The 144,179-nt window shown below is 43.4% G+C and overlaps 2 long non-coding RNA genes across 2 annotated transcripts; one reads left to right on the top strand and one right to left on the bottom strand.

Moving 5' to 3' along the window:
- Positions 1-76,000: 76,000 nt before the first annotated feature.
- LOC138756052 (uncharacterized) lies at positions 76,001-142,322 on the bottom strand. Its single transcript, XR_011352704.1, has 3 exons — positions 142,281-142,322; positions 110,760-110,842; positions 76,001-76,434 (listed from the first exon to the last, which is right to left on the bottom strand). It is a non-coding gene; the product is annotated as an uncharacterized lncRNA (long non-coding RNA).
- On the top strand, positions 78,022-112,701 carry LOC138756051 (uncharacterized). The gene is made up of 5 exons (XR_011352703.1): positions 78,022-78,105; positions 80,598-80,743; positions 80,922-81,077; positions 91,767-91,858; positions 112,541-112,701. It is a non-coding gene; the product is annotated as an uncharacterized lncRNA (long non-coding RNA).
- Positions 142,323-144,179: the final 1,857 nt, after the last annotated feature.

The raw sequence follows: 144,179 nt of genomic DNA, 5'->3' as shown, positions 1-144,179 counted from the left end.
GCAATTTCTTTACATTTTACAGCAAGTCTTCCTATATTTTTTGTTTAATTTCACAACCAAAATGAAAAAGAAGCAATATAACTGCAAGTGTTTGAAATCATTACATGTAGAAAAGCACAGTAAAAGCATAATTGCAATAAAATATAAGTCCAATATCAATTCTCATAGGCTTATCATTCATTATCCTGAACTTGAAATCCAGTTACACCTACCTTGGCTCTTATGTCTGTCCTTGCTGGCAAGGTTTTGCTGATATTCACTAACCTTCTATTGGCAGTGGATGAAGTTTTATACAGGATTACTCCCCCTCATTACCAAATTTGGATGATGCCACTCCATGTCAGAGAGTTACTGCTTCCACACACAAAAGAAAAAAAATTCTTCCATTTCTAGGAACTTTCAAAAAAATGAAAAAAGATAAAAACCCCTCAGCCAGGTTTAATGCTGACTCTCGTGGCTCCAATTACTTAAAGCTCAGGCATTGACTAAATCTTTTGAGGGAGAACACGACTTCCTTCCTGCCCTGTACCATGCTTCAAACATTTTCCCCACCCACAAGAGCCACCATCACTCAGAGGAAAAGGATTTCCACTCAAAAGTGCGGTTGTCTTTGCTGTTGGCCACAATAACCCCTATCGCCTTCTGTTTACATGGCGCAACTCCCTTTGACCTAGGCTGGGCATAAACTGCTCCTCACGTCTCATCATTTGGAGCCCTGCACCCCATTCCACTCGGGATTCGGATGGAGGACGAGTCATCACTTGAGAAGTCCGAGCGTAAGTGGAAATGGAGAGGTTGAATGGCAGGGTTTGGAGGTAAAGGCGTCAGGAACAAAGGGAGAGTAGCCAACAGGCTGATGAAATAGCTAACATACTGACACACCCATCACACCCCAGATAGGGTCCTTTTTAAAAAATATATATATTTTAGGCATACAGAACGGTAACAGGTCATTTCAGCCCTCGGCTTCGTGCCGCCCAATTTACACCCAATGAACCAACAATGCCTGGTGCATTTCGAATGGTGGGAGGAAACAGGAGGCCATGGGGAAAACCCATGGAGACATGGGGAGAATGTACAAACTCCTTACAGACAGCACGGGATTCGAACCCTGGTCTTTGGCGCTGTAAAGGCATTGCGCTAACCGCTACGCCAACCCCATGCCACCCATTAGGGAAAAGGCTCAAAAGTTTTAAACACGAGCAGGCTTAAAGTTTCTTCCCCACAGTCATCAGGCTCCTGAATGAACCCCCATAACAAATCTATCATACGACTCTTGCCTTGGTGCTCAGTATTTCTATTCCTTGTAACTTTAATCTGCAAATTGACCTCTCTACATCAAGTCAAGTTTATTGTCATCTCATTACACAAATAGAATCCGATGAAGCAGTGTTCTCTGGTCCTCGGTGCAAAACATGTAGACGCACAAGGGGACATACATCTTCAGACAAACAATACATAAGGCAGACTAGTATTCATATATGCAAATGAATGAATAAATATTGTTTTGCATATGGTAATAATGTTAGGGATCACTAGTTAGTTTGATGGCAGAAGACCATACGACATAGGAGCCAAAATAGGCTATTCAGCCCATCTACCCTGCCATTCAATCATGAACCATTCTCACCAGTTATTTTGTGATGAATAAACTTTATCTTAGTATGGAGAGATAGAACTGCAATATCATGGGGCATGAATAAAGTGAATGCTCACATTCTTTTTCTGAGGGTAAATGATTGTGGAACAGAAGGGCATAGATTTAAGGGAAGGGAATGGGTGACATAAGAGGCAATTTTTCACTCAGAGTATGATCCATGTTTGGAATGAGGTACCAGAGGAAACTGTGGAAGTGGGCACAATTGCGACATTCAAAAGTCGTTTGGACAGATGTGTGGATAGAACAGGTGGGAATACGCGTATAAGAATGAGGAGAGATTTGGTAGAGGTATTTAAAATTATGAGGGGGACAGACAGAGTAAATGTAGATAGACCCTCCACTGAGGGTGGAGAGATACAAACCAGAGGACATGGGTTAAGAATGAAAGGAGGAAAAGAGGAAAGTTTAGTGGAAACACGAGGGGGAAACTTCTTCACACACCCAGAGTGATGGGAGTGTAGAACGAGCTGCCAGCTGAATGAATGCCAGTGAATGTGGGCTCATTTTTAACATTTAAGAAGAATTTAGGCTGGTACATGGGAGAGGTATGGAGAGCTATGGACTGGCTGTAGGTCAGTGGGACTAGGCAAAAAAATGGTTCAGCACAGACTAGAAAGGCTGAAAGGGCCTATTTCTGTGCTGTAATGATCTATGGTTCAATGAATAAATGTCCTCTCTGATCCCAGGACATTCCAAAGTGCTTTGGCCTCACTGATGACACTCAATTGCTGTTACTGTGTGTGGGAAATGCTGGCTGCCAACATAGGAACAAAAATAAATTATTGAAACCATCAAGTCTCCCCCACCTCTCAATGTGAACTAATGTTTTCTCCCACTGCCCAGCCTTTTCCCCATAACCTTTGATGCCCTGGCTTATCAAGAACCTATCAATCTCTGCCTTAAATGCACCCAATGACCTGGGCTCCACAACCACCTGTGGCAACAAATTCCACAGATTTACCACCCTTTGGTTAAAGTAATGGTTCTCAACCACTTTCGTCAAAGGCAGCTAAGAAATACTTCTTTATCCAATTTAAGGTATTTTATTTAACATTTTTAAAGACTCATGTGGACACACACTGTGACCCACAAGTGGAGCCGCTAAAGAAATTCTTCTGGATCTCTGTTCTGAGCAGATGCCTTTCAATTGTGAAGTTGTGCCCTCTTGTCCTAGACTCTTCCCCTGTGGGAAACAACCTTTCTACATCTACTCTGTCCACTCCTTCCAACATTTGAAATGTTTCAATGAGATACCTCCTCATTCTCCTACCAATGAGTACAGGCCAAGACCTGTCCTGGTTCCTACAAGGCAGCACTTACTCAGTATCAGAACAGATATTGCTATTTGAACATCTGGATTGTAACTGGAAGTGACAGCTGTTCACACTTAATAAGAAGCAAGATAAGGAAATCTTAGATTCCCTTCATGACTACAGGATGTCCGAGGTCAATGTGCACCGATGGAAGTACTTTGATGGAAATATTGAGGCAGCTAAGTCGTGCACAATAATCTCAATTTGAAAATTGGCAGGTCGTTTAATTTATGAATGTTAGGGGTGTCGAAGTGATTCAGCATCACACAGCTCCTCTGACCAGAGTCCAGACTCCTCCTCTGCTGCTATCCATGTGGACCCGCTCTCCCATGTGAATGCCATATTCCCAAAGATGTGTGTATTGGCAGGATAATTGATTAGAATCCGGGCAAGGGAAGATGGATGGGGTTAATCAGGATATGGAGAAAATAAAATGGACAAGGAAAATTAGTGGGCAATAAGGTTACTTTGTTAGCCTATTGATGGGCCTTTTGTGTCATAAAGAAATATAGAATACGAACAGATGGATTCGGGGATTCAATATTATTGGGGCACCAAGGATAAAACTCTGGTCCTTGTTCCAAGTTTCAAGAAGGGATTTTTCAATCCCTGCAGTAATCACTGGAGTCATCCACATGGGGTGCAGAGAGGTGCTCTATGAATTGGGGGGGGGGGGGGGCGGGGTCAAGACACAACAGTGGGGCAAGCGGTGACAAGTAGTCCTTGGGACTCTGAGCTGTCTGGTCCGCCATTGGCCGACTAGTGCGGAGTGCAATCTGCGAATGGCCAGATTGTAGATCAGAGGAATCCGAAAAGTGAACCAACGGAAGACAGGATCAAATCAGCATCTCATGAAACTGAAGAGTTCAGGTGGCCTGGCCCTTCACTTTCTCCAGCTTGCCTCTTGGTCTGCAGGATCTTAAAGAACATAGGAACGTAATAGGTGGCAGGAGCTGGCCATCTGGCCTGTCGAACCTGCTCCGCCATTCGATTAGATCATGGCCGATCTGGCCATGGTCTCAGCTGCCATTTCCCCATAACCCATAATCTCCCAACTGGGCTAACAAGGAATACCCTACCACACAAACAGAAACAAACCCTGAGGTTTCTAGTCTTTTGGCGTGGTACGCTCATTCTTCAGAAGGATGGGGGAAAGGGCATCACACGAGTTCTTAGGCGTTGAGACGTGTCCACGGATAGTGGAAGGAAATCCCATTACCTCACTTCGCTTCCGCTTTTAGTGGCAGTAGAAAATCAACCCATGGTTAACCTCTTCAGCCCTGATTGAAATATCAAGCCTGCCTTCCCCCAGGACAAGATTCCTGGAGGGCTTACATGGCAAGGAATTTACCTCCATGACCGTTCAAATCAGAGGATACTCCTGGTTGGGCTCTCAGAGAATCAAGGCCAGCACCACCAGGGTGAGGAACAGTTTCTTCCCAAGAGTGGTGAGAATGTTGAACGACCAAAGGAACTGCTCACACTGACCATCCGAGACCCTCATCCCCATGAAGCGATATTATTTTATTTATTTGTATATATGAATACTTGTCCTGCACATGTATACTTGTCTGAATGTGTGTTACTTCTGGTTGCGTGCCTGCAGGTTTTGCACTGAGGAGCGGAGAACGGTGTTTTGTCACGTTGTACTTGTGCAACCAGCTGATAATAAATTTGACTTGACTTGAGAGCATCTGCTTGTGGTTTTTAACCTGCAGAGCAGAATTTCTCCATTTCCACCAGATTTCAACCAATCCAGTCAAATGAAGATCTCTTCTTTTGTGTTGAAGAACAAGTGAACCAAGGGAAATGTCAAGCCCAGTCCTCTCCCTGCCTGTCATGCCTCTGGTGCAATTCTGAATCATGCCACTAGATGGTGATCCATTGAGGAAAAGTCAATGGATAGGCTCCAGATGCTGTGATTGTAGTAAACAGACTGAAATGCTGGAGGAGCTCAGCTGGTCTTTTCAGTATCCATAGGAGACAAAGATACACTGCTGACATTTTGGGACTGAGCCCTTCTTCAAGGAAAATAAATCAAGTGAAGGCAGAAGCAGGATATATCAGAAACTGTCAGAATTCAAACAATGTGGGAGGAATCCAGACCAACAAAAGGTGTTAATTGGATATGATAAGGGACTACACGAACAGTTATCATGTCTGTGTGAAAGGAGACAGGGAAAGGAGAGATGACAGGGGAAGAAATGGGTGGGGGGAGGGGTTTAATGAAAGCTGGGGAAGTCGATATTAATGCCATCTGGTTGGAGATGAGGTGTTGCTCTTTCAATTTATGGGTGGTCTCAGTCTGGCAGTGCATGAGATCACGGACAGGCATGTCAGCAAGGGAATGGGATGGACAATTGAAATGGATGGCCATTGGGAGATCCATGCTATTGCGGCGAACAGAGCCGAGGTGCTCAACAAAACAATTTCTGCTGATGGAAAATCTTGGTCTACAGAAGGGCAGAATGTATGTAATTTCATGTAATATTACATCTGCTTTATTACTTGACAATAAAAGAATCTTGAATCTTGATACTGGCCATGATAGATTAGTATCCTTTGCAATCCTGGCACATGACGCCACATGAAGGGTGGTCACTGTTGAATGCGGACAAAAACACAGCCAGCTTGTACAGAGCAAGAGCCCACAAACAGCAAGATCGTAACAATGGTTGAGAGATAAACATTGTCCCAAATACTGGTAAGAACTCAACTACTATTTATAAAAATAGCACCTTGGAATCTTTTCCCCACACCTGGCATGGGCAGACTTCCATATAGGTTGAAAGATTTGTGACAGCATATAAAGAGGTGTTAGGGAGATAAATTGGAAAAAGGTTTGTTAGAGCAGGTCACACACAAACACTTTAAAACACAAAACTTTTGCTCAGAGACTCATGATGGAGTGTTATTTGAAAAAGGCAACAAATGTAACAGGCTGTGGCAGCTTTTTCTGGAAGAGAGCATTTACTGTCTGGAAGGTCATGTGATCTTTGCAGGCAGGGAGGAGAATAAAAAAACAGGCTTGGATGTCAGAGTTGGAGGGAGTGAGAGAGAGAGAGAGAAGAGAGACAGACATCGGTTCCAGAGGGACAACCTGGCAAGCTTTGGAAGACGGACTGGTCAAAAGAGAGGACTGGCTGTCTGGTGTTTCCCTTGGAACAGGTGAAACAGAAAGGAACTCTGTGGTGACCTGAAAGAAAGAGGTTATCATCTGGAGAACATGAAGGGGGCAAATTTTGTCAGCAAGACACTGGAGTGGCTGATTAAAAAGGAATCAGTTGTGGATGTCCTGGAACAAGAGAATCCCTCTCTGAAAACCAACAAGAACCCTTCTAAGTGGTAACCATTTATCTGTTAGGGTAAATGTCCAAAGCCTGCAACTAGTGAGCTTGGACTGTGAACCAAAGAACTTTGCTGAACTTACACACACATTGCACACACGTGCGCTTAGAGTTAGAAGGGGGTTAAGTAGGTTAAGTGAGTCAATAGAGGTAAGTTAAAGTTTGATTCTATTTTCATGTTCAAAGATAATTAAAAGCAACTTTATTTTAAGTAACCCTTTGTCATGGTGCATATCTATTGCTGCTGGGTTTTGGGGTCCACTGGACTCATCACAGGTTCCTCTCATTGTAATAATACAAATAAAATGTAATATGCACAATATATTTCAAGTTTTTCCTGCTGTAAAGACAAACAGAGTCGCCATGAGCATTGGCCGGAACCCCCTAGAATAAAGGCGAGTTGAAAAAGAGAGTCCCTTCAGAGTCACTGAGTGTCCATAGATTTGCCTCCAGGGATCCCACAGCCACATAGACTCCAGTTCAAACTATTAGCAACCCGACCTCCAGATCCAAGCCTTAGAGACATGACCAGGCAGCACCCAAGGTCCTTCGAGAGCCCTACTTGCCCTCAGAACCTTCTCGAATCCTGGTTCCCATGCATGGCTTCCCTGAGCCAGTCCCCAGCATCCAGCAGCCTTCAACCGCTGAGCCCCTTGCTTGTCCGCTGCCGTGGTTGCCTTCCTTCCCTGTGAGACACTTTCCCAAGATTCTCCTCCTCAAAAGACTGTGTCCTCCCCTGTTGGTGCACTGCACTGGCCCACTGCTCTCACGGAGTCTGCTACTCATCGCCGTGCACCAACCATCACAGGTGCTGCCATCTTGGATGCAGATCTCCATCATTACAGGAAGTTTAAAACAAAACACTTATCGCCTCCTCTGACTGGCTGATTCAAGCTTGCACAGAGCCGACATTGTCAGGGCTTGGCCGCAGGACCCTGTGGAACTGAGCCGTGTCTCCGTACCATGCTCTCCCACATCCACACCAGTGGCAACGCAGCCATTACAGCAGCTCCTGCAACACGCACCATTAAAAAAAGTTATTCTTGATTTATATTTATTCTTTACAAAGTAGAAGGAAGCCATTCTGTCCATCATCTACAGCATTGCTATGAACAATTCCAGCAGACACAATCTGTTTCCTTGCAACTCATTTTATCAGGCAACCCTACCCTGGCGATGCTTCCATTTAATATCAGCATGTCTAATACTGCTGCACCTGGAGTGCCGGCTGAGATGATCTCCTGACCTCTGGAGCAGAATAGGTGTTATAGATGCAGATGGTTCATCCACTTTATTCCTTTATAATAAGTACAAAACCCTCTCTATCCTGTAACCCTCTATTTTTGTTTCATCCATGTGGCTGTCTCAGAGTCTCTTAAATGCCTCTAATGTTTCAGCCTCCTCCACCATACTTGGCAAGGTATTCCAGGTACCCACAACCCTCTGTGTAAAAAACGTACCCCTGATGTCTCCCTTAAATTTCCCTCCCTTCACTTTGTATGCGTGTCCTCTGGTTCTTTGTTTTCCTGCCCTGTGGGCTGTCCACCCTATCTATGTTGGCCTTCATATCAAGAGGGTTTGAGTATCGGAATAAGGATACCTTACTGCAGCTCTACAGGGCCTTGGTGAGGCCCCACCTGGAGTATTGTGTGCAGTTTTGGTCACCTTATCTAAGGAAGGATGTTCTTGCAATGGAGGGAGTGCAGAGGCGATTCACCAGGCTGATACCTGGAATGGCAGGAATGACTTATGAGGAGAGATTGCGCAAATTGGGATTGTACTCCCTGGAGTTTAGAAGATTGAGAGGGGATCTCATAGAGACCTATAAAATTCTGGCAGGACTGGACAGAATGGATGCAGATGGGGTGTTTCCAAGGATGGGAAAATCCAGAACCCGGGACCATGGTTCGAGGATAATAGGCAAACCATTTAGGACCGAGATGAGGAAGAATTTCTAGACCCAGAGGGTGGTGAATCTGTGGAATTCATTGCCACAGAGGACAGTAGAGGCAGGTTCATTAAATCTATTTAAGAGGGAATTAGATCTATTTCTTCAGTATAAGGGTACTAAAGGTTACGGAGAGAAGGCGGGGACGGGGTACTGAACTTTAAGATCAGCCATGATCTCGTTGAATGGCGGAGCAGGCTCGAAGGGCTGAATGACCTACTCCTGCTCCTATCTTCTATCTTTCTATGCCTCTCATAATCTCAAATCTCATATCATCATCCTACACAGCAAAGAGAAAAGTCCCAGCTCTGCTAACCTTGCCTCATAAGACTTATTCACCAATCCAGGCAACATCCTGGTAAATCTCCTCTGCCCCTGGAGTGCTGGCGGAGATTATCTCCTGATTTCTGGAGCAGAATAGGTGTTATCGAGGCTGATGTCTCATACCACCTAGGACTCTGGTTCCAGATGAATGGATAGGATGATAGACAAGTGAAAACGATATGAATAAGGCAAGTGGAAGGATATAGATAAGGCGTGAAGGAACATAAGCAGGCCATTCAGCTCATCAAGTCTGCACTGCTACTCCACCATGAGCAGACTCAATCTTTCTGTTAATGAGGTGACTAGAACTGAACACAATACTCTAAGTATGTTCTTACCAGAGATCCTTGAGTAGACAATACTTTTCCAAATCCTCATAGATCTTATCCTCTCTAATAGTTTGCACACCACTGACATAGGACTCACTGGTCTATAGTTCCCAGGATTCTCCATTACCTTTTTTAAACAAGTGTACTACTCATCTGTTACTGGTACCTGTTGCATGGTCAACTGGTCAGCGACTAAACCGGCTCCTCACCAGGCTTGACTGGTGCAGAGGGTGCCCGGACACCCTGCAAGATGGAAAATAAGATCTGCCAAAGGGCGGACTAACCCTCTCATAGGGTCAATGGCCATCTGGCAAACACATGCAATGAAGTGTGGAATGGGCTATGAACAAAGCTTGGTCTGGCTATTCACTGTAACAGAACTTTCCCCAGCCATCTTGGACCTCGTCATGCCCCTGGATCTGGGAAGGGATGTTGAGAGGGATCATCTGGACCTGTGCAACCTCCTACTTATGTGCACACTGTTCCTTTCAGAGGAGTGGGGTATCCTCGCGGTACCTGCCAAGGATCGGCCTGTACAGCCACTCCAGGACGTACATATCAAACCCCACAAACTGACTGAAAGGAACCATCATGACCATCCAATGGGATGCATAGCCCAAAGTAGAAGACATTCGCCATTCTCCAATCCTTTACCTCCCCTGCGGCCAAAGCGGATTCAAAGATCATAGCTACTGCCCCAGCTATCTCTTCCTTCACTTCCCACAGCAACCTGGGGTATATCACATCTGGTCCTTGGGACTTATCCATCTTGATGTTTTTAAGGAGATCCAACACTTCCTCTTCTTTAATCTCCACCTTGTCCAGCCCACAGGCCTGTTCTACTCTGACCTTAACCTGATCAAGGACCTTTTCTCTTGTGAATACTGAAGCAAAATATTCATTTAGGACCCACCCAACCTTCTCCACCACATGGCTCGTGTTGCCTCCTTTATCATTTAGTGGCCCCACCTTTACTCTTATCATCTGTTTTTCACATATGCATAGAATACATGGGGTTCTCCTTCATCCTACATACCATGCCCCCTTCAAGCTCTCGACAGCCCTTTCTTAAGCTCCTTCCTGATTACCAAATACTTCTTCTCATGGACCCTGCCTGTTTCCTGCTTCCTATATTTAACATATACGAAGTTGCCTCACCTGTTTCATCAGGCCACAGTTCCCTTTTTCCTACCATCTTTTCCTTCATTCAGTAGGACAAACTTAAACCCAGCACAAGTGGCCCCTAACCTCCTCCACATGACTTCATCCTTGAATATCTATTTCCAATTTACTCATCCCTTCCGCAGTTAACCACTTTCCCAGTTTGACTGTTTTTATCTTTTTCCATAGTTATATTGAAGCTAAGGGAGTTGTGGTCATTCTCTCCAAAATGATCCCCCCTCTAACCGATCCACCACCTGACCAGGTTCATTACCCAGGTTTAGATCCAGACACCACCTGACAAACTCAGCCCCATCTATCCCTCCTGCAGTCAGGAAGTGCCAGCCAACATTAGGGAAGTTGAAATCACCAATAACTACAATCCCGTAAATCCCACACCATCCCAAAATCTGCCTGCTTTCTGCTCCTCAGTGTCCCACGGGTATTTGTGGGCCTTTAGACTACTCCCAGAATGGTGATGGCTCTCTTCCTATTTCTGACTTCCACCCTCACTGAGACAGTGGACACTCCTTCTGCAGTGTCCTCCCTTTCTATAGCCAGTAATGCTACTCTCCCCCACACACTTTTCTACCTCCCATCCTATTCCTTTTGAAACACCTGAAGCCCAATACCTGCATCAGCCAATCCTGCTGTTTCTGCAGAGAAATTTCAGTAAAGACCTTAACATCAAAGTTCCACTTACTGATCCATGCTCTAAGTTCATTCCCTTTATTCCTAATACAACTAGTGTTGAAATAGATGCATAACTGGCTACATTTATGTTTTGTCCCCTGTTTGTCCTTCCTTACCAACTCAGTACAGGGAGCATTCAGGGGAACTTCTTCACACCGAGACTGTGGGAATGCAGAATGAAATCGGAGATGAATGAGGACTCAATTTCAAAATTTAAGAAAAATTTGCAAAAGTCCATGGAAAGGAAGGGGTCTGAGAGCAGGCCAATGGGAAGGCAGAATAATAGTTTGGCACAGACTAGTTGGGTCGAAGGGTGGCCTCTGTGCTGCAGTTTTCTAGGGTTATATAGATAGTTTTCTACAGATAATTTATTGAGTAAAATAGTTATTGAGATGCCTTTCCATCCAGCACACAATATCTTCAAGATCAAGATTCCTTTATTGCCATGTGATGGTACAGAACATGTGACATTACATGAAGTTGCATCCTGCCTGCCGTAAGGCAGAGAAAGAGCCAAATTAGTGTCACACAGCACCCAATTCCATGAGGAAGAAGGTACAGGTGTATGAAAATCAGGACTGCCAGACTGGGAAATAGCCTGCTTCCTATGGATGAACGGTATCCTTTAACAGTAAATCATCCCAAAATATTTATATATTATATACTTTTATTTTAAATTATATCTTCCTGGAGAGGTGTAGTATCTTGTCTGACTCTGTATGTAGTCAGATGATTAAAAAAAATGAAATTGAAGGACGGTTTCCTTCCCATTGTTTTCAGATCCCTAAATGAACCTCAGACAAGAAAAAGAAATGCTGCCTTTGCTCTTTTCGAACTGACCTGTCTCTGTAACTTTGCACTGCTTTTATTACTGCACAGTGTATTCAAAACTCAAATTTAAAATTTAAATTTTAAGTTTAGACATATCGCATGGTAGCAGGCTCTTCCGGCCCACAAGCCCGTGCCACCCAATTACACCCAATTGCCCTACAACATTCGGTACAGTTTTTTTTGAAGGCCGGGAGGCAGACACTGGGAGAATGTATAAACTCCTTACAGACAGTGCCAGATTCGAAACCTGATCCCGATCACTGGAGCTGTAATAGCGTTGCGCTGACCACGACGCCAATCTTGCTGCCCAAAGTTCAGATTTATTGTCAGAGTACATACCCTGGTGGCATGGTTATTTCCAGCCAAGTATTTTTTATGTGGATATCCAGTATCTGTGGCCGTTGACTTTTGAGAAGATAAAGCGGCCTTCTAAAAGTTTGAGCCCCACACTTCATGTTTTAGCACTACCCTCTCCCAGATGATGGTCGTGTACTAAAAAAAGTTTACGAAAATGGAGTGGAGGGACAAACTCAGCTGAGACTAAAGCCTCTGCAAACCCCCGAATTCAACCACAGCTGAACAGTCCCACTGGTCAACAGGGGATCAATGGGGGATCTCCCTTCGTGACATTGAATGATAAATAATTGATTCATTAAAAAAAACACCATGAGATTGAAGGGAAGTTCAAGCTGCATTTTTTTTTAAAGTAGAGCAACCCTCTATTTTGTTTTCATATCCATGCACCTGTCTGAGAGACTTATGAATGTCCCTTTTGTACCAGCCTTCACCACCACCCCTAGCAATGCATTCCAGCCATCTGCCGCTCTCTAAGTAAAAAAAACCTGTCCTTTGACGTTGTGGTGAATGTCTGCCAAGCTGCCTGTCTCCCCTCTGGCGAGCCTTGCTGTACTAACATTGGCTGTGCATTATCTCGACTGTTAAGGACACTCCCCTTGGATATAACCGTATATGCATCTATAGTCTTTCATTATTGTACCATGAGTTTCTGCTAATACAACCCATGAATATAGTTTGACCGCATCGTCTTTGTCAACTGGCACTACAGACGTCCCCTCTAAACTTTCCTCCACTCACCTTAAACTGATGTCTTCTGGTATTTACTCTTGGATAATGAGCAGTGGACTTGCTCTGCTACTTTAATAAGATCATGGCTGATCAGATTATAACATCAAATCCATTTTCCTGGCTACTCACAGACACCATAGAACATTATAGGACAAAAAAGGCCTCTTTGGCCCTTCTAGTCTGTGCAGGACTTTTTTTTCCCTAGTCCCACTGACCTATACCCAGTCCTCACCAATGTCTTATACTACTTTACCATAACATCCCAACTCTTGTACTCAATACTTTGATTTATGGCGGCCAATATGCCAAATTCTTTCTTTACAACCCTATCTTTCAGGGAATTATGTATCTGTATTCTCAGATCCCTCTGTTCCACTGCACACCTCAGTTCCCTACCATTCACCAATTCCTGTCTTGGTTTGGCCTTCCAAAATGCACCACCTCACATCTGTCTGCATTAAATTTAATCTGCCATTTTGCACTCCATTTTTCCAGCTGGTCCGGATCCCTCTGCAAGTTTTGAAAACCTTCTTCACTGAGCTCAACACCTCAAATCTTAGTGTCATCTGCAAACTTGCTGATCCAATTTGCCATATTACTGATACAAACAACAATGGTCCCATCTCCGATCCTGAGGCACACCACTAGTCACAGATGTCCAGTTTGAGACCTTTCAAGATCCCTCCCCACTTTGTTTGTCAGGCAAGATCATAGGCTATTCAGCCCATCGAGTCTGCCCTGCAATTTAGTTATGACCTGATCCATTTTCCCACTCAGCTTCATTGCCTGACTTTCTCCCCATAACCTATGATGCTCTGGCAAATCAAGCTCCTATCAACCTCCGCCTTAAATACACCCAACTGCCTGGCCTCCACAACTGCCTGAGGCAAAACTTCCACAGATCTTTCACCCTCTGACTGAAGAGATACCTCCGCATCTCGGTTCTGAGTGGACACCCTCCACGCCTGAATTTGTGCCTTCTAGTCCTAGCATCTCCCACCATGGGAAACAACCTTTCTACCCCTGCTCTGTCCATGCCTTTCAATATTTAAAATGATTCAAAGATATTCCCTCTCATTCTCCTAAATTCTGAGCCCCTACAATTTCTACACTAGTCTCCCTCAAGGTCCGAGGGAATATCATGTCAGGCCCTGGGGGAATTATCTACCTTTATTCACTGTAAGGCAGCAAGCACCTCCTCCTCCTTTTAAATCCCTATATGTTCCATGCCACTCCTGCTTGTTTCCCTTCCTTCCTTATACACTATGCCACTTTCCTGAGTAAATACTGATTTCCCCCTTCTCATGAGGCTCCACACATAGACGACCACTCTGATCTTCTAGGGGACCAATTTTGTCCCTTATTATTCTTCTACTCTTAACATCCTTGTAGAAACCCTTCGGATTTACCTTCACAATATCTGCCAAAGCAACCTCGTGTCTTCCTTTTGCCTTCCTAATTTCCTTCGTAAATATTTTCTTACATTTTCTATACTCTTCTAGTACCTCATTTGTTCCTGCTCTACATCTTGAAAACTAGATTGCTAATTCCCGTGAAAACCAAGGTTCTCTCTACCTGTTAACTTTGCCTTGAATCCTGACAGGAACGTGCAAATTCTGCAATCTCAAAGTTTTGCGTCTGACGGCCTCCCCACTTACTGAACACATCCTCGCCAGAAAAAAAAAACTTATCCCAATCCACTCTTCCTAAATCCTTTCTCATTTCTGCAAAATTGGCCTTTCTCCAATTTAGAATCTCAACCTGAGGCTCAGACCAATCCTTATCCAGAATTAACTTGAAGCTTATGACATTATGGTCACTGGACCCAAAATGTTCACCTACACATATTTCTGTCACCTGACCTGTCTGGTTCTCTAATCAGGTATCGCATCCTCTCTCATTGGTACCTCTATATCGATTTGAAAACTTTCCTGAATACAATGCACAAACTCCAAGCCACCCAGCCCTTTTTCAGTATGGGAATCCCAGTTAATATGTGGAAAGTTAAAATCTCATACTATCACCATTTTCTGTTTCTTATATTGTAACTTTGTAAGTTTCAGTGAAGTCCTGCTTCATCCACACCTCCCACCCATGCAGTTCTGCATTGTGAGGAGGTATGTCTGGTTCGCTCAAAGGATTCTTGCATAGATTAACAAACGAGGATGAAAAAAATGAAGAGTTCAGATGGCTTGAACTTTCAAGAGAAGAGGATAGAAAGATAATGAGTTTGGCTGCAGGGAGAATATTATCCCATGATACTGCCCCAAAGCACTGAATTTCATGACTTGTTCATTACAATAAATCCTGAATCTGACTCAGATTCTGATTCTGAATTCTGGTGAACATTATCATAGAATGGGACAGGGTGATGTTTCTGGATCGAAAGAACTGATAAACATATGGAATTATTGAAGAAAGCAGGGAGGTTGTTTCCACTGGGAGGTGAGACTAGAACTAAGGATAGAGCGTCAAGATTCAGGGAAGTAGATTTAAGGAGAAATTAGAAGAGAATAAAATTGGCAGGGCTGTACCGGCAACTCTGCTGAGGGTGGAACCGGGGAAAGCCGGGAGCAGAGACACATTGATTCTCCGCAGGGTGCTACTGTTGGGACTGATGCTGGTGGCATTGCACAGGCTTTAAAGGAGCCGATAATGACTTTATTATCATTTCATTATTGAGCCTGACCACACAGTCATTATGCACCCACGACTGTGTGGCCAGGTACAAATCCAATACTATCGATAAGTGGGCACCACAGTTGTCGGTAAAATCACAAACAGGACTGAAAAAAGAATACAGGAGGGAGACGGATCAGCTCGTTGAGTGGTGTAACCTTGCATTCACCGTTACCAAAACAAAGGAGATGATTGTGCCATTCTGAAGGAAATCAGGGGACATCAAGAGCTCAGCAGTGGAGAGGGTCAAAAACTTCAAATTCTTGGGTGTGAACATCTCCAAGGCACTCTCCTAGAGCCTCCATATTGATGCCATCACACAGAAGGCTCACCAGCGACTATACTTTGTGAGGAGTCTGAGGAGATTCACTATATGTCACCAAAAACTCTCGACAATCTACAGGTCTACCGTGGAGCTCATTCTGGCTGGTGGCATTACCTCCTGGCATGGAGGTGGCAACTCACATGACAAGAATAAAGTTGTTAACTAGGCCTGCGACATCACAGGCACCAGACTTCACTCCGTCGAGGATATCAGCATGAGGCAGCATCTTAAAAAAGAAGCCTCTATCCTCAATTACCTGTGCAGGCGACACTAAGCTAGGAGGGGTTGTGTGCACTGAAGAGGGGGTCAGGAAGCTCCAGTGTGATTTGGATAAATTGAGGGACTGGGCAGATACATGGCAAATGCACTACAATGTGGATAAATGTGAGGTTATCCACTTTGGTAATACAAACCGGAGGGCAGATTACTATTTGAATGGCAATAGATTAAGAGATTGGGAAGTGCAGAGAGACCTAAGGGTTCTTGTGCACCAGTCTCTGAAGGCGAACATGCAGGTACCGCAGGCAGTTAAAAAGGCAAATGGTATGTTGGCCTTCATATCAAGAGGGTTTGAGTATCGGAATAAGGATACCTAACTGCAGCTGTACAGGGCCTTGGTGAGACCCCACCTGGAGTATTGTGTGCAGTTTTGGTCACCTTATCTAAGGAAGGATGTTCTTGCAATGGAGGGAGTGCAGAGGCGATTCACCAGGCTGATACCTGGAATGGCAGGAATGACTTATAAGGAACGATTGCGCAATTTGGGATTGTACTCGCTGGAGTTTAGAAGATTGAGAGGGGATCTCATAGAGACATATAAAATTCTGGCAGGACTGGACAGAATGGATGCAGATGGGATGTTTCCAATGGTGGGAAAATCCAGAACCCGGGACCATGGTTCGAGGATAATAGGCAAACCATTTAGGACCGAGATGAGGAGGAATTTCTTTACCCAGAGGGTGGTGAATCTGTGGAATTCATTGCCACAGAGGGCAGTGGAGGCAGGTTCATTAAATATATTTAAGAGGGAATTAGATATATTTCTTCAGTATAAGGGTATTAAAGGTTACGGAGAGAAGGAGGGGATGGGGTACTGAACTTTAAGATCAGCCATGATCTCGTTGAATGACGGAGCAGGCACAAAGGGCCGAATGACCTACTCCTGCTCCTATCTTCTATGTTCCTATGTTTATACCCCCACCATGACCCAGGCCATGCCCTCTGCATCTGCTTTCGTCGGGAAAAAGGTACAGGAGCCCAAAAATGACCACTCGACGGCTCATTTTTGCCTATAAATCCTGATTCTGATCCTGCAACTATGGAGGTCTGTGCCTAAGATACTGTTACTTGTGCTGCGCATGAAGGGATGCAGACTCAGGGGGATCTTTGGACCGGTGAAGGGCACTGGAAATTGGGAGACACACCCTGTTGAGATGGGGAACTCTGGGAGATGAACCTAGAAAGAAGGTGACCGTGGCAGCGGAACAGCAAGGGGCTTAGCGGCTGAGGGACCCACACGGGCTGTAAGCGACTTGCAGTGGAAGGACCCACACAGCCTGTGGGCTGCTGTAGAATTGGAACTAAAATGTTTAGAAGGGCTTCAGAAGAGCGGCAGGCTCTAAAGGCTTCCTGAACATCTAAATCGGGCTGCCAATGGTTTGAACAGCAGCCCTTTCTACATTAGCTAACCAGTAAATTGGCTGTTCGATGAACTGGTTCAATAAACCATTTTTTGCCATTCACATTGGACCACTGTTCTCTGCGCCTTTTCACACTCACCACCAGGCATCCTAGGGGAGAGGGGTGCCTATCAATAGCCGTTTTCACCTTGGCTAGCTGGTAAATTGGCAGTGCAACGAACTGGTTTAAAATAGCATTTTTGCCGTTTGCACTGGATCAGTTCTCTGCGCTCTTTCACACTCACCACCTGGCAGCCCAGAATAAAGGGAACCCTATTCTCCAGCGGTGACATTCTGCATACCCTCTGTCTCTTTCACACTAGTCTAACCAGTACGCCAATTCAAAGCGAATCGGCAATCATACACCCTCCCTAGGTAGTTCATTCCCAGGGCGATCTAATGCCTGCATGCCAGTTCGTGAGCTTTCACACTGGCATGTTAACTGGTCGAGTGGCTAGTTAATTACCTGGATAAAGTGCCAGTGTGAATGGAGCTTGTGTGGGTGCAGACGCTGCGGGAGCAATGGAAGCAAATGCATGGACACTCGATCTCTCTGAAGAGACGCTTTTTTGCTTCTCTTTCTCCTATTGTTAGGGGTGTTGAGTAATGCTCATGGCAACTCTTTATTTGCCTCACGGCTGACAAAAGTTGAAGTATATTGGGATGGATTATATGTTTTAAAGGAGATAAATAGTGGCAAGTTTTTTAGTGCAGGTCACATACAAACACTTCAGAACAGATCTCATTTAAAATGCTGGAGCTCTGCTCAAGCCAGATGGTCCAGGCTCCGGGTGCCTTTGCAAAAACTTTGAAGAATGACTTTATAAGTAGTTGTTAATTGGGCATGCTGTGGAGTAATGGATTATTGTTTTGGAAAGCAACAGATGAAACGAACTCGGAAGATTAGGTATGCAGAGTGCTGCTCTAAGAGGGTCATGTGGTGTTCTCTAAGTGAGACAGAGAGAGAGAGAGAGAGAGAGAGAGAGAGAGAGAGAGAGAGAGAGAATTCAGTTCTACAGTTCAACAGCAGCTGGGACTGGAACAGGACAAGCTGGCAAGCTTCTGGAAAACTTCATTTTGAAGGCGGGCTGTGAGTTCTTAGTTCAGCCTGGTCAAAGCCATTGTGGTCCATAAAAGAAGAGATGGCTGGCTGTATAATGTTTCACTTGAAATAAGGGAAACAGAAAAAGGAACTTTGTGGTACCTGAAAGAAAGAGGTTATCATCCGGAAAACCCTAAGGGGGAAAGTTTCTTCTTCGAGACACTGAAGTGGCTGATTAAAAGGAATCAGTTGTGGGTGTTCATCATATGACAAATCTCTGTGAAAACTGACAAGAACCTTCCTGAGCGGTAACCATTTACCTTTCAAGCACCAAAGCCTGGTGAAATTCATAAATGTTAAATTCTGTGCACAGTATAAAAATTACATGCAACCAGTGAACTTGGAGGAATGAGAAGTGAGATTGGACTGTAAACCAAAGAACTTTTCTGAACTTACACACACACATTACATACACGTCCACTTAGAATTAGAAAGGGGTTAAGTTAGGTTAAGTTAATAGTAATAAGTTAAAGTTTGATCCTGTTTTCATGTTTAAAGGTAACTAAAATCAACTTTTGTTTTAGTAAACATTGGTCTTGGGTAATTTCTATTGCTGCTGGGTTTTGTGGTCCTCTGGGCTCATAACGATGTATGTTACATTTATATGTATTATTATGTTAGTCTGCAGCTGACGTGGACTTTTTACCCCCTCCATAAATCTTCGTCCGCGAAGCCAAGCCAAAGAAGATGTATTATTATGTGACAATAAAATGAACCTTGATCCTTCTCCCAGGGAATGGTGAATCTGTGGAAGTCTTTGCCCAATGGAGGCTGCCTCAATGAATATATTTGTTGTAGGTAGGCAGATTTTGGAATAATGGAGGAATTCAACAACATGGGCAAAGGGTGGTAATTGGATTTGAGTCCAAAGCTGTATGAGCCATGATCACATTGTGGCAGAATAAGTTAAAACAATTATGGAATAAAATACATCTTAAGGGATAAGGTTAGATTGTGGAGCCTTAGGTATTAGTTTACATTCCACAAGAGACATTAATATTTCAAAAAAGACATCTCATTTAAAATGCAATCGCTGTGCCTAAGTGTAGACTCCATGTCTGCCATTGACTTTACAGAAACCATTGCCTTTGCGTCTGGAGACTTCATAGGTAGGTATTAGTTGGACCGATGTTGTAGGATTGAAATGGACTATTGTCTTTAAAGGAACAGCATGTTTGAACAGATGTCGAAGCTCAGAAACTGGTTAATCTTTTATTGCTAAACTGGTGCCATCAATCCAAAATTTTGGTTGAAGTTTGCTGTTCTAGGAGGTTTTGGGAACAGAGCAAGAGGGAAAAAAAACATGGCATTCTTCAGGAAGGGAGAGAGAGAGAGAGAGGGAGAGAGAGAGAGAGAGAGAGAGAGAGAGAGAGAGAGAGAGAGAGAGAGAGAGAGTCAGTTTACTGCAGCAGTTGGTGTTGAAGACTGCAAGTCTGCAGAACTGCTGCAAGACCCCATTTGAAGACGGGTTTTGAGTTCTCAGTTCAGCCTATTATAAATGTAGTCGCTTTCAGAGACCTGAAATAAGGGGGAAAGAAAATAACTCCTTGTGGTCACCTGGAAGAAGAGATTACCTTTTGGAAAAACCCATGAGGGGGCAAGTTTTTTCGGCAAGACACTGAAGTAGGTAATTGAAGGAGATCAACAAACAACGAATATCTCTCTGATCCCAACAAAGACCTTCCTGAGTGGTAACAACTTAAATGAAAGCACCAGAGGTTGGTGAAGATCATAAATGTTTAATTCCGTGCACAGTGTGGAAAATTGCCTGATCCCAGTGAACTTGGTAAAAAGTGAATGATTGGACAGTGAATCAAAGATCTTTCCTGAACACATAGCATTACATACACGTGCACTTAGAATTAGAAGGGGATTAAGTTAGGTTAATAGTAATAGGATAAATATTGATCTTTTTCATATGTATGATTAAAATTAAAACAATTTTTGTTTAAGTCACCATTATAGAAACATAGAAGATAGGAGCAGAGTAGGTCATTCGACCCTTCGAGCCTGCTCCGCCATTCAACGAGATCATGGCTGATCTTAAAGTTTAGTACCCCGTCCCCGCCTTCTCACCGTAACCTTTAATACCCTTATACTGAAGAAATAGATCTAATTCCCTCTTAAATATATTGAATGAACCTGCCTCTACTGCCCTCTGTGGCAATGAATTCCACAGATTCACCACCCTCTGGGTCAAGAAATTCCTCCTCATCTCGGTCCTAAATGGTTTGCCTATTATCCTCAAACCTTGGCCCCGGGTTCTGGATTTTCCCATCCTTGGAAACATCCCATCCGAATCCATTCTGTCCAGTCCTGCCAGAATTTTATATGTCTCTATGAGATCCCCTCTCAATCTTCTGAACTCCATGGAGTACAATCCCAATTTGCGCAATCTTTCCTCTTAAGTCATTCCTGCCATTCCAGGTATCAGCCTGGTGAATCGCCTCTGCACTCCCTCCATTGCAAGAACATCCTTCCTTAGATAAGGTGACCAAAACTGCACACTATACTCCAGGTGGGGTCTCACCAAGGCCCTGTACAGCTGCAGTAAGGTATCCTTGTTCCTAGACTCAAACCTTCTTGATATGAAGGCCAACATACCATTTGCCTTTTTAACCGCCTGCTGTACCTGCATGCTCGCCTTCAGAGACTGGTGTACAAGTACCCCTAGGTCTCTCTGCACTTCCCCATCTCTTAATCTATTGCCATTCAAATAGTAATCTGCCCTACAGTTTGTATTACCAAAGTGGATAACCTCACATTTGCCATGTATCTGTATTTGCCATGTATCTGCCCAGTCCCTCAATTTATCCAAATCACACTGGAGCTTCCTGACCCCCTCTTCCGTGCACACAACCCCTCCTAGCTTAGTGTCATCTGCAAATTTGGAGATATTACATCCAATCCCCTCATCCAGATCATTAATGTAAATTGTGAATAGCTGGGGTCCCAGTACAGATCCCTGTGGCACCCCACTGGTCACCGCCTGCCACTCAGAAAACGAGCCATTTATCCCAACTCTCTGTCTTCTACCTGTCAGCCAGTTCTCAATCCACATCAATACTTTGCCCTGATTTTGGAAGCCAGTCATTTATGCGGGACCTTATCAAAGGCCTTTTGGAAGTCCAGGTACACCACATCCACTGGCTCTCCCCCATCTATTTTACCTGTCACCATCTCAAAGAATTCCAATAGATTTCTCAAGCACGATTTACCTTTTGTAAATCCATGTTCACTCCGTCCGATCCCTTCTCTGCTAGTCATATGCTCCGCTATTACATCCTTAATAATGGATTCCATCATTTTGCCCACTACTGATGTAAGGCTCACCGGCCGATAATTCCCCACTTTTTCTCTACCCCCCTTTTTAAATAGTGGGGTGACATTAGCTACCCTCCAATCCATGGGTACTGATCCTGAGTCTATCGAGTTCTGGAAAATAATTCTTAAAGCATCTGCTATCTGAATGGCCACTTCCTTGAGTACCCTAGGATGTAGATTATCAGGCCCTTGGGATTTATCTGCCTTCAATCCCATCAATTTCCCCAAGTCCATGTCGTTAGAGATACTGATTTCTTTCAGTTCCTCCCTTGCATTAGTCTCTATGTTCCCCAACATCCTTGGGAGGTTATTTGTATCCTCTCTTGTGAAAACAGAACTAAAGTAAGAATTTAATTGGTCTGCCATTTCCTTATTCCCCATTATATATTCCCCTGATTCCGACTGCAAGGGACCTACTCTGGATTTCACCAAGCTTTTCCTCTTGACATATTTATAAAAGCTTTTGCAGTCGGTTTTTATATTTGCCGCAAGCTTACTTTCGTAATTTATTTTTGCTCTCTTGATTAATCCCTTTGTCCTTCTTTGGTGCGTCTTGAACTGTTCCCAGTCTTCGGTTGTGGTACTTTTTTTGGCCAATTGATATGCTCTCTCTTTGGACCCAATGCTGTCTCTAATTTCCCTTGTTATCCACGGTTGAGTCACCTTTTTTGGTTTATTTTTATGCCAAACCGGTATAAACGATTTTTGCAATTTCTCCATTAGATCTGTGAATGCTTTCCATTGTCTATCCACAGTCAACTCCCCTACAAACACCACCCCATCAATCTTACTCAACTCCCATCTCATACCATCATAGTTCCTTTTATTTAAATTCAGGACCTTAGTCTCGGTTTTAATTTCTTCACTCTCCATGTCGAGTGAGAATTCGATCATATTGTGATCGCTCCTACCCAAAGGGATTCGTACAACAAGATTGTTGATTAGCCCCTTTTCATTACATAATACCCAATCTAAAATGGCCTGCTCCCATGTTGGTTCCTCGACATATTGGTCTAGATAACCGTCCCGTAAACATTCAAGGAATTCCTCCTCCTCTGTATTTTTACCAATTTGACTAGTCCAATCTATATGCAAATTAAAGTCTCCCATGATGACAGCTGTTCCCTTATTGCACGCTTTTCTAATTTCTCTTTTAATGCCTTCCCTCACCTCTACACTACTATTTGGAGGCCTATATACCACCCCCACTAACGTTTTCCGCCCCTTGCTATTCCTCAGTTCTACCCTTATAGATTCCGCATCTTCTGAGTTAATATCCTTCCTGTCAATCATGTCGGTCCCTTCTCTCACCATCAATACTACCCCACCCCCTTTTCTTTCTTGCCGATCCCTCCTAAATATCGTATACCCCGGGATGTTAAGTTCCCAGGCTTGCCCACCTTGCAGCCATGTTTCTGTAATCCCAATCAAATCATATTTGTTTATCTCAATTTCCACAGCTAATTCATCTACCTTGTACCGAATGCTTCTTGCATTAAGATATAAAGCCTTCAGATTTGCTTTTTTCACCCTCCTTGCTCTTTCTGATTTTTTACTTTCGCTGCCTAACCTAACTTTTCCTGTTTTATCTTTTCTGTCCTTTGCCCTATCATACAGGTTCCCACCCCCCTGCCAAATTAGTTTAAACCGCACCCGACGGCTGTACCAAACCTAGCTGCCAATATATTGACCCCTTTTGGGTTTAGGTGTAACCCGTCCTTCTTGTAGAGGTCATGCCTTCCCCAAAAGAGATCCCAATGATCCAAGAAGCCAAAACCCTGTCCTTTACACCAGCCCCTCAGCCACACATTCATTTTTCTTAACCTTCCATTTTTGTCCTCAGTTGCACTTGGCACAGGTAGCAAACCAGAGATCACCACCCTGGCTGTCCTATTTCTTAGTTTCTGTCCTAGCTCTCTGTAATCCTTTTTCAGTACTTCCTCCTTTTTATCTATGTCATTGGTACCCACATGTACCAAGACATCAGGCTGTTCGCCTTCCCCTTTTAGAATACCCTGGACCCGATTTGAGATATCCCGCACCCTTGCATCAGGGAGGCAGCACACCATGCGGGCATACCTATCTGGCTCACGGAATCTCCTGTCTGTATTTCTGACAATGGAGTCCTCAATGACCACTGCATTCCTCTTTACCTTTTGGTCCACCATGCCAGGCTCAGTGCCAGCGATCTGGTCACTGCTGCCAGCTTCTGTCAGGTCATCTCCCTCAACAGCATCCAACAAAATATACCTGTTACTGAGAGGGATATTCACAGGTGTGCTCTCCATTTTCCTGGTATTTTTCTTCCCACCCCTGACAGTTACCCACTTACCTGACACATCTGGTCTTGGGGTAACTATGTCCCTGAAAGTTGAATCTATCAACTCCTCACTCTCCCTTACCAGCCGTACACTCCTTCAGTGCCCCACTCACTCAGTGCGCCGCTCCTCGCTGGCCGCCCCCTCCCCTTTTACTCCTTTTACTGGCCGCTTGACCAATTAACCCAGTCACTCTCTCCAAGCTCCTGCTCTGACTCACAGCTCAAACTCCAGCTGTTGCCTCCTCAGACTCCCAGCCCGATTTGAGTAGGCCCAAGCCCCAGTAAGCCCTTGTATTTAACTACTTACCTCCACGTCACTCTCTCCGAGCTTCTCCTCCTTCGACTCCCAGCTCGAATTTACATATAGATTGGACTAGCCAAATTAGTAAGTCCAGCTATTTATTCTACTCACCCTCTGATGCTGTCTCTTGGTTCCTCCTCCTCTCACCTGACACCAGGCATTGACTCACTGTCTCCCCCGACCCCGAGTCTGACCTTTCTGAGCCCAAGCCCTGGTAAGTCCAGCTATTTATTCTACTCACCTCTCTGATGCTGTTTCTTGGCTCCTCCTCCTCTCACCCGACACCAGGCACTGACTAACTGTCTCCTCTGACCCTGAGTCTGACCTTTCTGAGCCCAAGTCCTGGTAAGTCCAGCTATTTATTCTACTCACCTCTCTGATGCTGTCTCTTGGCTCCTCCTCCTCTCACCCGACACCAGGCACTGATTCACTGTCTCCTCTGACCCTAAGTGTGACCTTTCTGGTGACTTTCTATTGCTCCTGGTTTTTGGAGTTTATAACAGCATTAAACAGCAGAGAAGGCTTGATGGGGAATATGACTGACTCCTGCTCCTATTTCTTATGCTCCTATTGTTACAGAACCAAAATGGCCTAAGTGTTGTGCAGTTTTATGTTAAAAAGTGACAGTTTGCCTTAGAGAGTGGGAGACAGACTGAGCATATGCAGAAAATGATCTAAAAATGTCTGGACTTGGATGATAAACCACCACTGGGGGTGCTGTGGAGTGGAAGGTGGCCCAGAGCATGAGTCATGGTCTGGAGGACAGTTGAGAATGTTGGGATTTCAAAAAGGAGGAACATTCCGAAGGCAGCCAGAAGGATCTGGACCAAGCCAGTGGTTCCTCTCTCTGCAAGCAACACAAGGCCACTTTGAATTTTGTGCTCTCTCTCTCTCTCAAAGATCTTTTGGCTTCAAACTGAATTTTGTTTATGATCTTTGCTTCGGTTAAGATCGAAGTTTTGTGAGTCTTGTGTGTTTTGTGTTTGTTTTGTGTCTAAGTTTTTCTGTGGGCTGGTTGAAAATATAACTTAGACGTGAATTACATATGTTATATTTAGGCTTGGGAATTTATTAGTTTTACACTGTTATAGAAATTTGTATAGTAACCAGAGCGTTACAGTGGGTTACGAAAGGGGGGATTTTGAATTAAAGTTTGAAGGTGAATTTTTGTTAATAAAGTAATTGTTCATCTTTACCCCTGTGTGATATGCCTTCTTTGTGCTTGCTGGTTTGATCTTGTAACACTATTATGTAGACCAATTAGCTAAATGGAATTATTTTCATTGGGACAGATGAGCAAGGCACACAAAGATATCAATGGCTTGAGCAAAATGAAGAAGAAATGTCTTCATCCAGTAGGAGTGGGGATTGACAATTACATGGCCATGGATTTAAACAATATGCTACTGGATTAACAGGGATCTGAGAAAGTTTAGTTATGGGCCAAGGTGGGTGGAGGTGGGGGTTCTTGAACTGTAGTATAACATATACAGGTATAAACCCCTTTATGAAACTAGAGCGTTTGTATGAAACCCTTTGTAAGCTGAAATGGCATAAAGCGACGACCCATTCACTACTTTTGGGGGCTATTTTCATAAAAGTGAATACCCTTTCAAATCCTTTCATAAAAGCGAATGTTTGTAATTTGAGTATTCATAAAGCGGGGGATACCTGGATGATAAGATGATGGGATTCACTTAAGTAACTTCGGATGTAGATCAGACAAGTCCAAAAAGATTGTATTATTTAAACCAGGTCAGGACGTTAAGTTCAAGTTTATTACCATTTGACTGTACTTACAAACAGACGAAGCAGCAGGCTACACACAATGCACAGCACAGAATAATTGCATATAGACATAAAGGAATAATTTAAAGATAAATGTACATCAATATTTTGGGATGATTATTTGATAATTTGAATACAGTTCATCAATCCTGATGCCCATAGAAAGAAGGTATTTCCCAGCCTGGCAGTCCTGATTTTTAATGTTCATGTGCCACCTGTGTCAAAGATACTGTGCGCTGGATGAAAAAAGCCCTCAATAATTCCTTGAGCCCTATGTAGGCAATACTCTGCAACAGAAGAAAGTGATTTTCTCGGCCACTTTGATGATCCGGTCCGATGCTCAAATGGTGAATGGTAGGGACCTGGAAAGTGTAGAAGGACAAAGAAACTCGAGTTCCATGGTTCCATGAAAGTGACACTGCACCATCCTTTGAGAAACGTACACTGATCTCACTGCCCAGCATAAAGAAAGATATCATGAAGCTGGAAGGGGTGCAGAAATAATTCACCAGGACTGATGGGTTTGAATTCCAAATTAAAACTGTGATTTTCTCCGTGGAGTGTAGGAGGCTGAGGCGGGAACATCATAAAGGTTTATAAAATCATGAGGGGACACTAGTTCAAATACAAATTCATTTATTTGTCATCAGATTTCCCCTGTACAACCCGACATAATAGTGTTCTCCAGTACACAATGCAGAACAGTGTGAACACACGTACAGATATAGCACACATACAGAAAAATGATTCATAAACATAGTAGGAATGTACAAATTATTAATAAATTGTAGAGTACACTCTACAATTAGCTTTCAACAGTCATTCCGAAGTGTCACTGCTCATGGGAAGAAGCTGATCCTCAGCCTGGTGGTTCTGGCTCTCATACTTTTTAAAAAAAAGTTTATTAAAAATTTTACAAAAAATAAGCATAAAATACACAGGGAAAAAAAACCTAAATTACGTCCTATACCCCCACCCCTTACTACCCCTCCCTCTCCTCCCCCCTGGAACTTAATATACACACAAAAAAGTATTAAAACAAACAATAAAGTGGGTTAGGTTACAATACATCATTTCAACAATTCGAACAAAAATATATTTTTTTGAATTGCACATTCAAATTCATACATTTCAAATATGGGGTCCACATTTTTTCAAAAATGAATTAATTATTCTCAAATTATATGTAATTTTCTTTAAGCATAAGCATGATTGAATTTCATTGTGCCCCCTCTATATACTCAACTCTACATCATTTTTCCAAGTTACCGCTATACACTTCCTAGCTACTGCCGAACTCAACCGAATAAATGCAATCCAAGATTTATCCGACTTGCTGTTAATGGATTCATATATCTTAATAAACACAACCATGGATCCACATATAAATCTATTTGAAATAAATCTTGCAAAAATTTTATAATCTTTTCCCAAAAAGGTTTAACCTTTGTACAATTCCACACAAAGTGTACAAAAGTATCCAGCTGATCTCCACACCGAAAACACAAATCAGAATCTAAAACCATACCTCTGATGGTTTTAGAGATTCTGATGTAAAAAATTATAATTGTCTAAACTAGAATGCACATTGACTAATTTTTAACACCATGTAAACAGAAGTCAGACCATACTTCCTCAGGGATAAACGTAGCTAACTCCTGTTCCCATTTATCTCTTATTCGCAACACACCTACCTTCTTCATGTTTGACTGTAACATCGGAACATTTCAGAAACAAACCCTTTCTTTCCCTTATCCATAAGCAATATTTCGAACTTCGATTGTGTTGGTAATATCATTTCTCAACCAAAATTATTAATTTAAAAAATCACATACTTGATAATAAGCAAACAATGTATTTTGTGATATCCCAAACTTCTCCCTAAGCCTATCAAATGAAAGAAATAAACCTGCCTCAAATCAATCTTCAATTGATACCAAACCCTTTAAATCCCATTCTTTCAAATAAGGATTATGCATTGAAAAAGGAATCAACCAATTTTGATATAACAAAGTTTTAATTGAACATACTTCTTTCAAACCTATAAATTGGTTCTATTTACTCCATACTTTAAATAAATGAGTTAAAACAGGTAACTTATATGTTTGTAAAAGCAATAAATTCTATTTATATATAAAATTATGTGTTGATTTTTCTTGTATCAGATCCATTTACACATAAGCCCACATCAGTGGTTAATCAGTACCAAATAGTCTACTAATGAACTTCAAATGCACTGCCTGATAATAATTTTCAAAATGTGATAATTGAAGACCTTCCAAATCATATGACCACGTCAACTTTTGCACCAATACTCTGGACAATTTACCTTTCCATAAAAAAGAATGTAGCACTTTATTTAATTCTTTTAAAAGTTTCCCTGGTACCAGACACGGAATTGATTGAAACAACTACTGAAAACATGGATATATATTCATTTTAATACAATTTACTCAACCAATTAATGTCAGTGGTATATCCTTCCATCGATTTAAGTCAGACTTAATCTTGTTTAACAAAGGTAAATAATTTAAACCATACAAATTCTGATACTCCTTATCAATAATTACACCTAAATATTTAATCTTCTCTGACCATTTAAATACAATCTGAATAATCTTCATCAGATATAGGTAATATAGATCACTTTTATCCCAATTTACTTTATACCCTGACATTGACCCATAGTATTTTAACAAATCTTTTAAAGGTTGTAATGAATTTGTAGGTTTAGATAAATATATCAACACATCATCGGCAAATAAATTAATTTTATACTCTCGTTGCCCAATCGTAATATCTTGAATATTTACATTTTGTCTAATTGCCTGGACTAAAGGTTCTATAACTAATGCAAATAAGGCTGGTGACAATGGACAGCCCTGTCTAGTTGATCTATACAAAGTAAATACTTGAGAAATCTGACCATTTGTCACCACCTGTGTGGAAGGATTTATATATAATGCTTTAACTCAGCCAATAAAAGACAGTCCAAATTTAAATCTCTCCAACACTTTAAATAAAAATTTCCACTCAACTCAATCTAAAGCTTTCTCAGTGTCTAATGCTAATATCATTAGTTGATTAATTTGCTGTCTTGATGCCTTAATTATTGTAAGTAATTTAGTAATATTATCAGCTGAATATCTATTTTTAATAAACCCTGCTTGATCCACATGCACCAATTTCGGTAAAAAATTAGCCAATCTATTTGCCAAAACTTTTGCTACAATCTTATAGTCTACATTCAATAAAGATATAGGCCTATAAGAACCAACTTTCAATGGGTCTCTATCTTTCTTTGGTATAACTGCAATCAATGCTCTCGAAAATTATTCAGGAAACAACCCAGAATCTATAATCTGCTTCAGTACATCAATATACACTGGGAACAACAAATCATGAAATTTCTTATAAAATTCTACCGTAAGTCCATCCAAACCAAGTGATTTACCAATCGACATAGCTTGTAAAGCCTCTTTTAGTTCAAAATCCGTAAATGGAGTATCTAACAATTTTACATCTTGCTCGTCCAAAGAAGATAAATTGAAATTAGACACAAAAGTATCAATCTATTCAATATCTACATTGCCTTCAGATGCATACATATCTTGATAAAAGGTACAAAAATTTTCATTAATCTCCTGTGGTTTATAAGTAACACCTGAATTTCCACGTGTTGCATTAATTGTTCTAGAGGTTTGTTCAGTTTCCAACTGCCTTGCTGTGCCGCTGTGGATTGACTTCTAATCGAATGCTCTGCAGCAACTGTGCCGTACTGTGATGTAGCCGTCTAGGATACTCTCCTTCGAGTTCCTGTAGAAGGTTAACATGATGACAGCCTTGCCCGCTTCAGTCTTCTCTGGAAGTGCAGTCGCTGTTATGCCTTCCTGACAAGTGAGTTCAAAAAAGATCAGGCAGCTAGTTTTTTGGGAGTAATATTTTATCATTTTAATATATTTACAATCATACCAAATGTAAAACATCAATAAAACCTCTCCCTCCATCCCTCATCTCTATATGTCCTATTAAACAGAGAAAGAATGAAAAAAAAGGATCATCCCTTCATCAGTGCGAACATTAAAACACATGGAGACATGATAACACCATAGTGTTAAAATATTTACAGAGGTCTACTGGCTAGACCAGTAGCTCCCAACCTTTTTCTTTTCACTCAAATCCCACTTTAAGTAATTTCTAGGCCATCGGTGCCCTGTGATTAGTAGGGGATTGCTTAAGGTGGTATGTGGGTGGAAAGAAAAAGTTTGAAACCCACTTTTTTAATCGTCCCTCATTGACTCGTTATGTGCACGGTTTCCTAACTCCAAAGGAAATGGGCCAATGACAATTTTTCTCAAGCAAAATATTTCAGGAATAATTGGGTCCAGAGCAGTGATTCTCAACCTTCCCTTCCCGCTCACATCTCCATTAAGTGTTATATACAATTTGCAACATCCTTGAAAGGTTGCCAAACTTCCAATCCTCAAAGTATGTATCAATCCCTGTTAAATGAAATGTGTGTCTATTGTTCAATATGTTATGATGTTAAACATTGTATTAAGTATTGCAATATATTGATGATTCCAATTTTACTATTCAATTCTGCATTCTATTCTCCTCATGTGTTGATAACATAATATGTGTAGTGAAAAGTTTGACGAGGGAATGTGTATCCCTGGTAAAGGCCTCTGCCTGCTGAAATATCGCCTAATTATGGAGAAGCTGCAATATCATCTCTCTAAAAGAAGTTGAAGCTTTTTTCTTCCGCTGTAGAAGATTATTTGGAGCATCATGGACGCCGCATCCCCCGAGATTTACACCCATTACTGAGCAGTTCGCACGTTATTCCTATTAGTGCTGTTGAGTGTGAGAGGGGATTCAGTCACATAAACTTGTTTTTTAAATATTTTATTTATTAGAAAACAAAGAAATCACCATAATTACAGAATTAAAATTAACAAATTATCAAAAAGCAATTTACATGATTACACAGAAAAAAACTGTAAAATCTAAAATAAAAAATTCTACAACCAAACCCCCCCACTTCCCTCTACCCCTCCCCTGAACCTAAATCTACCCCCCATTCCCCATAAAAAAAAGAGAAAAAAAAAAGAAAAGAGTTAAGGTGAACAACTTTAATCATTCATTTAGTATTCAATGTGGAGATCCAGCCTCACACAACCCGTTTCAGATTTTCAAATTAAAATAATCCAAATATGGGCTCCAAAGCTTTTAAAATCTGTAATATTGATCTCTTAAATTATAAGTCATCTTTTCCATTGGAGAATGCCATCTTTGTAAGCTAAGCTCCATCTGATCTTTCCATGGAACAGCGAAATATTCACTTGCTACAGCTAAAGCCCCAATGTCAAAAATGCCATTGGAAATTTATCTAACATGTAATAAAGCCATTTCAGTAAGGTCCCCAGTTTAAAAAATCTTTGGGTTGAGAGAAAAATATATTTTCAAGATTTCCTCCAAACAATCTCTTAATTTAGCCCAAAAAACCTTTAATCTTATCACATGCCCAAAATGAATGCAAAAATATACCCTTCTGCTCATTGCATCGAAAACACAAATCTGCAGCACTCAATTTATATTGTTTCAAACGTTCAGGAGTTAAATATAATTGATGCATAAAGTTATAAGTTACCAACCAATACCTAACATTAACTAACTTTGACAGAGTATCTTTATTAATCTTCCTCCAATCAGCTATATCAAACTGAATCCCTAAATCTTCCTCCCATTTAAGTCATGATTTATGCAAATCCACCTTAGCCATTTTCTGTTGTACATTTCTGAAATAAATCCTTTCTTTCCACCATCTCGAATTAAAATCTCAAATAATGATTCTTTAGGTAATTCCAAATGTCTCCCTAAACAATCATACAACATTGATTTAAGTTGATAATAACAAAATGAGAGTGTTATTAGGGATTTGGTATTTCTCCTTCAACCTATCAAAAAAGACTCACCTCAAAACAACTATTTACCGTTCTTATTCCTTTCTGGTTCCAAATTTTAGGGAGGTTATTGTCCATCGTGAAAGGCAAACTCTTATTTTGCAACAAAGGAGCATATCTGGATCCACCTGGCATTCCTATAATTCCATATAGTTATCAAATGAAACAAAAGCGGAAATTTATAATTATTAACAATTTTACTCATCCATTTTTAAATAAAATGATGTCTTCTAATCTCTCCAAATCTGTTAAATTCGATATCTAACTAGGTCACATAAACTCGATAATAAAAACAACACACTAAAGAATGCTCATAAATCACGTATCAGCATTTCTGTTTGTTAAACTACAGGGACTTCCTCCAGTTCATGGAATCCTGAGCCATATGCCACATCATGGCTGCGGTACCACAGATCGCCAGGACAAGAGTTGCTTCAGACCCCTGAAAACATATTCCGCCTGTCACTTTATGGAAATTGTTGTGAAGCTTAGGTAATTAGCTTTAAATTAGTAAAATTCATGATTGCCATCTTTTAATTTACTCATTGATAATTATATTTTACGATAATTAGTGAGAGCAACCTCCGATGCTTTGTCATATAATTAAATTAGGTTTTATATATTTTATTGCACCAGTTATACACTGATATGTAGTGATAGGCTGCAATCTTGTTAAGGGCATAACTATCACTACATTTCTGTAGAGCTCTGGGATTCATTTATTTCCTTCATCTTGGTTTCGTGCTTAACATTATCAGAAGCTCTATTTTGTACATGTTACACCCAGTTTGTGTACCTGTTCATTTTATGTACTCGACAACTTCCTTATCCTATTCATGTAATGAGCAGGTATACAAATTGTGTGTGTCATCTATACAGAGAAGATATAGGAAACGTCGGCTCCAGTTCCTAAAAAAATTAGCACTGCTCCCTTGATATTTCTTGATACTCGCAATAAACACTGGATTAATGGCCTATGTATGTACTGTATTATTCATCTATCATTATTTTAATGTGAACTTTCCCTACTTATAAATAAAAAGTTTACTATATAACAGTGTATGTTTTGATTCGTAGGCAGTAACATCTCATCTCGTAGAAAATAGGTGCAGGAGGAGGCTATTTGGCCCTTCAAGCCTACACCGCCATTTATTATGATCATGGCTGATCATCTACTTAGTATCCAGTACCTCCCTTCTCCCCATACCCTTCTGATCCCCTTAGCCACAAGGGCCAAATCTAACTCCCTCTTAAATATTGATAAAGAATTGGCTTCAACTACTTCCTGTGGCAAAGAATTCCACAGATACACCACTCTCTCAGAGAAAAAGAATTCTCATCTCAGTCCTAAAAGAATTCTCCTTTATTCTTAAACTGTGACCCCCCTGCTTCTGGTCTTCCCCGGCAACGGGAACAACCTTCCTGCATCTGGCCTGTCCAATCCCTTATGAATTTTATACCCTATCGCATGTCTCTTGAGTGTTGTAGCTTTTCTAAGTATAGGACAACTCCGATTATCCAAAATGGTCAGGACCGAGCCTATTTTCGATAAACATTTTTTTTTCGGAGAACTTGTCATTTTTTAAAAATAGCCCAGTAGTAACAGCAAATCACTTGTTTGTTTAAACAACAACAAACAACAAAGAAAGGTTTTTAAAACATTCTCAGCAAAAAAAAAGTGCTGATCACTGCTGCCGATCACAGACTCCTCTACATCGAAGTCCCACTGGTGCCGGGAGCCCAAGGTTTCCGCTCCTGCCCAGGATCCCCAGTCAGTTCAGCTCCAAAAAAAAATTCAGATAAATGAGGATTTTTGAGAATCCGATTTTGGATAATTGGAGTTGTATTGTATTGTAATATGGTGTTTGCACAACTTCCAAATCGCATAGTCAGTCAGTAGAAATTGGAAATAACATCCCCTCCTCATTGATTATTAACACAGGCGTACCCAAGGATATGTGCTTAGCACACTGCTCGACTCATTATACACCCATGGGTGTGTGGCCAGGCATAATTCCAATGCTATCTACAAGTTTGCCAGTGGCACCACAGTTGTCGGCAGAATCACAAATGGCAACGAGGAAGATAGATCAGCTCGTTGAATGGTGCAACGGCAACAACCTTGTGCTCGACCAAATAGATGATTATGGACTTCAGAAGGAAGTCGGGGGAATATGACATTGAGAGCTCAAGTAGAATCCAATTTTGGCCTTTTAAACTAGAGCTGCCTAATTTCACCCAAATTATCCTGCAACTCCATATGTTTTGGAGGGTGGGCTAAAACCCAGTACACTTTGGCAAAACCCACACAGACACGGGGAGAAGGTACAAACTCCTTACGGACGGTGCTGGATTTGAACCCTGGTTGCCGGCGCCGTAGTTGTGCTGCGCTAACTGCTCCGCTAACCCTGCCGTGCACCCACACCCTCCTGTGTGTTGCAGATGCTGTAAACTGAAGCCAGACACACTCAGCAGGTCGAGCGACATCAGTGGGAGAGAAAGTATGGTCGACGTTTTGAATGGAAACACTTGCTCAAAACTAAGGAAATACCTGTAGACTGAAGCATTTCTGTGGTAGAACACTCTCCAGTGCCCTGTCATTTACCATGTAAGCCCTACCCTGGTTTGACTCACCAAAGTGCAATGCCTCACACTTTAACTTACATTTGCCATCTCCTGGGCCAAGTGCAAGGGCAAGTGTGTGTTCCTCCCCATCAGCCCCCTTTGGCCTTGTTGTTGAGGTGTTGTTCCTGTCACCCATTCCATTGTACCATTTCCTCCTGTGCCATTGCATGCGAGTTTACAAAGTAATGTACAAGTTTAATTTGAACGCACGCTGGAATAAGAAAGAGTGCCTAAAAGGTTCCGATCACAAACACCACAGACAGAATTAAAAAGAAACATACAGAACCAGGGTGACAATTTGGCAATTTAGAAAAAGCAAAATTTCTTGAGAAATGTTCCGAGTAAAAGAAAACAAAAATGGATCTTGGAATAAACTAAAGCTCATGAACCTCCACCCCCATTGATGGTCTGCAGGTTCGTTAATGGTAGGCAGAAGTATGTAAGGTGAGATTAGCAAACACCAGAGGACATTTGTACAAGGTGAGGGGAGGAGAGTTTAGGGGAAACATTTTTTATTCAGAGAGTGTGGGTGGGTGGAATGCATTGCCAGGGATGGTGGTGGAGGCTGGTACAATAGGAACTTTAAAAAGACTATTCAGATAGGCACATGGATTCAAGAAAAAGAGAGGGTTATGGGTGTGAGGTAGGGAAAGTTGGGTACGCACAAACCGGCACAAGAGCCTGTAATTAGTGCAGTGGTTAGCTATTACAGTGCCAGTATCCCAGGTTCGAATCCAGCACTGTCTGTAAAGTGTTTTTACGTTCTCATCTAGTCTGCATGGGTTTTACCCGGGTGCTCCAGGTTCCTCCCATCCTCCAATATTGGGGTATTTGAGCAGTTCGGGCTTGTTGGCCGAAAGAGCCTGTTACCAAGCTATATGTTGAAATTTAAAATATCATGGACAGTTGGGCCTGCTCTATAATCTATCTATGGTTGAAAGGAGGTTGTTAATGATAAGTCTATCCCAGTGGTACTCTGTAGTTAGTAAGGGATTACTTAAGGTAGTATGTGAGTGGAAAGGAAAAGGTTGAGAACCACTGGGTTAAACCGATATCTCTTTTTCTTCTTTCTTTGACTTTGCTTCGCGGATGAAGATTTCTGGAGAGGTAATGTCCACGTCTGCTGCGGGCTCGTTGGTGACTGACAAGTCCGATGCGGGACAGGCAGGCACGGTTGCAGCGGTTGCAGGGGAAAATTGGTGGGTTGTGGTTGGGTGTTGGGTTTTTCGTCCTTTGTCTTTTGTCAGTGAGGTGGGCTCTGCGGTCTTCTTCAAAGGAGGTTGCTGCCCGCTGAACTGTGAGGCTCCAAGATGCACGGTTGGAGGCGATATCAGCCCACTGGCGGTGGTCAATATGGCAGGCACCAAGAGATTTCTTTAAGCAGTCCTTGTATCTCTTCTTTGATGCACCTCTGTCTCAGTGGCCAGTGGAGAGGTCGCCAGATAACACGATCTTGGGAAGGCGATGGTCCTCCATTCTGGAGACGTGACCCACCGAGCGCAGTTGGGTCTTCAGCACCGTGGATTCGATGCTTGCGGACTCTGCCAGCTCGAGTACTTCGATGTTGGTGATGAAGTCATTCCAATGAATGTTAAGGATGGAGCGGAGACAGCGCTGATGGAAGCGTTTTAGGAGCCCTAGGTGATGCCGGTAGAGGACCCATGATTCGGAGCCAAACAGGAGCGTGGGTATGTCAACGGCTCTGTACACGCTGATCTTTGTGTGTTTCTTCAGGTGGCTGTTTTTCCAGACTCTTTTGTGTAGTCTTCCAAAGGCGCTATTTGCCTTGGCGAGTCTGTTGTCTCTCTCGTTGTCGATCCTTGCATCAGATGAAATGGTGCAGCCGAGGTAGGTAAACTGGTTGACTGTTTTGAGTTCTGTGTGCCCAATGTGGGGGGGCTGGTAGTCATGGTGGGGAGCTGGCTGATGGAGGACCTCTTTAGGCTGACCTCCAGGCCAAACATTTTGGCAGTTTCCGCAAAACAGGACGTCATGCGCTGGAGAGCTGGCTCTGAATGGGCAACTAAAGCGACATCGTCTGCAAAGAGTAGTTCACGGACAAGTTGCTTTTGTGTCTTGGTGTGAGCTTTCAGGCACCTCAGATTGAAGAGACTGCCATCCATGCGGTACCGGATGTAAATAGCGCCTTCATCTGGCACTGATTTACCACAGCCTGCAAACCAATAAAAAATTCACTCAATTGTTTCTTTTTATTACTCACTAGCCACAGCCCTGGATTCTTCAACTCCCCAAACACCATCCAGCCAAACCCCTCTGACCTTTTCATTCACTCACTGCCACACAGGTGATCCTGACGCTCTCCTTTCCCCCTCCTGCATCTGAGATCCGTCACCCGTACAATGACGCTTAACACATATGTGTGCTTTTACCCCCGGACGTTGTATTGCTTACGCGGCCGCCGGCACCGCTCCTGGCGAAGGCAAGTACACAACAGTGACACCCCCATTCAATTTTAACCATCCTCGTGTCTCTTTCAATGAAGACAAGATGGAATTGATTGGGATGAATTGCATCTTTTTGGGGCAGAGCTGAGCTGAAAGGGCCAATGTCTGAACTTCAAGTGCTGGAGCTGAAAGTGGAATGGAGAAGCCACACTCTCTCTACTTCACAAAGAAGCTCGGGCAGAGAGTACGGGTTTAACCTCGAAATAATTTGCAAGTGTTTCAAGCTGATATTGTTATGGAAAACTGGGAAAGTGTTCCAATTTCCATCCAACCCTCGAGGAGAAAAAGTACCTAAAAACTTCTCATCTTAAAAATGAAACCTTTAGCCTCATAAGAACTTTCTCAATTCACGGTATCCCATGTCAGGAGTGGGGGGGGGGGGGGAGTTTTTTTTCGTTGCCACTCCTGGGGATGTGCTCAGGTTGACCTGATCAACATAGTAAAACTACATAGAAATGCTGGAGGAATACGGGTGGTCTTGAGGGTTCAGAGGAGGGAAAAGTAGAATCCCCATTGTCCGGTTACAACATTTAAATTCTAACCCCAGTCAATGGCACTGTTACAGTACCACGCTATCCGCAATGCAAGCCTTGCCACTGTCAGAATTAACTCCTGCCAATTAAAAAAATTTTTTTTAACGTACTGTATATACTGGATGATGCGAAACTTAAAAATGTTGCCTCAAAATCAGGGATGTCTTTTGGACCAGGTCAAAAATCAACACCATTGCCATCTTCTCCTCCCCCTCCATATCCTATCCCCATCCTGCTCTAACTCAAGTGTTCCGGTCAGGCCTGAGGTTCACTCTACCACATCTTCCTCATGCTGACAACCTGGCTTACCTCCACACAAGTGTCCCAGTCAGGACCTTGGTGCCCCTTCCACACGCTGACAACCCAGATCACTTCCACACAAGCATCCCGGTCAGGCTCTTGATGCTCCTCCCTTGCACTGACAACCCAGCTCACCTTCACACATGTGACGTCAGCATAAAGAATGCACATGCATTGAGAGGCATTGCTAGTTCAGCAGGACGAACCTGCGCGTGTCCAATTGTTACGAGCCCAGAGAATCCCAATACCCAGCAGCAATAGATATTCACCAAGACAGATGGTGAACAGATGTACAGTAAGGACGGGTTACACTTAAATCCCAGGGGGACCAGAATCCTGGCAGAGGTATTTGCTAGGGCTACTCAGGATCCTTTAAACTAGAATGGTTGGGGGGAGGGAACAAAATAGTACAGAGCAGTAAGGAGAAGGTTAGAATGCAAACAAAGAAAGTTTGTAGTAAGTATTTGAATATGGATGGGCAGGTGATAGAGAAAGGAAATGCTCTGGAAGAAGATGAATGGCAATTGGCAGGAAAAGGAAATAATGTTGTTATTAAAGATGAGGGAAAACAGGGATTAAGAATTGGGAAATCTCTGAAATTCATATATTTTAATGCCAGGAGTATTGTAAAAAAGGTGGATGAGCTGAAGGTGTGGATTGATACTTGGAAGTATGATGTGGTAACGATTAGTGAGACATGGTTGCAGGAGGGATGTGATCGGCAACTGAATATCCCTGGGTTTCATTGTTTTGGGTGTGATAGAGTCGGAGGGGCAAGAGGAGGTGGGGTTGCATTGCTTGTCAGGGAGAATATTACAGCGGTGCTTTGGCAGGATAGATTAGAGGGCACATCCATGGAGGCTATTTGGGTGGAACTGAGGAGTGGGAAAGGAGAGATTACACTTGTAGGGGTGTATTATAGACCACCCGGAGGGGACCGAGACCTAGAGGAGCAAATCTGTAGGGAGATAGTAGATATTTGTGATAAGCACAGGGTTGTAATTATGGGAGATTTTAATTTTCCACATGTAGATTGGGAAACACATTCTGTGAAAGGACTGGATGGGTTAGAGTTTGTGAAATGTGTGCAAGATAGTTTTTTACAACAATATGTAGAGGTGCCGACCAGAGAAGGAGCAGTGTTAGATCTACTGTTGGCAAATGGGATGGGTCAAGTGACGGAGGTTAGTGTTGGCGAGCACTTCGGGTCCAGTGATCATAATGCCATCAGCTTCAATGTCATTATGGAAAGAGAGAAATCAGGGCCAAGGATTGAGGTTTTTGATTGGGGAAAAGCTAGATTTGAGGAGATGCGAAAGGACTTGCAGGGTGTGCATTGGGACAATTTGTTTTATGGGCAGGATGTAGTAGAGAGATGGAAGTCTTTTAAAGATCAGATTTTGAGAGTGCAAAAGCTTTATGTTCCTGTTCGGTTAAAAGGAGGGGAAAAAGGTTTGAGAGAGCCGTGGTTTTCAAGGAATATTGGAAACTTGGCTCGAAGAAAAAGGGAGGCGTACATTAGATATAAGAAGCATGGAGTTAAGGAGATGTTTGAAAGATACATTGAATGTAAGAGGAATCTTAAGAGAGGAATTAGGAAAGCTAAAAGAAGGTACGAGAAAACTATGGCAAGCAGGGTGAAAACTAATCCAAAAGAGTTCTACAAATATGTTAATGGTAAGAGGAAAGCTAGAGACAAAATTGGTCCCTTAGAAAATCAGAGCGGAAAACTGTGTGTGGAGCCTAGAGAAATGGGGGAGATATTGAACAGTTTCTTTTCTTCGGTATTCACTAAGGAGAAGGATATTGGGAGATGTGAGATAAAAAAAGCAAATTGGGTAAATATGGGGAATATAGAGATTACAAAATGTGTAGTTTTAAGGCTTTTGAAGAATAAAAAGGTGGATAAGTCTCTGGGACCAGACGGGATCTTCCCTAGGACATTGAGAGAAGTGAAGGAGGAAATAGCAGAGGCTCTGGTGGTAATTTTCCAAATGTCATTAGATATGGGGATAGTGCCGGAGGATTGGCGCATTGCGCATGTGGTTCCATTATTTAAAAAGGGTTCAAGGAGGAAGCCTGGCAACTATCGGCCTGTAAGTTTGACATCTGTGGTAGGTAAATTAATGGAGAAAATTCTTAGAGATAGTACTTATAAACATCTGGATAGACAGGGTCTGATCAGGAGCACTCAACATGGATTTGTGGGAGGAAGGTCATGTTTGACCAATCTGATTGAATTTTTTGAAGAGGTGACTAGGAATGTGGATGAGGGTAGCGCAGTGGATGTTGTCTATATGGACTTCAGTAAGGCCTTCGATAAGGTACCACATGGAAGGTTAGTTAGGAAGGTGCAGTCTTTAGGTATAAATTTTAAGATAGTCAAATGGATTGAACATTGGCTGAAAGGGAGAGGCCAGAGAGTGGTAGTGGATAATTATCTGTCAGGTTGGAGGCCGGTGACCAGTGGTGTGCCTCAAGGATCTGTATTGGGCCCATTGTTGTTCGTTATATACATTAATGATCTAGATGATGGGGTGGTGAATTGGATTAGTAAATATGCAGACGATACTAAGATAGGTGGAATAGTGGATAATGAAGAAGGTTTTCAAGGATTGCAGAGGGATTTGGGCTGCTTAGAAAAGTGGGCTGAAAAATGGCAGATGGAATTTAATGCTGATAAGTGTGAGGTGCTTCATTTTGGTAAGAAGAATCAGAACAGGACATACGTGGTAAATGGGAGAGCATTGATGAATACAGAAGAGCAGAAAGATTTAGGAGTAACGGTACATCGTTCCCTGAAGGTAGAAACTCACGTGAATAGGGTGGTGAAGAAGGCTTTTAGTATGCTGGCCTTTATCAATCATTGCATGGAATATAGGAGTTGGGAGGTGATGTTGAGATTGTATAAGACGTTGGTGCGGCCTAATTTGGAGTTCTGTGTGCAGTTCTGGTTGCCTAATTATAGGAAGGATATAAACAGAGTGGAGAGAGTGCAGAGAAGGTTTACCAGAATGTTACCTGGGTTTAAGCATCTAGAGTATAGGGAGAGATTGGACAGATTAGGTCTTTATTCTTTGGAGCGTAGAAGGTTGAGAGGGGATTTGATAGAAGTATTTAAGATTATGAAAGGGATAGACAGAGTGGATGTGGATAGACTATTTCCGTTAAGAGGAGGAAAGATTAAAACAAGAGGACATGAGTTAAGAATTAAGGGGCAGAGGTTTAGAGGTAACATGAGGGGGAACTTCTTTACTCAGAGAGTGGTAGCTGTGTGGAATGATCTTCCGGCAGAAATAGTGGCGGCGGAGTCAATTGTATTATTTAAGAAAAGGTTGGACAGGTATATGGATGAGAAGAAGATGGAGGGTTATGGGCATTGTGCAGGGAGGTGGGACTAGAAAGGGGTGTTTGGTTCGGTGCGGACTAGAAGGGCCTAATAGCCTGTTTCCGTGCTGTAATTGTTATGTTATGTTATGTTATGTCACTTAAACAAAAGTTGATTTTAATTTTCTTTAAACATAAAAACAGGATCAAACTTTCACTTATTACTATTAACTTACCTTAACCTAACTTAACCCCCTTCTAATTCTAAGTGCATGTGTATGTAATTGTTACACTTGGCAACAAATAAAGACGTGCAAACAAACTGACTGTGCAATACAGAGAGAAAAAAATCAATAAAGTGCACAAGTAGGAGTCCTGAAATGAGTGTCTGATTGAGTTTGTTGTTGACGAGTCTGATGGTGGAGGAGTAGCCTGTCTCGGACCCATCCGATGATGTGGAAGCTTTAGAGAAGGCGCAGAGCATATTTACCATGATGTTGCCTGGATTGGAGAAAATTGCTCCATACTAGATGTAATATCACTGGCTATCCACTCAGCTCTGGACTACCTAGACAACAGCAATATGTACATCAGGCTCCCCTTCATCATTACATCTCAGCCTTCAGCACCATAATTCCCCAAGTTCTGGTCAACTAGCTCCAAACCTTGAGCCTCTCTGCAACCACCCTCCACCCCTCCCCCCCCACCCCCTGCAACTGGATCCTTGGTTTCCTCATCGGTAGACCACAGTCAGTATGAATCGGAAACAATGTCTCCTCCTCACTGACAATCAACACAGGCATGCTTCAAGGATGCGTACTTAACCCGTTGCTCCTCTTGCTCTGCATCCATGACTTGTGACTAGGCACAATTCAAATGCCCTTAACAAATTTTCCAGTGGCACTATGGTTGTCAGCAGAATCACCGACGGCAATGAGGAAGCATATAGGAAGGAGATAGATCCGTTAGTCCTATGGTGTAAAAAGAAGGAGCTGATTGTGGACTTCCAGAGGAAACCAGGAACCAGGCTCATAAAAACTTCAAATTCCTGCTTGTTAACATCTCTGAGGATCTGTGCAGGGGCCTCCATGTCGATGCAATCATAAAGAAGGCTCGCCAGTGGTGATACTTCATGAGGAATTTGAGGAGATTTGGTATGTCACCAAAGAGCCTAGAAATTTTGTACAGGTGAGCATTCTGTCTGGCATGGAGGTGCCAATGCGCAGGTCAGGGAAAAAACTCCAGAGAGTTGTTAACTCGGCCTGAGACATCACGGGGCACCAGTCTTCACTCCAGGGAGGACACCTACAGGAAGTGGGATCTGAAGAAAGCAGCCACTATCTTCAAGAACCCCCCACCACACAGGCTACAATTGGTAAAAAGGGCGCAGGAGCTTAAAGACACACACTCATCGGCACCAGGACAGCTTCTTCCCCTCCGCTATCTGAATGGACATTGAACCAGAGATACTGCTTCAGTTTCTTGCATTGCTTTATTCATTTTTGATTTATAGCAAATTTATAGTAATTTATAGCAATATTTGCACCTGTGATGCTGCAAAACAACATATTGCAGGACAAGTTAATGACAATATGTCCTGATTCTGAGGACAATGACAAGAGGGTGTACCTCCCTGACAAGAGGGTGTACCTCCCTGACAAGAGTGTACCACCCTGACACGAGGGTGTACCACCCTGACAAGAGGGTTTATCACCTGCAGTGTCTCAAAAGCAGGGATGGTTGGATATTAGAGGGCTGCATCTAAATTCTGAGCCAAGTGGTACACAGTGATATGTACCATACACACACAATACACACACCCACACACACACCCACACACCCACACACACACACACATACATCCACAAACACACACCCACACACACACCCACACACACACTCACACACACCCACACACCCACACACACACACACATACATCCACAAACACACACCCACACACACACCCACACACACACTCACACACACCCACACCCACACACATCCACACACACCTACACACACATACACCTACACACCCACACACCCACAATCCACATACAAACACACCCACACATACACACACACACACACTCACACACACACCCACACACCCACACACACACACACATACATCCACAAACACACACCCACACACACACCCACACACACACTCACACACACCCACACCCACACACATCCACACACACCTACACACACATACACCTACACACCCACACACCCACAATCCACATACAAACACACCCACACACACACACACACACACACCCACAACCCACATACAAACACACCCACACACACACACACACAAACACACCCACATACACACCCACAACCCATATACAAACACACATACACCCACAAACACACACCCACCCACCCACACACACTCACACACACCCACCCACACAACCACAATCCACATACAAACACACCCACACACACACCCACACACCCACAACCCACATACCAACACACCCACACACACACACCCACACACCCACAACCCACACACAAACACACCCCCTCACACACACACCCACACACCCACAACCCACATACAAACACATCCACACACATACACCCACACCCACATACACCCACAAACACACACCCACCCACACACCCACACACTCACACACACACACACATACACCCACAAACACACACCAGCACACACAAAAAAACCCACACACATCTACACACACTGCTACACACACATACACCCACACACACACACACACACACACACTCACACACACTCACACACCCACACACCATCATACAAACACACACCCACACACCCACACACACACACACCCACCCACAAACACACATACACCCACACACATACCCACCCACAAACACACAACCACCCACACCCACATACACCCACAAACACACACCCACCCACACACCCACACACTCACACACACACACACACACACACATACACCCACAAACACACACCAGCACACACAAAAAAACCCACACACATCTACACACACTGCTACACACACATACACCCACACACACACACACACTCACACACACTCACACACCCACACACCATCATACAAACACACACCCACACACCCACACACACACACACACACCCACACCCACATACACCCACAAGCACACACCCACCCACAAACACACAACCACCCACACACACACACTTACACACACACACACACACACACAAAGGAAAACAGTTCAGTCTTTTACATTCTTAATGTCATATTTGTAAGATGTGGAAGCTTTAGAAAACATAAAGAGGAGATTACCTGGACTTTGCCTGAATTGGAGAAAACCTCTACGAAGAGGTTGATTGAGCGAAAATCTTTTAGAGGATTTTGAGCTCAAAAGCCACAGGCTTGGTCTAAGCATTGAGCAAAATATGCTCGTTCTTAGGGCACCAAGGGAAGTGGGAACCACAGAGTTATTTTTTCCAGTTCCGGATTTACCATCGTGCAGCTAAACTATGTCCCACAAAAAGGGAGCGACAGCAATAAATGAAAAATCATGTTTATATAAACAGGTAATATTTAATATAGTTGTGGGTCCGGCCAGGAAGAAAACTGAATACTTAATCTATTATTTCACGTTCAGCACTTACTGAGTCTTAATGTCTTGTCAGTTCGTCACTGGAAGGGTTGAGGGTGAACCATTGTTGGCCTGTGCTTAAGGCAACATTTGGCCTTAATCCAGCCCTGGCTATCTCCACTTGCCTGCATTTAACCCAGGGGTGTCAAACTCAAATTCACGGAGGGCCAAAATTAAAAACTTGGACTAAGTCGAGGGCCGAACTAAATATTTATTGAAAATTTTCACAACATCTGCATGTTTTCTCTTCTTTCAACTAATGTAATGTTAAACTTTTTCTTATTAAAATAAATGTTTAATAATAGTTTTGGATAAACTCTTTCCAGAAGGATTAACAAATGAGAAATAAAATATTCAATAAATAATATTTCTCTATAGAGGATTTGTCAAATGTTGCTAGTGTGCTGTCGAATAGTAAAATCTGAGGGCTATTGAGAATGTGGGAGAATAACATGATTCCTGAAACAATCAAATGGGTGGCTGATTGTGGGCATGAACTCTAGCAGGGTTATTTGCCATGCCCTTTTTCCATTGGTACAGATATCCTTTGATTTACACACTTTTCAAGTTTTATGCCTAATGAGCTTGTATCCAGGAGCAGGACCATTTTTAACCAGGAATATATTTATCACTGTGACATGAAACTATTGGAAGATCATTTTATCCTGAGATTAAAGTTCATAATACTTACTCAGGCCTGTGTGAGGGAGGGTGGGGGTTTGCGGGCGATCGGGTTGGACAACGACAGTGCGGGGGCATCGGCTCTCGCTGCAGGGCGGCATCTCGGCGGATCAGCGGCCCCGTCACCGTGAGTCACGGGTCGGCCTGCGGCAGGGAGGGGGAGTGGGCAACGGTCCTGGCGAGGTCAGGCCCAAGGCCTCCGGTTCGGGCGCTGGGAAGCGGCCTTGGCTTCCCCTGACACCGGCCAGGCCCCAAAACCAGAGTCCACGGTGAGACCCTGCAACGTAAACAGAGGAGGTGGGGGCGATTAGCGGGCTGACGCCAATGCATTCTGGGATTTGTTGTATTACTGTGCATGCGTTGTACTGGCGCGGCGGCCAGCGGGCCACCTCTAATACATTTTTGAAATTATCTTGCGGGCCAGAGTTTGACATGTGTGCCTTAGGGCATCAGTCGGCCTTAATCCAGCCCTGAAGAGCCATGAGGTAATCTTGCAGCTTCATAAAACTCTGGTTGCACCCCGCTTGGTGTATTGTTTTGCCTCATTACAGGAAGGTTGCAGATTCTTTGGAGAGAGTGCAGAGGAAATTGACCAGGATGTGTCAGGATTGGGGAGTGATCCTTATGAAGCAAGTTTGAGCGAACAAGGGTTTTTGCCTTAAGAGTGATAGAGGAAGAGAAGTGACTTAATTGAGGTATATAAGAGTAAGAGGGGCACAGATACGATGAGGAGCCAGAACCTTTCCACCCAGGGCAGGAATGGCTAATACCAAGGAACGTCTGTTTAAGGTGGGTGGTGGACAGTTTAGGAGAGAGTAGTTGGTGCCTGGAATGCATTTCTCAGGTTGATGTGGAGGCTGATAGGATAGGGGCAATTTAAAGGACTCTTAGATCGGCATATAAATGTAAAAAAAGTAGAGGGTAATGGGCTATGAGGTTGGAATAGGGTCGACACCAGAACATATGTTAGAGGAGGGCATTAGCGATTTTGAGAGGGGCTCGTTAGAGGGGCTCGTTAGAGGGGCGGTTGCTAACAAGGACCCGTCAATGGGGGGGGGGGAGGTTGCTGACAAGGACCTGTTGACAGGTTGGGGGTACGGTGCTGGCAAGGTCCTACATGTCATTAATGCCATCCCCCCCCCCCCAACGTGGGACACGAGGACGCTCTTTTTATTGCGTCAAGCGTCACTAGATGCTACTGACACTTGTCGCACGGTAGTGACGCGGTCGGGGGGGCAGGTGGAGAGTCACTGGCGTGCATCATCCTAGATGCTACTGACGCAGGAGGGAGTGGGGCATGCCAGGGATGGCCATGACTGTATGGGAGGGGGGAAGGAAATGCCTGAAGGTGCCCCCCCCCCACATTGGGCCAACCCTGGGTTGGGAGAGTGAGATTGAGTTTGCAATAAGGTTATATAGGACTACGTATTGTGGTCGAAAGGGCCCATGGTGTGGTGAAATAAAGAGACATCCATGTATACATTTGGTAATAGTATATTTTGTATTTGCCGATGATTTTAATGTGCAGCATCTTTCCCTGCAGGAGTTACTGTCCCCACCAGTCTCAGCGCCTCAATGTTTAGTAGTGGTAAAGACCCCAGGCTGTGGTCCTTACCCACAGCACCCTCATGTTGGCTGCACTGCACCTCAGTGCGTCCCTCAGCACGTACCGCAGCTTGAAATGTGCTCGTTGGTTATACCTTCATTTGCTGGAAAACCATTAAGTTTTGGACAGACTTAAAAACATCTTCAAATTTCAAAACTTCAAAGTTCAAATTTATTGTCAGAGTACATAAACGACAGATTCTTTTTCCTGTGGGCCAGGCAGAATTTCTAATTACTGATGAATGTAAACTGTACTCAAGAAGAAAGAAATGTAAACAACTGACTGCTCAATACATTAAAAAAAAACTAAATATTTCATGATAAATAATGAGCAAAGTATGAGTTCTTAAATGAGTCTGAATGAGTCTGTGGTTCAGGGAGCCTGATGATTGAGGGATGGCAACTATCCCTGAATCTGAAGGTATAAGTCCTGTGGCACCTGGACCTCCTTCCTGATGGCAGCAGCGAGAACAGAGCCGTCCTGGGTGGTGTGGATCCTTGATGACTGCTGCTGCTCTCTGACGGCAGCGTTCACTGGATGGTGGGGAGAGTTTTACCTGTGATGTCCTGGGCTGTGTCCAATACCTTAGGCCGGGATTTCAAGAATGAGTGAGTCAGACACCAGACTGAGTCGAAATCAAGGTTCTTTATTACCGGATTGTAACACTTACAACTAACAGTGTTAGTTGGAGAAGGCACATTCTCCTGATATCAGCAAGTGGTGTTATTTTTATACCTCAGGACACATACTTAGTAAATTATCATACCATTACACGTTGCTCTCCATTGCAGGCAAAATCTTCGCTAGGATTCTACTAAATAGAATAATACCTAGTGTCGCTGAGAATATTCTCCCAGAATCACAGTGCGGCTTTCGCGCAAACAGAGGAACCACTGACATGGTCTTTGCCCTCAGACAGCTCCAAGAAAAGTGCAGAGAACAAAACAAAGGACTCTACATCACCTTTGTTGACCTCACCAAAGCCTTCGACACCGTGAGCAGGAAAGGGCTTTGGCAAATACTAGAGCGCATCGGATGTCCCCCAAAGTTCCTCAACATGATTATCCAACTGCACGCAAACCAACAAGGTCGGGTCAGATACAGCAATGAGCTCTCTGAACCCTTCTCCATTAACAATGGCGTGAAGCAAGGCTGTGTTCTCGCACCAACCCTCTTTTCAATCTTCTTCAGCATGATGCTGAACCAAGCCTTGAAAGACCCCAACAATGAAGACGCTGTTTACATCCGGTACCGCACGGATGGCAGTCTCTTCAATCTGAGGCGCCTGCAAGCTCACACCAAGACACAAGAGAAACTTGTCCGTGAACTACTCTTTGCAGATGATGCCGCTTTAGTTGCCCATTCAGAGCCAGCTCTTCAGCGCTTGACGTCCTGCTTTGCGGAAACTGCCAAAATATTTGGCCTGGAAGTCAGCCTGAAGAAAACTGAGGTCCTCCATCAGCCAGCTCCCCACCATGACTACCAGCCCCCCCACATCTCCATCGGGCACACAAAACTCAAAACGGTCAACCAGTTTACCTATCTCGGCTGCACCATTTCATCAGATGCAAGGATCGACAATGAGATAGACAACAGACTCGCCAAGGCAAATAGCGCCTTTGGAAGACTACACAAAAGAGTCTGGAAAAACAACCAACTGAAAAACCTCACAAAGATAAGCGTATACAGAGCCGTTGTCATACCCACACTCCTGTTCGGCTCCGAATCATGGGTCCTCTACCGGCACCACCTACGGCTCCTAGAACGCTTCCACCAGCGTTGTCTCCGCTCCATCCTCAACATCCATTGGAGCGCTCACACCCCTAACGTCGAAGTACTCGAGATGGCAGAGGTCGACAGCATCGAGTCCACGCTGCTGAAGATCCAGCTGAGCTGGATGGGTCACGTCTCCAGAATGGAGGACCATCGCCTTCCCAAGATCGTATTATATGGCGAGCTCTCCACTGGCCACCGTGACAGAGGTGCACCAAAGAAAAGGTACAAGGACTGCCTAAAGAAATCTCTTGGTGCCTGCCACATTGACCACCGCCAGTGGGCTGATAATGCCTCAAACCGTGCATCTTGGCGCCTCACAGTTTGGCGGGCAGCAGCCTCCTTTGAAGAAGACCGCAGAGCCCACCTCACTGACAAAAGGCAAAGGAGGAAAAACCCAACACCCAACCCCAACCAACCAATTTTCCCTTGCAACCGCTGCAATCGTGTCTGCCTGTCCCGCATCGGACTGGTCAGCCACAAACGAGCCTGCAGCTGACGTGGACTTTTTACCCCCTCCATAAATCTTCGTCCGCGAAGCCAAGCCAAAGAAAAGAACACTGTCCAATGAATAAGCTGTTGCTACCCTTCACTGTTAGTCTGCTGCTCATCAGCTTGTTAGTGCCAAGCTTATCTTGAGTGTACAAGGTCACATCTGCATTCTGTTACTCCTTAGTACTGGGTGACTCCTTCTCCGGTCCCATCTCATGATGTTTTTACCTTACAGAGGGCAATGCACAGAAACTCTTTCCACCTCTGATCCCACATTTGATGCTCTTGACTGATGCATGGGGTCCAAACCTCTTCAAAACCCATGACTTTGGTTCAGGTTGCCTCTCCTCACTGACAACCCTACAGCTCAGGATGACCTACCCAGCATGTGCTGCATGCCCCCGTTGTCATGCCAGGTTTGGAGTTGGCGTGTATTGGGCGATGTCCCATTGTGGGGAAGGATCAGAGCTTCACCGTGACTGGACATTGAGGGGCTGAGAAGGGTGGAGACAGAAAAGCCCTGGGTTCTCCAGTACGGGCAAAGGTGCTGCATATTATTGAGGTGCTGCTAGAGCTGATGTTTGTGGGGCGCTGTTAGCCAGAATCAGACACACACAAGGTAAAGACTGTACAACAGGCTTCCATCCGCAAAAACATCCACAGGGCCAGGCTGGCTGTGGCTCCAGCAACTCTGAGTGAGGCCTCGGGAGGCCAGTGCAGGCTTATATCCCAGAGGGTGATTGACACCCAACCAGGTGGGGCTTGATTCATTCAGGCCGACTGATTGGCAGCCGGCCAGGTGTTGTCCTGTCCCCCTTACACTCCTTCAGGTACAGAGGTTTCCCCCTGCAGTAGGCCGGTGGTGGACCACCACATTCACCCCCTTCTTTAAAATTGTCCCGGTGGGGGGGGGGGGTCAAGTAACAAGGAATCACACCCACTATATACATAAAATATTTACAGGCTGAGACGATTTAGCAGCCGCTGGGATCTCTGTGACCATCGTAGGACTGGCTCCTGGTCACTGGTCAGAGGGGAAATGGGGGACTGGTGGCATGGGTGTGTGTGGTTGGTGTGGTGCCACGTGGAGGGGTGGTGAGGGGGGCTGGGGTCGACGAATGCGGGTCATATTGGATGGGTGGGGGGCTGGCTCATCTCCTAAGGCTGAAGCGGGACCCTGGTGGTCAAGGAAGCCCTGCGTGCCCCATAGTGGCCTGGGGATGGGGATGAATGCCTGGTCAGCATCATCCTAGGTTGGAGGGTGGTGTGGTGTGGTGGGTGCTCCTGCTGGTACCAGGTCCCTGGTTGAAACGGTGTCCTCCCTGCCACTGCCGAACCTAACATAAGCGTAGTTATGGTTTACATGAAGGAGGTAAACCTGCTCCACCAGGGCTTCGGCCTTGTGTGTCCATACGTGTTTATGCAGAAGCATTGGTCCCAGGGACATGAGCCATGCTGGGAGTAACATTTCAGTTGCCAACCTCCTGGGGAATGAGAACAGGCGTTCGTGAGGGGTCTCATTGGTAGCCGTGCACAGCAGTGGCCGAATAGCATGGAGTGCCTCGGGCAGGGTGTCCTGCCAGTACTCAACAACCCACCCTTTTGACCTGAGGACTGCCTTCCAGACCACCCCATTCTCATGCTCCACTTGCCTGTTGCCTCTCGGGTTATAGCTTGTCGTGCGACTGGTTGTGATAGCCCTTGCCGTCAGGTACTGGCGCAGCTCGTCGCTCATGAAACTAGACCCCCCCGGTCGCTGTGGATGAAGGCGGGATAACGAAACATGGTGAAAATCTGTCCCAAGGCCCTAATGACGGTGGTCATGGAGGTGTCCAGTCAAAGGATGGCGAAAGGGAAGTGTGAGTATTTGTCCACTTCCGAGACGAAGTATACCTTTCGGTTCGTGGAAGGCAGGGGCTTCCGAGACGCCCAAAAGGCCGAGTAGCCTTTACAACATGGGCCTGGGGGGGTGGGGGGGTCGGGGGGCGGAAGAAGCAGGGTTTACACTCTGCACAAACCCAACAGGCCTCGGTCATGTACCTGACGTCCCTGATAGTGTACGACAGATTTTGGGACTTAACAAAATGGTACAACCTGGTGACGCCTGGATGGCAGAGGGACTCATGCAATGCCTGCAACCTGACATCATGCAGAGATGCACAGGTGCGAGAGAGGGCATCAGAGGAGTCATTAAACTTCCCAGGGTGGTACTGGATGTCGTAGCTGTAGGTTGCCAGCTCGACTCTCCAGTGCAGGATCTTGTTGTTTTTGATCTTGCAATTGTGGGTAGTGTTAAACATGAATGCCATGGCCCGCTGGTCTGTGAGGAGCATGAATCTCCTGCCGGCCAGGTAGTGGCGCCAGTGGCAGACCGCTTCTACAATCGCCTGGGCCTCCTTTTCAATGGCGGAGTGCGCTGCACAATTTAATCCACAAAGACTTCCACAGAGCCAGGCTGGCTCATAAATATTTTCACTATCACTCACACTGTTATGCAATCTTGATTTTCTACTTTCTACTTCTGGATGCACGTTGATATTGATATGCTGGACTGTCCATGAAATGAACCCTTTTCACTGCACCAAGTATAATGAACTTGGATGAATGATTTTTGAAGGAGGTATGAGGTCAGTCAGTCAGCTGATAACGGGCACATGCTCACATGCTCGCCCAACCAGGAAGGCGCCACAGCAACTGTACTTCCTGAGAAGACTGAAGCGGGCAAGGCTACTGGCCACTGTTATGTCAACATTCTATAGGAGCTCTATCAAGAGCAATCTGGCCGGCTACATCACAGTGCGGTACGGTTGCTGCAGGGAAATGGATCGGAGGTCAATCCACATAAGAGTGACAGAGAAGATCACTGGAGTTGCCCCTCCCCCCCCCACCACCCCATTGATGTGATCTACTTGATCTTTGTCTGAAGAATTTATACTTTATTCTTCTTCTTTACATCTCTTCATCTCTCTGTCTGTTTTGTAGGTGTTCTGCAAATTTTCGTGCTTCTTCCGGATCCGAGAATAGTTTGCTTTGCTGCCCCGGGATAACTATTTTAAGCACCGCTGGATATTTTAACATAAATTTATAACCCTTTTTCCATAGGGTCATTTTTGCTGCATTGAACTCCTTCCCCTTCTTCAGGAGTTCAAAACTTATATCTGGATAGAAAAAAATTTTTTGACCTTTGTATTCCAGTGGTTTTTTGTCTTCTCTTATTTTTTTCATTGCCTTCTCCAATATATTTTCTCTTGTCGTATATCTTAGGAATTTTACTAGAATGGATCTTAGTTTTTGTTGTGGTTGTGGTTTAGGGGCTAATGTTCTGTGTGCCCTTTCTATTTCCATTCCTTCCTGTAATTCTGGCCTTCCTAGGACTCTGGGGATCCATTCTTTTATAAATTCTTTCATATTTTTGCCTTCTTCATCTTCCTTAAGGCTCACTATCTTTATATTGTTTCTCCTATTATAGTTTTCCATTATATCCATCTTCTGAGCTAACAGCTCCTGTGTTTCCTTAACTTTTTTATCAGATTCTTCCAATTTCTCTTTAAAGTCATCGACCTCCATTTCTATGGCTGTTTCTCGTTCTTCCACCTTCTCTACTCTTTTCCCTATTTCTATCATGACCATCTCTAATCTATTCACTTTTTCTTCCGTACCTTTTATTCTTCTTTTTATTTCACTGAATTCTTGTGTCAGCCATTCTTTTACTGTTTCCATATATTCTTTAAAAATTTTTTTATCCATGTACTGTCCCTTCCCTTCATCTTCCATTTCTCTGTGTAGAGTTTGATGTTTTCCATCCTCTTCTTCTGAGTCCAACTCTAGGATCTGTGTCCTTTACCACTGTCTCTTCTGATCTTCTTGTTGGGTTGTTGATTTTATTTTGTTGGGTATTTTTGTTTTTATTATTTTTATTAATGGTGTCTTGGTGTTGGTTTTCTTCCTCTGGGTTGGTCATCTGTTGTTTCTCTGATTTCTTGTTTTTATTCTCTTCCTACTTGTTCCCGTTATTTTCTATGTTTTCCTGTTGGGAGTCTTGCTGTCGTGTTATACTTGTCTGTTTCAGCTGTGGAGATTTACTCCTCAGCTGGTCCCCCCTCCCGTTGGCATTGTGTTTGTCTTGTGCATTGCGCATGCGCAGTTGCGCACTTTTGTTTGGCTCCGTGAGCGATCTTTGTAGTCCTGAGTTCGGGGTTTCCACTGACCTGAGGGAGCGGGCTTCTCTCTCCACGGCGGGCCTCCTCGTACAGGTAAGGCCTTCACCTTTCTCTTCCGACATCTTTCCTTTTTCTTTTCTTCCTGTTCTTTTTGGTTTTTCTTTCTTTGCTGCCATTTTCTCCACACTTTTATTTTTAATTTGTTATGGTTTTTGCATTTGTAGCTTTGTTTTTTCTTTATTTTTTTTAAACTTTTCTGGAGAGTGCTGGTATTTTCTTACCGGTCTCTACTCCATCACATGACTTCCTCCTGGAAAATAATTCTTAAAGCATCTGCTATCTGAATGTCCACTTCTTTAAGTACCCTAGGATGTAGATTATCAGGCCCTTGGGATTTATCTGCCTTCAATCCCATCAATTTCCCCAAGACCATGTCCTTAGAGATACTGATTTCTTTCAGTTCCTCCCTTGCATTAGTCTCTATGTTTCCCAACATCCTTGGGAGGTTATTTGTATCCTCTCTTGTGAAAACAGAACTAAAGTAAGAATTTAATTGGTCTGCCATTTCCTTTTTCCCCATTATATATTCCCTTGATTCCGACTGCAAAGGACCTACTCTGGATTTCACCAATCTTTTCCTCTTGACATATCTATAAAAGCTTTTGAGCTGGTTTTTATGTTTGCCGCAAGCTTACTTTCGTAATATATTTTTGCTCTCTTGATTAATCCCTTTGTCCTCCTTTGGTGCATCTTAAACTGCTCCAAGTCTTCGGATGTGGTACTTTTTTGGCCAGTTGATATGCTCTCTCTTTGGACCTAATGCTGTCTCTAATTTCACTTGTTATCCACGGTTGAGTCACCTTTTTTGGTTTATTTTTATGCCAAATCCCGGTATAAACGATTTCTGCAATTCTTCCATTAGATCTTTGAATGCTTTCCATTGTCTATCACCGTCAACCCCCCCCCCAATAAACACCACTCAATCAATCTTACTCATTCCATCATAATTCCTTTTATTTAAATTCAGGACCTCAGTCTCGGTTTTAATTTCTTCACTCTCCATGTCGAGTGAGAATTCGATCATATTGTGATCGCTCCTACCCAAAGGGCCTCGCACAACAAGATTGTTGATTAGCCCCTTTTCATTACAGAATACCCAGTCTAAAATGGCCTGCTCCCGAGTTGGTTCCTCGACATATTGGTCTAGATAACCGTCCCATAAACATTCAAGGAATTCCTCCTCCTCTGTATTTTTACTAATTTGACTAGTCCAATCTATATGTAAATTAAAGTCTCCCATGATGACAGCTGTTCCCTTATTGCATGCTTTTCTAATTTCTCTTTTAATGCCTTCCCTCACCTCTACACTACTATTTGGAGGCCTATATACCACCCCCACTAACGTTTTCCACCCCTTGCTATTCCTCAGTTCTACCCATATAGATTCCGCATCTTCTGAGTTAATATCCTTCCTGTCAATCATGTCAGTCCCTTCTCTCACCATCAATACTACCCCACCCCCTTTTCTTTCTTGCCGATCCCTCCTAAATATCGTATACCCCGGGATGTTAAGTTCCCAGGCTTGCCCACCTTGCAGCCATGTTTCTGTAATCCCAATCAAATCGCATTTGTTTATCTCAATTTCCACAGCCAATTCATCTACCTCGTTCCGAATGCTACTTGCATTAAGATATAAAGCCTTCAGATTTGCTTTTTTCACCCCCCTTGCTTTTCTGATTTTTTACTTTCGCTGCCTAACCTAACTTTTCCTGTTTTATCTTTCTACGTAGAAATTATTTCTGATGATGTTTATAGTTTGAGAACTAAACTGCTCTTCATTTTCTTCAGCACATTTCCTGAGAGCAAAATCAGCACAACTCGGTGATGAAGTTGCTCCAAATAGATGATCTGTCATGCTGTATTCCATCATATCTTTACTGTAATCGCCATTAGGCCACCATAACGATCAAAGAAAATCGCGACCTTCTGATGGTATTTTCACTTTATTAAACATCGCTTCAATATCTGCAGCAATTATAATAGGCTCTTTACAAAATCTTATCAAAATACCTATTAAAGTACTGGTTACGTCTGCACATTGTAGAAGTCAAGAATTCAATGAAATTCCTTGAAATGATGCTCCACAATCAAATACCACATGTAGTTTCTCCTTTTGTGGGTGTATAACTCCATGATGAGGTAAATACCATTTTCTACCGTCTTTAAGTTCCAAGATATCTTCTGATACCTTTCCTACATAACCCTTGGTTATCATGTCCAACCTGACATTGGTATATTCCAAATGAAAGGAAGAATTTCTCTCAAATTTTCTTTTTAAATTCAGCATACGCTGTTCTGCAATTATTTTATTATCTGACATACAAATTTCTCTTTTCTTCAAAGGTAATGGTATATAATAATGACCATCAACATGTTTAACAGAATTTGAAACTAAATCCAGAAACTGCTTATCCTCCTTTGGAGGTTCTTGAATATCTGTGAGACATTCAGGAAAATCACTTTTAAACTGTTGTTCCCATCGATCATTAAGTTTGACAACTGAAATTCTGTTGGCATTTACATTCGACACCTCCTGATCATTATTCATTTTTCCTCCTAATGGTCCGTTGATCGTCCAACCGAGCAACATTCTCATGACATAAGGTCTATCATTTTGACTCCTTATTACTTCTAGAGGTTCAAGAGCTTTTGTTACATCTAATCCGATTAACATCTCAATCTTGGCATCAATCTTAGGTAAGCAAATGTCTTTTAGATGATCCCAATATTTGATATCATCCTGATAGGGAATATTCTCCTTATTCACAGGCAGTTTTCTGAGTATATACACTCGAGAGATCGCAAAATTTATTGCTATTCCATCCAGAAATTTATAGACCTGAAACTATATTAGTTTCAATGTTCCTTCCATCATTCGTTGTCTTCCACAAAATTTGTGATATTTTATCATGAAGATTAAGTTTATTCATTAATTCAACATACAAAATGGTGCAGTACTTCCTGGATCAAGAAATGAGTAGGTCTTCAGTATGATGTTTCTTTTTTTTTAGCTTTAACCTGTACATGAACTATTGAGAGAGCTTTTCAACTGGTCCAAGTAAGACTGCTTGAACCAAAGCTAAAACATATTCTAGGCTTGGATTCAGATTGTTTGACATCCTTCTCAACTTTACTTCATTGAGTATGCAGTAACTTGGGGTGTTTAAAACTGCGTATATCACAACTGAGTCGCTTGTTACAAGTTTTGCTGATATGTCCTTTATACAAGCCACTGAAACATATTCCAGTCTTCTTTAAAAAGGTTAATTTCTCATCATATGACTTTTTCTCCAGTTGTGAACATTTCTAAAACATTCTTATCTTTGCAATACCATCACCTTTCCTGAATAGTCTGATCTTCCTTTTCTTTTGTTTCCTTGTTCTTTCTTGTGCTTGTATCTGACACAGCAGTAACAAAGGCACTTCCCGTTGGTTTCTGTGAGACGATGATTTAGACTTCTTTACATCGTTAGGAACCATTGACAAATCCTTAATATTTCCAAATGCAGGTACAGTGTTAACATGGACATGCTATTCCAAAAATTGTACAACATCCTCAAAGCTGGTGTCCCTTCCAGGAATCATTTTAAGATATACAAATTTGGCTCTCCATAAGCCCTTCAACTTATAAGGTATTTTATTGAAAATAATTGACAAATTAGCAAGCAATTTCAGCTCTTGCAAATGTGCACTACTTCCCATTGTGTTACAACGTTCTCTCAGAAAGAGTCGATATGCTTGTAAAACCTTTGTGTCCTCTAATTTTATTGTTGACAATAAAAGAATCTTGTCCATATGGGCCCTTGGATCTCCATTAAAAACTGGAATTTCCTTCTCAGGTAAACCTTGTTGCTGCGCTAGCATAGCAGAAATTTCATTTTGTTTCGCTATGAGTGATAATATATTGTCTTGTCCACCATGGCTTGCGACTGGTTGCCTTGCTGTGAATGGAGCATACGGAACTTGAACCAGTGCCATGGGTGTCGGACCTTGAGTTGTAAGTGATGGTATTGGTGGAGATCCTTGACTTGTCACTGGTTCTTCAGCAACAGGAAGAGACATCAATTGTTGAGTATGATCAACTCGCATGGTTTACCTTTGTGAAATGCTCTCATTTCGGGAAGATCCACAAATGGTTCACTCTGAAAAGATTGAACATCGCTACCTCTTTCCACTGTCATTTGAACATTAGCAGTGCCACCCGTGACTCCTTGCTCGAGTACATTTGTTTCTGGTGGCTGTGGTACCGCTTGACCTGCTGGAATGTTGGGTGCTAGCTCTTTGGGTATTTCACTTTAAGTAATAGATCTTGCAGAAACTTGAGCTAATGCTTTTATTCTGGCCATATTCATAGCATATTGTTCCTCAAGATCTAGTTTTTTTTTCTCGATTCAATAATCATTTTTGCTCTTCTTTCTGAAATTGTTGTTCCGTGATTTCAGCTTCCTTATCTTCTAGACCATGTCTTTTCTACAACCACTTACGTTGTCTCGGTACAGCACCAGTGGGACTTTGCAATGTACATTCATCTGGTTCAATTCCATGAACCTTTAAGACCTTCAATGCTTTATAAGAGTCTTCTTCTTGATTGGTAGTTGAAGCCACCTCTTCCATGGTGGCTGGCCCCAATCTCCTGCCAAGCTTGTTGGTCTGCCTTGCTGGCTTAACTCACATTCTTTGAGAGGAGCTGCTTGCTCGAGGTCTTTAGCCCAATGAGACTTCTTCCTTTTCTTCTTGGGTTCTTCACACTGCAACCTGTCTTCTCCTGGCTTCCTGGGAGCTATAAACAAATTTGTATATTGCTTGGTCCCTTTAAGAGGATTTCTCTGGCAGAATCTGTGTTCTGCACACATCTTACCTTATCTCATGTTTATAACTTTCAAGAAAACATTCTTCAGTGCTTCCTGCCAGATCCTGCAAACCAGAACTCTTATCTAATTTTTCCAAGGTTACTGGTGTCTGCAGTATGTAGCTTGGTTTCAGTTTTAAACTGTGCAATCAGGCAGACATTTTTTCCACAGAAAAATGTACTTCTTGTTAAAGCTTAAATGGTTCTTTCTTTTAACAAATTGAGTTCGTTCAGACAAATTTTATGAGCCTTCCTTCCAAACAAAGTTCACAATTATAAACTCTGCGCATAGCATCTGTCAGTTGCTCCCATCAGGAAAGAGATACAGGAGTATCAGAGCCAGTACCACCAGGCTGAGGAACAGCTTCTTCCCACAGGCCGTCAGAATGTTGAACGACCAAAGGAACCGCTCACTCTAACCATCCAAGACTCTCCTATTCACTAAACAATAAATGTTTATTTATTTGCATATATGAATACTTGTCCTGCATATTCACTGTTTGTCTGCATGTGTGTTATGTCTAGTTGTGTGTCTTCATGGTTTGCAGACTGGAGAACGCTGTTTCACCGGGTTGTTCTTGTTGTGACAGTAAGATATGTTTTTGTGAGATAAATTGGGAAAGGTTTGTTAGAGTAGGTCACATACAAATGCTTTAAAACAGATCTTATTTGAAATACTGGAGCTCTGCTAATGCTAGACATATCGGCGCCACAGCTTTTGCAAGAGCTTTGGAGAGTGCTCAAGGGACTTTACTAATGGAGTGTTGTTTACAGATAAAAAGAACTTGTTGGAGCCACAGATTGTCTGGAAGAGAACTTGCTGTTCTAAGAGGGTCATGTGGTTTTGCAAGCAGAGAGAGTCAAGCAGGCTTTCTTTTGGAGAGAGAGAGAGAGAGAGAGAGAGAGAGAGAGAGAGAGAGGGGGGGGAGAGAGGGAGAGGGAGAGACACAGATCACTTCTACAATGTTACAGTCAGTATTAGTAGCTGGAACTGGAACAGGACAAGCTGGCAAGCTTGTGGAAAGCCCCATTTGTAAGATGGCATGGTCAAAGCCCTTGTGGTTCATGCAAGAGGAGAGGACTGGCTCTCTAATGTTTCACTTGGAATAAGAGAAATAAAAAGGAACTCTGTGGTGACCTAAAAGAAAAAGTTTATTATCTGGAGAATCCTAAAGGGGTAGGTTTCGTCAGCAAGACACTGAAGTGGCTGATTAAAAAGGAACAACAAATCTCTCTCTGAAAACTGACAAGAACCTTCCTGAGTGGTAAACATTTACCTTTTAAATGTTAAATTCTGTGCACAGTATAAGAATTGCCTGCAACCAGTGAACTTGGAGGAATGAGAAGTGAGATTGGACTGTGAACCAAAGAACTTTTCTGAACTTACACACACACATGCACTTAGAATTAAAAGTTAGGTTAGTTAAGTTAAAGTGTGATTCTGTTTTCATTTTTAAAGATAATTAAAAGCAACTTTTGTTTAAGTAACCATTGGTCTTGGTGAATATCTATTGCTGCTGGGTTTATGAGTCCTCTGGGCTTGCAACATTGTGCAATAACATGGCAATAAACTTGACAACTGAATCTCATGAATCAGGGGCTTGGAATCATGCTAGTGGGCTGTTCATGGGTACTGTTGTGGCTTGTAAAAGGTAAGTCATTGGACATTATCTTGTTCATTTTGAGCAGCAGTAAAGTTACTGATCAGCCAAAGTCTAATTGTTCTCCAGGTCTCGTTGCATGTTACCTTAGAAAAAGCAATGAGTTCAAGACTCGAAACCTCCATCTGAACTACACTACATGTGCCAGTACCCTCCTCCTTTAATAAATAAAATACAGCATATGCAGAGGGAAGTGGACAGTCGACCTTCCTGGCTGAAACCCGACACATGGACCAGCACCTACAGCCTCATGTCCAATGCCAGCATTATCGGCAGAATTCCATTGCAGTCAGTCAAACAAGAAAGTCTGCAGAGACTGGGTTGCCGTTATTTCGGATGGGCCAAGAATTCTGATCACAGGATAACCACGAACAAGGATCTTTATTTACATGTGAGGGGGGGGGAGTTGCTACAGTAATAGCACCCACACATACAAACAAGGAGATCACACATGGTTCATACGCATCGGAAGCAGCTAAAAATCAATACATGCTACAACCCACAATTCCCATAGATAATATTAAAAGTTGGCATAAATGCCACCATTGCCCCTCACTTATTGGCAGGCATGGCACCCCAATTGGTTACAGATATAATACAATAATTACAATAATGAACAAGTCACAAGAGTCATCAAGAAAAATTTATTATCATCTAATTGTACAAGTACAACCCAACGAAACGGTGATCTCCAGTCCTCAGTGCAAACTATGCAGACACACAGCCAGACATAACACACATACGGACAAATAATACATCTGGGTGGGCTAGACCTTGACTGACAGGTGTGGTGCTTTCCGACTGAAGAGGTCACGTGACCTTATTGTTACACAAGCGTGCTGGAGCAACTCGACAGGTCAGGCGGCATCCAGATGCAGTAAAGGGTAACCAACGTTTCAGGCCTAAGTCTTACTTCCAATGGATGCGGTGTGACCGCTGAGTCTCTCGAGCACTTTTGTGTATTCCATTTCTCGGTCAGATGGACCTCATGCTAACATTGTTTGCACATGACTCAGATGATAACACAGTTCCCAGAGAGAGAGAGAGAAAAGAAAATTCATTATGACTTTGTTCGTGAATTGTGAGAGCAAATGCTGGTCATTGTTTTCCCTCACACAGTAGAATCCAATAAAAAACATTGGTCTGATCGAATTATTAATTATACAAGTTAGTGAATCAGCAAACCATGCTGAATGGGAACATTTAAGATTCACTCTGCCTGTATTGATAGAGCGAACAGGATATTGCAGTCATGTCATTGTTCACGGTCAAATCCTTTCTCCACCCTCTCACGCAAACATAACAAACCGCTTTAGGAAAAGGAAGCATGATGGAGGATGTCAGGGAGGTTAAACAGGTCAGGCTTTTATTCCCTGAAGGGTAGAAGGGGAGATTTGATAGAGGAGGACAGATGGAGTTAATGCATTTCCCACTGAGGGTGGGTGAGATACAAGCCAGTGGACATGGGTTAAGGGTGAAAAGGGAAAGGTTTAGGGGAAACATGCGGGGGAACTTCTTCACATAGAGAGTGGTGGAAGTGTGGAATGAGCTGCCAGCGGAAGTGATGAATGCGGGCTCAATTTTAAAAGAAGAAGAATTTGGCCAGGTACATGGATGGGAGACGTATGGAGGGCTATGGGCTGGGTGCAGGTCAGTGGGACTGGGCAGAAATATAAGTCAGCACAGACTGGAAGGGCTGAAGTGAGCTGTTTCTGTGCTGCAGTGTGGTTCAAGGTCTGGAAGGGCCTGTTACCGCGCTGTGTGACTAAAAATTGCCTTTAGCATATCCTGCATGACAACTCCCAAGTTCCTTTGCACTTCCAAATTTTGAATTTTCTCTCATCCAGTTGGTCAGTTTCCCAGTATTTTAACTTTTCCAATTTAATGGCACTTTAAAGATGACCATCACTGTTGACTGACTAAGAAATTTTCCCAATGCTTCCATGATGACTTGACAGGAAGTGGTGAGGTGTCATCTCAACAATGTAGGCAGGATTCTCAGTCGAACCCCATGGAATACTTGACACCTTCTGATCTAATGCAGAAAATGACTAAGATACTCAACAAGTCAGGCAGTGTCTGTGGACAATGAGACAATAGTTATTGTAAGTCATAGGCTCGGTGCTTACCTGTTACGGTCGCAGGCGTGGGCGGTATCCTCCAGGATGGCCTCTTCCCGTCGGCACATGTGTGAGGGCCGACACCATTCATGGAGCCAGAAGGTGGCGGCTCATGCGCATTTGGCACGCTCCTGGCGGTGGCAGTGCCACCTGGGGGCCAGTGTTTTGGCCAGGACGCCTATGCCGTGGAGCATGGTGACGCATGCCCACTCAGCTTTGCCACGGCACCGTAGCGGTTGGAGGCGGGACCAGCACACCGGACCAAGGAACACACACGGGAGTTACGCACACGCTTAAAATGAGGTTCAAAAGCCAGGGTCAGTAGTTGGAAACCAGTAAGTTAGGGTTCGACAATTTCTGTTGACCTCTTTCAGAATCATTCTATTTGAACATCCTTTAGGCCTTGTTAACTTTTATATGAATGTTTTGTTGTTAAGAATCTGCTGCATAGAGTATCAGAAAAGAAGGTTACAAGTTTTTCTTGTTAACAATAAAGGATTTAAATACAACTGAACGTGTACATTGAAATTATTGAAATCACGTCACAGACAAAAACCCTAACTTAACCTCTAAGCCACTGTTTAAGTGAATGGGAAGGAAATCACTACAGTTATGTTTCAGGTCAAAGGGCCTTCAGCAGAACTGGGAAAAGCTTCCAAATGTTGAAGAACAAAAAGAGTTTGAAGTTGCATGAAGAAGTGAAACGACAAGTGGGCGGTCACCTTTCACAAATAAGATTGGGTTTTTTGAAGGTGTGACTGAAATAATTGATGAGGACAGAGCTGTGGATTCCAGCAAAGCTTTTGATAAGGTGCCCCGATGCTCGGGAAAGCTAGATCCATGGGATCTAAGGAGAGATAGCAGAATAGATAAAAAATTGGCATCATGGAAGAAAACAGAGGATGATGGTTATGATTGTTTATTGGTCTGAAGTCCCCCCCCCCCCCCCGTGGGAATGCTTATAAATCCTGTCCAACGGTTTTCACACCACTGCCAAAAGACTCACAGGCCTATAATTCCCAAGATTCTCCGTATTAACTTTTTAAAACTAGGGGACAGTATTTGCCATTCTCCAATCCTCCAGCACCTCTCACATGGCCAGGGAAGATGCAAAGGTGATTGCCAACGCCCTAGCAAGCTCTTCCTTAGTTTCCTGGGGTGTATCTCATCCAGACCTTGGGAGCTATCAATAAGAATGGTTTTAAGAAAATCCATAAATTTGCTGACGATACTATGGTAGTGGGTTGTATAAAGGGGGCGATGAGTCATCGTATGGGAGGGAGATAGAAAACTTGGCTGAATGGTGCAGTAACAACCTCGTGCTCGAAGACACCAAAACCAAGGAGCTAATTGTAAATATTAGGAAGGGAAAACCAGAGGTGGGCGATCCATTGATCATTGGGGGATCAGAGTTAGTGAGGGTAAGCAAGATGGGAGTTGCCATCTTGAATAACGTTTCCTGGGCCCAACACACAAAAATCATTGGGAAGAAAGCACATCAGCACCTCTACTTTCTCAGGAGTTTGCGAGGTTCAGTGTGGCATTGAAAACCTTGGCAAACTTCTTGAGATGTGAAGTGGAAAGTGTGCTGACCGGCTGTATCACAGCCTGTCATGGGGACCTCACTATCTCTGAGCATAAAGCCCAGCCCAGGACATCACAGGCAAAAGTCTCCTCACCATCACGAACTTCTACAGGGAATGCTGCCGCTGGAGAGCAGAAACAATCATCAAGGAGCCACATCAGCCAGGGCATGCTCTGTTTTCACTGCTACCATCAGGAAAGAGGTATAGGTGCCAAAAGAGATACATCACCATGTTCAGGAACAGTTGTCACCCCTCCACCATCAGAGACTCAATTAAGGACTCTTATTTTGCACGTTATCTATTGTTAATTTTTTTATTTCTGTATTGCACAGTCAACTTGTTTGCATTTTTTTCTGTTTATGTGTCTCTGTTCTGTATACACTTCTTTCCTTGCATACATTTTTTTGACAACCAATAAGTGATAATTCTGCCTCACCCACAGGAAAAATAATCTCAGGGTTGTAAGTGATGTCATGTATGTATTCTGACAATAACACTGAACTTTGAACTTACTTCACATATGCATAGAGTGCCTTAGTGTTTTCACTTATCCTATTTGCCAAGGCTTTCTTGCAACCCCCTTCAAGCACTGCTAAGCCCTTCCTAAGTTCCTTCTTGGCTACCATATAATTGTCATGAGCTCTTCCTGTTTTTGGCTTCCTAATGTATGCTTCCTCTAAATTAGTGATTCTCAACCTTTTTCTTTCCATTCATGTACCACTTTAAATAATCACTATGCCATCAGTGATCTGTGACTAGTAAGGGATTGCTTAAAGTGGTATGTGAGTGGGAAGAAAAAGTTTTCAAAACCACCATTTTAATCATCCCTCATTGACTCGTTATGTGCACGGTTTCATAACTCCAAAGGAAATGAGCTAATGACAATTTTTCTTATGCAAAATATTTCAGTAACAATTGGGTCTAGAGCAGTGATTCTCAACCTTCCCTTCCCACTCACATCTCACCTTAAGCAATCCCTTACTAATCACAGAGCTTCGTTGCAACTGCCTCCCTGAAGCTCCTATGAGCCCCTTGTTCTCCTGTATGAGCTGAAGGTCATTGAGCTGCAGCTCCCGTTCCCTGACGCAGACTGTGAGGAGCTGCGCCTTGATGCACCTCGTACAGATGTAACTATCAGGGAGATGGCAAGTGTCCCAGAATTCCCACATCTCACAAGATGGGCCCTTTACTAACCCTGTTGCCATTCTGTCTATTCTACCAGTCACTAATTATAAGGTCAAAGAATAAATAATAATAAACCCTCACCAGAGACTTATCCTAAGCTCCACCCCTGCATGCTGAAGCATCTTTTTAAAAAATATATATTTTATTTATTAGAAAACAATGTAATAACTACAGTTACAAAATTAAAATATTAGCAAATTATCAAAAGGAAATTTTCATGGTTACATAGAAAAAAATCTAACAAGAACTACAAAGAATCCTAAAAATAAACCTAACTACCTCACCCCCCATCTATCCCTCCCTACTCCCCCAAAAAAGAGAAATTGAAGGAAAGAAATAAGGAGAATAACTTCAATCATTCCTTCACTCTACAGTGTGGAGGTCCAGCTGCACTTACAAAGTTTCAGATTTTCAAATTAAAATAAACCAAATGTGGGCTCCAAATCTTTTCAAGTTTTATTAAGTAAAAATGTAGCGCTATCAATTAGACCTGACAGACCAGAAACTGAGATTAATAGGCTTTAATTGCTATAAACACAGGCATATCTTACATGCTGTTGGCCTGATTTCAATGCAGTACTGAGGGAGTGGATTGCCTTTATTAGGAATCCTGGAGGGGGGGAGTCTGGGACGGGCCAACCAGACAATGATTGTATTACAACATTTCACCACATTTACCCCTTCTTATAAAACAAAGTTTGGCAGGGTGAAGTGTTAAGAGTCCACTCACGGTCTGTTTACAGGTTAAGCCTGTTCGGTGGTTTCGTCCATCAAATGACCGTCACAGTGCCGGCTGTGTTGTAGCTGTTAGCTCCTAGGCAGTGCTCTGTGTGACGGGCTGCTATTCGGATGGTTGAGCAGAATCAGTTGGAGCTGGATTGGGAGGGGGTGTGGGTTGGAGTTCAGGCGGTGCAACTGGTGCCAATGGTGGGGTTGGATACCCGACTGTGTCCCTGGTACTCACGGGTGAAGGGGGGTTACTCATTGGTTGACAGGGTGAGGGTTCAGTGAGTGCCTCAGTTGTGGGGGCTCCTGCATGTGCCATGTCCCTGATGGTGTCTCTCTGCCCATCCTAGTACTGTGCTGGGGGTTCACATGGAGGAATTGGACCTTCTCAACCATGGGGGTCTGCTTTATGGGTTTTGATGTGTCTCCAGAGTAGCACAGGCCCTGGGGTCATTAGCTAGAGCAATAGCATGATTGCTGATGCCGACCTCCTGGGGAAGGAGAATAATTTTTCATGTGGGATCAGATTTGTTGCAGTAGAGATGAGGGACCTGGTGGCATGGAGCGCCTCTGGTAGGACCTCTTGCCACTGGAGATGGGCAGCCCTGTTGACGTGAGGGCCAGGAGGACTGCCCTCCAAATGGTTCCATTCTCCTTTTCCACCTGGCCATTCCCTCGGGGGTTATAGCTGGTAGTCCTGCTCGTGGCTATGCCTTTGGTCAGCGGGTATTGGTGCAACTCCTCACTCATGAATGAGGACCCCCAGTCACTGTGGATGTAACTGGGGTATCTGAAGAGTGTGAAGAGGTTATGCAAGGACTTAATTACATGATCATATCTGGGCAGGGGATGGCTAGTCGGAATCGTGAGTATTCATCAACAATGTTGAGAAACATTGTTTCCAGTTTGTGGAGGGAAGGGGGCCCTTGAAGTCCATACTTTGATATTCGAAGGGGTGCACGGCATTGATCAGGTGAGCTTTCTCCAGCTGGTAGAAGTGCAATTTGCACTCCGTGCAGACCGGGCAGCTGCGGGTCAGCTCCTTGATATCCTCAACAGAGTATGGGAGGTTGTGGGCTCTCACAAAGTGATAGAGGCTGGTGATCCCAGGGTGGCAGAGACTGTTGTGAAGGGCTTGGAGGTGATCTGCTTATGCATTTTTTCAGGTACCCTGGGACAGGGCATTAGGAGGCTTGTTGAATTTCCTTGGCTGGTACAAGACCTTGTAGTTGTAGGTGGACAGTTCAATTCTCCACCCCAGGATCTTGTCATTACTAATGTTTCCACTATGGTCTGGGCCTCTTTCTCAATGGCTGAATGCCAGAGTTCGGGCCCAGAAGTGTACGGGAGAAAAATGCCATAGGCCTGCCTGCCTAATTAAGTGTGGTAGCCAGGTCAAAGTCGGATGGATTCATCTACGACGTGTATCGCCACCTTGGCCAAGTTGCCATTGATGTGAGTGAGGGCCACTTTGGCTTCTGCAGATGGGGGAAATGTGGTAGTTTTCTAACCAGAGGACAGGCTTTGTCCGTATAATTAGAGACCCATTGTGCATAATATGAAAAGAGTCCCAGGCCCCTTTTCTGGCCCTTGATGTTAATGGGGGAGTGGGAGCTCCAGCAGGGGCCACATACACTTAAGGTCGAGTCCAATTAATCCATCCTCCACCAGGCACTCAAGTGCAGCCAGACATGAAGTGCAAAACACGCATTTCGTCTGGTTATACATGAGATTTAGGGCTTTAGCTTGTCTGGAGGCATTTTTGCAGGTTAGCATCATGGTCCTGCTGCTCATGGCCACAGATGGTCGCATTTTCCAGGTAGAGAAATGTGGTCGTCCACCATTCGGTCCATCTCCCTCTGGAAGACCGAAACTCTGTTCGTGACTCCAAAAGGGTCCCTGAGGAAATGGTAGAGGCGGCCATCTACCTTGAACACTGTGTATGGGTTGTCCTCTGGTTGGATCAGATTGCTGGTGATAGGCCAACTTGAGGTCAATGGTAGACAAGACCCGGCACTGAGCAACCTCGTTCACCATGTCGGCTATATGGGGGAGGGGGTAAGCATCCAAGAGGGCAAACCAGTTGATGGTCTGGCTGGAGTCTATGACCATCCTTTGCTTCTATCCACTCTTTACCTCCACCACCTAAGCTCTCAAGGGCTGGTGGTGGTCTCTATGATGCCCTCAACCAGGAGTTACTTAACCTCAGCCTTGATGAAGGCTCTGTCCCTGGGGCTGTATCGCCTGCTCTTACTTTCGATAGGCTTACAGTCAGGAGTTAGGTTGTCAAACAGGGTGAGAGGAGGGGGGCTGTGGGTCCTGGAGGGTTGATAGATCGCAGGAGGTGAACAGTGGGCGGTGTTCGGGTCACTGATTGGCTGCGTTCAGAGATACAGGTGGGTGGTTTAAAAGCTGGTTATAATGGACCATGAGAAAGGGGTGGTGGGGTCATAATATTCTATCAGAACACTTTTCAGTCAGCACTGGGAGTCCAGCCCCAATGTGACCGGTGCAGAGTTGTGGCACCGCGAGCAAATTAAAATTCTTGTACTTGGTGTTTCTGTGCAGCTACCTCAGATTTCAGTCAAATGGGAGACTTGGAGGCCAACAAGATTTTACACTGGACTCTGGTCACCGTGAGGGAGCAGTGCTGTACAGTCCCTGGGTGTATAAAGCTTTCGGTGCTTCCTGTGCCAAACAAGCAGTTTGTAATGCAGCCGTTTACCTCGATGTCCATGGTGGACCTTGCTAATTGAAGTGGGCTGCTCTGGTCCAGAATGATAGATGCCAGCGTCAGCTCATTTTCCGGCTCACTGTTGTTGTATGTGTGCATTGGCAACCTCCACGATGTCTGTCCCGAAGGTGGCTGCCCCTATGGTTCGCACGTGGAAGTGACGCCGACTCGGGCCATCATCTCTGGGTATCCGTGGCGATGTTCTCCCCAATTGGAAGTGGAGCCAGAAATGACGCGGTCCAAGGCGGTGATGGCTGCTGCTCGCACAAGGCACTGCAAGAGGAGGTCTGGACCTCCATACCCTTGCGTAGTGCCCTTTTCTTCTGCAGTTGGATAAGGTTGCACACCTGGCAGAGTAATTCTTCCGCGTTTCACCTGGCCTCAGTAATAGCACTTTGGGTGCTCGGCAATAGCAGCTGCTGGTTGGGACCCCACATCCCAAGATGGCAATGCCCATGCTCCCCAAGTGGCAGTCGTATTGCCAGAGAAGTAAGCCTTTGTGTTCTGTTGGGCTGCCTCGAGTGATTTGGCGAGATCGACCACATCCTGCAGGGTCCAATCATCTTTCTCCAGGAGCCTTTGTCTGATTTGGTCAGACCTGAAGCCGGCTTCACATGTGTCCCTGATCAGCCCCTCCTGGTAAATGGCTGTTGTAATGATGGTACAGCCACAAGCTCTCCCCAGCTCCCGCATGTATTCATCAAGAGTCTCAACAGGTATTTAGAGGTATCTGGTGTAGATTATGTTTTTTGATATTAAGGCTTTTGATATGGTTCCTCATGGAAGGTTAATAAGGAAGGTTCAGTCACTAGGAATTAGTAGAGAGATTGTGACATGGGTTCAGAGGTGGTTGGGTGATAGACCGTAGAGAGTCATGGTGGACATCTGTCTGTCAGGTTGGAAGCCTGTGACTAACGGGGTGCCTCAGGGATCGGTGTTGGGTCCCTTGTTATTTATCATTTATATTAATGATTTAGAGGAGGATGGGGTTAACTGGGTAAGCAAATACGTGGATGATACGAAAATAGGGCGAGTGATGGATAGTGAAGAAGATTTTCTTGGATTACAGAGGATTTGGTTTGTTTGGAAGAGTGGGCTGAAAGATGGCAGATGGAATTCAATGTAGACAAGTGTGAGATGTTGCATTTCAGTAAAAATAACCACAATAAGACATATACAGTTAAGGGGAGGGCATTGAGGCACGCAGAGGAGAAAAGGGATCTGGGGGTTATGGTACAGAGTTCACTGAAGGTGGATTCCCATGTAGACAGGGTGGTTAAGAAGGCATATGGTATGCTGGCCTTCATAAATCATAGTATAGAGTATAGGAGCTGGGAGGTGATGCTGCAGCTGTTTAAGGCATTGGTGAGGCCAGGTTTGGAGTACTGTGCTCAGTTCTGGTCTCCAAATTATAGAAAGGATATAGATAAGGTGGAGAGGGTGCAAAGAAGATTTACAAGGATTTTGCCTGGCTTAAAGCATCTAGAGTACGGAGAAATATGAAGGAGACTGGGACTTTATTCATTGGAATGTTGATGGCTGAGGGCGTGACTTGATAGAGGTATTTAAAATTATGAAGGGAATAGATAGACTTTTTCCCCTGAGGGCAGTGGAGGTCGGTAGAAGAGGGCAGAAGTTAAGGGTAAAGGGGCAAAACTTCAGGAGAAATGTTAGAGGATGCTTTTTCACTTAGAGAGTGGTGGTAGAATGGAATGATCTTTCAGAAGAGATAGTTGCGGCAGGGTCCCTTTTGTTATTTAGGAGAAGGTTGGATGTGTACATGGGTGTGAGAGGGTTGGAGGGATCTAGGCAGGAGGGGGGAGCTAGTGGAGTTGTTCAAGTGAACCGGTGCGGACTCGAAGGGCTGACATGGCCTGTTTCCATGCTGTAAACGGTTATATGGTTATACTTGTGGCCCCCAATACAACTTTTGCAGGAGCTCCTTAGCGAGTGAGGAAGTGTCACTGCCCTGATCATCTGGAAAGTGCAGTGGCTGACCTATGCAAACAGCAGGTCTCTCTTGTTGACTTCTTCCTGAATATCGTGCTGTACTTACGTGCCATAAAGCCTTTCAGGTAGTGCAGCCTCTTGTCGAATTTCACAGAAGCCTCTGGATCCTTAGGGTCAGTGTCCAGCTTCTCCGATCGAATAGCCTTGTCCATGGCACGTAAGTACAGCGATTAAATTGTAGCGCTATCAATTAGACCTGACAGACTAGAAGTCAAGATTAATAGGCTTTAATTGCTATAAAGTTACAGGGATATCTTGCATGTTGTTGGCCGGTTCCAAGGCAGTGCTGAGGGAGGAGATTGGCTGGTACTGCCTGCATTAGGAATCTTAGAGAGGGAAGAGTTACAGTATCAGGAACAGGCTAACCAATACAATGCATGTATTGAAGCATTCCACCACAAAAAGGTGTCACTAGGGGAATGGGGGGGGGGGGGGGTGCAGACTGCACTGGGAGAAACCATCAGAGCGGGTGACACCAAAATGACTGTCTATAACATTTTTATGCTGAATTTCAGCATTGTATTCCATGTAGTTAGTTATAACATCAAAAGTATTTTTCGTAAGCCCAGCTTAAATATAAAAATATACCTAAAAGGCGAAAACTCTTTGCTAATTTACTTTTTGAACCTTCCAATGCAATCCAGTCAGAGCGGTCATTATTACCCAATTACAATGACACTTCGAATCACATGCTATTGTCAGGGGGAGGTGACGTCATGATCTACTGCACTGGTTGACAACCTTAGTGATGCCCCTGGCCTCAACTCACCACTCTAACCCTGGCCCACTCACACTCCTGTGAGTCATCTTCTTAAACTGTCCTGCTCTCCCACACTGTTGCCCAAACCTCCGTTCACTGGGAAAGAAACTTGCCAACACCATATCCATCGACTTTTCAACTGACCCACTCTTGCAAAGTCTCACTCCAACTCCCTGTTGGCTGGAAGAGTCAAGCATATTATGTACCTTCCACCATCATAAATACTTCCATGATTTTCTGTCCACCTTCCAGCGTCTCCAGAAGAGAATACACACTACACTCCCAGCAGCAGAATTAGCCTAGCAGTGTGCGCAACACAGACCCAGGTTCGAATCCACTGCTGATCGTAAAGAGTTTGCACAATCTCGCCGTGTCCGCATGGATTACGTCCGGGTGCTCCAGGTTCCTCCCATGTTCCAAACATGCGTAGGGTTAGTCAGTTCATTGGTCATATGGGTGGATTTCGGCAGTGCGGGAGCATGAACCAGAAGGCCCTGGAGCATGCTCGATTGCTGAATTAAAAATGGCATTGCAAAATTTTGAGTGAAACCAAAATTGTCCACTTCCCCATTTTTAGACACGGAGTGGGAGGTGATGGGAAAACACTTGTGAAGGGTGTTGACGATGAAAAGGAACTTGGTCGCTGGGAAAAGGGACGTCATTGGAAGAGCACGTGGCAAGAGTGAGTGCAAGGGTGTGTGTGCAGGAAGAGGACTCCACAGGGAGGTATCACCCCACATCCAAATGCTTAGTCAATGCTTGACACAACCTTGGAAGATCCCAGCACACTTGATGACTGTTGCAGGGGCAAGAATAGTGAGGGCTAGAATGAGTAAAAAGGGATGTGGATTGTGCTAATGTGGTAGTCTGGACCCAAAGAGTAGAGCTGTGGAATACAGCAGTGTGCACACCCGTTTCATAAGCATGATTAATTACATTATAACTTGAGTATCACAGAAATTAACTCAAGGACGGAGACTTCGAAGTTGATTCCAAGAGTTTATTAACATATGGTGTGTCTTGAGGTTACAGCTCGGGAAATAAGACATGCACTCCAAGGAGTGCAGTTGACCCTGATTTATATAGTCAGGCTGACCTTGGCTGCCACGTCACCGATGGGCACAGCCAGTGTTCCTTCGGGCTCTGATTGGAGTCTTCACCACCCGCCACCGGTGATTGGCTGGATCAGCCCACTTTGCTGCAGCGTCATCCACAGGTGTGATTTGTGCCGCCCTAGGCGCTAATTGGCCCTTTCACGATCTGTCTTCAGCGATGGGCTGGCTGAGCCTGTTCTGCAGCGGCCTATTGGTACAGGCCGTTGACACCTTGTGATGCCTGCTCTATTGCTGTGTTCAAACGGCGTCTTCTGTGTTGACCTGTGGTGACGGTCGTTGGCCACTATGAACATATCATTTTTTTTTAACAAAAAATAGACTTCCTTAACAATAAATTATTTACAAAAAGAAAACTATTCAAATTCTCTTCCCACCCTTAGTGTCATATTCATACATTTCCATCACTGTCCATTCATTTCTATTTACACCATTGCCACCATTGTGACATCTTGTCATTACTTCCTCCTCTATTGTTTGAGGGGCTTCCCCACGGTCTCATCTCCTCAATGCCTGGTGATATAAGGATGTTAGGATCGACAACGAGATAGACAACAGAATCTTGCATCTCTTGTTATTTAACAAGCCTCCCAAGTAACACAATAGCGTCCATAGGAGGTTAAAATACATTACTGACACCTGAACCCTTCCTCAAGGTATAAGTGAGGAATGACGAGGAAAGGCCCAGCCCTGAAAAGTCAGTAAAATATTTTTACCCCCTATGGACTCTCTGAGACTAGCTGAGTTTCTCCAGCATATCTCTTTTAATATTTTTGTTGGTTTTTGATGAGGGTAGAGCAGTAGATGTAGTCTATATGGATTTCAGTAAGGCCTTCAATAAGGTTCCACATGGAAGTTTGGTAAGCAAGGTTCAGGCACTAGGTATTAATGTTGAGACAGTCAGATGGGTTCAACGGTGGCTTGAAGGTAGATGCCAGAGAGTCAAGGTGGATAACTGTCTGTCAGGATGGAGACCGGTGACGAGCGGGGTGCCTCAGGGATCGGTGTTGGGTCCCTTGTTGTTTTTCATTTACATTTAATGATTTGGTTGATGGAGTGGTAAAAGGGTTGGTAAATATGCGGACGATACAAAAATAGGGGGAGTTGTGGATAGTGAAGATGGTTTTCAGCGACTGCAGAAGGATTTGGACGGCTTAGAAGAGTGGCTGAAAGATGGCAGATGGAATTTAATACCAATAAGTGTGAAGTTCTTCATTTTGGGAAAACTAATCAAAGCAGGACGTATGCAGTGAAGGGGAGGGGATTAAGGAACGCAGAGGAACAGAGGGATCTTGGAATAACGGTTCATCATTCTTTGAAAGTGGATTCTCATGTGGATAGGGTGGTGAAGAAGGCTTTTGGTTCGCTGGCCTTTATAAATCAAAGCATAGAATATAGGAGCTGGGAGGTGATGTTGAGACTGTTCAAGGCATTGGTGAGGCCAAGTTTGGAATATTGTGTGCAGTTCTGGTCCCCAAATTATAGGAAGAATATCAATAAGGTAGAGAGGGTGCAGAGAAGATTTACTATAATGTTGCCTGGATTGCAGTATCTAGAATACGGAGAAAGATTGAGTAGATTGGGTCTTTATTCATTGGAGCGTAGAAGGTTGAGGGGGGGATTTGATAGAGGTATTTAAGATTATGAGTGGGATTGATAGAGTGGATGTGAATAGGCTCTTCCCCTTGAGGGTAGGTGAGATTGGAATGAGGGGTCATGAGTTAAGAATTGGGGGAAAAGTTTAGAAATAACATGAGAGGGGGCTTCTTCACTCAGAGAGTGGTGGCTGAGTGGAATGACCTTCCAGAAGAGGTGGTGGCAGCAGGGTCCATTTTGTCATTTAAGAGAAGTTTGGATAAGTGCATGGATGTGAGGAGATTGGACAGTTATGAACAGGGAGCAGGTAGGTGGGACTAGAGGAGATCACTTAGATCGGTGCGGACTAGAGGGATTACTTAAAAAGGGATGTGAGTGGAAAGAAAAAGATTGAGGAACACTGGACTAAATGAGCTGCTCACTCAAAATTTATTGTCACTACATTTGTTAATTTCTTGGATCTCCACAGTGCAAGTATTTATATAAAAACTACCATAAAAAATAAATAAAAATAGTGCAATAAAAAGTCAAAGTGAGGCCGTGTCTGTGGTCTATTGTTCATTCAGGAATCTGATGGCAACGGGGAAGAAGCTGCCCTTGTGCCGCTGAGTGCTCGCCTTTGAGGGTGGCAGAGTGAAGAGCGTGTGGCCTGGGTGGTGGGGATCCTTGAGAAAAGTGGTTGCTTTCTTAAGTTGTCTTCGATGTGGGAGTCCCAGTTCACAATCCTTTGGAGTTTTATCTTGTCCTGAGTGTTGGCACCACTTTTCCTTCTAAGCTGTGTGCACGCACACCCATTTTGCAGCCAGCCCACAAAGGAAATTAATGTGCGCACGAAAGGTTAGTTACCTAAAATAATGTAGTAATTAATAATTATACTGATTGAAAAGAATCTCTTAGATACTGTTTTTGTTAACTGGTTAATCAGTTTTTCAAATGCCACATTGGCACATCACTAATTTACACCACCTGACCTTTCCTGTTCTGGTTCGTACAGCTGCAGCCATGGTTGGTGGACAGTGTTCATATCGTAAAGTTTACGAAGATCTGTTTCAAGTTCTGTAGATAACTTACTGAGTTTTCATTGAAAAAAAAATTGATCCACTATGTTGTATTCAAAAGGAGCAAAGGGCATGAAGCGCGAAAGAATTGCAAGTTTGTTTAAAGTTGAATGGCTCAACAAAATAGTAGAAACTGCTACAGTGAAAGCTCCTGAGGTCTTGAAAATTCAGCTGGGAGAAATATTTAGGTGTGATTCAGGAACCAGACTTATCTGTTTGTGTGGCCGTGATGGAGAAGTTGTTAATGGTAAGAAGTGGGATGGTATTTGGAGGCTTGGCTTTCTTCAAGCATCATTTGGCAAGTAAATTGCATTGGGACGGTGTACAAAAGCTCAGGAAACAAAACCCATCCTTACGTGTTATAGGTATGCATGTCACGTGTCAGTGCAGATCAGCCAGAGTGAAAACCAGAGGAGATCAAAGTTCTTATCGACAGCGTGTTGTTAGCTGTTAAAATGAATAACTCTTGACATTCATCTGTCAATGAACATACAGAAAAGAATGTTCAACTCCCAGACAGCTAGCGAAGCAAAAGTAGACTATCAACGACATTGTTCAGAAAGACATGTTGGAAGAAATAGCATTAGCATTTTTTCACATGTTAACAGTTGTTGAAAGCACAGACATTTCTGTCAACAGAAGTCTTATTCTGTACTTCATATTCAGATGTAAAAATTGTACTGCAATGTGCCCGCAACCGCAGAGTGTGGAAAGAATGACACACACCCAAGAAGTCGAAGTCAAAGACTCGTTTATTGCACTGGCTGCTCAGCTTATATTCTCTCCCCGCCACTGATGGCTGGAGTGAAGTCACCGCAGCGCCGGCCTCGGCTTGGTTGGCATTCCCGCTGTTGCTCATTGCTTCCCACCTAGCGGGTCATCACCTGGGACGAAGGTCGTGGGCCCCTGCAGGGTCCGCGCGGTCGCCGTGCCCATCGGCCGTCTTGTGTACCAGGTCATGCCCTGGTTAGCAGGCCGCTACAGTGCTGTGCATAAAACATTTTTTGGCGGGATAATTCTGTTGCAGGTTTGCGATGCTTTCTCTATTGTTTCTGTGATCAAGCAGTTTTAGGAACAGAAGAAACTTGCCCTCCATAAAATGGTGTTATTTATGTCTGAAGGAGCGTCAGTCATGTTGGGCAGAGTTAATGGCATCTCAGCAGGACTGAAACAGGACATTCCATGCTTCGTTCAACAACACCATGATGATCTGGGGATTTTTGAGGCATGGAAAGAAGTCAAATTAATAAGAATCATTAAAACATTGATGAGAGAAATCTATACAGTGTTTTTCTCGATCTACAGTTTAAACATGCAAGTTTAAAGAAATAGCAGAGGTGTCTGAAAATGAAGCTATTGCTTTCAGACCATTTAATGAAATCAGATGGTTATCTAGACACTGCATTGCAGGCAATAATTTTAAAAAAATGATGAGGCTCCCATTGCATACTTTGAAGAAGATAAGTCAAACGACCCTGTGGCTACATACTGTCACGAGTAATTGATAAAGATCACATCCAAAGTAGCTTTACAAAATACCTGATGTCTTTGAAGGACTGGCTGCACTGTGTAAGATTCTGCCAAAGAGTGGCCTGACGCCGATTGCTTCACTTCATTATGCGCGAGGGAAAATTAACGAGGCAAGAAAGCAGTATCTGGGAGACGATGTTTCGAGGGGTGGCAATGTTAAGCGTTTGCTCAGCCAGAAATGTGAGGATAATGTCACAGTAGATATGAGTTCGCTGATGACTTCTGTACATCATATTTGCGATCATTTGGAGGAAAGGTTTCCTGAAGATAAGGTACAAGAATGATCAGCTTGTGGACACGGCGAAGTAACCACACAAGGCTTTTCTGCAGTGAGGAAAGCAGATTTACTCTTCATCGCCCGCGCAACCTTTTAAAAGCTAGAATCGCGCGCTCAACCCGCGCTGACGTTATTGTGCACTGACGTCACGTGGCCAGTTCGATGCCCCCTGGGAGTTATAATGCTGCTTCTCGCTTCTGATTTCTCTGCAATTGCAGATTGGGACTTCATATTCGGCGCTAAACATGTTAATACCTTATGTCTAAACTTCATGATTGTCTTGGGGAAAATACTGAAATAGTTAGACAGTTCAGTGATTTCAAATTTTCAGCGCAGGATAAAACTAAATCCAAACTGATTTCAAACTTTGCTCGAATGATGGTAGTTGTTTTTCAAAATGAAGGGTTTTGCGACTTGGCAAAGTTGATGTTGGGGTGACCTTTCAAGCTCTTAATTGGATGGAAGTTCTGTTAGTTTAGATAGAGTTTACAAAGAATGGGTAAGTACCAAAGACAGGAAAGAGAAAAGATAACTGAGTGACTTAAATATGTGGGTTATTCTGTGCAGTTTTATGTCAAATATTTTGTAAACCAATATAAACTGTGCTGTGTGAACATTTTCATGTTAAGCATTTGGATAGTTTGTCAACTGTCTTTGTAGTTGAATGAGTTTTGTTTTAACCTTTTTCAGCGACGTTGATAATATTAATCTGCGAATTGATGGGTGTTACTGTTATTAGTTTATTTAAACATGGCATCACATAGCAGTAAAAAATTGTGCTCAGTGGGCTGTGCAGCGAACAAAAGAAAATAAATCACACAGAAGCTGTGAGTGAGCTGAACCAACTACTGACTTTACTGGAAATCTCTGAGAGCTTAACAGCATCACCCCCCCACCCCACCACCCGACCCTTTGTCTCTTTCCCACCCCGCCACCGGGACCATTGTGACATCAGCCAAGTGCGAGCTTGCACTCTGTGACCCAGTTTGCTCATGGATAAGTGCTGCCCACTACATGACACTCTCCCCCCTCACCACCCAGAACCGGTGTTTGGAGGTGCAGAGTCCGTGCACGGTTTGTAAACAGTTTATAAGTTTGGGAGGCTGACATCTCCACTGCAGGGCTGGAACAGTTACTGGTTGGTCACGGTCAAGATGTACCCGTTTGAGGTGGCCAACCATGATGCTCTAAACCATTGATATCCATGTATCTGCTAAACAACTTTATGTTGATATATGTATATTTGACCTGCATATGTATTGTTTGCCTGTATGAGTGTATGTCTGCACATTTATTGCCAAGAATGATGTTTCATGGGGTTGTATATGTGCAATCTGATAACAAACTAGAACTTGAAATTGAACTTGAAAATCCTAAGGGTTATAGATCGGGTGAAAGCACAGAGTCTTTTGCCCAGAGTAGGGGAATCAGTAGGACATGGGTTAAAGATGAGGGGGGAGGGGTTTAACAGGAAACTGAGTGGGAATTTTTTCTCACAGAGGGTTGTGGGTGTATGGAATGGGTTTCCAGAGGAGATGGTTGAGGCAGATGCTATCACAACATTAAAGAACAAATTGGATAGATGCATGGATAACAAGCATTTAAAGCAGTATGCTCCAAAATCAGGCTGATTGGAATCATGTTTGTGGGACATTTTGTTTGGAATGGGCAAGTTGGGCCGAAGGGCCTGTTTCCACACTGTCTAACTTTGAAAACACACCTGATTCACTAGTGTTCTTTTGTTTGTCTGTCCTTCATGAGATCCAGGCCCAGCATTGAGCAACTTCACCAGGTAGGTGTTTAAAGCTGTATAACAGACTCTCTGTAGTTACTGACACGCTGGGGAGTCAGACAATGGAATCTAGAGCAACATACAATCTGCTGGAAGAACTCATCAGCTCGAGAAACGTCAGTCTTAATGAAGAGTTCTGGCCTGATATGTCCATATAACAATTACAGCACAGAAACAGGCCAGTTCTGGCCTTATAGTCCATGCTGAACACTATCTCTCACCTCGTCCCAATGACTTACGCCCACCCCATAACCCTCTCTTCCATATACCTAACCAACTTTTCCTTAAATATTCAAATCGGGCCCGCATCTACCACTTTGGCTGGAAACTCATTCCACACCCCCACCACCGTCTGAGTGAAGAAATTCCCCCTCATGCTTCCCTTCAACTTTTCCCCCTTCGAACTTAATCCATGTCCTCTTGGTTGAATCTCCCCCTTTCTCAATGGAAAAAGCCTGTCCACATTGACTCTATCTGTCTCCCTCATCATTTTAAATACCTCTATCAAATCACCCCTCAATCTTCTATGCTCGAGGGAGTAAAGTCCTGGCCTGTTTATTTTTTCCCTGTAATTTAAACCCTGAAACCTAGGCAACATTCTTTTTTTGGAAATTTTATTTAAAATTTTACACACTCGTATTAACTAAGTGGAATAGGGGGAACAATCCTCCTCTTTTACAGATCATTGTTTCCCGAGTCCTTATTTTTTCCTTCCCCCATCTATCCCTACCCCCTACCATCATTCACCCTCCCTCCTCCCAATGCCAAAACATAAATATCATCTGTTATAAATAATAATGAAAGTATAAATGCAAAGAAGAAAAAAAATGGAGAGAGAGCTGGCAGGATTTTCAAGTTATCTCCACATTTGCAGCATTTCAGGGCTTGTGAAGTCCAGTTATTCCCATTGTTAAAGGCTCTGGGGAGACCAATCACACCTGCATTTTAATGTGCCAGAGGTATGGCTACCATATCTCAATTAATATGCCGTCTTTCCCTCTTAAGTTGTAAGTAATTTTCTCCGGAGGAACAAGGCTCTGCATCTCCCTGTTCCATCTTGCTGTGCTTAGCTGAGAGTCAGATTTCCAGTTAACCATTATGCATCTCCTGGCCACTGCCAAGGTGACCTTCACAAATTGAGTTTGGTGTTTAGAAAGTTTTAGACACAAGTCTGTAATGTCACCCTGAAGGAACAAGACAGGGTCCTGTGGGTGTATTTTTTTCAAAATGACCCTTAATTCTGCCCAAAAGGGTCCCACCACATCGGATGCATTCTCTCTAAATGCTCTAAACCATTGATATCCATGTATCTGCTAAACAACTTTAAAAAGTTGTAAGTGTACCCACCTCTGCAATTCTTCCAGCAGATCATTCCACAAATCCACCCCCTTCGAACTGAACAATTTTCCCTCAGGTTTCTTTTAAATCTTTCCCTTCTTACCTTAAATCTATTCCCTCCAGTTTTGGACCAAGTCAACACAAATTTATTGTGATCCGATTACACAAGTACACAACCCGATGAAACAGTGTTCTCCAATCCTCAGTGCAAAGCACATCCAGACATAACACACATACAGACAAACAGGGCAATTATTCACATATATATATATATATATATATATATATGAATATTGTTTCATAAATATGAGAGTTAGGGGGAGTGGGATGATGGCGTAGAGAGAAGACATGGAAAACACCTCTCCTGGCAGAATTAATTAATACCCAACTTTAACATTTTTTTTTAAAGTATTGAATAATTTTAAAATTTCTCTAGAGGCTACCAAAAATCTAGAACACAAACTGCAAAAAAAAAAAACAGCTATAACTGAAGTTACTGTGATGGAAGAAACTGGGCCTACCTTGAAGACTCAGCCTCCAATCCTCTTTCCTCTCCAGCCTCGATCTTCAAAGCCTCCGCAGGTAAGAATCCAAACTCCAGCACCACCTTCTCGGGGAGCTGGGGGAGATGGTGCTGGAGGGCGGAAGGTAACTACAGAACTGACTGCGGAACCAATGCGCAAGCACGGGACTTCGCGCTTGCACATTGCGGAAGAGGCTGAGTTGGAGTCTGCGGACCTAACTTCTTCTTTGGTTGCAGGTCAAAAGAGGGCTAAGTTGAAAGCCCGTCTGCAATTTCAACCATTAGCAACTTCCACAGAGGAAGAAGAAGAAGAGGTAGGAGTGGAAGAGGAAAGTCTTCTGCCACAATCACAGGGAGAGGAATCAGAAGAAGGAGGAGACCAATATATTCAAGGTAAAATAGATGCAGTTACCTCAGTTTTTGCAGTTACCTCAAAACCTCTTGATCCACAGATTTTTAATAAGATTTTTGAAAAAATTGAATCAATTAGTGAAAAAATTGATGCAAATTTTGCAAAAGTGAAAGTTGATTTTACTACTCAACTGGGAGCTATTAGAGAAGAAAGGACTGTAATGAAGACAGGTATGGCAAAGTGTAATAAAACTGTTGATCAAATTAAAATTATAGTTCAAAAATTTGTAGAAGATTTCCAGGGATGTCATATGGAGGTAGAAGAATGTAAGGATACAGTTAATAAGATAAAAGATTCTTTCATGGCGTGGGAAATTCAGAAGAAGGACTTATTGCAAAAAGTTTACATGTTGGAAAATTAGAGTCAATGAAATAATGTAAAAAAGTGTTGGTTGCCTGAGGACTTTGAGGACACTAATCCAGTGCAATTTGTTTATCAAATTTGGCTGCCTGAAAGTTTGGGATCAGAGAATTTTCCAAATGGATTGGAACTTGATAGAGTTCGAAGGAAAAAAAAACCGTATCCAGGACAACCGCCATGCTCTATTTTGATTAAATATTTACGTTACCAAGCCAGGGAACAACAAAGCCCTTTTAATGATCCAGAATAATAGAGTCTTCTCTGCAGATCTGAGTAATGAAATTGTCAAAAGAAGAAAATAATTTAACCCAGTCAAGTCAGTTTTGCGGAAAAAGGGATATAGATTTGCTTTTCGATATCCCGCAGTTCTTATAGTTTTTTATGGACAATTTCAAGCACAAGTTTTTGCTAATGGGTCGGAAGCTTTGGAATTTGCTAATTCATTGCCTAATATTAAGCAGAATGGAAGACAATGTTATTCATCTCAACAAGGGGATCAAGAAAAATCGACGGGAGGGACTGACTGTGGTTCAAATTGAAATTAATGATGATCAAGTTAATAGAGACCTTGAAGCAGCTTACCGTACCTGATTGATTGAAATTAAATTGTAATATTGTGATTGTGGGATTTTAGAACTTCTGGGGTGCATAAAGGTAAATAAGTCTCCTGGTCCTGATGGGATTTTTCCCAGGACTTTAAGGGAAGTCAGGGAGGAAATAGCGGTGGGTCTGTCAGTGATTTTTCAACAGTCACTGGAGGAGGGTGTGGTGCTGCGGGATTGGCGGATTGCAAACGTGGTTCCGCTGTTTAAAAAGGATGCAAGGTGTAGGCCAAGTAAGGTGTAGGCCAGTAAGTTTGACATCGGTGGTGGGGAAACTAATGGAAGGAATTCTTAGGGATAATATGTATAAGTATCTGGATAGGCACGGATTGATCAGGGACACCCAACATGGGTTTGTGAAGGGAAGGTTGGGCTGAATGAATCTTGTTGAAAGATTGATGAATATAGAGCAGTTGATGTGGTCTATTTGGATTTTAGTACGGCTTTTGATAAGGTTCTGTATGGAAGGTTAGTGAAGAAGGTTCAATCTCCAGGGATTGATATAGAGATAGTCAGATGGGTTCAGCGGTGGCTGGAGGATAGGCACCAGAGAGTCGTCGTGGACAACTGCCTGTCAGGATGGAGGCCGGTGTTGAGCAGGGTGCCTCAGGGATCGGTGTTGGGTCCTTTGTTGTTCGTCATTTATATGAATGATTTGGATGATGGGGCGGTAAATTGGGTGAGTAAAAATGCAGACGATACAAAAATAGGGGGAGTTGTGGATAGTAAGGAGGGTTTTCGTGGACTACAGAAGGACTTGGGCTGCTTGGAAAAGTGGGCTGAAAGGTGGCAAATGGAGTTTAATGTAGATAAGTGTGAGGTGCTTCATTTTGGGAAGAACAACCAAAATAGGGTGTATGCAGTGAAGGGGAAGGGATTGAGGAATGAAGAGGAACAGAGGGATCTTGGAATAACAGTTCAGTGTTCCTTGAAGGTAGTTTCTCATATACATAGAGTGGTGAAGAGGCTTTTGGTATGCTGGCCTTAATAAATCATAGCATAGAATATAGGAGCTGGGAAGTGATGCTGAAACTGTATAAGGCTTTGGTGAGGCCAAGTTTGGAGTATTGTGCGCGTTTCTGGTCTCCAAATTGTAGGAAGGATATAAATAAGGTAGAAAGGGTGCAAAAAAAGAATGTTGTCTGGATTGCAGTATCTTGAATATGGGGAAAGATTAAGTAGACTGGTACTTTATTCGTTGGAGTGTAAAAGATTGAGAGGGGATTTGATAGAGGTATTTAAAATTATGAAGGGAATAGATAGAGTAGATGTGAATAGTCCCTTTCCCCTGAGGGTAGGGGAGATTGGTACAAGGGGTCATAAGTTAAGGGTTAGAGGGCAAAAATGTTAGGAGTAATATAAGAGGATGCTTCTTCACGCAGAGTGTGGTCGCTGAGCGGAATGATCTACTGGAAGAGGTAGTTGTGGCAGGGTCAATTCTGTCATTTAAGAGGAGGTTAGATGAGTACATGGATGTGAATGGGTTGGAGGGTTTTGGGCATGGGAGTGGGTAGGTGGAACAAGTGGAGTTTCACATAAATCAATGCGGACTAGAAGGGCCGATATGTCCTGTTTCCTTACTGTAAATTGTTATATGGTTATATTCTGTCTGGGGGAGGCCGATTCTCTTTTTCTGTTTTCCTCTTACGGGGCCTCATGCCACTAGTGGCGACACCCACTTCTCATAATTAAGAGAGTTAGTGCTGACCTAATCAGCGCTTTTGGGTTTTTTTATTTTATTGTTTTATATTATTTGGGGTTTCTTGCATTCTATCTTTGGAGATGGTATGTTTGAAAGTTAGCTGTGGAGCTGGGATGACCCAGGGTGGAGAGGAGAACTGAGTATTGTCTAAATTATATTATGGTAACACATGGTTTGAATTATGTAATGTTGAATGTGAACGTGCTCAATAACCCAATCAAAAGGAAAAGAGTTTTATCTCATATTAAGGAGTTGAAAGTAGATGTTGCTTTCTTGCAGGGAACATCTAACTGAGATAGAATATCAAAAGATAAAGAGAAAATGGGTTGGTCAAGTTATAGCTTTGTCCTTTAATTCTAAAGCATGAGAAGTAGCTATTTTAATTAATAAAAACTTACCATTCAAATTAAAATCAAGAGTTATTGATCCTGTGGTAGATTTGTTTTGGTAAATTGTTGAATTTATTCAGAATCTTGGATTTTATGAATGTGTATAGATGAAAAATTTATTCAAGATGTTTTTTTCTTAATTTGATACAAGTAAAAGGAAATATAATAATTGGTGGAAATTTTAATTGCTGTTTGGACTCATTTTAGATAAATCTACAAAATCTTTAATGAGATTGAAAATGGCTAAAATAATATTGACATTAATGGAAGATATGAATTTAGCAGATATTTGGAGGAAATTGAATCCTAAAGAGTAAGATTATTCATTTTATTCTTATTGGTTTGACTCTTATTCTAGAATAGATTTTTTTTAAAATTTCAGATCATCTACAAAGAAGGATTGAATATAAACCGAGAATTGTATCAGACCATTCACCATTATTGACATCATGTTTGAATTCTAATAGAATTAAATCAATTTCCTCCTTTGAAGAAGACCGCTGAGCCTATCTCACTGACAAAAGACAAAGGAGGAAAAACCCAACACCCAACCCCAACCCACCAATTTTCCCTTGCAACCGCTGCAACCGTGCCTGCCTGTCCCGCATCGGACTTGTCAGTCACCAATGAGCCTGAGCCTGCAGCAGACATGGACATACCCCTCCATAAATCTTCGTCCGCGAAGCCAAGCCAAAGAAGAAAAAGAATTAAAAAATGTAGAATTTTGTGGCTTTTTGAGAAGTCAAATATTTATATACAAATATTAATTCAGTTGATAATAAATTTATTTTATGGGATGCATTAAAATCTTATTTAAAAGGCCAAATAATAAGTTATTCGACTAAAATTAAGAAAATTATCTTAAGGAAGTAAATAAATTAGAGAATGAAATTGCAATTTTGGAAAAAAAAAATTTTTAAAGCATCTAAAAAAAAGAGGTTGATATTGATAAATATAAAAGTAATTAAATTCTGACATAGGACTGAGATATTAGTTGATAGAACCAAACAAAAATATTCTGAATTATAACCATATAACTATATACAGCACAGAACAGGCTAGTTTGGCCTTACCAGTCCATGCCGGAACAAATCCCCACCCTCCTAGTCCCACTGACCAGCACCCGGTCCATACCCCTCCAATCCTCTCCCCTCCATGTAATTATCCAGTCTTTCCTTAAATGTAACCAATGATCCCGCCTCAACCACGTCTGTCGGGAAGCTCATTCCACATCCCTACCACCCTTTGTGTGAAGAAATTTCCCCTCATGTTCCCCTTATAATTTTCCCCTTGCAATCTCAAACCATGGCCTCTGGTTTGAATATTCCCCACTCTTAATTGAAAAAGCCTATCCACGTCGACTCTCTCTGTCCCTTTTAAAATCTTGAACACCTCCATCAAATCCTCCCTCAATCTTCTATGCTCCAGAGAAAAAAGCCCCAGGCTGCTCAACCTTTCTCTGTAACTCAAACCTTGAAATCCTGTCAACATTCTCGTGAACCTTCTCTGCACTCTCTCTATTTTGTTTATATCTTTCCGATAATTTGGTGACCAAAACTGTACACAGTACTCCAAATTTCGCCTCACCAATGCCTTGTACAATTTCATCATAACCTCCCTACTCTTGAATTCAATACTCTGATTTATGAAGGCCAACATTCCAAATGCCTTCTTCACCACACCATCTACCTGAGTATCAGCCTTGAGGGTACTATTTACCATAACTCCTAAATCCCTTTGTTGCTCTGTACTCCTCAATTGTCTACCAATCAATGTATATGACCTATTTAGATTTGCCTTTCCAAAATGCACACTTCACACTTATCCGTATTAAATTCCATCAGCCATTTCTCAGCCCACTCCTCTAGCTTTCCTATATCTCTTTTTAAGCTACGGTAATCTTCCTCACTGTCCACAATACCACCAATCCTTGTATCATCTGCAAACTTACTTATCCAATTTACCACCCCTTCTTCCAGATCTTTAATATATATAACAAACAATAGTGGACCCAGGACCGATCCCTGAGGAAGTCCACTAGTCACCGGCCTCCAATTTGACAAACAATTTTCTACCATTACTCTCTGACACCTCCCATCCAACCATTGCTGAATCCATTTCACTACCTCCTTATTTATACCTAATACCTCCACCTTTTTTCCTAACCTCCTGTTGGGAACTTTGTCAAAAGCTTTACTAAAGTCTAAATAGACAACATCCACAGCCTTCCCTTCATCAATCTTTTTTGTAACCCCCTCAAAAAACTCTATAAGGTTTGTTAAGCATGATCTACCCCTGACAAAACCATCCTGACTACTACTTATCAATCCCTGTTCTTCCAAATATTTGTAAATGCCATCCCTCAGAACACTTTCCATTAACTTACCCACCACAGACGTCAGACTCACAGGTCTATAATTTCCTGGCTTACATTTGGACCCTTTCTTAAACAGCAGAATAACATGAGCCACCCTCCAATCCTTTGGCACTACCCCCGTGACCAGTGACATCTTAAATTAACATCTGTTAATGGCCTCACTATTCTCCCTGAGTGTCCTTGGGAATACATTGTCCTGACCTGGAGATTTATCCACTTTTATCTTTTTTAACACTGCCATCACTACCTCCTCGGTTATCCTTATATGATTCATGACCTCCCCACTATTTTTCTTTACTTCAACTGGTACAATATTTTTTTCCCTAGTGAATACCGAGGAAAAGAAATCATTTAAAATAAATTTCCCCCATCTCCTCTGACTTCTCACTCAGCCTACCCTCCCTATCTACAAGGGGTCCAATTTTATCCCTCACTAATCTTTTACTTTTAATATACCCATAGAAACCCTTTGGATTTATTTTTACTCTGTATGCCAAAGCCTCTTCGTGCCTCTTTTTGGCCTTTCTAATTTCTTTTCTTAAGATTCCTTCTACACTCCTTGTAGTCCTCTTTCAATTTCTCAGCACCCTACTGTTTATACCTCTTGTACACCTCCCTCTTTCTCCTAACCAAATTTCTAATATTCCTCGAAAACCAAGGCTCCCTATGACTTCCAGCCTTTCCTTTGATCCTCACTGGGACATATCTACTCTGTACCCTCAAAATTTCTTCTTTGAATATTCTCCATTTTTCATTTACATCCTTTCCTGAAAAAATCATGTCCCACTCAATATTCCCCAAATCCATTCTTATTCCTTCAAAATTTGCTTTTCTCCAATCCAGAACCTCAACTTTAGGCCCTTCTTTGCTATTCCCTAAAACTACCCTAAAACTAATAGAGTTGTGATCACGAGACCCAATTTGTTCTCCAACATTAACCTCAGACACCTGACCTAGCTCGTTCCCTAACAGGAGATCCAGTATTACACCGTCCCGAGTCAGTTCCTCTACGTATTGATTAAGAAAACTATCTTGCACACATTTAACAAACTCTAGCCCATCCAGCCCTCTAACTGTATGGGTATCCCAATCAATGTGAGGAAAGTTAAAATCTCCCATGATCACTACCTTAAGTTTATGACACATATATGCTATCTCCTTACAAATTTGTTCCTCCAATTTTCTTGGCCCATTTGGTGGTCTATAATACACTCTGATTAGTGCCCTCATGCCTCCTCCACCCCTCAATTCCACCCAAACAGCCTCACTGGACGATCCCTCCAAACCATCCTGCCACCTCACGGCAGTAATGTCCTCCTTAACAAGTAAAGCAACTCCTCCCCCTTTTTTACCCCCTGTTCTATCACATCTAAAACATTTGTATTCTGGAAGATTTAGTTGCCAGTCCTGTCCCTCCTGTAACCAGGTCTCACTAATTGCCACAAGTGGCATTCCAAGTGCCAATCCATGCTCTAAGCTCCTCTACCTTGTTCACTATGCTTCTTGCATTAAAGTACATGCATTTCAGAGAATGACCCTCACATATATTCTCTATTCTACCTTTTACCTTAACCTCTATCCTTCCTTTGTTATTTTTATCATTCTTAACTAGGTGGCCATGCACCCTAGACACTGCTCGCAAACTCTGCTCCCCACCCCCCTGCCAAACTAGTTTAAACCCTCCCCCACAGCTCTAGCAAATCTGCTTGCCAGGATATTGGTCTCCCTCCAGTTCAAGTGGAGTCCGACCCTCTTGTACAGGTCCGACCTTCCCCAGAAGAGATCCCAATGATCCAAAAATCTTATCCCCTGCCCCTTGCACCAGCTCTTTAGCCACGCATTCATCCTCCACATCCTCCTATTTCTACCCTCTCTAGCGCGTGGCACGGGCAGCAATCCAGAGATTACTACCTTAGAGGACCTGTTTTCTAACTTCCTGCCTAATTCTATGTATTCCTGTTTCAGGACCTCATCCCCACTTCTAACTAAGTCATTGGTCCCCACATGGACCACGACTTTTGGTTGCTCACCTTCCCCTTGCAGAATTCTGTGAACTCGATCAGAGACATCTCGGACCCTGGCATCAGGGAGGCAACAGAACAACCTGGATCCCTGATCTCATCCAACAAACCTCCTATCTGTCCCTCTGACAAGTGAGTCCCCAACCACAATTACCCAGTTCTTATCCCTCCTTCCCTTCTGAGCCTCAGCGGAAGCCCCTGTGCCAGAGACCTGACCCCCACGACTCATCCCTGATAGGCTGTTCCCCCCAGCAGTATCCAATGTCGAATACATGTTGCTGAGGGGCACTTCCACAGGGGTACTCTGCACTAGCACTCTCCCTCCTTTCCTCAAAGTCACCCAATTCCCTGACTCCTGCCTTCTAGGGGTGACTGTCTCCCTGTAACTCCTCTCTATCACTGCCTCTGCTTCCCTTATAATCCTCAGTTCATCCAATTGCAACTCAATCTCCCTAACATGGTCGCTCATGAGTTGCAATTGGATGCACCTTTTGCAGGTGTAGTCGTCAGGAACAGCTGACTTCCCACATCCCACAATTGGAGCATTTGACTACCCTAGCTGACTCCATTACCTCCTTTCTTAATATATATAGGTTATTTAAAATAAAAACTAAACAAATAATACTAAAAGACTAACCAAAAAGGATACCTTACCACACATGGAGTTCCTTCTTAGCCCATGCTCAAAGTCCCTCGAGCCAAAGTCCCAAGTCTCCCTTCCTTCACTGCCCCACTCGAGCCAAAGTCCCAAGTCTCCACTCCTTCATTGCCCCACTCGAGCCAAAGTCCCATCTCCACTCCTTCACTGCCCCACTCCAGCCAAAGTCCCAAGTCTCCACTCCTTCATTGCCCCACTCGAGCCAGTCCCAAGTCTCCATTCCTTCACTGCTCCACTCGAGCCAAAGTCCCAAGTCTCCACTCCCTCATTGCCCCACTCGAGCCAAAGTCCCAAGTCTCCATTCCTTCACGCCCCACTCGAGCCAAAGTCCCAAGTCTCCACTCCTTCACTGCCCCACTTACTCACTGAGCTGCTCCTCGCTGGCCGCTCCCTCACCTTTCACTCCTTTTATAGGCCTTCAGGCCTTAGGAAAACAAGCACATAAGGTATTAGCTTAGCAATTGAAAATGGAGCAAGCATCAAGGATTATTAATACTATCAAGAAGAATTCAAAATTTACTTATAAACTACAGGATATAAATGATTCTTTCAGGGAGTATTATACTAAGTTATATTTATCTCAAGCATTGAATAACAAAGAAGAAATTAATGATTCTTTTGCAGAAGTTTCAACTTCCATCTTTGAATTGCTAAGCTCAAAAGGATTTAGATTCTCCATTTATGAGCAAAGAAGTTATTAAGGCTTTAAATTCTATGCAAAATGGGAAATGCTGGTGAATTTTATAGAAAATTTAAAGACTTATTGAGGCCTTTATTAATGGAAGTATTAAAACAAGTGACTGTAACTTGTTCATTACCAGAATATTTTCCAAATGCTGTAATAACAGTAATACCTAAGAAAGATAAAGATTTATTAAAACTGGAGTCTTATAGACCTTTTCATCATTATTAAATTTTGATTGTAAGATCGTTGCTAAAGTTTAGGCTATTAGAATGAATGAATATTTACCTGAGTTGGTTCATTTAGATCAATCTGAATTAATTAAAAAAAGACACTCTGCTGGTAATTAGTCTAGTTCATAGTTCTCAGAGACAATCGGATTTAGTATTAGTTTTATCGTTTGACAGATTAGAATGAAATTATTTATTTAAGGCTTTGCAAAAATTTCAATTTGGGCCAATATTTATGAATTGGATTAAAGCTTTATATAGAAATCCTTTGGCTAGGGTAGTTACCAATGGACAACTTTCTTCTTTTTTCATTAACAAGATCGGCTAGAAAAGGTTCTCCCTTATCTCCTGCATTATTTGTTTTAGCAATTGAACTGTTGACACAATCAATAAAGCAATATTTTAGTATTAAAGGAATTAAAGTGAATAAGGAGGAGTATAAAATTAGTTTGTTTGCAGTTGATTCATTGATTTATATAACAGATCCTGAATATTCTTTAATTTCTTTATATAAAAAATTACAAGATTATGGGGAAATATCTGGTTGTACAATTAATTGGGACAAAAGTGAAGTTATGCCATTAGTAGAAGGAGATTATTATCGTTGTAAACGTGTAGCTCAATTTAAGTGGACATATAGCCCAATTAAATATTTAGGTATCAGAATTGATAGAAATTTAGATAATCTATATAAGTTAAATTATGTTCCATTATTTAATAAAATTAAAGATGATTTAAAATGAATATTTTCCATGGATTCAATATCTTTTTCAATCTATTCCTTGTTTAGTACCTCAAAAAAAAATTTAAAGATCTTAATTCAATTGTAAGGAAATTTTTATGGAAATGGAAAATGAATAGGGTGTCTTTGGAGAAATTAACCTGGAAATTTGAATTATGTGGTTTACAACTTCCACATTTTCAGAATTATTATAAAGCTGCACAATTGAAATTTATTAATGCAATATTTGATCTAAATAAACCAAATATAAATTAGATAAAATTAATGAGAAGTCCATCAGAATTTATTTAGAAATGGAATTCAAAATTGTTAATTGGTAATGAAACATTTAATTGAAATATGGAATAAAATTGATATTATCAGATAGGTGGAAAAGGAAAGATTTCAGTGAAAATGCCCCTAAATCAAAATAAACATTTTTCCTTTTACTGCAAATAATCAGTTTTTAAAAATATGGAATCAACTGGGGATTAAAAAAGTTGAAGATTGTTTTGAAGGGGGGAAGTTTGTATCTTTTAATCGAATGAAGGAAAAATTTCAAGTTCTTCGTAATACTTTTTTTTTGTTACTATCAGGTTAAAACTTTTGGGGGGGGGGGGTGAAATTAGCTCATAGTTCCGATCTGCTTTGGAATTATTGCTTACTAAGGAAGAAACAATTAAGTTTATTTCTGAGATGTATAAGTTATTACAAAATAAAATGCCTAAGTTGAATGTTCATAAATCAAGAATGAAATGGTAACTTGATCTAAACAGGAAGATAGATGGAAATGTTTGGAGAAATTCATGTAAGGATAGTCTGACTAAGGTTATAAATGTAAGATATAGATTAATTTTTTACATCAATTGTGCTTAATCCCCCAAAAATTAAAGAAATTTCATTTTATTTCCTCCAATTTGTGTTTTAGAGATAGGTACTTTCTTTCATTCGACTTGGACTTGTTCTAAAGTGAAGAATTTTTGGATAGAAGTAAAATTGTTGATGGAGCAAGTATTAAAAGTGAGTCTACTCTTTGATCCAATGTTGTTTTTACTAGGGGACAGTAAGTCGATTGCTTTAGGATTAAGATTGTCTATGTATCAAATTGAATTTCTACGTTTAGCTTTGGCCGGCTCTAAAAAAATGTTTGGCTATTGCATGGAAATCTGACCTAATTTTAGGAATGCAAAGATGGCATACTGAGATGAAATCCTGTATTCCTTTAGAAGAGATAACGTACAATTTAAGAGATAAATATTATTTTTTTTAAAGTATGGAGCCCATATTTAAAAAGCTTTGTTTGAAGATTTAGTCTCTCAGTCCTCTCCGGCCGTGTCTCAGATTCCGCAGCTAAAAGGTTGATTATTTTTGTTTTTAAGTAATGATCTCCATTCTCGTTTCTTTGTAGTTGGAAGGGGAAGGATGAAAGGTGTTAGAGGGGTGGATGTGGAAGGTGGGGGGGGGGGGGGGTTACTTAATTATATCTGTATGAATATGTTATAATTAATGTTATATGATTTAAATGTTTTAAATAAAATATATAAAAAATATGAGAGTTCTCTATCTGTGATTTTTAAGATTAAATTAGAACTGTGTCCTTTTGTTGCTTTGTTTGATATTCTCTAGAAGAGAGGATTTACTTGAATTCAATCCAAATGAGTAATTTGGATAAGTTGGAAAGGCAGCTCATATGCACTGGTTACAGGATGTTGTGCCTTGCCTGAGTTGGGAGAAAGTTAGATCTATTGTTAAAGAGTGCAAGCTTGAACTTGACAAGATCTGGGGCCCATTCGTAGACTATTTGATGTCTTAGGCAGGGGTGCTCTGGGGGTTTTCTATCTGATGTCCGAGAGCCGAGACTTTACAATTGATTTGCTGGTGACCGTGTTTAGTAGGAGGGGTTAGATTAGTATGGGGGAGGAGGAGAGGTTCATCCTTTTTTTCTTCTTGTGTTCTTATTTTTGTTTTTTTATATAACTAGAAGAGATTGGAATATGAAGTGAAATTCAGATAAGGATATTTCATTTTTTTCGAGAATTATACAAGACAATGTAGAATTGACATGTGAATCATGTTCTGCATTGCATAAAGACTAGAAAATTAATGAATTTCTAAACAATATATACATATAATATTTCTCTCTATCAAATTAATAAAAATGTTTTAAAAAGGACAATCTCGGAGGTTTAGTGTGAGCAGTTCCAGCGTTCTCACTGCCCGTGGGAAAGAGCTGTTCCTCAGCCTGGTGGTACTGGCTCTGAAACTCCTGTATCTCTTCCCCGACGGGAACAGATGAAAGATGTGGGGTGGAAGGGGATCTTCAATGATTTTGTGTGCCCTCTTCAGACAATGATCCCCCTGGCGATAAACTTAATCTATGCCCTTCATAATTTTATAAATGGTCACCCCCCCCCCACCCCCCCACCTCAGCCTCCTTCACTCCAGAGAAATAAACAGGCTCAGCCTCTCTGGTCACTCCTTATAACTCAAACTCTCCGCACTTTCCACCTAAATGGCACCCTTCTTGTGGCAGAGCAGCCAAAACTTCACACAGCCCCCCAGATTGTGGTCTTACTGATGAGTGACATTGCTGCTCCCCTGCTCAGTGCCCTGACTGATGAAGGTAAGTGTGACAGCACCACACCCTCTCGACATGCTGTGCCCTTTTTAGGGAATGCAATCCCGCGACACCTCAGTCATCCAGCTCTACAATGCTCTTGTGCACAGATAGCAAAACGCTATTACAGCGCCAGATTAGTACATGGGTCACTGGTGCTGTAATAGCGTCTGTAGGGAGTTTGTACGTTCTCCCCGTGACTTGTGCAGGTTTTCTCCAGGTGCTCTGGTTTCCTCCCACCCTCCATAAACATATGTCAGTTAACTAGGTGTAATTGGATCCCATGGATTTCATGGGCCCTCTACCACTAAAACTTCTAACAAAATTACTGTTTAAGTTCAGCCCTGGTTTCACTTATCAAAATAATTGATGAAATAAATCTGAAATATAAATGCAATTGTTATTAATGGTGACATGATTGGATTGCTGTTAAAACACTTCTGGTTCACTAATGTCCTTTAAGAATGGAAATCTTCCATTCTTACCTGATCTGGCCTGCATGTGACCCCAGTCTGCCAGCCCTATTTATAGTGCATGGACAATGAGAGTGGTCGATAAAAGCACTTGGTAGATATGGGAAAGATGGGCCGAAGGACTCACTTCTGTATTGTGAAATTCCACGCCTCTATGACTAGTGTCAGCTGTGATGTCCACATCCATGCAATTAACTAAGTAAAAAAGGGTCTCACCTCAGACCTCTTCCTCCTTCCTGGTTGATATTTGGTGTCTTGGTGTGAAGATAAGGGGTTAGCTTGCATTTACAACATCCATCTTAATCTCTAGGGTGTGTGTTAGTGTCCTGACACCATAAGCAAATTTAATTTTTTTTAAATTTAGACATACAGTGCTGTAACAGGCCCATGAGTCTGTGCCGTCCAATTTACACCAAATTAGACTACACCCCCGGTACGTTTTGAACAATAGGAGGAAACTGGAGTCCCCAGGGAAAACCCATGCAGACACAGGGAAAATGTACAAACTTCTCATCGACAACGCGGAATTAAAACTCCAGTCCCGATCACTTGCGCTCTAAAGGCATTGCACTAAGCGTTTCACCAACCAGGCCATCCATGGTTCTGTCAGTATGTCTGTCTGCCAACAAGCTACAGATTCCTACAGTATGTTAGCAATCTGGAATCTCAGCCTGTGGTGAATCTCTGCTAAGCTGCTTGTCTCCCCTCCGGCGAGCCTCGCTGTACTAACATTGGCTGTAACTTATCTCTGCCATTAACTCCCCTTGGATATACTGTATATGCACCCATTGTCTTTCATTATTGTACCATAAGTTTCTGCTAATAAAAGTCATGATTATTGTTTGACCGCATCGTCTTTGTCTACTTCATCAACTGGCACTACACAGCCCAATCCCTCCATCGATTCTTCCTCATTAATGGTCCTTCAAATTCAAAGTGGGCCGGCATTGTTTATAGTGGCTGAAGTCGAAGTTGAGCTCTGGAAGGCACGTTGAAGTGCCAACTTACTAGCTGCCATGGGAATTCACCTTAATTTGTAGATAGCAATGAAGCTAGCCGGGGCACACACATACGTCCCTGCTCTGAGGAAATAGATTACATCATCCTGCAGAACAACCAACAGACGGGTCCATATTTAGGAACCTAGTGACCAACCTCAACGAATATACCACCACTGTCACTGACCATCAGTGTAGAGCCCTGCAAGCCAAAGAGGACAATCTGGGTGTTCCCCAACTCTAAACCATGGCTGAACTGTGAGGGATTCATGTCACACAACCAGGCCCTGTGTAAGAAATCGGGATGTATCCACAACAAGACGCTCAGAGAAGGCAAGAGGGAGAACTGCAGCAAGATTGAGTCCCAGGCACATCCTGTGGATACTCAACATCAGTGGCAGGGCGAGCAGATGCTCACAGATTCCAAAGCAAATCCGGGCAGAATGGCAAGAAACAGAGCGCCCCTTCCTGATGAACTCAGCACCTTCTCTGCTCACCTCGACCTGGAGCAGGTGACAGTAACCACAACTTTAGGGGAACCTGTACTCAAGGTCACCGCTGAGATGTCAATTGGCCTTCTGGAGAGCAATTATCAGTCTTCTACTCTCAAGGGAATAAAGTCCTAACCTTCCTCTGTAATTCAGTTCCATGGACAGCATTCAGCTAAAATAGAAACCCTCTGAGCCTGCGTGGACCAGATGGTGACAGTATGCACAGATATCTTGCGCCTCTCCCTCCTCCAAGCAGAGGTTGCACCTGCTTTAACATGGCCACTCTCATCCCAGAGCTGAACAAAAATGTACATTTTTACTGGAGCACAATTGGGAGTGGCCTGTATGGCCACATCAATGGTATGGTGGCTGCAAAGCATCAATGGTATGGTGGCTGCAAAGCATCAATGGTACGGTGGCTGCAAAGCATCAATGGCATGGTGGCTGCTAAGCATCAATGGTATGGTGACTGCAAAGCATCGAACTGGAAGTCAATGCAGAGGATCATCAAAAGAGCTGAGAAGATCACTGGTGTCTACATTTCCTCTATTGATGAAATACAATGGGAGTGTTGCTGAGCTCAGAGAATTAAGGATCTCTACCATCCATTACACACACCTTGAACTTAATAATGGGCCTTAACGACTGCCGTCTGCTGGCTCTAACACCCATCATCATGAAGTGCTTCAAGGGACTGGTCAGGGATCATATTAACACAAGCCTCCCAGTTGGCCTTGACACACTCCAATTCACCAACCGCTGCAGCAGGTTAAAGCGAACACTATTTCCCTGACTCTACACTCAGCCCTGGGACATCTTTACATCAAGAGTATAAGAGGAGACTGAATAGAGATCTACAAGATTCAGACAGGCATAGGTAAGATGGACAGCCAGTGCCTTTTTACAAGGGCAGGAATAGCAAACACCAGGATTCATTTCCACAAATAAAGGGAGAAAAGTTTAAGGGAGACATGAGGGGTAAGCTTTTAACACAAGGGTTGTGGGGGCCTGGAACACCTTGCGGGTGTAGTGGTGGAGACTGAAACATTAGAGGCATTTAAGAGATTCTTAGACAGACACATGGATGAAGGAAAAATGAGGGTTATGGGGTAGGAAAGGTTTAGATTCTTTTTTTATTCTTTTGATGAGAATTTATATATCAATACAACATCAAGGGCTGAAGGGCCCGTTTTTTCCTCTGGGGTCTTATATTCTATGATAATGAAGCGAGACCACTATACATTGACTGTAGAACTCCAGATCCATAGAACATTACAGCACAGAAATGGGCCCTTCAGCCGTTCTCGCCTGTGTCAGACTATTATTCCACTGACCTGGACTCTCCATATCACTTCCTTCGATGTACCTTTCCACATTTTTCTTAGATGTTAAAATTAAGCACACATTTGTCATTTCAGCTGGAAGCTCATTCCACAGCACCTAATAGCCTGAATTCGCCTGAGATGGTCTGATCTCGGAAGTTAAGCAGGCTCAGACCTGGTCAGTACTTGGAGGGGAGACCACCTCGGAGCACCAGGTGCTGTAGGTTTCAGTGAGGGGCGCTGGTCAAAGTGATGACTCTCTGCCTGCCTTACAGTGGATAAAATTTAAAGAATTTCATGTATGTTACATTCTAAATGTAGTATTACTTGACAATCAGGGAGCCTTTACCTTTACTCCCACCATTCTCTGTGTGAAGAAGTTCCCCCTCATGTTCCTCCTACACTTTTCCCCTTTCCACTCTGGTTTGTATCTCACCTACCTTCAGTGAAAAAAGTCTACCTATATTTACTCTGGCTATACCCTTCATAATTTTAAATACCTCTATCAAATCTCTGCTCATTCTTCTACGCTCTGGGGAATAAAATCCTAGCCTATTTAATCTTCCCCTGTAACTCACTTCCTCATGTCCCAGCAACATTCTAGTAATTCTTCTCTGCATTCATTCAATCTTATTGATATCTTTCCTCCTGTAGTTAGGTGATGAAATCTGCACACAATACTCCAAATTTGGCCTCAACCATGTCTTATACAACTTTGCCATAACATCCCAGCTCCTATACACAATAATTTGGTTTATGAAGGCCAATATACCTAAAGCTCTCTTTACAACCCTATCTACTCTTAGGCAATTATGTGCCTGCATTTCTAGATCCCTCTGTTTTGCCGCACTCCTCAGTGCCCAACCATTTACAGAGTATGTTTTTGCTTCTTATGTCCTTCCAAAATGCAACACCTCACACTTGTCTGCATTAAATTCCATCTGCCACATCCAGACCATTTTTCCAGATGGTCAGATCCCTTTGCAAGCTTTGAAATCCTTCTTTACTGTCCACAACGCCTCCAACTATAGTGTCATCTGCAAACTTGCTGATCCAATTTACCACATTAGCATCCAGATCATTGATATAGATGACAGACAACAATGGTCCCAGCACCAATTCCTGAGGCACACCACTAGTTACAGACCTCCAGTCTGAGAAGCAATCATCCATTACCACTCTCTGGGTTCTCCTGTATAGCCAACGTCGAATCTAGTTTACTAACTTGCCATGAACATCAAGGATCTGAACCTTCCTGGCTAACCTCCCATGCAAGTCCTTGCCAAAAGCCTTACTAAAGTCCATGTATAAAACATTCACAGCCTTCAACCATCCTGGCAACATCATCAAAAAACTCTACAATATTGGTCAAACATGATCTATCACACAAAAGCCACGTTGACTATTTTTAATCAGACCCCAGCTATCCAAATAATTGTATATCTTAGTACACCTTCCAATAATTTACCTACTACTGATGCCAGACTCACTGGCCTATAATTTCCTGAGTTGTAGCCTTTTGTAAACAACAGAACAACGTGAACTACCCTCTAATCCTGCAGCATCTCACCCGTGACTAAGGAAATTTCTACCCTAGCCTCCCTCAAGATCCAAGGGAATATCTTAACAAGCCATGGGGATTTATCCACCCTTATTTTCTTTAAGACAGCAAGAACTTCCTCCTTTTTAATCTGTAGAGGTTTCATGACATCACTGCTTGTTTTTCTTACTTCCCTTGAGCTCTGTGCCAGCTTTCTGAGTAAACTGATGCAAAAAAAAACATCTAAGATCTCCCCCATCTCTTCTGGCTCCAGACGTAGCCAAGCACTCTGATCTTCAAGGGAAAAATGTTTTCCTATACTAATCTTTTGCTCTCAATATATCTGTAGAAACCCTAAGCATTTTACTTCACATTGTTGGCCAAAGCAACCTTGTGTCTTCTTTCAACCTTCCTGCATTCCTTCTTACGTTTATTCTTGCATTGCTCCTTGTTGCCTAAACCTTCTTAAGCAGACCATCAATATCCCTTGAAACCCAAGGTTCCTTATGCCTGTTTTTGCCTTTAATCCTGACAGGAACATACAAACTCTGCACTAACAAAATTTCACCTTTCAAGGCCTTTCATTTAATGAAGACATCCTTGCCTCAAAACCACATCCCAATCCACGCTTTCTTGATCCTTTCTCATTTCCTCAAAATTAGCCTTTCCTTCTCCATAACTAACTTGAAACTAATGGCATTATGATGACCGGACCCAAAATGGTCCCCATGTGGCGGCCTGCCAGCCGGGACGCTACCCGGTACACAAAATGGCCGACAAACGCGGTGACTGCGCAGACCCTGCGGGGGCCAATGACCTTTGTCCCAGGTGACCATCTGTGTTGTGGGAAACAGCGAGCAATGGGCAGGAATGCCGCTCAGTTGGAGGTTGGCACCACAGTGTTGTCACTCCTAATGCCAGCAGCGAGCAGTGCCAGTGCAATAAATCAATCTTCATCTTTAATTTTTTGTGTGTGTGCATTCTTTCCACAAATCACGGTAGCACGCACACTACATTGGTAACCCCGACAAATCCAACTGGCAGTTGGATCTGAACATGATGGATCAAGCAGATCTTCATGCGGTTTTGTTGAGTCTGCCAACTTTCTTGGCGTCACAGCCACACGTGTGGTTCGAACAGGCCGAGGCCCAGTTCTGCCTTCAACAGAACACGTCTGATGACACATGTTACTATCACGTGGTGAGCTCACTAAACCAGGAGATGGCAGCAAGGGTCATCGATTTCCTATGGCAGCCTCTGGAGCAAAGCAAATATGATGCCCTCAAGGAACTATTAACCCACACCTTCAGGCTCTTCAGGTAGGCGGAGGGGCTGCAAACTTGCGCACTCTACAAAGCTGTGGTCTTCCTGGCCGCAGAAGTGACAGACAGCCTCCTCAACACGCCCCTCCCCAACTGGATCCTTGACTTCCTGTCCTGCAGACTGTCCTCAGTGAGGCTTGGTGACAACATCTCCTCCAGAATTATCCTTAACACCAATGACACTGGCCCCAGCTCTTGTCACACACCTGGCTCGCAGGGACACCTTGGTCCCAGCTGCACTGTGGAGCCTCACCTCTGGCTCCAGACTTACAGAATGGAACCTCTGCTCACACTGAATGAGCAAGAATTGAATTGAATTGTTCATCATCACATGGCCTGAGATAGACAGACAAACTTTGTTTTGTGTGCTATCCACTTAAACTTAGTACAGCAGTGTGTTTCCATGAAACACTTGGATACATGCTTGGAGTGTTGTGGGGATACATAATGAAAGTTTGCAGACACCATGGTTGAAGTAAGAACACAATGCTGGAAAAACTCAGCAAGTCAGACAGTGGACTTTAAATAGCAAAGACAGACACATGACCGACGTTTCGGGCTTGAGCATTAAGGTGTGAAAAATGTCATTAGAATGGTAAGGGGAGGGGAGAGGCAGGGGGAAGAGCCCTGTCCCAAAGGGAGGAGGTAAAATGTGGGAGAGAGGGAACACCAGCGAGCAGGGCGAGGAGGGATGGCTCTGTGAATGGAGAGGGAAGGGGGTGGAGAGCTGGAAGAAAGAAGACAAAGGGAAAGGGAAAGGAGGGTATGTAGGCGAGCAGAAACTAGAGATGTCTATGTTAATCCGGTTTCAGATTGACCAGACTGTAAATTAAGCATTGCTTCTCCAATTTCTGAGTGGTTTTGGTGGGAGAGTGCATGAGGCCATGGGCAAACATGTCAGCATGGGAGTGGGGTGCAGAATTGAAGTGGTTGGCCACTGGGAGATGTTGTTCTCAAGTTCAGGTCACCTCATTCCTGGAAGGATAAAGATGCTTTTGAGAAGGTGCAGAGGCTGTCTGTAAGGAGTTTGTATGTTCTCCCCATGTCTGCGTGGATTTTCTCCGGGGGCTTCAGTTTCCTCCAACCATTCAAAACTTACCAGGGGTGTAGGTTAATGGGGTGTAAATTGGGCAGCATGAACATGTAGGGTCTGTTATTGTGGTGAGTGTCAACATTTAAATTTTTTAAAAATTTAAATTAAATATGTGGGCTGCTTTGCTGATGTGAAGATGAACCCAACCCACCAGGGATTTCATCACAAACAGATGCCTTGGCAATTAACTGCGATCACCTTGAACTGGGTCATTTCTGATTGGGGCGGAGTTATCAGCAAATCCCAGCGACCGTGGTGGGATTGGAGTTATATATTGGGTACAGGTGGTAAATTGGTTGACTTTTGAAACCTCATAAATGGTCTTGAGGAGATCTCACATGTGGCCAACGGCCCTTTCTAACTGCTGAGTAAAATAGGGTTAACTGGGAAAATTGCCCAGTTAGCGCCCCAGTTAGAAAGGGTCTGACCCAGTTAACCCCATCGGATTCCAATCAGTTCCCTGACCTACCTCAGAGGTAGGTGAAGGAACCCAGTTAAACTTACCTAGGTCACGTCCACGGGCAATTTGAACAGGAAAATGGGCGACCCGTTTATTCTGGTGACGTCCGTGCTTGCCTGTGTGCACCACAGGGCAGCCAGCATCTGAACATCCAGTGGTACTTCTGGTGAGTACATGACACATCATCGCGGGGGCAAGATCCCCCTTAAATCACCAGGTCGGCGATTTAATGGGTAGATCCCCCTGCAACTTAAAAGGTGCTTCCAGCACCTTTGCCCCAGTAATCGCACTCAGGTCCCAGGAGGGTGACCCAGGTGCTGCAATTTAAAAGGGGGGCTATTGATACCATGGATGAAGGGCTCAAGTATCTTTGCTGTATAAAGGACACTGACCTGCTGACCTGCTCCAGCATTGTGTTCTTACTTCAACCTCAGTGACTGCAGACTTTTGTATTTTTCCGTCATATTATATACCTATCTCGGCTGCACCATTTCATCAGATGCAAGGATCGACAATGAGATAGACAACAGACTCGCCAAGGCAAATAGCGCCTTTGGAAGACTACACAAAAGAGTCTGGAAAAACAACCAACTGAAAAACCTCACAAAGATAAGCGTATACAGAGCCGTTGTCATACCCACACTCCTGTTCGGCTCCGAATCATGGGTCCTCTACCGGCACCACCTACGGCTCCTAGAACGCTTCCACCAGCGTTGTCTCCGCTCCATCCTCAACATCCATTGGAGCGCTCACACCCCTAACGTCGAGGTACTCGAGATGGCAGAGGTCGACAGCATCGAGTCCACGCTGCTGAAGATCCAGCTGCGCTGGATGGGTCACGTCTCCAGAATGGAGGACCATCGCCTTCCCAAGATCGTATTATATGGCGAGCTCTCCACTGGCCACCGTGACAGAGGTGCACCAAAGAAAAGGTACAAGGACTGCCTAAAGAAATCTCTTGGTGCCTGCCACATTGACCACCGCCAGTGGGCTGATAACGCCTCAAACCGTGCATCTTGGCGCCTCACAGTTTGGCGGGCAGCAGCCTCCTTTGAAGAAGACCGCAGAGCCCACCTCACTGACAAAAGGCAAAGGAGGAAAAACCCAACACCCAACCCCAACCAACCAATTTTCCCTTGCAACCGCTGCAATCGTGTCTGCCTGTCCCGCATCGGACTGGTCAGCCACAAACGAGCCTGCAGCTGACGTGGACTTTTTACCCCCTCCATAAATCTTCGTCCGCGAAGCCAAGCCAAAGAAAGAAAAGAAAGAACCATATAACAATTACCGTATGGAAACAGGCCCCCTCAAGTCCACACCGATTTAAGTGAACTCCACTAGTCCCAACTTCCTGCTCCCTCTCTATGACCCACCAGTCCCCTCACATCCCTGCACTCATCCAACCTCCTCTTAAATGACAAAAATGACCCAGCTGCAACCACCTCCTCCAGAAGGTCATTCCACTCAGCCACCACTCTCTGAGTGAAGAAGCCTCCTCTTAAGTTACTTCTACTAAAGTTTTACCCCCTATCCCTTTACTTATGACCCCTTTTTCCAATCTCATCTATGCTCAAGGGGAAGAGCCTATTCACATCTACTCTATCTATCCCCCCCATAAAATTTTATACACCTCTATCAAATCCCCCCTCAACCTTCTACGGTCCAATGAATAAAGACCCAGTCTACTCAATCTTTCTTTGTATTCTACTGTGACTTTTTTTTCTGTGACCTCAATTGGCTGAGAAGCAATGAGGGGAAGGGCCCTTGCGTTGACCAAATTTACTGAGCACACGTTTCAGAAAAGGATCACTGTGCAGTTTGTAGTCATTCCTTGAAAAGCACGGGAGCTCCCTGTTACTGCAGCCTCCCCCAGAATTCTCACACCAGTGTCAACTGCGTGCATGAGGTTAGCACTTCAAACCACAAATGAAATTACAAAGAAGAGAAATCCATTTAGCACTGGTTGAGCTTTCCTTCTCATTTTGCAGCCCTGCTCTCCCAGTCCCACGTTCCTGCCCTCCTCTGCTCTATTTGCCATAACAGGGTCTCATTTTAACTCAGCAATAAGTGTGGAGCTCTGTCCTCCTTTTAGTTCAGACCGAGGGAATAATTTCAGACCTGATGAACTTCAAAGGATGCACCGGTTATTCGCAAGCTTGCTTTGCTCAATGGACGTCCAGAGTCTTGCTCATAACGTTTAGATATATGTAATCAAGTGAGCCCAGAACAAGGTCTGAGGCTGCTTCTTATATATAAATTGTCAGGTGCGCTTATATATTTCAGCTAGATATATTTCAGCTTTAATATTTCATGGCTGCTTCATGCTGCAGGCATGTCCTGTATCAGCCTTGATCAGCCCAGTAGGTAGCAATCAAGACGATGCCATCAATTCTTCTGCAGCCGTTGAATTCATGGCCATTAAGTTCATGAAAGTTCGTTAAGCCATTTAACCGGTACTTTAAGTCAGTTTCTCTGCAGCCATGCATAAGTCTTGACCATTATGCACATAATAAAAGTTCGTTAATCTGGTAATAAGTATTTTGATCCATCCTAGATACCACTGCCCCCCCCCCCTCATTTTTGGCCCAAAAATCGGGTATTTTCTTTATGCCCTGTGTAAAAGTCAATATTGCTATTTTTGGCGCAGGCCACCCTTCCACGGAGCTCCCAACACCCTGTCCGCTGATCCTCACCCAGGCTGCCTGCCCATCCGAGCTCCCACCGCCTGGGCTGCCCACCCATCTCGACGCCCCCGCTCCCCCCGGCGCTGGTCCTCGCTAAGGCTGCCTGCCCACTGGAGCTCCCGTCATCCCAGACACAGACTCTCTATTTTTCTTCCATCCTTATGCCACCCATCCATCTGAGATCCCGGTGCTCCCAATGTGGACTTACCACCTGGTCCCAGTCATCTGGGCATCACGGGCTCTTACTGAGGTCAAAATTCAATCCCTCTCAAATTTGACCCAAGAAATTGGTCCAAAATCTTTGACTATTACACGAGTATATAGGGTATATGTAGTACGGAAAGGGAAGTTCTTTCATGAGCAATCTAGCAAATCAACTCCAACATGCGGGCACCCATAAAAAGTAAGAGCACAATTGCGGAGGGTAGTGTTGTAGTGAACAGATCAATTAAAGATATTAAGGGAAGCATGAGAGCACTGTTGCGGGATTCTTTCAGGGGACTGGTGACTGTGGGGAAGAAACTGTCTTTAATCCTCTTGGTGTGTGATTTCATGCTCTTGAACTTTCTCCCTGGTGGAAGCAGGGAGATGTCAAGGGGGGGGGGGTGGGTCCTTATGGCTGTTTTTCTGAGGCAGTGGTAGATGAAGAAGGAAACGAGGGAGGTTTGTGTGATGTTCTGAGCTACATCCTCCCACCTCTCTCTCTCCCGCTTTCTCTTTGATTCTGCCTCCCCTTTCCATTGCTTCACTCCATCTGTGTTCATGAATCCCTCCATCCTCTCTGTGTCTGTGTGTCTTCATCTTGACCCTACCTCAACCTCACTGCTTTTATTATCCTTGAAAACCATCTCACTCTGACTTCTCTCTCTCTCTCTCTCTCTCTCTCTTCTATCTTTGTTTTTGTCTGTATGATTGTCTTCCTCTCACCCTCCCTTTCAACCCCACCCGCTCAAGGATGCTACAACATGGGAACATCCCATTCAGTCTATGAAATACCCACATCTGTTTGGTTCCCCACACACCTGCACATGTGGCAACACCCTGAATCGTACAATCAAATTCCACATGAAGATGATCTGCAGGAAGCAGGTTTGTGGTGGGAAAACTCCAGATTCTAACCACCTCAAGCATGTAGTGTTCGTTCATTTAACACTTTACTCATTATTGAGTCAAAAGGCTGTGGGTTCGAGGTCTGTGTCAGAATTGAATGTTTAAAAAATAATGACATTTTAATCGTATTGTGGGAATTCTCAGCCACAGAGTTATTGACTCTTTGAACTACCCCACCCCCGCCCCCTCCCCTCTGACCCATCTCCCTCCCTCCCCCATGTGCCTGCCATCCACGCTAGTTTTGTTTGCCAATACTTTATCCTTAGCCTAAAATGTTTATCGCGATAATTTGTAAGTGTTAAGTATTGCTTCCATCACCTTCCAAGGCAGTGTTTCACAGGTTCTGATCACTCTCTGCAGGAAAAGATTTCTCCTCAAATCTTTACCATCAATCTGTTTCACTCGTCCCACATTGATCCAATTTTAATTCTCCCACATTCATGGAACATAGAACATAGAACAGCACAGAACAGGCCCTTCAGCCCTCGATGCTGTTCCATACCATATATTCCTTTTAAAAAAAGCTTTAAACCCTCCCTACCCCGTAACCCTCTATTTTTCTTCATTCCTTGTTCCTGCCTAAGAGTCTCTTAAATGCCCCAAATGTTTCAGCCTTCACCACCATCCTTGGCAAGGCATTGCAGACATCCAAAGTCTCTGTGTCAAAAATTTCCTCCTGATGTCTCCTCTAATCTTCCCTCCCTTCACATTGTTCTCATGTCCTCTGGTGTTTGCTACCTGTGTCCTGGTGAACAGGCACTGGCTGTCTACCCTGTCAATAGGCCCTTTCATGCAGTCAAAAGACCCGAGTGTAAAGGCAGAGATTCTCCACCCTTATGTCAGGAGAATTACTACCATGAATGCTCCATGGCCGACTCCAAGGCGCTGACTGCAATCCTTCTCAGGGGAACGGTCAGCAGTGGAGCGCTGCGCTCCGCTGCCTAGCGTGGATGTAATGCGGCTTCAAGTGGCTGGCTAGGGATCGGTTGATGAGTTCGCAGTGACGTCGTCAGCCCGTGACCCATCTCACTCACCCCTCTTCCTTCATAACCCCCTCAGGGAAGGGGTGGCCAGCGGGAGCCATCGGGGGCGGCCAGGGGCGAGCTGCAACCTCCGGCACCTCACCAGGCTGCTTCAGCACAATACTCAGCAGAGCAACGACTGTCTACCCTACCCATAATCCCCCTGCAGCTGGAACTGTTCTGCTGCGTGGGGGATTATGGGTAACAAAGTCTGCCATTGCACAGCGTGTAGGTATGGTGCATTGGCACGAGTAGCCACATCTCCTGAAAGCCGCATCAATACCCCAGCCACCTCCAGGCTGAAAGGGGACATTGGGGCAGGCTTTTCTGGGCCTGCATGAAAAGGTAAGAAATACCTTTTCATTCAGCTTTTAAGCTGGCCTCCATGCAGAGGCCAAATATAAAAAGGCCAAGTTCCTCTCATAATCTTGTAGACCTTTATTATGTTTGCTAACCTTGCCTCGTCAGACTTATTTTCCAATCAAGTCAACATCCTTGTAAATCTCCTCTGCACCCTCTCCATAGCTTCCACATCCTTCCTATAATGAGGAGATTAGAACTGAACACAATGCTTCAAGTGTGGTCTCATCAGAGATTTAAATTATTATTTTTTAAATGTACCGCACGGTAACAGGCCATTTTGGCTCACGAGTCGGTACTGCCTAATTTACACCAAATAAACCTACATCCCTTGTATGTTTTGAAGGGTGGGAGGAAACCAGACCCCTCAGAGAAAACCCACACAGGCATGGGGAGGACATAACAGACAGTGTAGGATTCGAACTCAGGTTCAGATCGCTGACGCTGTAAAAGCGTTGCTCTAACCGCAATGCCAACCGTGCCACCCTAGAGTTGCAACATGACCTCTTGACTCTTGTGCTCAATCCCCCTATTAATGAAGCCCACATCTCAAAGACCTTCTAACTATCCCATCAACCTTATCAATGGCTTTGAGGGATGTATGGATTTGGACCCCAAGGTCCCTCTATTCAACCACATGCTTAAGCAATCGAAATGCCCCATCATCACCTTTCACCTACACTGACATTTTTCCTAAACTTTCCTCCACTCACCTGAAACAGATATCCTCAGGTCCCTGCAGATATCCTCTAGTATGATAGGAGAAAGGTATTGCTTCTCTACCCTCTCTTAGCACCTCAAATATGGCCCAACAAGTAAGACACAGTGCAAAACTACGCAAGTGCAGGAGAGAATGAGAGAGATCAGTTGATATGGAGCAAAAGCAACATCATTTTATTATTTTGGGGTTCATTCAGGACTGATAACGGCAGGAAGAAAACTATCCTTGAATCTGATGGTGTGTGATCTCAGTTTCATGAATCTTCTTTATGTTGGCTGCTTTTCCAAGATGTTGATGGAGCACTAGGGGTATAGATGATGCCTAGATCTCACAGTCTCCAGGAACTCGCCCCCCCCCCCCAGTTTGCGACCCCTCCTTTCACTTTTCAAGTTAAACCTAAGGCGATCTATATCCACACGTTACTCCAAATCTGACTGTAAAAATTGAAGGAATTTTAGGTTTTTTTTTGGCTAAAATTTCTTCTATTTTTCAACCACTCTCAATTAATATTCCCCAGAACACATACTGTACAATGTTCCCACTCTGGATTTTTCGTGCATCAAAACTTTGAAAAAATTCCAGAAAACAGACTTTAACAGAATACCTTTTTTTTTAAAATTATTTCTGCCTTCATTAAAATGTATTGAACTCCATATTTTTTTAAAGAAAGTTCAACTTTCTTGGTTTTGAAAGAAGAAGCAGAGTTTTTAGTTGAGATTCCAAGGTCTCACGCACTGCCAAACTGAGAGCACCCGCAAACTGGAGAAACAACACCTCATCTTCATCTGGGAACCCTCCAACCGGATGGCATTAACCTTGACTTCTTGCTCTCCATTCAAACACCCTCCCCCCACTTCCCTCTGTCTCCTTTCCTCTCGCTTTGTCTCTCTTGCTTCCCTCATCCATTTGTCTCCTTGCGCAGAACCAAAATCAATCCTTAACCTTCCTCTTATCATATATCATTAACACCTCCTCCTGCTCCCAGTCTTCCACCTTTCTTCCCCCAGCCTTTAATTCAGATGATGGACTCATGTCTTGAAATGCATTAATATATGTTTGCCTCCTATGGACTCTGCGAGACCGGCTGAGTTCCTCTAGCATCTCTATGTTTTTATTCCATGGTATTTGATTGTCTGCCATGTGCACTCCACAGAATTTGATATTCTTGATGATCTCAATGGCTGAGCCGTCAATGGTCCACGGACTGTGGTCCTCCTGGGCCCTCCTGAAGTCGACAACCATGTCTTTTGTTTTATTAACATTCAGATACATTTTGCTGGCTCTGCACCAGTCTGTTAGCAACCTCACCTCATCTCTGTATGTTGAGCCCATCCATCTAGGAGAAGGGTGTGATGATATGTAATTACACCACTAGGTCATCAGGGGTCATCCCGGTGACCTTGTCTATAAAGCAGTCCAGAGCTACAGTCTAGCCTTCCAGGTTCGTCTTGCAGAGAGACAAGATCCCTTAGTGTACATATTAGTTTATTAAAGCTGTCTTATACTTGCACCGCTGGTATGGTTATTGTCAGTACAAAGGGCACTCCGACCTAACACCTACGACCTGTCACCATCCGAGCTTGCTGGGCCATGGCAGATAAACCCCAGGTGTAAAAGGTGGGGCCTCTTCTGCGCACACTGCACTCCCCCTAAAAATTCCATTACGCAGGTTCAAAGGACATGCCTAAGTCTACGATCCCTCCTAGATTTTGGTCCATGAAGACAAGCCATGAATCCTATATTATCCCTGAACCTGTCAAAATGTCTTTTCAATGTGACAATTTTAACCCTAACCATAAACTTGCCAAAGATCACCAAAAGACTTGTCTAGACCATTGAAACATTGTTTTGCTCGCACTAACTGCAACTGTGGAAGATATCGATCAATCCATTTATATTTATCATTTGTTTTCACGGTTTGGAATATTCTGGTGATTTTATTCATACTATAGTAAAATCCCCATTATCTGGTACCTACGGGGATCAGAGATGCTGGATATGTGAATTGTCCGCTTGACTGAGACTCACTCTTCCAATGCCAAACTAACGCATTAAGAATACACCATTAAAAAAACAAAAGTCATGGCATTTAAAAAAAAAATCAGTATTGTCGTCTTTAATTGTGTAAAAGTTCACTTTAATCAAGTAACTCCCGTAACTTTCAAAACTTAAATTTAAATTTGAATCCTGGTCCCTAGAGCTAATCGCTGCCACCATCATAATTAAGCCTTTCTAATAAAAAGTTTTACTCGGCATGGATAGGGAGACACCTTGGTTGAGTTGCCCCAGCCGCGAGTTGTACCTGGTTGCCACTTCATCCTGGTGTCCAGGTCCGGCTGTCAGTGGAACCCGACTCACCTCCATGCTAGTTTTCTGGTCAGACTTACGGCGCAAACCTGACTCACCTTTACGCCAGTGTCCCAGTCAGGCCCTTGGTTCAAATCGACTCACCTACACGCTAGTATCCCAGTCAAACCCTTGGCACACATTGCCCCCCCCATCCCCCACTGACAACATGGCTCAACTCCACGCTTGTGTCCCTGTCAGGCCCTTGGCTCACCTTCATCGCATTGACAACCCAACTCACCTGCACGCAGGTGTCCTGGTCAAATCCTCGGTGCAACCCAAATCACCTCAGCACTAGTATCCTGCTCAGGCGCTCAAAGCAACCTGACTCACCTCCACGCTAGTGTCCCGGTCAGAATGACAACAGTGGAAAGAATCTGCTTGCATGGGGGGGTGGGGGGGGGGCTTTGCAAGTTCAGGAAGTAAACCTGCACATGTCCAACGAAGTCTCAGCGCTCCCCCACGGGGTCCATCCTCCCAGTCTTAATTATTAGAATCTTTTATTGATTTATTTCCTCAATTTTATTGCTGCCAATTGTTTGATTTTCCAGTTAATTAAATTCTGGATAATGGACATTTTACTATTACTGTAGTTTATCTTACATGATCTGTTCGGCTACAGCAAGTAAGAATTTCAGTGTTACCTATACATTGTAATTAAGTACAGGTGCCCTCTGCTTTATGAATACTCGCGTTACACAAAGTTGCTTTTACAAAGAAATCTGTGTTTGCTTTTATGAAAGGATTTTCGCTTTTAACAAAAAGTTGTTATAGAGGCTGTGTCCACACCCCAAGCAGGTCCTTCCCCAGCTCCTACATCCCAGTCTCCTGTACCTTCCACTGCCCCAACCTCTGAAGACTCAACCTAACCCCACAGTACATACATTATTTCTACGTTATGGGGTGCCTTTGCCATTTCGGTTCACAAAAGGTTCCGTAAGAATGCTCTAGTTTCCTAAAGTGGGGTAAATGAAAATAACCTCAATCTCACCGTCGACAGTACCCACTACCACCATTTCCTCTGGCAGCTTGTTCCATATACCAACCATCCCCTCCATGAAGAAGTCCCTTTTGAAATCTTTCCCCTCTCTCTTTAAATCTATGCCTTCCAATTTTAAATTCACTTACTCTAGGGGGGAAGAAAAAGAACCTTATTTACATTATAAACCTCAATGAGGTTTCCCCATGTCCTCCTACATTCCAGGGATAGAAAGTCCCAGCCTATCCAGTCTCTCCCTATAATTCGAATGTACCAGTCCCAGAAATATCTTCCAAATGTTTCTGCATGCTTTCCAGCTTAGTGATCTCCTTCCTATAGCTAGGTTTCAAAATTCGCACACTAAACTCCTCATGTGGTCTTACCAATGTCTTCTCCAGTTGGAATATGATGTCCCTGCTCCAATGACGGAAAACAGGCCAAGCGCCGTCTTCACCGTCCAGCTTACCTGCATATTCAAGATTCAAGATGCAAGATTCTTATATTACAATATAATAAATCAGAAAATGAAATATTACACAACATTTCCTTTAGTCAGTCATAAAGAGTCAAATGAGCATTGCCTAGCAACACAAACCTCCCAAACGATCAGGAAACCTTCAGTGTCCGAGGTCCTTTGGGAGCCCTTCTTGCCATTGGCACCCTTTCAGTTCCGATACCTGGTTCCCATGAGCGAGTCTCCAGCAGCCCACAGTTTGTTTCGGTCCTTCGTCCACAAGTCACCAGCAGCCGGAGCCTGTGTAGGTTTTTCATCTGCGAGTTGCTAGCAACTTGCACCCTGTGTGGGTCCTTTGTCTGCAAATCGCGAACAGCCTGCAGCCTCTTTGTGTCCTTCAGCCACTGAGCACCTCACTGGTCTGCTGCCGTGGTCACTGTGGTATAGGATCGTCTCCCAGGCTTCTTCTCAATGGGGGTGCTTCTCTCCAATTCTTATGCCCTGCACCCATCTCCCTTGAACTCTGAAACCCCTCAAGGCTACTGCACAGCGCAGATGCCACCACTGTGGGCCAAGTGGAGGATTGAGCTCTCCACCTACCATTATGACATTGCCTATCGGCCAGGAGCTCTTAATGACCCTCCAGATGCCTTATCCAGAGGAAGCTGTGCCAACTGAGGGCTATGCATAATGAGCTCTGCCACCCAGGGGTTACCTGTATGGTTCATTTTCTCAAGGCACCCGACAAAGGTGCACCTGATCAAGTCATCCAGGCCCTTCAAACTGCTCAGTGTCAATTTTAAAGGACCTCTCCCCTCCATGAATGGGAACATTTTCTTCCTCTCTGTCACTGACGAGTACTCCTGCTTCCTGTTCGCCATCCCATGTCCAAACACATCCACTTCATCAGTCATAAAGGCCCTAGATTCGATTTTTTCCCTGTTCAGGTATCCCAGCTATATTCATAGCGACCGGGGCTCATCCTTTATGAGTGACGAGCTGCGTCAGTACTTGTTGGCGAGGGGCATCGCGTCCAGCAGGACTACGAGCTACAACCCCTGGGGGAACGGGCAGGTTGAAAAGGAGAAAGCCATGGTCTGAAACTGGCCCTGAAGTCAAAAGGCCTTCCAAACTCATGCTGGTAGGAAGTCCTCCCCATGGCGCTGAACTCTATCCAGTCGCTACTCCTCACGATCTCCTAATCAATTTCAAAAGAAGGTTGGCATTGAGAACTACACTCCCAGTCTGGCTCACCACCCCTGATCTAATCCTTCTCAGGAAGCATGTGAGGAGAAGCAAGACCGACCCCCTGGTGGAAAGGGTGAAACTGTTCAATGTCAATCTCACGTACTCCACTATGTGGAGTACCCAGATGGCAGGGAGGATACCATCTCAATCAGGGACCTGGCACTTGCTGGAGCAAGTGCCTTGTGAGCCACGGAGCTCATTCTCGCCACCCCAAGTCAGGCCCTCGGAAGATCCGGTTCAGGAGTAAAGTGTATCCCCTTCCACCTTTGAGCCAGAGTCCCAGCCCACCTCTCCTCCCTCACAAGGGGACCAGGACGCCCAAAGAGTCCAAGGCCCCCCTGGTGCTAAGGCGCTCCACCAGGATCTCCAGACCCCCGGACTGCTTAAATCTATAAATTTGTAAATAACTGTATATTTTTAAACTTTTTTTTCTGAACCCATGTTCTCTTTCTTCATTCACAGACCCTAAATTCTACAGGAAAGGGTGAATGCAGTGAACTGGGATTCACTGGTAGGGTGTTGTGCTGCTGACCTGCTCTGCCCCCATCTGCTCACATATAACTCTGGTTTCCTGCCCAAACCCAAAACCCTTTCCAAGACTTCTGTGAAACCCTACCCATAGTTATAGGCTAATAAAAGCATTTGTTCTCCTTTCAGTTTTGAGAGCTTTTATTCGTGCTACAAGGGGGAAATGGTGTTGTCATTCTTGGTTTTTACCTCTTGACATTATTGAACATGAATGTGACCGAGCGCTGGTCAGTGAGGAGCGTAAATTTCCTACCAGACAGGTAGAATGTCATTGCTTCAACAATGGCTTAAGTCTCCTTTTCCACAGAGGGGCTCCAAAGCTCATGGTCTTGTAATTTCCAAGAAATAAAATGCCGCCTGGTTGTGGGTAGAGGCCAGGGCTATGTTCAAAGCGTCACTTTCCACTTGGAAAGGTACATTCTCATCCAACGCATGCATGGCGGCTTTCGCAATGTGGTTCTGGAGGTAGTTAAGATCCATTTGGGCTTCAGCCAAGAGGGGGAAATTAGTGGCTTTTAAGAGAGGGTGAACCTTATCAGCGTATTGAGGGATCTACTGGGCGTAATATGAGAAAAACCCCAGGCATCTCCTCAAAGCCTTTGTGATTCTGGGAATGAGGATCTCTGAAAGGGGGTGCATCCTCTCGGGATCGGGCTCAATGATGCCCGAACATGCACTTGTCGGAGTTATAAGTGAGGTTCAGGCATCTGGAGGTTGACATCATGGTCTTCCAAGGTGTGGCCACAGATGGTGACGTTATTGAGGTAGGGGAAGGTAGCCTTCAGCCCATACTTGTCCACCATTCTGTCCATCTGCCTCTGGAAGATAGAAACCCCGCTAGTGATACCAAGAGGAACACTCCCGAATTGATAGAGATGACCGTTAGCCTCAAATACTGTATATGGACAGTCCTTGGAACAGATTGGCAGCTGGTGATAAACAGCTTTCAGGTCGATGGACATCGTCCTTTCACGTGATCACTTTCTCAAATACTTTTCAAAGGACACGATGATTTCACAGTCTCTGAATGATTCATTGGGACAGTCATTTCATCAGAGAGGTAAACTTTCTGAGGTACTGGTTATTCCCCCAATCTTGACTTGGGATGCACTGAGAACTCTCATGGGTTTTATTAACTTAACCTATGAAACCTTCAGGACACTGAAAAGATGAGGTCATTCATCAGAATACAGAACATTTACTCGGACGAGACTTGGCGCATTGTATCAAAAGGAAAGTTTTAAAAGAGTCCACTCACAAAAGTCTAATGGCAGAGGAGAAGAAGCTAACCTTGTCCCACTGAGTGTTCGCCCGTAGGCTCCTTGTACCTTTTCCCGATAGTAGTTCTGCAGAGAGACTCAAGATCATGTCTCTTCAGAGTGCATCCAAAGAGAGTTTAAACGTGCAGAGGGAATCTTCCTTCTTCCCCGTCCCAGACAAGATAAACTTGCAGGTTGAGTCGGTGGTGAAGAAAGCAAATGCAATGCTGGCATTCATTTCAAGAGGAATAGAATATAAGAGCAGGGATGCGCTGTTGCAGCTTTATAAGGCACTAGTGAGACCTCACTTGGAGTATATACAAACAATTTTGGACTCCTCATTGAAGAAAGGATGTTCTGAGATTGGAGGGAGTTCAGAGGAGGTAAAGAAACTCACCAAAACCTCATTTGCAGTCACGGCAACAGAGACAGAAATCAAGAGCTGCTTGAAAATCATCAACTGTGTTGCCAGACAGTGTTGCAACCAGCCTCTCATAGTACACTTGCAAAGATTTGCAAGAATCTTTGGTGACAAACCAAATCTCTTCAAATTCCTCGCTGGTGAGCCTTCTTCATGATTGCATCAACATGGAGATCCCAGGAGGAGTCACGTGATGGAGTAGTGGCCGGTAGGGGAACTCCAGCCCTCTCCAGAAAAGTTAAAAAAAGATAGAGAAAAAGCAAAGGCACAAACATAAAAACCATAACAAATTGAAAGTGAAAGTGTGGAGAAAATGGCAGCGAAGAAAGAAAAACCAAAAACAACGGGAAGAAAAGAAGAAGTAAAGACGTCGGAAGAAGAAGGTGAAGGCCTTACCGGTACGAGGAGGCCCGCTGTGGAGAGAGAAGCCCGCTCCCTGAGGTCAGTGGAAACCCCGAACTCGGGACTACAAAAATGGCTCACGGAGCCAAACAAAAGTGCGCAATGGGCAAGACAAAAATAACACTGACGGGAGGGGGGACCAGCTGAGGAGTAAATCTCCACAGCTGAAACAGACAACTACAACACAACAGCAAGAGGAAAGCATAGAAAATAACGAGAACAAGAAAGAAGAGTAAAAATAAGAAATCAAAGACCAAAAATACCCCACAAAACAAAACAAACAACCCAACAAGAAAACCAAAAGAGACAGAGGTAAAGGACACAGACCCTGGAGTGAACTCAGAAGAGGAGGAGGAAGAACACAGAGAAATGGAAGATGAAGGGAAGGGCAAGTACATGGATATATATTTTTTTAAATATATGGAAACATTAAAAGAATGGCAGACACAAAAATTCAGTGAAATAAAAAGAAGAATAAAAAGTACAGAACAAAAAGTGAATAGATTAAGATGGTCATGACAGAAATAGGAAAAAAAGTAGACAAGGTGGAAGAACGAGAAACAGCCGTGGAAATGGAAGTAGATGACTTAAAAAAGAAATTAGAAGAATCTGATAAAAAAAAGTTAAAGAGACACAGGAGCTGTTAGCTCAGAGATAGATATAATGGAAAACTATAATAGGAGAAACAATATAAAGATAGAGGGCCTTAAGGAAGATGAAGAAGGCAAGAATATGAAAGAATTTTTAAAAGAATGGATACCCTGGGTCCTAGGAAGACCAGAATTACAGGAAGGAATGGAAATAGAAAGGGCACACAGAACATTAGACCCGAAACCACAACCACAACAAAAACTAAGATCCATTCTAGTAAAATTCCTAAGATATACGACAAGAGAAAATATATTGGAGAAGGCAATGAAAAAAATAAGAGAAGACAAAAAACCACTGGAATACAAAGGTCAAAAAATTTTTTTCTATCCAGATATAAGTTTTGAACTCCTGAAGAAGAGGAAGGAGTTCAATGCAGCAAAAACGACCCTATGGAAAAAAGGTTATAAATTTATGTTAAAATATCCAGCGGTACTTAAAATAGTTACCCTGGGGCAAAAAAGCAAACTGTTCTCGGATCCGGAAGAAGCATGAAAATTTGCAGAACACCTACAAAACAGACAGAGAGATGAAGAGATGTAACAAGAACAAAAATGACAACAAACTATATGTATGTGTGTATGTAGGTACATATATATATATGTATGTGTGTGTATGTATATATATATATATATATGTGTGTGTGTGTGTGTATATATAAAAAATAGAGTATAGGTAAGAACTAAGAAGGGAAAGAAAGGGAAGAAAGGAAGTAAGGAGGGAATTAAGAGAGTGACCTTTGTTATATATGAAGATTAAAATCTTTTCTGGTGGGGGGTGCTGGGTGGGGAAGAATAACAGTCACTGCGAAATTAGTTGACGCTTGCGAGCGGATTCACAAATCCAAATGGAGAGGGGAGATGTGGTTGCCCAACAAGGGACAAAGGGCAACTCAGAGAGGGGAGGGACTATTGGGGTTAAAGGAATTTTAGATATGAGAATAGTGGAAATATTTTATGTTTTAGAAGTGTTGTCTTACAATGTGTTCAAAAAAAGAAAACAGAACTGGATAAGAAGGGAAGGTGGTGATGAGGAAACGGAAAGGAAAGGTAAACAAAGTATGACATAGCCATGTGGAACTATATGACTTTAAATATTAATGAAATACATAACCAAATCAAAAGGAAGAAGCTGTTAAATTTACTGAAAAAGAAAAAATTGATATAGCATTCGTGCAAGAAACACATCTAACTGAAGTGGAACACAAGAAATTAAAGAGAGATTGGATAGGACAAGTAATGGCAGCATCATATAATTCAAAAGCCAGAGGAGTAGCTATATTAATCAATAAAAATGTACCAATCAAAATAGAAGAGGAAATAATAGATCCAGCAGGGAGGTATGTAATGATAAAATGTCAGATATATTCAGAATTTTGGAATTTACTCAATGTATACACATCTAATGAAGAAGATCAAAAATTTATGCAAGATATCTTTTTGAAGATAGCAGATACGCAAGGGAACATACTAATAGGAGGGGATTTTAACCTCAAACATGGATAAAACTGGAAAAAAAACTAACAGAAAGAACAAAGTAATCAAATTTATAATTAAATCGATGCAAGGAATGCAACTTTTGGATATATGGAAGAAACAACACCCAAAGGAAAAGGAATATTCATATTATTCGGGTAGACATAAAACATACTCAAGGATAGACCTATTCCTGTTATCAGCCAACATTCAAGGGAGAGTTAGGAAAACGGAATATAAAGCTAGAATATTATCGGACCATTCACCCCTGTTAATGGCAATAGAGCTAGAGGACATCCCACCAAGATTGTATAGATGGAGATTAAACTCCATGCTACTTAAAAGACAGGATTTTAGAGAATTCATTGAACGACAAATTAAAATGTATTTTGAAGTAAATATGGAATCAGCGAAAGATAAGTTTATACTATGGGACACAATGAAAGCATTCATTAGAGGGCAAATAATAAGTTATGTAACCAAGATGAAGAAGGACTATAATCAGGAAACAGAGCAGTTGGAAAGGGAAATAGCAAATATAGAAAAAGAATTAGCAATGAAGGAAGACACAACTAAAAGAAGAGAATTGGCAGATAAAAAAATAAAATATTAAACACTACAAACATATAAGGTGGAGAAGAACATAATGAAGACAAAACAGAAATATTATGAACTAGGAGAAAAAACGCACAAAATTCTAGCGTGGCAGCTTAAGACAGAACAAACTAAGAGAATGGTATTGGCATCAAGGAAAAAGGACAAACAAATTACATATAATCCAACGGAGATCAATGAAAACTTCAGGGAATTCTACGAACAACTATATCAAACTGAAAACAAAGGGAAAGAAGACAAAATAGATGAATTTCTAACTAAAATTGAACTACTGAAATTACAAACAGAGGAGCAAAATAAATTAATAAAACCATTTGAAATAGAAGAATTACAGGAGATATTAAAAAAACTACTGAACAATAAAACACCAGGAGAGGATGAATTCTCAATAGAATTCTATAAAACATTTAAAAACTTATTAATTCCTCCCCTTCTGGAAGTAATCAACCAGATTGATAAAACACAAAGCTTACCAGATTCATGAAAAACAGCAATAATTACAGTAATACCAAAGACAGGGAAAGATCCACTCGCACCAGCGTCATATAGACCAATATCTTTACTTAACACAGATTATAAGATAATAGCTAAACTATTAGCAAACAAATTGGCCGACTAAGTACCAAAAATAGTAAATCTAGACCAAAAAATCTAGACCAAAAAAGACAATATCTGTAAATTTATTAATTTAATTCATGCAGTAGAAGGAAATAAAACTCCAACAGTAGCGGTTGCTTTAGACGAAGAGAAGGCCTTTGACAGAGTAGAATGGAATTATTTATTCAAAGTACTACAAAAATTCAGCCTACCAGAGAAATATATTAATTGGATTAAAGCATTATATAAGGGGCCATTGGCGAAAGTGACAGTAAATGGATATATATATCAAAACAATTTAACTTAAGCAGATCAACTAGGCAGGGATGTCCACTATCTCCCTCACTGTTCGCGTTAGCTATAGAACCACTAGCAGAACTGATAAGAACAGAAAATAAAATAAAAGGGATAAAAATAAAAGAGAAGGAATATAAAATCGGTCTGTTTGCAGATGACGTTATAATATACTTAACAGAACCAGAAATATCAATAAAAGAATTACATAAGAAATTGAAGGAATGTGGAGAAGTATCGGGGTACAAGATCAACACAAATAAAAGTGAAGCAATGCCAATGAATAATGCGGATTTCACAAAGTTTAAGAAAGAATCGCCATTTAGATGGCAAACGCAAGCAATGCGATACCTAGGTATACGACTAAATAAAAACCTCGGCCATCTATATAAACTCAATTACCATCCATTAATGAAAAAATTACAAGACGACTTAGAGCATTGGAAAGACTTACCACTAACACTGATAGGAAGGATAAACTGTATTAAAATGAACATTTTCCCAAGGATACAATACCTATTTCAGTCATTACCAATACGCCTAACAGAGAAATTCTTCAAGGAGTTAAAGAAAATAATAAGGAAGTTCTTATGGAAAGGGGGGAAACCGAGGATAGCATTAGATAAATTAACAGAATGGTATAAACAAGGAGGCTTACAACTACCAAACTTTAAAAATTATTATAGAGCCGCACAATTAAGATACCTATCAGATTTTTATCAAACAAGGGAAAAACCAGATTGGACCAGATTAGAACTAGATAAAATAGGGGAGAAGATACCTGAACATATACTATATAAATGGGATGAAAAATTGGTGCAACGTAGGAATTCACCGGTATTGCGTCATCTGCTCAACATTTGGAAGAAGATTCATGTAGAAAGGAATAAAACAAATTACCAACTACCAAAACTAATATTGATGCAAAATCAGCTAATCCCTTTTACAATAGATAACCTTTCCTTTAGAGAATGGGAGAAAAAAGGGATCAAAAGAATAGAAAATTGTTTTTCAGGAAATAAATTATTATCCTTTGAACAAATGAAAGACAAATATAATATAACTCACGGTACAATGTTTGCATACCACCAACTGAAAACCCTCTTGAAGCACAAATTGGGAAACAGTCTGAGGTTACCAGAAGGAAGCAATTTTGAATATGTGATTACAGACACAATGATAATTAAAAAATTTATAACCAACATGTACATCAAACTGCAAGAAAAGGAGAACGAGGAAACAAACTGTAAACCTAAACAAATATGGGAACAAGATCTAAACATAAAGATAAAGAATGAAACATGGGAGAAGCTATGCTCCGGAACTATGAGAAATACAATAAATACGAGGTTACGCATGATACAATATAACTGGATAAACAGGCTATATATTACACCTCAAAAGTTAAATAAATGGGACCCAACAGTGTCAGACAGATGTTTTCACTGTAAAAAAAGAAACGGGAACAACAATACATGCAATATGGACATGTGAGAAATTGAAAAAATTTTGGGAAGATCTAAACCAGATATTAAATAAAATCACAAAAAGCAATATACCAAAAAACCCAGAGATCTTTCTTCTAAGTTATATAAGAAGCAAAGAACTTGGACTCGATTTGGATGGAGCACAAAAAAGATTTCTTATGATAGCCTTAGCTGTAGCAAAAAAATGTATTATGTCAACCTGGAAATTAGAAGACAACTTGAGAATACAACAATGGTACATAGAAATGAATAAATGTATTCCATTATAAAAAATAACATATAATTTAAGAAATAACATTACAATATTCAAACAAATATGGGAGCCATACATGAAATACAATAGAGAAATCCTACCACGGACCTCCACCACCTAAAATGACAGAAGGAGAAGACAACGAAATGAACTGACTCAGTAAAATTTTTTGTTTATTTTTGTTAAGTGACAACATTGTTTAATGGGTTTAATGTATCTTATAGATTGAACTTTAAATAAATGGGGAAGGGAGTGAGGGAGGGAGGGAAGGGAGGGGGGAAAAGGGGGAGAAAATGACACTGTATATATTTAAGAAGAAAAATGTCTGTATGTATTTTGGTCAATATGGTTTATAGTGTGAAAAATAAAAAAATTTAAAAAAAACATGGAGATCCCAGGGCAGATCTTCAGAGATGTCAACACCCAGAATTGTGAAGTTCTTAACTCTTTCCACTGCTGACCCTCGATGAGGGCAGGTTCGTGTTCTCTTGATTTCCCCCTCCTGAAGTGAACAATCCATAATACAGGTAACAGGCCACTCCTCCCTCTAATCTGTGCAGACCATTATTGCGCTAATCCCATTCAAACCTGGGAAGCTAACATTGTAACAGCTTTACACTAACCTCAACGAAATCTCTGCCACCCTTTCAACCCTTTTGAATCCAATGGTTTGAAAGGGAGAAATAACATTCCATAACCCTCCAAACCTCCCTCATCCATGTATCTGTCCAATTTATTCTTAGCCTATATTTACCACATCAGGTGGCAGCTCGTTCCACACTCCCACCACTCTCTGAGTGAAGAAGATCCCCCCAATGTTCCCCCTAAACCTTTCCCCTTTCACCTTAAAGCCATGACCTCTCGTATTTATCTCTCCTAATTTAAGTGTAAACAGCCGACTCACATTTACGCTGTCTATACCCCTCATAATTTTGTCAACATCTATCAAATCTCCCTTCATTCTTCTACACATGAAGGAATAAAGTTCTAACCTGTTTAATCTTTCCCTGTACTTCAACTCCTGAAGACCTGGTCACATTCTAGTAAATCTTCTATGCACTCTTTCAATTTTACTGATATCCGGATCTGCACACAATACTCCAAATTTTGCATCACCAAGGTCTTACACCTCACCATAACATCCCAACTCATGTATTCAATACTGTGATTTATGGAGGCCAAGATGCCAAAAGCTCTCTTTACATATGACACCACTTTCAACGAATTATGTATCTATATTCCTAGATCCCTTTGATCCTCCGTACTCCTCAGTGCCCTACCATTTACTGTACATGTCTTACCTTGGTTTGTCCTTCCAAAATGCAGCACCTCACACTTATCTGCATTAAATTCCAGTTTTAATCATTTCCTTAGTTTTGCTAACATTGAGTGCAAGGTTGTTTTTGTGACACCACTCAACTAACTGATCTCTCTCACTCCTGAACGCTTCTTCATTGCTATCTGTGATCCTGCCGACAATCGTGGTGTGATTGGCGAATTTGAAGATCGCATTCAAATTGTTTATAGCCTCACAGTCATGGGTGTAGAGTGAGTACAGTGGTGGTAGAGGCCCAGGGTTTAGAACTTATTGACCAGCACTGAGGATACGGCAGTGCAGAGAGCTGAGCTGTAGCTGAAGAGTACGTTGATGTACACGTTGCTGCTGTCCAGGTGATCCAGAGCTGAGTGGAGAGCTAGCGAGATTGCATCTGCTGTGGAGCGAATGTGATGGGAGTACGAATTTCAGTGTATCCAGTTCTTTACTTAGATATATGTTAATTCTGGCCCTGTCCAACCTCTCAAAGCATTTCATCACTGTCGAAGTGTGCGCTACTGGGCAATGGTCATTGAAGCTGCTCTCTCCCCTCTTCTTGGGCACCAGGATGATTGATGCCCTTTTAAAGCAGGTGGGAACTGCAGCAATGAGAGAGTGAAGATGTGCGCCCACGCTCCAGTTAGTCGGTTGGCATAGAATTTCAGTACCCTGCCAAGATCGCTGTCAGGGCCTGACTCCTTGCGAGGGGTCATCCTCTTGAAAGATGTTCTGATGTTGGTCTCAGAAACAGATATCACAGGGCCGTCAGGTTCTGCAGTGATTCTCATTCGTACCGTTGAGTTCTCCCATTCAAAGCGAACCTAGAAAATGTTCAGCCTATTGGGCAGTGAGGCACTACAGCCATCTCTGGTCTTTTCAGCCTCGCCTTGTAGGATGTGATAACTGGCAATCCCTGCCGTAGCTGGCGAGTATCGGATTCTGCCTCTAATTCCCCTCGGAATTGGCTGTTTCCTGCTGAGATGGTTGCAAAGATTTTGAAATATAAAAACGCTTTGGGCTCTGATTTTTTTTTTCCTTTGGCGTGCACATTTTATTATGAATAACGTTTACTTTTGAAATGTTTTAAATCCACTTTTGCCATTCAGCTTTTCCCTGTGACCTCTTCTTCCCTTGGATTCAAATGGTTTGAAAGGACAGCAGGGTGGTTTGGGTAATGCTCTCACAGCGCCAGTGACCTGGATTCGAATCCAGCGCCATCTGTAAGTGACATTCTCCCCATGTCTGCGTGGGCTCCCTCTGGGGGCTCCGGTTTCCTCCCACTGTTCAAAGCACATGGAGGTTGGAGGTCAATTGGCAGCACGGGCTCATGGGCCGAGAGGTCCTGTTATCGCGCTGCATGTCTATGTCTGTAACTAAATAAAAATTCATCATATCCTCTTCCCAACTTCCACTTTTCCAATTTTCAGCTGTTTCTGTTTTTATTTTGGATTCCCAGGACCTGCAGCTTCACTTTCCCTATATTCAAACATAAGGTTCCTATTATTGTCAAGTAATCATGCAAAAAATGTAATGCACTTGATAATCTCCAGCTTTTGTCTGCCATAAAGGCCAACAAAATGTCCCCATGAGCATTGTCTGACGTGCCTAACAATAGGAGAAAGAGAAGGGAAGAGAACCCCTTCAGAGTCATTGAGAGTCCATGGATTCGTCTCCAGTGTTCCCGCTGTCTCTGTAGCTGCCCAGATTCCTATTCAATCCAAGAGCAACCCAAGCTCGTGCTCCACATCTCCAGTACAATCAGAAATCTTCAGGAGCCCTTCTCGGTCTCTGCACCCTCTCAAATCCCAGTTCCCACAAACTCCCCGCAGCCCACAGCCTGTGGGAGTCCTTTGACCACGTCGTGGTCACGCCCTTACCTGCATCGGGAGCGTTGCCAGTCGCCGGTGATGATGTAAATGAAGCAAAGCACGGGAGTGGGTGCGTTAAGCGTCAGTATATGGGTGATGAATCTCAGATGCAGGAGAAGGCGAGTTTGAGCGTCAGGATCGCCCATGTGAGCCAATGAGATGGTCAAAGGGGCTTGGGGAGTTGAAGAATGCAACGTTATGTCTGCAGAAAATTACAAAAGTTCTCACGATGTGCTGAAAGGAACAAGTGAGCATGTTTTTTATTTGCTTGTAAACTGGGGTAAATCAGTGCTGTTACAAGTTGCCAGCCTCCCACAATATGCGTGTATCCATCAGCAGTTGAGCCCCTCACTGGTCCACTGCTGTGGTTATCTTCCCTGCAGGATCATCTCCCATGTTTCTCCTTCTCAACCAAGGGTGTTCCCCCTTTTCTTGTGCTCTGAACTGCTTTGTTGCTCCCCTATAGTTTGCAAACCTTCATGGTCTGCTCCCAAGCACAGGTTCAGCCATCCTGGCCACATACTTCAGTGGTTGTCTTCTTCTTTGGCTTGGCTTTGCGGACGAAGATTTATGGAGGGGGTAAAAAGTCCACGTCAGCTGCAGGCTCGTTTGTGGCTGACAAGTCCGATGCGGGACAGGCAGACACGATTGCAGCGGTTGCAAGGGAAAATTGGTTGGTTGGGGTTGGGTGTTGGGTTTTTCCTCCTTTGCCTTTTGTCAGTGAGGTGGGCTCTGCGGTCTTCTTCAAAGGAGGTTGCTGCCCGCCAAACTGTGAGGCGCCAAGATGCACGGTTCAGTGGTTGTAGGATGTTTCAAAATGTCATAGGCTCCTTTAACAGCCTATTTAAAGCCTTTTTGCAGCTATCATCATTATGAATGGGCGGTAGGACCCAGCAGAGCAGCACTATGTCTCTGCTCCCCACTCTCCCAGGGCAGTGCTGCTATTATAGAGGCTCCAGAAGCAATGCCATTTTTATGAGAGCTTCCTGGCTGGTTGCATCAAAGCGTTGTACGGTTGCTGTACAGAAATGAATCAGAGGTCAATCCGCAGGTACATATGACCTCCAGTGTTTCCTATTCCTGCCCTGCCCTCTCATTAACCTCTATTAAGTCTCCTCTCATCCTTCTATGCTCCAAAGAGAAATGTCCCAGTAATTGGGACTGGGGTTCGAATCCTGCGTTTTCTGTAAGGAGTTTGTATGTTCTCTCCTTGTCTGTGTGGGTCTAGATGTCATTATCAAGAAACGTCTTGGTACATTTTCAAAAAAAAGGTGGTGTGCAGTTCAAAATTGGCTTAACTCAGAATTTAGCAATATTAATAAGCCCACTTAGGCCAGCACGGTTAGTGTTTTAAAACTTTATTTATTTAAAGAATCATTAATAGTAGTACAAAGTACATTCCATGAAGAAAATTTTATGAATATACATAAAAAAAATATAATAATTTAAAAAAACAACTAAAAAAAAATAAAACCCCACCTCCATCCCACCTCATCAGCCAACTCACTTAAAGAGAGCTAAAAATATATAAAAAGAAACTAAAAAATATATAATAAATCAAAATATATCTAAATGCCTATATTCCAAATATGGTAACCACTTATTAACAAAAGAAAATTGTCACGTAAATTTTTTCCATAACAATAGCTTTCAACTCATTCTGCCATCGCATTATATTGTTCTTAGGTACATGACGATAAGCTCATTCTCATTCTATGGCCTTTGAAACTCTTGACTTGAAAATCACACAACGGGGAAGTTCGTAGTACTTCACAGGTTATTTGCACACTTCCATCACGACAGAACGCTCAGCAGACCTGTCACAGTGTGGAGGTCCTCCTTGTTGCTAACACGGGGCACTACAGACTGGAAACCGTGAGACTGGTCACAACTGGTCAATGTGCCAAAGTTCCTGCACCCACGGTTTTCCCCATCGGAACACAGTGAACAATATTTTGCTTTTAAATTTCAGGATGTTTTATCGCCAGGCATGGTCAGGTGAAGGAGTTACGTTCTGATATTGGATCTAATTTTACAGGAGCTCAACTAGAGTTACGTAAAGCAATTCAAAATTGGAATCAACATCAAATTCATGATACATTACATCAAACGGGAATTAGTTGGATATTTAACCCGCCTATAGGATCACATCATGGTGGTTTGTGGGAAAGAATGATTAGATCAATCAAGAAAATTCTTAATTCTGTTTTGAATAATCAAATGCTGAATGATGACCACCTTCAGACAGTTTTGTGTGAGATTGGAGCTATTTTAAATAGTCGTCCAAAAACTAAAGTTTCTGTTGATTCAAATGACATCGAGGCGCTTACACCGAATCATCTCTTACTTCTTAAATCTAAACCTTTAACGTCTCTGGGTCAATTTCAGAAAGAAGATATTTATGCAAGACTGAATACTTAAATCGACCTATTCCTTATATGGAATTCTTACATTGCTGAGACCTGACAGGCAGTACTACAGACATCAGGTACAGTAAAACCCATGGTAACAGGAACCTATGGGGATCAGTAGATGCCGGATAAGTGTATTTTCTGGTTGCTTGGAACTTACACATATAATGCCTAACTAATACACCTTCATTATGAATAAATAGTTTAAAAGACAAAAGACAAAAATACTGTGCTGTCCTTACACTGAACAAATGTCACCTGCATGAATATATAAACTTTAAAGCCCCGGCCCCGGTCCGGGCGAAGGGTAGACGGCGGCGGCCCCGATCCGGGCAGGAGCAAGGGGGAGGCGGCGGCCCCAGTCCGGGCACAGGGAGAGCAGCGGCGGCCCCGGCCCCGGTCCGGGCGAAGGGTAGACGGCGGCGGCCCCGATACGGGCAGGAGCAAGGGGGAGACGGCGGCCCCGGCCTCGGTCGAGTGAGGCAGACGGAGGCCCCGGTCCGGGCAGTATGGACCGACCTAGGAGGGGAGGCAGCTCCTCCAGCCCGGGTAAGAAACCTGCATAGGAGAAGGCCACTCCGATATAAAACCTACGACCCAAGGACCTCGCTGCCACGTCCCAGCTTGCTTGGCCACGGCACACGAACCATGGGTGTAAAGGGTGGGGCCAGTACTGCGCGCACTGCACTCCACCTAAAAGCTCCTTTGCGCAGGCCCGAGGACAGGTCCACGTCCTCCCCCTCCACGTCCTCCCCCTCCACGTCCTCCCCCTCCACGTCCTCCCCTTCCACGTCCTCCCCCTCAAAAGATGCTCACAAACTCAAGCTAGCATGCTGGAACATCAGAACCATGCTAGATAAGACTGACAGCCATCGACCTGAACGTCGGTCTGCCCTCATTGCACATGAACTCCTCAGACTTGACATCGACATAGCCGCTCTCAGTGAAGTCCGCCTGGCAGATGTAGGCAGCTTCCAAGAACGCGGCGCGGGCTACACACTCTACTGGTCTGGCAAGCCTTCGGATGAACGACGCCTATCTGGTGTAGGCTTCATGGTCAAGAGCTTCATTGCCTCCAAACTCGAAAACCTTCCGACAGGCCTCTCGGACCGAATCATGTCCATGCGACTCCCACTTCAAAACAAGCGTCACATCACCCTCATCAGTGTCTATGCTCCAACCCTCCAGGCGGAACCAGCAGAAAAGAACAAGTTCTACACCGACCTGCGCAACCTCATCCAACGTACCCCTACAGCCGACAAGGTTGTCATCCTGGGCGACTTCAACGCTCGTGTCGGCAAAGACTCAGAAACCTGGCCAGGAATCCTGGGCAAGCATGGCGTCGGCAAGTGCAACGACAATGGGCGCCTCCTGTTGGAGCTCTGCGCAGAACAGCGGCTTGTCATTACAAACACCCTTTTTCAGCAGAGGGACAGCCTTAAGACCACCTGGATGCATCCCCGATCCAAACACTGGCACCTCCTGGACTACATCCTGGTGCGAGAAAGTGACAAACAAGATGTGCTCCACACCAGGGTCATGCCTAGCGCGGAATGCCACACTGACCACCGACTGGTTCGCTGCAAGCTCAACCTTCACTTCAAGCCAAAGCCCAGGAACAATAAAGCCCCCAGAAAGAGGTTCAATGTTGGAAAACTGCAGTCAGACGAAGCGAGAGGAAACTTCCAGGCAAACCTCAAAGCAAAGCTCGACGTTGCAACCCGCCTCACGGACCCGTCCCCTGAAACCCTCTGGGATCAGTTGAAGACTACCATACTGCAATCCACTGAAGAGGTACTGGGCTTCTCCTCCAGGAAAAACAAGGACTGGTTTGACGAAAACAGCCAGGAAATCCAGGAGCTGCTGGCAAAGAAGCGAGCTGCCCACCAGGCTCACCTTACAAAGCCGTCCTGTCCAGAGAAGAAACAAGCCTTCCGTCGCGCATGCAGCCATCTTCAGCGCAAACTCCGGGAGATCCAAAATGAGTGGTGGACTAGCCTCGCCAAACGAACACAGCTCAGCGCGGACATTGGCGACTTCAGGGGTTTCTACGAGGCTCTAAAGGCTGTGTACGGCCCCTCACCCCAAGTCCAAAGCCCGCTGCGCAGCTCAGACGGCAAAGTCCTCCTCAGCGACAAGATCTCCATCCTCAACCGATGGTCAGAACACTTCCAATCTCTTTTCAGTACCAACCGCTCAGTCCAAGATTCCGCCCTGCTCCAGCTCCCTCAACAGCCCCTAAGGCTAGAGCTGGATGAGGTTCCCACCCTGGATGAGACATATAAGGCAATCGAACAACTGAAAAGTGGCAAAGCAGCAGGTATGGATGGAATCCCCCCAGAAGTCTGGAAGGCTGGCGGCAAAACTCTGCATCCCAAACTGCATGAGTTTTTCAAGCTTTGTTGGGACCAAGGTAAACTGCCTCAGGATCTTCGTGATGCCACCATCATCACCCTGTACAAAAACAAAGGCGAGAAATCAGACTGCTCAAACTACAGGGGAATCACGTTGCTCTCCATTGCAGGCAAAATCTTCGCTAGGATTCTACTAAATAGAATAATACCTAGTGTCGCTGAGAATATTCTCCCAGAATCACAGTGCGGCTTTCGCGCTAACAGAGGAACCACTGACATGGTCTTTGCCCTCAGACAGCTCCAAGAAAAGTGCAGAGAACAAAACAAAGGACTCTACATCACCTTTGTTGACCTCACCAAAGCCTTCGACACCGTGAGCAGGAAAGGGCTTTGGCAAATACTAGAGCGCATCGGATGTCCCCCAAAGTTCCTCAACATGATTATCCAACTGCACGAAAACCAACAAGGTCGGGTCAGATACAGCAATGAGCTCTCTGAACCCTTCTCCATTAACAATGGCGTGAAGCAAGGCTGTGTTCTCGCACCAACCCTCTTTTCAATCTTCTTCAGCATGATGCTGAACCAAGCCATGAAAGACCCCAACAATGAAGACGCTGTTTACATCCGGTACCGCACGGATGGCAGTCTCTTCAATCTGAGGCGCCTGCAAGCTCACACCAAGACACAAGAGAAACTTGTCCGTGAACTACTCTTTGCAGATGATGCCGCTTTAGTTGCCCATTCAGAGCCAGCTCTTCAGCGCTTGACGTCCTGCTTTGCGGAAACTGCCAAAATGTTTGGCCTGGAAGTCAGCCTGAAGAAAACTGAGGTCCTCCATCAGCCAGCTCCCCACCATGACTACCAGCCCCCCCACATCTCCATCGGGCACACAAAACTCAAAACGGTCAACCAGTTTACCTATCTCGGCTGCACCATTTCATCAGATGCAAGGATCGACAATGAGATAGACAACAGACTCGCCAAGGCAAATAGCGCCTTTGGAAGACTACACAAAAGAGTCTGGAAAAACAACCAACTGAAAAACCTCACAAAGATAAGCGTATACAGAGCCGTTGTCATACCCACACTCCTGTTCGGCTCCGAATCATGGGTCCTCTACCGGCACCACCTACGGCTCCTAGAACGCTTCCACCAGCGTTGTCTCCGCTCCATCCTCAACATCCATTGGAGCGCTCACACCCCAAACGTCGAGGTACTCGAGATGGCAGAGGTCGACAGCATCGAGTCCACGCTGCTGAAGATCCAGCTGCGCTGGATGGGTCACGTCTCCAGAATGGAGGACCATCGCCTTCTCCACTGGCCACCGTGACAGAGGTGCACCAAAGAAAAGGTACAAGGACTGCCTAAAGAAATCTCTTGGTGCCTGCCACATTGACCACCGCCAGTGGGCTGATAACGCCTCAAACCGTGCATCTTGGCGCCTCACAGTTTGGCGGGCAGCAGCCTCCTTTGAAGAAGACCGCAGAGCCCACCTCACTGACAAAAGGCAAAGGAGGAAAAACCCAACACCCAACCCCAACCAACCAATTTTCCCTTGCAACCGCTGCAATCGTGTCTGCCTGTCCCGCATCGGACTGGTCAGCCACAAACGAGCCTGCAGCTGACGTGGACTTTTTACCCCCTCCATAAATCTTCGTCCGCGAAGCCAAGCCAAAGAAAAGAAAGCATTTTAGTTTATTTTCAGTCACATTTAACCATCAGGTTCTTCCCTCTCCACAGAGCCACCTGAAAGCTGAACAATAATACTACAGATAACTACCACCACCTCCCCCAGGTTTACAGATAAAGCCTTTGATTGGGGGAACTTTTATCAAGCAGGGATAACAAGACATTTTAAGGGAGTCACCCCAACACTGAGCGGCATCAACCAGCTCTACGTCCTGGGCGACGCCATGGTTGTTTCACACAACTTTAAATGTCTGCTACAAGCAAAGAATGACCAGGGCTCTCACTGGCTGAATATCTGCTCCCATCTTCACCAAAGGTTTGTGTGTTACCTCAGAGAACATTTACTTTTACCATTTAAAACTTGTGCATTTTTTACCTATTATTTTATTCATATTTATTTTAAATTGTTTTATTTATTTTCCTATTTTTTTGCCATTTGCTTGAGGGTGCTGGATACCAGGGGCTTAACTGTATATAATTTTATGTTTATTTCCCTTTGCCTGAAGTAGACAACCAGGTTGTTATTCTTGGTGAACATATTCAATGCGCCATTCGAGGTCAACAGGTTGTTGTTTTTTAACGACATTCTGTTAAAGCTCAATTGCAAAAATATTACTTGAAAATAATTGATGACATAAGAGAGTAGATTTAGATTTAGATTTAGAGCATGTCTAACAGTATTGTGATATCTGGTGCCCCATGGTGACCTCCTCTACATTGGGGAAACTAGACATGGAACATCGAGAACTACAGCACAGTACTGGCTTTTCAGCCCTCAACATTAAGCCAACCCATATTTTCCTTAAAAAAATATATAAATCCTCCCTACCCCGTGACCCTCTATTTTTCTTTCATCCATGTGCCTGTCTGAGAGTTTCTTAAAAGCCCCTATTGTTTCAGCCCCTACCACCACCTCTGGCAAGGCATTCCAGACACCCACACTCTCTGTGCAAAAACAACTTGCACCTGATGTCTGCCCTAAACTTCCCTCCATTCACTTTGTACACATATAGTCTAGTGTTTGCTATTTCTGCCCTGCGTAACAGTGGCTGCCCGTCCACCCGATCTATGCCCCTCATAACCTTGTAGACCTCTTTTAAGTCTCCTCTTATCCGTTTATCCTCTAAAGAAAAAAAATACCAGCTTTGCTAACCTTGCCTCACAAGACTTATTTTCCAATCCAGGTAACATCTTGGTAAATCTCCTCTGCACCCTCTCCATAGCTTCCATATTCTTCCTGTAATGAGGTGACCAGAGATTTGTAGAGTTGCAGCCTGACCTCTCTGCTCTTAAACCCTTATTAATAAAGCCCAGCATCCCACAGACCTTCTTAACTCTTCTATCAACTTGTGTGGCGACCTTGAGGGATATATGGATTTGGACCCCAAGGTTCCTCTGTTCATTCACACTCTTAAATAACCGACCATTAACCCTGTACTCAGCTTTCTGGTTTGTCCTTCCAAAATGCATCACCTCACACTTATCTGGATTGAATTCCATCTGCTACTTTTCTGCCCAACTCTGCATCCTATCAATATCCTCTTGTAACTTTCGACAACCTTCAGGTCCATCCACAACTCTCCTCCAAATCATCCACAAACTTACTGACTCATCCTTCCGCTTCTTCATCCAGATCATTTATAAAAATCATAAAGAGCAGGGATCCCAGAACAGATCCTTGTGGCATTCCACTAGTCACTGACCTCCAGGAAAAATACTTTCCTTCCACTACTATCCTCTGCTTTCTATCTGCAAGCCAATTTTTTTAATCCACCCTGCCATGGATCGCATGCCTAATGACTTTCTTTTCATGGGGGACCTTGTCAAATGCCTTAATAAAATCCATATGGACCACATCTACAACCCTACCCTCATCAATTTCTTTTGTTACCTTCTCAAAAACTCAATTAGGCTTGACGACCTTCCCTTATGCTCAGTAATCCTACCCTTAAGGATACTCGCCATTAATTTGCACACCATTGATGTAAGACTCACCGGTCTAGATAATCGCAGGATTCTCCCTATTACCTTTTTAAAACAAGGGGACTACATTTGCCATTTTCCAATCCTCTGGCACCTCTCCTGCTGCCAAAGATGACTCAAAGATCATAGCTACTGCTCCAGCTATCTCTTCCCTCACTTCCCACAGCAACCTGGGGTCTATCATGTCCGGTTCAGGGGACTTATCAGTCTTAATGTTTTTAAGGAGATTCAACACTTCCTCATCCTTAATCTCAACGCACATGCCTATTTTATTCCAACCTCACTGCAAATTGTATTTCGTACAAGCAAATTATATTTATGGCTTTCTGGAAGATTGTTTTCATATCCTTTGAGTGTCTCCATATTAACAGACTTCGATCCAAGGTTACATGCAGATGGTCCATATAATTCTTTAACCATTCTTTTGTATGTATTAACATATTAATGTTTTAAGTATAGTTTAATTGTTTTATTAAAGTTCTTAATGCATAATGTTCCAATAAACAGTCAAAAACAACAGCGTCCCCATGTTGTCCAAGCGATTATAAAGGAAAATAGTTGCAATACTTGCCCTGATCAATGTCTTTTTCTCTTGTGAATGAAGCAAAGTATTTATTTAGGTCCTCCTGAACCACCTCCACCTCCTTTAGTGGTCCACCTTCATTCTTATCATCCTTCTGTTCTTCACATACACATAGAATGCCTTGCGTTCTCTTTAATCCTACATGCCAAGGCCTTCTCATGCTCCCTTTGAGCTCTCCTAAGTCCTTTCATAAGCTCCTTCTTGGCTACCATATATTTCTCATGAGCTGCTCCTATACCTAACACATGCTTCCTTCTTCCTCTTGGCTAGCGGCCCAGCTATTTTGTCAACCACAGTTCCCTTTTCCTACCATTCTTTCCCTGTCCCAGTCGGACAAACCTATCCTGCACCCTGCACAAATGATCCTTAATCTTCCTCCATATTAGTTCTGTGCCTTCTCCCTTGGAGATCAGTTTCCAATTTACTCTCGCGAGTTTCTGCCTCATCCCATCATAATTAGCCCTTCCAGTTTGTCTGTTTTTATCCTTATCCATAGCTATACTAAAACTCAGGGAGTTGTGGTCACTCTCACCAGAATGCTCCCCACTGAGTGGTCCACCACCTGACCAGGTTCATTATCCAGAATTATATCCTGTTCATTTCCTCCCCCTCCCACCTACATTCACCTGTGCACCTCCCCACCCCTCTTTCCCCACCTTTCTTGTTCGAGTGTTTGCCTGACATTTGGGATTCCTGATGAAGGGCTCAGGCTCAAGCTGTCAACTGTCTCTGGCTTTCTGTGGATGCTGCGTAACCTGAAGAGTCCCTTCAACAGGGGTGGTGCGATTAGCATATTATTGCGATAGCAACCGGGGCTGCAAGGTGTTTGTATGTTGTCCTCACTTCTGCGTGGGTTTTCTCCGGGTGCTCCGGTTTCCTCCCACCCTTCAGAACATACTGGGGGTTGTAGGTTAATTGGGGTATTTGGGTGGCAAGGGTTCGTGGGCCACAATAAAAAAAATTCTAAAAACTCTTTGTGCTTTGCTCCAGTTTTCAAGCATCTGCAAATTCTCGCCTATCTTGTGAAAACTTAACAGATCCACAAAATGTAGTTTCCCAGGTAATCCCATCTTTTCAAGAGTTTGTGGGGTTGGTGGGTGACAGTCTCCAGATTGACGTCATTCCCCACCACGTGCAGAATGCAACACGTGTACAGCGCCGAAGAATGGGGTTTGGCAATTTTGCAATTTAAAGATAGTTGTGTGCCTTTCGTCAGTGTGAGTGGATGCAACTGCAGTAAGTTGGAATGCAGGCTTTGTAAATCTGTTATGCTTTAAAGCAGTGGTTCTCAGACTTTTTCTTTCCACTCACACACCACTTTAAGTAATCCTTATACCATCGGTGCTCTGTGATTAGTAAGGGATTGCTTAAGGTGGGATGTGAGCGGGAAGAGAAGGTTGAGAATCACTGCTCTAGACGCAATTGTTACTGAAATATTTTGCTGGACAAAAATTGTAATTTGGCCTATTTCCTTTGGAGTTCTGAAACCGTGCACATGACGAGTCAATGAGGGATCATTAAAACAGTGGATTTCAAACGTTTTCTTTCCACCTTACTAATCACAGAGTATCTATGGCCTAGGGATTACTTAAAGTGAGTGGAGAGAAAAAGGTTGGGAACCACTACTTTAAATACTTGCAAGCATAGAGAAGTAATTCTGGCAGAATTCCAGGAAGTTCCAATGTGTCTATTAAAAAGTTATTATTGAGAGTATTTTACACTTTATCTTCATTCAAGAACCTGATGCATGCAGGAGGAAACTTTCTTTGAGTGTGGAATGAGCCTACCAGCTGAACTGATGAGTGTAAGGGCCCAATTTGGACCAATAAGAAAAATCTGGATAGGTATAGAATGGGAGGAGTAGAGAGGGCTATGATGCGGATGTAGATCAGTAGCCCCAGGCAGTATAGTGGTTGGGCGTGGATGAGATGGACTGACAGGCCTGTTTCTGTGCTGTCGAGAGAAAGAGAGGGGGGGTGGGGGGTGGGTGGGAGAGAGAGAGAATAAAATGTGCTGGTGTACAAACTCCTATTAAACATTCAGCCTGAGAGGAGGTGGGAAAGGAGAGTGTGTCATGGGATGGGATGGCTCTGTATGTTGGCTCATTAATGAGGCAACAGGAAATGTAGATCATAAGACATTGGAACAGATTTCAGATTTATTGTACATGAGTATGTACATGAATGACATCACATGTCATACTTTCTCCTATGGGCCAGGCAGAATTACCTCCTTTTGGTAGTGACAAAAAAAAAACTGTACTCAACGTACATGTAAACAAATTGAGAAATGTCAAGAAACTCTGCAATACAGAGAGGAAAAAAAATCAGTCGAGTACACAAGTCAGAGTCCTTAAATGAGCTCCTGATTGAGATCGTTGTTGAGGTGTCTTTGGTGAGATAACAGGTGGAGGATTGTGTTCGTTTATGGCAAGGAAGCTATGTCGAGGGTGCAGAGGAGATTTGCCAGAGAGCGCTGGCTTTGAACCTGGGTCACTGGCGCTGCAACAGCATTACGCTAACAAGCCACTGGTGATGATCGTCGCATTGTTACTGGGGATAGGAGAAGTACCGAAGGGTTGCAAATGTTGTTCACCTGTTCAAGAAAGGGAATATAGATAACCCAGGAAGTTTTTTCAGTGGTGGTCAAGTTGTTGGAGAAGATCCTGAGAGACAGGATTTACAAGCATTTAGAGAGGAATAATCTGATTAGGGATAATCATGTTTTCATCAGGGACAGGTCTATCTCGTGAACCTGGATGAATTCCTTGACGATGTAACAAAGAACATTGATGAAGGTAGAGCGGTGGATGTAATGCACATGGATTTCTGTAAGGCATTTGATAAAGTTCCCAATGCCAGGAGACAGCAGCAGAGAGGTGAGTAGAATAAATAGCTGGACTTACCGGGCCTCGGACTTAGAAAGGTTGGACTCGGGGTCGGAGGAGGCAGTGAGTCAGTGCCTGGTGTTGGGTGAGAGGAGGAGGAGCAAGGAGTTAATTGGGGTTAATTGGTAATGGCTAATAAAAGGGGTAAAAAGGGAGGGAGTGGCCAGCGAGGTGCGGCACTGTGACTGAGTGGGGACTTGGAACTTTGGCTCAAGGGACTTCGGCGAGCAGGGACCGAAAAGGAGCTCCTTGTGTGGTAAGGTATCTTTGTAACAACATATTATAGTAAGAAAGGAGGAAATGGAGTCAGTTGGGGTAGTTAAGTGCTCCAGTTGCGGGATGTGGGAAGTCAGAGACACCACAGCTGTTCCTCACGACTACACCTGTAAAAGGTACATCCAATTGCATATAATGAGTGACCGCGTTAGGGAGTTTGAGCTGCAGTTGGATGAACTGAGGATCATAAGGAAAGCAGAGGCAGTGACAGAGAGGAGTTACAGGGAGACAGTCACCTCTAGAAGGCAGGAGTCAGGGAATTGGGTGACTGTGAGGAAAGGAGGGAGAGTGCCAGTGCAGAGTACCCCTGTGGAAGTGCCACTCAGCAACATGTATTCGGATTTGGATAGTGCTGGGGAACAGCCTATCAGGGACGAGTGGTGGGGGTCAGGTCTCTGGCACGGGGGCTGCCCCTGAGGCTCAGAAGGGAAGGAAGGATAAGAACAGGATACTTGTAGTTGGGGACTCGTTAGTCAGAGGGACAGATAGAAGGTTTGTGGGAAGAGATGGGGGATCCAGGTTGGTATGTTGCCTCCCTGGTGCCAGGGTCAGGGATATCTCTGATCGAGTTCACAGAATTCTGCAAGGGGAAGGAGAACAGCCAGAAGTCGTGGTCCATGAGGGGACCAATTACTTAGTTAGAAGTGGGGATGAGGTCCTGAAACAGGATTATGTAGAATTTGGTAGGAATTTAAAAAATAGGACCTCCAAGGTAGTAATCTCTGGATTGCTGCCCATGCCACGCGCTAGTGAGGGTAGAAATAGGAGGATGTAGAGGATGAATGCGTGGCTAAAGAGATGGTGCAGGGGGCAAGGGATAAGATTTCTGGATCATTGGGATCTCTTCTGGGGAAGGTCGGACCTGTACAAAAGGGATGGACTCCACTTGAACTGGAGGGGGACCAATGTGCTGGCAAGCAGATTTGCTAGAGCTGTGGGGGAAGGTTTAAACTAGTTTGGCAGGGGGGTGGGGATCAGAGTGTGAGAGCAGCGTCAAGGGAGCATGGCCACCTAGATAGGAATAATAACAATAAAATAGGTAGGATGGAGATTAGGGTAAAGGTAGAAAATAGAATATAGGTGAGGGTCATTCTCTGAATTGCATATATTTTAATGCAAGAAGCATAGTGAATAAGGTAGATGAGCTTAGAGCATGGACAGATACGTGGGGTCACGATATTGTGGCAATTAGTGAGACCTGGCTACAGGAGGGGCAGGACTGGCAACTTAATATTCCAGGATACATTTGTTTTAGATGTGATAGATCAGGGGGTAAAAAAGGGGGAGGAGTTCCTCTGCTTGTTAAGGAGGACATTACTGCCGAGAGGTGGCAGGATGGTTTAGAGGAATCGTCCAGTGAGGCTGTTTGGGTGGAATTGAGGGGTGAAGGAGGCATGAGGGTGCTAATAGGGATGTATTGCAGACCGCCAAATGGGCCAAGAGAATTAGAGGAACAAATTTGTAGGGAGATAACTTGTATGTGTGAGAATCATAAGGTAGTGATCATGGGAGATTTTAACTTCCCTCACATTGATTGAGATACCCACATAGTTAGAGGGCTGGATGGGCTAGAGTTCGTTAAATGTGTACAAGATTGTTTTCTAAATCAATTAGTAGAAGAACTGACTGGGGACGGTGTAATACTGGATCTCCTGTTAGGGAACGAGCTAGGTCAGGTATGGGACATTAATGTTGGAGAACAACTTGGGTCTAGTGATCAAAACTCTGTTAGTTTTCAGTTAGTTTTAGGGAAGAGCAAAGGGGGGCCTAAAGTTGAGGTTCTGGATTGGAGAGGAGCAAATTTTGAAGGAATAAGAAGGGATTTGGGGAGTATTGAGTGGGACAGGATATTTTCAGGTAAAGATATAAATGACAAATGGAGGATATTCAAAAAAGAAATTTTGAGGGTACAGAGCAGATATGTCCCAGTGAGGATCAAAGGAAAGGCTGGAAATCATAGGGAGACTTGGTTTTCGAGGAATATTGGACATTTGGTGAGGAGAAAAAGGGAGGTGTACAGAGGTATAAAGAGCAAGGAGCTGAGAATTTGAAGGAGGACGACAAGGAGTGTTGAAGGAATCTTAAGAAAGAAATTAGAAAGGCCAAAAAAAGGCATGAAGTGGCTTTGGCAGACAGAGTAAAAATAAATCCAAAGGGTTTCTCTTGGTACATTAAAAGTAAAAGATTAGTGAGGGATAAAATTGGACTCCTTGTAGATAGCGAGGGTAGGCTGAGTGAGAAGTCAGAGGAAATGGGGGAAATTTTGAATGATTTCTTTGCCTTGGAAAAAAAAAATATTGAACCAGTTGAGGTAAAGAAAAATAGTGGGGAGGTCATGAAGCATATAAGGATAACCGAGGAGGTAGTGATGGCTGTGTTGAAAAAGATAAAGGTGGATAAATCTCCGGGACCGGACAAAATATTCCCAAGGACACTCAGGGAGGCTTGTGGACAGATAGTGGGGCCATTAACAGAGATAGTTAGGATGTCACTAGCCACGGGGGTAGTGCCAAAGGATTGGAGAGTTGCGCATGTGGTTCCGCTGTTTAAGAAAGGGTCCAAATGTAAACCTGGGAATTATAGGCCCGTGAGTCTGACGTCTGTGGTGGGCAAGTTGGTGGAAGTGTTCTAAGGGATGGTATTTACAAATATTTGGAGGTACAGGGATTGATAGGGAGTAATCAGCATGGTTTTGTCAGGGGTAGATCATGCTTGACAAATCTGATTGAGTTTTTCAAGGGGGTTACAAAAAAGGTTGATGAAGGGAAAGCGGTGGATGTTGTCTATTTAGACTTTAGTAAAGATTTTGACAAAGTTCCCCACAGGAGGTGAGGAAAAAAGGTGGAGGCATTAGGTATAAATGAGGACGTAGTGAAATGGATTCAGCAATGGTTGGATGGGAGGTGACAGAGAGTAGTGGTAGAAAATTGTTTGTCCAATTGGAGGCCGGTGACTAGTGGAGTTCCTCAGGGATCGGTCCTGGGTCCACTATTGTTTGTTATTTTTATTAACGATCTGGAAGTAGGGGTGGAGAATTGGATAAGCAAGTTTGCGGATGATACAAAGATTGGTGGTGTTGTGGACAGTGAGGAAGATTACTGTAGATTAAAAGGTGATTTAGGAAGGCTGGAGGTGTGGGCTGAGAAATGACTGAGGGAATCTAATACAGATAAGTGTGAGGTGTTACATTTTGGAAAGGCAAATCTAAATAGGTCATATGCATTAAATGGTCGGCTATTGAGATGTGCAGAGCAACAAAGGGATTTAGGAGTTGTGGTAAATAGTACCCTCAAGGCTGATACTCAGGTAGATGGTGTGGTGAAGAAGGCATTTGGAATGTTGGCCTTCATAAATCGGAGTATTGAATTCAAGAGTAGGGAGGTTATGATGAAATTGTACAAGGCATTGGTGAGGCCAAATTTGGAGTACTGTGTACAGTTTTGGTCACCAAATTATAGGAAAGATATAAACAAAATAGAGAGAGTGCAGAGAAGGTTCACGAGAATGTTGACAGGATTTCAGGGTCTGAGTTGCAGGGAAAGGTTGAGCAGACTAGGGCTTTTTTTCTCTGGAGCGTAGAAGATTGAGGGGGGACTTGATAGAGGTGTTTAAGATTTTAAAAGGGACAGACAGAGTAAATGTGGATAGGCTTTTTCAATTAAGAGTGGGGGAGATTCAAACTAGAGGGCATGGTTTAATGTTGAAGGGGGAAAATTATAAGGGGAACATGAGGGGAAATTTCTTTACGCAGAGGGTGGTGGGGATGTGGAATGAGCTTCCGGCAGATGTGGTCGAGGCGGGATCATTGGTTACATTTAAGGAAAGACTGGATCGTTACATGGATAGGAGGGGACTAGAGGGGTATGGACCGGGTGCTGGTCAGTGGGACTAGGAGGGTGGGGATTTGTTACGGCATGGACTAGTAGGGCCGATCTGGCCTGTTCTGTGCTGTAAGTGGTTATATGGTTATATGAGGTTCATTCAGAATGTTAATAGGCATGGAATCCAGAGGCTTTGCTTTGTGGAAACTAAATTGGCTTGCCCAGAAAAGGCAGAGGGTGCTTGTAAATGGTTCATATTCTGCTTGGAGGTCAGTGACCAATGGTGTTCCGCTGGGATCTGTTCTGGGACCCCTCCTCTTTGTGATATTTTTCTTATAAATGACCTGGATGAGGAAGTGGAAGGTTTGGTTAGTCAGTTTGCGAATGACACAAAGGTTGATGGTGTTGTGGATAGTCTGTGGTGTTGCCAGAGATCACAAAGGGACCCTGGTGGGATGCAGAGCTGGGTTGGTAACTGGTAGGTGGAGTTTAACCCAGAAAAGTGTGATATGGTTCATTTTGCAAGGCGGAATACAATATTAATATGGACCAACTGAAAGATCTTGAGGTCATGTCCATAGGACACTCAAAGCTGCTGCACAGGTTGAGCAGGTTTATGATATTAGCCTTGATTGACTGTGGGATTGAGTTCAAGAGCCATAAGGTAATGCTACAGCTATAGAAGACCTTGGTTAGACCCCACATGGGATACTATGTTCAGTTCTGGTCTCCTCATTACAGGAAATATGTGAATGTGAAATAGAGGGTGCACAGATTTACAAGGTTGTTCCCTGGATTGAAGAGCATGACTCCTGATGATAGATTAGACGAACTTGGTCTTTTCTCCTTAAAGGGGGATGAGGGGTGACCTGATGGAGGTATATAAGACGATGAAATGCATTAATTGCGTGGGATGGCCAGAGGCTTTTTCCCAGGGCTGAAATCGCTAACATGAGGGGGCATAATTTTAAGTACAAGGATGTAAGATGTAGGTTTTTTGCACAGAGAGTGGTGGGTGCCTGGAATGTGCTGCCAGAAATGGTGATGATAGATTATTAGATGGAACTGAGCTAGGAAGTAGGTTATTAGGCCAGCACGACACTCTGGGCTGAAGGGCCTGTACAGTGCTATAAATTTCTATGTTCTCTGTTGGAATGGGAGAGAAACCATTTCAATAAAGTCTCCACTTCCAGGCTGGAGTGGGAGAAGAGGCAGTTTCACTGGGGTGGACATTGGAACCCATGGGAAACACAGAGAAAACTCAAAACTGGCAAGTCACCAGGCCCTTGCCAAGCATATCTGAAAAAAAAAAATCAGGTAAATTAATTGTAGAAGTCCTGCGCAGAATCTCTCAAACAGGTTATAAATCATGGCAGTGGCAGTGAAACTGCAGAACTGCCAATGTTACAACATGGAAAAGGTGAAATGTTTACTGTAGGAAGACGCAAACTTTAGAAGACCAAAATGCAGGAGTGATGAAAGATAAAGGTTAATAAAACAATGGATAAAATTTATGGATGGCAAATCAATACCATACAGTATAGTAAAAGGCTATTTCAGCCCACACATTTGTGCCACCCAATTTACACCCCATTAACCTACACCCCCCAGTTCATTTTGAACAGTGGGTGGAAACCAGAGCCCCCAGGGAAAACCCACATAGACAGGGGAGAATGTAGAAACTCCTCAGACAGCACTGGATTTGAACCCTGGTCCGGCCCCGACTGCGTCACCAACCATGCCGCCCCAACATTTTAATGGAGTCCTTTATCGAGGTACGGTCCCAGGAGCTGATGTCATTGTGCTATATCAGCAGAACTTTCATGCCAACTGGTTCATGCCAACCATTCTGCTTAACATTTTGTATGGGCACCTGACTACATACCTTGATGAAGGGCTCAAGCCCAAAATGTTGGTTATGTATCTTTATAAGGAACACTGTTTGACCTGTTGAGTTGCTCCAGCATTGTGTTTTTATCATGCCTATCAAAGCTTGTTCCGTTTGCCCCAAATCCCTCTGAACATTTCCTGTCGAGGTACCTGTGCAAATGTCTTATGAGTGGAGCAGGACAGCACAGGAACTGGCCCTGCGGCCCACAATAACGCACCAAACATGATGCCCAAATTATACCAAAACTCAGCTGCTTGCCTGGTATATACCCCTCTATTGCCTTCATATTCATGAGGTCTGTATAAGTACCATTGTATCTACTTCCACCGCTACCTTTGAATGAGACTCCGGTTTATTGACATGAACATGTGTGTCACATTTGTTGGTTTGTAGCAGCAGTAACTTTGCATTACAGGTGCAAAATTGCTACAAATAACTGTTCTGTTGATACGAGTTCTAAAACATAAATATGTGCACAAAAGAAAAAAAGTGAGGTAGTGTCTATAGATTGTCCGTTCAGAAATCTGATGGCAGAGGGGAAGAAGCTGTTTCTAGAATGTCCTCAGGCTCCCGTACCTCCTTCCTGATGCTAGCAGTGAGAAAAGGGCATGACCTGGGTGGTGAGGGTCCTTTCTTCTTTTAACGACCAGGAGTTGTAGATTAATTGGGTGTGATTGGGCGTCACGGGCCGAAAAAGCCTGTGACTATGTTGTATGTCTAAATGTTTAAAAATTTTCAAACATCTATCCAATAAATCCGACTCAAAAGCTTGTCAATTGTGTTGTCACAGTTTGGCCTGTCACTCCAGGATTGATTTCCATTTTATGGTGGTAAGGACCACACTTCAAAAATATGCCAGTAGCATAAACATTTTAATCTTGTCCCTGTGTTCAATTCTCTCGAGTTGGAGAAAAGTCTGAAGATCCTCCAGTGAAGACTGTAGATATCCCCCTGGGTTATAATATTCCCCAGTGGTCTTCCCACAGACTGAGCCCAAAAGGAGTAATGCTTCCTAATTACCAGGAAAATGATTAATGTTTCCATATTTTACAATTAACATTTTTTTAATCTAAAGAGGAAATACAAGGCAGCATTTGGATTTTCAACAAAACTATCACTTCCTCATAAGTAACCTCAAACCTTACCATTTCACGGCAGTTCAGGGAATAAGAACCTTCCAATGCAGAGCTCAGAGTTTAAAGAAGGGAAAAGCACAGAGGAAGAAAAAAAAATGTAATATGTAAAACGGCTCAGAATGAACTACTTTTTAAAATTCAACTTGGCCAATGAGTGGCTAAGATTCAGTGGCATTGGTGTGAGGTTGGATGGTACTGTAATTGGTTCACCATGACAAACTTCCGTCCCCGAGGATCCCATGAACTGTGTGGTTTATTTTTAAAAATTATTTAGTAATTTCAGATTATTTAACTTGAATTTGACTCCCCCAGCTGCCTAAGTGGGAGATGAGTCATCCCTGAATAGGCTTGGGTTCTCCAGCCACATAACCACGTGCCACGAATCTCTAAGGATTGTCTTACATGAAACATAGAAGTGATAGGCAAGTCCAGAATAGTCCACGCAACTGGTAAGAACTTAACAAAATCTCATTGACCGCGATTACATCATTGAATTAACCACAAGCTCCATTTTTAAATGTTGTTCTTACAGTTTCTGAATCCCATTTTTAACACTGAGCGATTTCAAATTGTTGGAGCTTCAGGATAATTGGACAATCCTGGACACCCAATGAGTGAAGCCACAAATGTATGCAAGGGAAGCCAGAAGTTGGGTTTCAGCTACTCGTGGGGGAAAAAAATGAGCTTCAATGGAGATAATGGTTGGATTATGCAATCAAGGGTATTATGGGAAAACACAATCTAGGTGGCCATTCAGCACATTGAAAATGCTGGTATTTTCATTAGGGGCTCCCAGCAAATGCTGAAACTGGGTCTCCTAAGTGTAAAGCCAGGACAGGAAAGGAGATCAAAATAAACAAGCAATGCTCGAAAAACTCAGCGTACTTTACATAGCAAAGATCACCAATGTTTCGGGTTAGACCCCTTCATCAAGGAATGAGCAAAATGTAGATAGGCACCCGAACAAAAGGATGGGGGTGGGGCAGGGGGAGGAGCACAGTCCCACAGGCAGGAGATAACAGGTGGATGAGGGAGGGCACACCAGCAAACCAGGGGGGTGGGGGATGACAGGGAGAGGGAGGGAGGGGGGTGGCTGGAGGAAAGGAAACAGGATTTGGAAGGTCACTGTCTAGCAGAAACCAGAGAAGCTGACGTTAATGCCATCCGGTGGGAGAGTGCCCAGACGGAATATTAGGTGTTGCTCCTCTAATTTACGGGTGGTCTTGGTTTGACAATGCATTTTGTTCCATCACTGATTTCACCAAATGTCATAAAGTCATAAGGCTGGAAACAGGTTGTTCAACCTAAAGGACAGATGGAGAGTGGAATGGGATGGGCGCTATCTGAAACTGGAAAAGGCAGGGTTCACACCAATGGGATGCTGTCTCTCTCTGGGAAGATATGTTCTCCAAGTCTGAAGTGAGCCTCACCCTGGCAATGAATAAGCTGAGGACATCGCTGTAGTTTTGGGTCAGGAGAATCAAACTGGTGTGTGAGGGTAATCCACAGGTGCTCAACAGAGATTACCCAACCATGAGGAGGGCACATTGAGAGCAACAGACAAGGTTGATGAGATATCTGTGAAACTCTGCCTCAAATGGAAGGTAGGTTTATGCCCCTGGGTGGAGATGGGTAAGGTGTAGCAAGAAGTCTTGAACCTACTACAGCTAAATACAGTCAGCTGCAGACGGTCTTGCAGCATCAGTGGGGGAAAATGGATGGTTGATGTTTCAGACCAGAACCCTTCAAGACTGGAACTGCAGAGAGAGAATGTGGTCCAAAGAGGACAGGGTGATAGGAGCAGGAAGGGGCCCATGTGGGATTGGAGGACCAGGGAGAGGCGAAGCATGACAGAGGTAGAAGACTGGGAGATATCAGGCAGAGGGAGAGAGGAGCAAGAGAAACAAA

The sequence above is a fragment of the Narcine bancroftii genome, chromosome 3 (assembly GCF_036971445.1).
Source record: "Narcine bancroftii isolate sNarBan1 chromosome 3, sNarBan1.hap1, whole genome shotgun sequence".
NCBI classification, from domain to species: domain Eukaryota; kingdom Metazoa; phylum Chordata; class Chondrichthyes; order Torpediniformes; family Narcinidae; genus Narcine; species Narcine bancroftii.
This window is presented reverse-complemented; position numbering and strand designations above follow the sequence as displayed.